Source organism: Ursus americanus, chromosome 26, assembly GCF_024610735.1.
Source record: "Ursus americanus isolate L20-20 chromosome 26, mUrsAme1.1.p, whole genome shotgun sequence".
NCBI classification, from domain to species: Eukaryota; Metazoa; Chordata; class Mammalia; order Carnivora; family Ursidae; genus Ursus; species Ursus americanus.
The window spans coordinates 15488728-15631451 of NC_142152.1; the positions used below are offsets into that span (position 1 = coordinate 15488728).

General features: G+C 46.1%; 2 protein-coding genes and 1 non-coding gene across 7 annotated transcripts; 2 read left to right on the forward strand and 1 right to left on the reverse strand.

Moving 5' to 3' along the window:
- Positions 1-13358: 13358 nt before the first annotated feature.
- On the forward strand, positions 13359-109072 carry SUSD6 (sushi domain containing 6). 2 transcript variants are annotated; one of them, XM_045807946.2, is made up of 6 exons: positions 13359-13642; positions 56330-56530; positions 97160-97357; positions 98346-98484; positions 102374-102801; positions 104939-109072. In XM_045807946.2, the coding sequence occupies exons 2-6, from the start codon at positions 56410-56412 to the stop codon at positions 104962-104964; spliced, it is 912 nt and encodes a 303-aa protein (XP_045663902.1). In that variant the 5' UTR covers positions 13359-13642; positions 56330-56409; the 3' UTR covers positions 104965-109072. The 2 variants fall into 2 exon arrangements, with proteins under 2 accessions (XP_045663902.1, XP_045663903.1); XM_045807947.2 differs by lacking the exon at positions 13359-13642 and adding an exon at positions 55902-56049.
- Positions 45184-45290, reverse strand: LOC123799086 (U6 spliceosomal RNA). The gene has a single exon (XR_006781503.1). It is a non-coding gene; the product is annotated as a U6 spliceosomal RNA (small nuclear RNA).
- A 478-nt stretch (positions 109073-109550) lies between the features above and the next one.
- On the forward strand, positions 109551-117046 carry LOC123799038 (uncharacterized). 4 transcript variants are annotated; one of them, XM_045807942.2, is made up of 3 exons: positions 109551-110867; positions 111173-111334; positions 112468-117046. In XM_045807942.2, exon 3 carries the CDS (start codon positions 112489-112491, stop codon positions 113953-113955), a length of 1467 nt encoding a protein of 488 aa, XP_045663898.2. In that variant the 5' UTR covers positions 109551-110867; positions 111173-111334; positions 112468-112488; the 3' UTR covers positions 113956-117046. The 4 variants fall into 4 exon arrangements, with proteins under 4 accessions (XP_045663898.2, XP_045663897.2, XP_045663899.2 ...); XM_045807941.2 differs by having other exon boundaries at positions 109551-110611; positions 110722-111334; XM_045807943.2 differs by lacking the exons at positions 109551-110867; positions 111173-111334 and having other exon boundaries at positions 111345-113401; positions 114296-117046.
- Positions 117047-142724: the final 25678 nt, after the last annotated feature.

Below are 142724 nucleotides of genomic sequence, written 5' to 3' on the forward strand. Positions count from 1 at the left end.
CCCTGAGTTACATTGTTTCTTGGGTGCTGGATTTCGTTGGATCATTATTTGTATGGCTTTCTCTGCAAAATTGCTGCAACCTCCATCAAAACACGGATTGTTTTCGAGCATCTACGTCATCACTTGTCACAAAAGCCGCGTCCTCTTTCAAGGGATATTCTAGGGCAACACACTAGAATCATCTGAGGAGCTGGGGAACCCAGACGGCAGTACTGCAGAAGAATCTTTGTTAATATGATCACAAAATATTTAAATGCCCTGTAACTAGATGAAAAGGTGCATTCACAGACACCCCTCTTAACTCCAAATTCCACAATATACCGCTAGAACTGACAAGTATTTCTGCCCGAGGACTGGTATCAAAGTTGAATTTGAGGGGTGCCTGAGTGGCTCAATTCGTTAAGCATCTGCCTTTGGCTCAGGTCATGATCTCAGGGTCCTGGCACCGAGTCCGGGCTCCCTGCTCAGTGGGGAGCCTGCTTCTCCCTCTCCCTCTGCCTCTGTCTCTCTCTTTCAAATAAATAAATAAAATCTTTTTTAAAAAAGTTGAATTTGACATGGGTAAGTCACATCTGTGGGCTCCTCAAGCTTTCGGGTGCTGGGTGGAAGGTCTGGAGCCCGAGCGAGCAAGTGGGCGGGTGCAGGCCTTCCTGTCTTCGCAGCGTTGTGTCTCCTCCCTCCATCCAGCCCTTCCCGGCTCCAGGGACATCAAAGCCGCTCCCTAGACCATACAAAGCCATTGCTGGAAAAGCCATATAAACGCTCCAGCTCTTTGCTGACTGGGGCTGGGAGTGGTGCCAGGCCAGAGATTTTGGAAGGGAGCCCTTCCAAATGCTGGATTAAGCCTCTGGAGCAGATGTTGCCTGTGGCTCGCCAGCATTCAGAGAGCTGGGCAGGCAGCAGGCTTGGCCTGGGATTTGGATAGCTCACAGAACGGTCAAACAAAGACCCGGACACACTGCCCTGATGGAGAGGCCGAGCAAGGGTCAGCTGTCAGGGGTCCCCGGAGAGCCCGCTCCGTGCCCAAGAGACTGAAATCTCAGTGAGTCATTTCAGATGGAAAGAAAGGGCACGAAACAAGTGTTCCTGTGAACATTTCCCTGACGCCTCGCCCACACGGTACTCGATGGATATTCCTCCCTCCCCCAGCTCGATGCTCAGCCTCCCCATTTTAAAAATGGGAACAACTTAAGGCCTGAAATTTGCAAAGGAGTCAGGCTTTGAGAAACGGTAGGAATAGCATCGGCACCCAATCCATAACCCTCGTTTTTGCACAGAAAGCCCAGCTGCTGAGACAGAGCTGATCTTACCCCCCCCCCTTTTGGAATAGGTGATTTGGAAGACCAGAGAGGTATGCCAGCTGGAGAACAGGTCTCTCAGCACGGGCGTGTTCCCATGCCTGAAATGCCACCACTGCCGGCACGAAGCAGTGAGTAGCTGAGTCAGGACAAAGAAGAGAGCAAATTCGGGGTTTGAAAAGACACAGTGAAAGCAACCCTTTGCTGATTGTGCTGATTTGCTGAAGGGCAGGGTTGGGGCAGAGACACGTTCTTCCACAGTGTTGAGAAAAGAACACTGGATTTGGAGATAGGCGGAGAGGGGTTTGAATCCTGGCTCTGACACTTGCCGGCTGGGTGGCTCTGAGCTAGTTACTCCCGAGTCCCTGTTTTCCATCACTAAGCTGGCTCCCCATGGGGCTGTCGTGAGTGCGAACGCGCTCTTTTACCCGGACCTCGTGCACACATGTCATTTATTAGAAGCCACAGCCCCAGAGTCATCCCCAACAATGGGTGTCTGGGGCCAGGATGTTCCATCAGCCTAGCAAATTCTCTGTTGTCATTGCTCATCTCAGCCCAAGACCCAGGCTTGTTCTTGGGCGGTTACTTCAGAAGCTGGGGTGACATTCCCTGCAAACTGTTGAGAGGCTGGAGGCTTGGATTTCAGCGAAGCCTTCAAAAGGTATCTGCATTTTGAGGCCAGTTTCCTTTTGTCATGTTTTTTCCATTTGCTCTTAGCCTTTGGGAGAAGCTTTCATCTTTCTAGCTGCTCTGAAATTAATCTTTCTCTGGATGTATTTCTTACCACCGAGGAAGATCTGGGCCTGCCCCCAGCCAGATTTGCAAAGGGGCAGGACAGCGAAGGGAGAGGAGGGAAAAGGTTGGAGCAAGAGCAGCAAGGAGAGAAAGTGCAGGAAGTGCAGTTAGCAGGGATAGGAGGGGGCCTTGAAGTTAGCTGTAGGCTCCCCCTAAGAAGTTATGGGCACCAGCGGTCCGCTGGGACATGCTCCTCCCCAGGCACTCCTATCCCCGCCAGGGTGCAGAGCAGCCTGTCCCCACAGAGCCGGAGCCGTGCAGGGGAGGTCTATGTTGATTCTAAAATCGGTGCTACACCATGATTGCCCTCAGAGTTTTCAAGCTCAGCTCCCCTTCCCATTTGCCCTCCTGCTGCCTCAGAGAGAGACTTGGATTCTCATGGGAATTGCTCTCACTAAGCCCCATCTCTTGCACTGCCTATCTCTACCCAGGGCAGGGGCAAACTTCCCGGGTATGCCACCTATGTCATTGAGTGAGGCCCTGTGCCCAGAAGGACCCTGCCTGGGTGTTTAATGCTTTACTTCTGTCTCAATCTTGAAATTCTTAGTCATTTTATCCATGAAATAGGTAAGCAGGTGTTTTGTAAGTGAAATCCAGTGTGTCCATGGAGCATGCTTGAATAAGTTACCTGGGTGACAGCGCACACAGCAGGACAGGCAGCAGAAATGCGGAGTAACGGCCCACATGGCCTTGCACGTGCACGAAGTCCTGGGAGAGTCTGCAGCACCACTGGGCCCCAAGGTGGCCAGGCCAGATCCGGGCCTGGACCGGGGGCAGTGACAGCAGCAGCAAAACTGCAGGAAGGAGGAGGAGCTCTACTAAGGGGCAAGGACCTCGGGCGGGTGGCCCATTTGCATCCCTGGAGCTCATCCTTGCAATGTCTGTGCCAATATGAACTCTTGAATCAGAGCTCCCAGACAGGCGTTGCTGGCACCCAGGCAGTCAACTTAGTAAATTATTACCAAATTAAAGCATATGCATAGACATTGTGATAGAGCCTATCAGGGGGTTATTAGAATTCGCCAAGGAGTTTAGAACCTACAATTTTGAAAAGTGCTGCAAAATGGCAGAGCAAATATTCACAGGCTTAGAAAGAGAAATAAGATTTAAAGGTCATCACATCAACTGGAGAAGAACACTCTATTCACAGGAAGCTTGAGCTAAACCAGTTATTACAAGCAACGCAAGTTCAAAATTAATCTGTTCTTGTAATTGAAGATAGGATGAAATAATGCATAAGTAGGTGTTTTAAATTACACACAATAGGGGCGCCTGGGTGGCTCAGTTGTTAAGTGTCTGCCTTCGGCTCAGGGCGTGATCCCGGCGTTATGGGATCAAGCCCCACATCAGGCTCCTCTGCTGGGAGCCTGCTTCTTCCTCTCCCACTCCCCTGCTTGTGTTCCCTCTCTCGCTGGCTGTCTCTATCTCTGTCGAATAAATAAATAAAATCTTTTTAAAAAAATTATACACAATAGCTGAAGTTACTTTCAGTTTCTTGTATGACCTCCACAAGTTACAGGAAATAGTGGAAACGTTAAAAGGTCATTGTGTAAACTTACATTTAAGATCAAATTCAGACTTGCATGAAACTGATATGTATGAAGAATTAAATCTGCTTAGAAAAATTGTTCCACAAGAATCATCAGCTCTAAATGCACTGAACTTTATGTTTTGAAATAATTTATCAGAAATGCTTTCCAATGTTGTCACAACCCATAAAATACTCTTAACAGCTTCAGTAACAGTAACAGCAGAAGATTCCTTCTCAGGATTAAAAATTATTGAAAATTATTTGCGATCTTGCATTTGCCAAGAGCAACTAACATCACTCTCAATTACAGTGATTGAAAATAAAGTTGCTAAAAGTATATATTTTGATGACCTAATAAACGAATTTACAGAAAAGCAAGCCAGAAAATTCTTAGGATTATTCTAGATCTAACATTAATAAAGTATTATTATTTATGGCATAATAGAATCCCAAATAATTTTTTCCAATTTGTGAGTTTATGTTGTTACTAGCGTATCCCTATTACCCGTATTCCGTTAAAAAGTGATGAAGTATTTCTAAAGGCTAATGCTTTATATGCCAGTGCCTTTGGCGGCACTTTTGTCCTGCTCTTTGATCAAGAGCATCCATATTTTATTTTGCACCGAGCCCCACAGATTACATGGTCTGCTCTGCCTCAGTGCCTTGAAGATTCTCTATATTCCAGTAAAACCCATCAGCAGATCTCAGCTGAGAGCAGTTCTGTCACACCCCTCCCCCCGCCAGGAGATATGTGACAATATCTGCAGGCATTTTTGGTTGTCACCATTAGGCAGCTACTACTGTCATCCAATGGGTAGAGGTCAGGATCCTGCTCCATCTCCTCCAATGTCCAGGACAGTCCCCCACGACAAGGAATTATCTGGTCCAGCACATCGATCGTGCCACAGTCGAGCAGCCAGAACTAGAATCTCCAGGTGTGGGTTTAGACAAGCAGAGTAGCATCCCTGGTGGGTTGTTTGAAATGCAAACTCTCAGGCTTCATCCCAGACCCGCTAAATCGGAATCTGCATTTTAACAAGATCCCCAGGGGATCTGTGTGCACATCACATTCTGAGAAGCACTGGGTGAGGCAATGTGAATGGTCTGATCAGGCCGCCTTCAGTCGCACGGTGTAAGGCCAGCCCCAGGGACCGCCCTGTTCCCGCCACTTTCTTTATGCTTTTTGCACATCTCCCAAGGTCCTCCAGCCCCCAGGCATGTAACAGGCCAGCCCGGGTGCAAAGACACTGTGGGCAGTGTCTGACAGCTCCTCACCCTTGGCACTCATTCTTAGGTTGAACTTGAACCTCTTTCAAGCAGGTATGCAGAGAAAGCCGCCTGGTCTCGGGCCTGGGAAGTTCAAAGCTCTGGCCTAGCTCCCAGCGGCTCCCGGGCCTCGCTCTGCTGCAGTGTGCCTCCATGTACTCAGACACGCCACTGCTTTCAGAGCACGGCCTTTGAACATGCTGTGTCCTCCACATGCCCTTTCCCGCTTGAACTGCCTCCCACTGAGCCTTCAAGGCTCTCATCTGCCCCTCCTGCAAGCTCTTAGTTTTCCTCAGGGTCCCCCCAGCCACCAGCAGACGGATCTATGACAGTGGCCCCAAGCTCTAGGGCCTTCAAGGGAAGGAAGGAAATGCAGCTGGGGGGGGGGGGGGCCTGTGGCAAAGGCGGGGCTCCTGACCATGCACACAAATGCAGGCCCAGTGTTTCTAGAGCTTTAGATTTTTAAAGAGAAGCAGAAAGTCTGGGTGTTTTATGTGAAATCTTCTGATTTTCAAATACTGGCAACTAAATAAAAAAATTAAAACGAACAAACCACAAGGCAGACCAAACCCCTCGGCAGCAGGCTAGAGCCAAGGACAGACACGCTGCTGCTGCGGGGCCGTGCCGACATTCGTCACAGGGTGCTCTTGTCTTTTGTGGACATCTCTGTGTCCCCACTCAGCCGGGTCCAGCGTGGGGCAAAGTGAATGGCACTACTACTTGTTCAAAGCTTTGGTCCAGTAGGGTCTCAAACCATGGTTCGCAATGGGCGGGGTCACCCCCTTGGAGTTGTTTGGACACCTGTGGGAGTATTTTTGGTTGTCACAATGATTGACAGACCCACTGGCATTTGGCGGGTAGGTGGTCAGGGTGATAATAATATCAAGCACTTATTTTGTGCTCACTGTATGTTAGACTCTGTTCTAAAAGAAGTTTACTGAACTGAGCTCATTTAATGGTCATGACAGCCTTACAAGGTGGATACTGCCATCATCCCCATTCCACAGACAGGGGTTGGGGACACTAGTCAGTATGCAATGGACAGGACAGCTCTGCGGAGCAAGGAACCATCCTGTGCCCCACAGACTCTTGTATGCCCCACGGGATGTCTATGCAAGAAAAACCACCTGTTCACGATGATCCAAATCACGACTATCATGTAAATTACAAAAAGAGTGTGTTTTGTTTTTCAGCATTTTACCAAGAGCTCATCATTTCAGAAGAATCATGCACCAGGCAGATGCATTATGCAAGGCATTCGAGTCTCTAAAACTGCATACCTGTATCCATCAGCATTTAGAGTTGCCAAAGCCATGGTGATTCTAGGTGCAAGCATTCTATTTTTTTTTAAAGATTTTATTTATTTATTTTGACAGAGAGCCAGCCAGTGAGAGAGGGAACACAGCAGGGGAGTGGGAGAGGAAGAAGCAGGCTCCCAGCGGAGGACCCCAATGTGGGACTCGATCTCATAACGCCGGGATCACGCCCTGAGCCGAAGGTAGACGCTTAATGACTGTGCTACCCAGGCGCCCCAAGCATTGTATTAATTAACTGATTTTGCTTGGTAAACTTTTTTTTTCAAGATTTATTTATTTATTTTAGAGAGAGAGAGAGAGAGAGAAAGCATGAGCAGGGGGAGGGGTAAAGGGAGAGGGAGAGGGAGAGAGAATCCCAAGCTGACTCTGTGCTGAGTGTGGAGCCCAATGCAGGGCTCAATCCCAGGATCGTCAGATCATGATCTGAGCTGAAACCAAGAGTCAGCTGCTTAATGACTGAGCCACCCAGGTGCCCTGCTTGGTAAACTTTTTATTGAATAACTACATACTACAAGAAAGTGAACAAATCAAGTATATACTCTATGAACTTTTGCAAAATGAACGCACCTGTGTAACCTGTACTCAGATCAAAAATCAGAACATTCTCAGCATCCTGGGAGGCCTCTCTACTGTCTTCCTGCATGATTTCCTCCAAATCAACACCATTCTGACTTCTAACCCGTTACACATTAATTTTGCCTATCTTTGAACTTTATATACATGGAATCATTTGGTGTATACTTTTTCTGTGTCTAGCTTCTTTCAGTCAAAATTCGTGTGTGAATTGGAAGTTTGTTCTCTCTCATGCTGCATAGTGTCCCGCTGTATGGCTATTCCACAATGTATTTATCCTTTCTACTGTAGGTGGACTTTGGGGTTGCTTCCAGCTTTTTGCTGTTGTGAATAATGGTACTGTGAACATTCATGTTGATGTCTTTCAGTGAACGTATGTGTGCATTTAGTTTTTATAGTTACGTGTGTAGGCAGATTATGTTATCTGTGATTTTCATTTCATGGTGCAAGGGGGTGCTATAAAATACTTGCTATCCAAAGGAAACACAGGTTCTGAGGGAGTAATTGAGACCCTCTGGTGTGAAGCAGGTGCTTCTGCCCATGGTGCATTTGTCTGTTCCACAAGGACTGTCCCTGTGCCCCGTGCTGGGGAGCACTAGGGCTGTGCTTTGTGGAGGGAAGAGAATCTTGTGATAAAGTTAAAAAGCGGAAGCCTGCATTCTCACTCCCACCAGTAGAGGTCAGCATTCACAAGGGACTCCGGACCGACGCCTCTTCTTCCAGGCAGGCTTCTTCTCAGGTTCCTGCCCCTTCTTCTCCCTTGGTAACTGGAGATCCAGCTCTACCTGGGGGAATAAGAAAGAAAGAGAGAGGGAAGGAAGAAAGGGGGGGGAGGGAGGAAAAAATAGAAAAGCAAAGAGAAAAGAGAAAAGAAAAGGAAATGTCTTCATAGTGCACCTCAGTGGAGGCAGATGGAACTGACACCCTGGGGTCTAGCTGTCTCCTAGAGGTACCCCACATGCTCCCTACCCTCACTCACCCTACTGGCTTTGCTGGTGAGTGTATCTAGCACTGGGCCACCTATGCTGGATTCTGTATTCCCACACGGTGGCTTCTGCAGACACAGGTGCTGGTACATGTTTAACAACCTGTTCTGGGAGCGGGGTCTGATTTGTCGTGTTTGCTAATTTCTGTGGTGTAAAAAATTCTACCGTGTCTGATTTCAAGCTGTCAGTGAGGTGTTATTGAACATGGAGTTGGGAAGACATGCTAAGTAGCATAGTACACAGCATTCCCACCATACATATATAATAGTTGTAAATAAACTTGGAAACGTTATTAGATAAGGATACAATACAGTAAAATAATTGGGAAGTAATAAGTTTTGAGTATTTGTTACTTAAAATACAATTTACTTAATTTTACATATATAGTTTAATTTTTAATAAGCCATGTATTTAACAGCTGGCTCACAAAAATCTTGGCAAGTTTAGAGTTGCTTCTTGAAAGATCGTACAGGCAGGTTCCAACACTGCAGGAACCACTGCGGTACCCCTTTAAAAATCACATTTGTCTTTTGCGGTGCAAGTTGAGGTTGTATTCCCTAAGAGGTAGGTAGGCCTTTGATACTTAGTAACTATGGCCTTGGCCTTATCTTTACCTCTCTGTACCTCAGTTTCCTAATCTGTAAAATGGAGATAATAGGACTTATATCTACTTACAGGTTACTGCAAGGATTGCATGAAATCATGTGTGTAAAGCCATTAGCACAGTGCCTGGCAGACATTCTGATCTAAGTTGGCCAGAACTTCACAGCCCTGCCTCTGCCTCTTCAGACAGTCTGAAGGAGGGGGCCCCTCCATTCCTTCATCCACCTGCAGCTCAGAGTTAGCAGGACCAATGCACCCTGAGGTCACCTGAGAATGCACAGCCCAGGCAGCCTCCAGGAGGAAGGTCATCAAGGGAATACAGTGTCAAATGACCAGGAGCCACGTGGGTGGGGTTTGCGTCTGCAAGAGCCTCAGGCCTGGGGCTGCCCCCAGTGCCTTTCTCCTGCCCAGCTGGTTGACTCCTAGAGTCACGGCCCAGGCCTGGGGCAAAGGGCAGAAAGTAGAAACGGCAACAGGGTGACTGGAACTTGTTGAGGGGAGACCTGGACAGTTATCATCTGAAGACAGAGCAGGCAGACGCTCTCTTTGCTACCTTGGCTATTCCTTGAGTGTAAAACGGGAACAACACTTTCATCCAGTTTACCTGATTTTTACCAGATAAAAATGTCAAAGACTTGTCAGTGCTTCAGAAAAGCAGGAGGGGTTGGGTTACTCTCTTACACTTACTGACTGGGCAGTGTGAGGTACACACCACCTCAGGGGTCCCTTTTTCCAGGACAGGGAATCCTAGCCTGAGCGGCCCTGCTCTGACCTCTGACCTATGCAAAGCCCCCTGACTAGTGGCCAACAGGGCCCAGGTCACAGAGCCTGGCTCTCACAGTTTCTTGACATGTCTGGGGTCATAGGCTCCTGAATATCTGAGGAAGGGTGATGGTACAGGCCTGCATATTCAGACAACCAACCACCTGAGCTTCGGATCCTTCTCCGTGGGGTGGGAACTGCCCCTCACCTCTACTGGCTCAGCCCTGCCTGGCCCACCCACCTTGGACTCTGACGTTCTGTGGTGAAGATGGCTTGAGTAGTCCAGATCCACGGGTGTCAGGTGGGTTTACTTACTTACTGTCACGGGACTTTGAAGACTGCCCAAGGACTCTTGAATCCAAACAAGAAACCCCACCCTAACTCCCGTGTGAGGTCAGACAAGCTGGTAACCTGCTCAGTGTCTCAACTTCCTTGTAGGTCAGAATAGTGGATTCAATAATGTCTCATTTTATAGGGATGTTGTGCCGATAACATGAGCTGGTATGCAAGAAAGAACTTTCCAAAAGGTCAAGAAATATGTAAGGACAATTTGTGTCATTATTTGCTATTTTTAGGGGGGTAGGAGGGGCCATATGATGTATTTGGGAAAGTATAACTTTTGGAACAAACAAGAATGAATTCATGTTTTGCAACATACATGCTTTGTAGTTTTTTGGTTGTTTTTTTTTTTAAAGATTTGTTTATTTCAGAGAAAGAGACGGTGGGGGGAGGCAGGTGAGAGGCAGAGGGAGAGAGAATCTCAAGCAGACTCTGCACTGAGTGCAGAACAGGGCTCGATCTCACAACCCCGAGATCACAACCTGAGCTGTAACCAAGAGTTGGGTGCTCAACCAACTGTGCCACCCAGATGCCCCGTGTAGTTTTGATGTTACAAAAATCTCTGTGAGACTGTTTTCTCATGTGTAAAATGGTGATAATGATACTTAATTTGGAGGATTGTCGTCAAAATTAGTGGCTACATGTATAAAGTTGTCCTTACCAAGTACCTAGCACACAGTACCCAGGTCCTCAATAAATAGTAGCTGCCATTCCTGCTGTTAAACATAACAACGATAGCAACACAGACACCAAGTTTAAATCCCCACCTTTTCTCTCCTTTACTTCCTGCCCTTTCAGTGATGAGGGGGGAGCTCCTAGTTGGATTCCTGGAACAGGGAGAAAGAAAACCATGCCCTCTGACTCATACAAGTGACCAACTCATCTCAGTTTGCCAGGACTCTCCCAGTGTAACATCAGAGGTCACAAGTCCCAAGGACCCCCGCAGCCCCAGACAAACAGCCTGGGTCCAACTCTAAGCCATCTTCCGGTATCTAGGCTTAGAGTATTAAGATTTGTACTGGAAATCTGGGAGGACCTAGGAATACTACCAGTTCAAGGAGCCAGTTTAAGTCCTTTTAGGACAGGTAGGGTCTAGATAAATAAAGGAAAATTAAAAAGTAGCTCTGGCCTTAAAAATCATTATAGTAGCTGTAAGATACAAAAAATTAATTCTGAAGACCACATATTATATGATACCATTTATATAAAATGTCTGGAATGGGCAAATCAATGGAGAAAAAGTAGCTTATTGGTTGTTGGCAGGGGTGGGGGGCGGTGGGGAGTACTTGCTAATGGGTATAGAATTTCTTTTTGGGATCATGAAAATGTTGATTGTGGTAATGGTTGCACAACTCTGTAAATATACTAAAACCCATTGAACTATTCACTTTAAATATATAATTATACATTTAAATTGTGAATTGTATGGTATGTGAACTGGATCTCAATAAAGCTGTCAAATTTTAAAAAACAAAAATTTAAAACATTTTTTATTTTATTTTTTTAAACAATTTTTAATTTAAAAAAATGGTTCTTCCCACATTAGAATCTCTAAGTCTAAATTATTCTTAACCCTCATTCTAAGAATTATCTTTTCAATGGTATAAAAATATCTAATCTAGGCCAGGAAATACCACCCCAATGTTGCAGAAAAGATGAGCAAGACCCACAGCAGAATGTAAAGAGCCTTTTGCTCAGTTCTATGGGAGGCCAGTGGAATTCAGGCAGGCAGGGAAATGGGGGGAGAGGAGAGGCTGGGGAGCCAGCATTTACAAAGGGAGAAACGAGACTCACCCCTGATTCTGCAATATAAAACAGAAGGAAATAGAAGCTAACCTGAGGCTTGTCCAAAATGCCAAAGAAACGAAGGAGAGCTCCGGAAAGGTTGCAAAGGGTAAGTGGGGAGGACATTCCAGGCATAAGGAATAGTGTGAGCACAAGCTCTGAGATGTGAAAGTACGGCATGTGAGAGGTACGCAGGTGATATGTGGGGGTGTGGGGAAGGATGGTGGGGACTTGGGACAGATCGTGGAGAGCACTGGACATAGCCCTTGCTTGGAAGTTGAATTTCATCCTGTGGACACTGGGGGAACCCAGGGGAGGATTTTTAGGAATTGAGTTACAGACGTGCAATGAGCCTCAGAAGACATTTTACAGTGTGAGAGGTGGTGGGTCTTGCATGAGGTCACTGCACTGGTTAGTGGCCAAACAGACTGCAGTACAAAGCCAGGGGCGCCGATGCCCAGCCTAATCCCTCTTCCATTACACCAAGCTGCCTTTGCAGGTAATTTGCCCACATTTTCTTCTCTCCGTTTGTCTTCTCTAATCCCCTCTCCCCTTCCCTAGTCCCCTTCCTGGGCCTTGTGTGTGCCTGGGGTGTTCCTGTAGCCCACACCGGGTTGCTGAGCTCTGTTGCTGATCCAGATCAACCTAATACTTGCTTTTCAACCATCTGGTGATCTGGGCAGTGCAGCCCCAGCAGAGCGGGGAAATGACCAGGACGGGAGGGATGCCCAGCAAGAAGGCAAGGAAGAAAGAAGGCAGAGCAAGGACACACATATGGAAAAGGTAGCTACAGCCAGAGGTTCTGTAGGGCCCAGAAGGGGAGGATTCTCTTGGGGACGGGTGCCTGTGCAGGGGCCGTGGAGGGGCACTCTGCTTGTCTGGCTTGAGCTACCTCAAGGACCTGCCCTGTTAATTCACAGCACTTCTCCAGAGCACCTGCTAGAACTAGGTTAGGTGAGAGGCCCCGAGGAGGAGTATCCTGTCCAAAGGGCGTCTGGGAGGCAGGGCCTGCCTGACCTAAGCGGCATGAGGCCGAAGTCTGTGGGTCCAAGCGCAAACTCCTGCACTGATTCTCAAGTAGGGGCTCCGGCAACATTTATCGAGCACCTCTGAATAGGCACTGTACAAGGCCCTGGGGCACAAAGATAAAGTCACCATCATCTTCATCAACGGGCCACAAACCCTGTAAACACACTAACGGAGGACCTACATCCCAGGGCTGCGGTGAGATAACCAAAAAACGATGTAGCGATACAGTGTACAAACTGTTCGCATCGTATATGCCGGAAAACAGTCCAAAGAGGCAAGGCTCAGGATGTGAAATAAAGTTAGGAGTATGGCGTGGTCCTAGCCCCAACTCTGCCGATCCTTGCTCTTAACTACAGTTTTCTCAACTTTGAGATCCGTCCAGTGCTTTCGGTGCGCTGACAAATCACTCCGGAATGCTTCTTAAAAGAGATCCCTGAGTCCGATCCTAGCTTTCCTGAATCAGAACGGCTGGAGGTGGGATCCCGAATCTGCATTTTTACACGCACCCACCTCCTGGGGCAATTTCAAGCTTGGTAATCGACGCCACACTGTTTAAGAAGTACCCTTTAATAGGGAGATGATGACCTGAATCAGCCTTAGGTCTGGCAAGCGAGTCAAGAGCTAATAAGGCAACATGGCGTGAAAGCACCCTGTGAACCTGACAGCAAACCAATTACTTGCAAATAATAGTAATCCCATAATCCAAATAACATCCAAAAAATCCACAAAATAATAACAGCAAAAGAACTCAAGAGTGCACTGCAAACGCGGCGCAGGCCAGTCGGTACCACGTCCCGGGCCACTCAAGCGCAGTAGGCGTGACTGTCCCTTTAAGCAGTCCCCCAAGCCCCCCTCACGCCCCGCCCTACTCTGCCCCGCCCCGCCCCGCCCCGCCCCGTTCCAGCTCCGGGCTCGCCTCCCGCTGGGCGTGCGGCCCCTCCGGCGGCGCGTGCGTGCTGGCAGCCGTCGACCGGCAGGGCCTCCCAGCGGGGCGGTCCCGGCGGCGCGACGCCGGCGCTTGTTGCGTGCGCGCCTGACCCCGCCCCTTGCCCGCCCCTTCCCCTCCCCCCTCCGCGGTTCTCCCCCGCCCGCGCGGTACAGCTGGGCCAGTGACGCGGGAGCCGCTGCCGCCGCCGCTGCCGCCGCCACCGCGTTCCATTCTCCTAAGCCGGCGACAGCCTCGCCCCCCGCCTCCCGCCGCCTCCTCCCGCAGCGCCGGCCAGCGCCAGCCAAACAAGGGCACGCAGGGCCTCGCCTAGACCTGAGAGGGTTGCGGGCGCGCGCAGGCGGCAGAGCGGATCCCGACGCCGCGGAAGCTTCGAGCGCCCCCCTCGCGGAGGTCGCCGCGCGGTTCCCCGGGTGAGTTGTCACCGCGGCTGGGGGGCGGCAGGGCCGGGCATTGTGTCACTGGCGCGCCCGGCCGGCTGTCAGGGGCGCGGGGCCCGCGCGCACCTCCAGGGAGGGACGCCAGGGAGCCCCGGCCGGGCGCCCGGCGTCGGCCGCTGTGTGCGCCGGCCCCGCTGTCAGCCGCGCGCGGGGCCGGGAGGGCGGCCGGGGACGCTGAGCGGACAGCGACGTGGGCTGTGCGGAGGCCGGGAAGAGGACCGGACGGCCCGTCTGCGGCCGGGAGCCGGTGGCCGGGACCGGGGCGCGCCGCCTGGCCTCGCCCGGCGTGTGGGGTCGCGCTCTCTGGCCGGGAGTCAGGGCGGAAACCAGACTTTGCGGGTCGCGGGAGAGAGGGTAGGCGGAGGCGCCCCCTTTCTTATTACTGTTATTTCCCCCTCCGGCCGACCAGAGCTGCGGGTCCTGCGCGGGGCAGGGTGGCTTGGCGACGGTGGATTTCCTGAGGAAATCTTGGAGACCGTGGGTGGGAGCATCGGAGCTTTCTGGAGCCCCCGCGCCTCATCTGCTCTTTAATCTTAAAAACTTTACTTATTATCCGGGCTGAGACTCACCGAAACCACTTCCTGTTTATATATGTAGACTTTCTTTTTTACTCCTGGGTTTTAGGGACTCCAAATAATAGTGTAGGTGTGAGCCTCCCTCACGGTTTGGCTGTGGGACTGCTGAAGTGGAAAGTTACCTGTTAGGAGCGAGACGAGCATGGGGTGGGGGTGGGACCGTGAGACCCGAGACGAAAAAGGCGTCAAAATCAAGTCTTTGGCTCATTAGGGGGAAGTTCATGTCTTGGCCAAGAGGCCTAATACTGCTGTTCCCACAGAATGTACTCTTGGTGGCAGGGAGCTCCTCGCTGGCTTTGTTGCTCTTGCTAACTGGGCTTGTGTCTGCTCTGTGCAGGGGTGCAGTAAAACTACCCAGTTCAATTAACTGTAGGCATTTACTCCCCCTTTCTAGATCTGCAGAGGTAAAAGTGTGTCTTTCCATCCTTTGCAGTGGTTAATTCATTTCTTGCTCTTTTCATTCCTCTGGTTTAAAATATATGTATGAATGATGCACACACCTTTTCTGTTTTGGGAATTCCACACCCAAATTGTCACCATCTAGTGGAGACTAGTATAGACATGTTCTTGGCGTTGAGTTCTGAATTTTCTGGGCTTTGCATTTTTAGCTAGATGCATTTTCAACCAGAAGTGAAAATTTTCACAGTTGGTTGGGTGGAGGGGCAGGAGTAGGTCTACCTCCCCCTCAGTAAAGGAGGTATTTAATAAAGCAACAATAATAGCAATAATAGGAACAGTTCTCCAGGACTGTGTACTAAGCTTTATGCCAAGAACTTTACTTTCTTGATCTCACTTAATAACAGATTTTTGTGGTAGGTATTGTTATTTTTCCCATTTTTTTTTTCAGTTGAAACTGAAACCAAACAAATAACTTGCCCAAGGTCACAAAAATAGCTCATGTGGAGCCCACAATTTAACTGCTAGATTATACTGTTAACTTCTGATTTGCTTACCATTTAGCAGAATTGAAACTGGAGTCTTACTAGAAGTTTTTCAAAGCACTGCTTCTTCAAGCTCTTTTTCAGATCTTGAGCATCCATAATTCTCTAAGGTACACACTATGGTATGTGCACAATATTCATTTGTTTATTCATTCTTTCAGTATTCCCAAGTGTTTATGTGATACAGAATGTGTGCCAGGCACTGTGCTAGGTACTGGGGATACTGCAATGAATAAGGCAGAACACAGCCTTGCTGTCATGGAGTTCTCAGTCTTTTAAATCAGTGTATATTGGTTTATGTTGTTAATTTTTAAGTGGTGACTATTTGCTGTACTTAAGGACCTGCTTAAGTCAGTTAAATTAGAGGACACTACTGGTGTAAGGACTGATAGATAGGACTTCCTGTCCACAGAGTGACTTGGATACTGTAGTAAAAATGGCATATAAAACAAATCCTCGCCTATGGCTAGGGTGCTCAGAGTAAGGCTGTCTCCCCACCCGCCCCACCCCCGCCCAATGCTCAAACTCTGAGACCAAACTCAGTGTCAAATAGCACAGTTCCACTTATTCGCTGAGCCCTGCCTTCTCAAAGCCCAGAATTTAGGCAACAGAAAGGAGAAGAAAGGTAGAATGAGGTGTTGCAGATGCCGGCTAGCAGAGAAGAGACCTCAGCACTTTGTTTGGTTTTCTGGCAGGTCTCCATCATGTGGTGACTGAACTTGCGCCCTTATGTAATGGTGCATCTCCTGGCAGGGGATTTCCTCCTTTGCTGTAGCTGGGGCAGCAATTTCTACAGCTACCCTCCTACTCCATACACATATATGCACCTTCCAAAGGTAATAATTCACCTGGCTTTTTAAAAGTAAGAACTTATTTCACGTTTATTGCTACTAAGCATTATTTCACTCCCATGCTTCCATGCTTTTTTATAGCCCAGAGAAAAACTTGCTTTATGTTTTACATCGTTTTATGCACTTTTCCCATACCCTTAGCTGTTCTGACCACCAGGTAACTACATTTGACTCTTAAAAGAACACAGCGTTGGGGCACTGACCCCTATTCAGTCAAGAATCCATGTATAACTTTTGACTCCCCCAAAACTGTACTAATAGCCTACTGTTGACAGGAAGCGTTAGTGATAACAAACTGTTGATTAACACTTAAAAAATCTGCGTGGAAGTGGATCCATGCGCAGTTCAAACCTGTGTTGTTCAAGGGTCAGCTGTACTGGTATCTGTCTGTGGGCTCAGAGAATTACAGTACCTTTAAAAAAACTAGTGAGTCACATAAGCTTCCTCATTTCTGTACTGAAACAAGTGAACTGTGGAGAAATCTTTAGCAGAGCTGCTTGTGGGGAGAGAAGGAAGACCAGAGAGCACATGTGCTGTTTTTCCCCTCTACTTCCCCATGTACCAGGAGACAATTCACTGAGAGGGAGCAGGACTATAGTGCCCACTTAGAGGCCCGCAGTGCCCACTTGAAGGCCTGAATGTCAGCAGGTCCACTGGTAGTGGTTGTGTAATTGCCATGCATGAAACATTTTACTGAGCTCCTGAATTGACATGTGATCTCTTAGTTGAAGCTGACAAGCAGGATTCGTTTTCCCTCTTCTATCTTCCTGGATAGTAAGGAAGTCTTGTTTAGGGGTCTTCCCTTAAGCAGTAGGGGAAAGAACAAATAGAGGAAGAAGCCCAGTGCCTTATTTTTTTTGATACTTGAAAGCAGATATTGCTCAGGTGCAGACCTCAGTGTTGAGTACTATGACAGTTGGGTTAAGGGTAAACACTGGGACAAATGCATACATGATAATAGAGACTCTTTCTCCGGATTTCTCCTCAAGATGGCTTCAATCTAGGGGCCACCCACATATCCCACCATAGTGAGATTTCATTTAGTGGAATGGTTTTTTAAAAATTAATATTCTTAAGTTATGTTGCCACATTGCAGGAGACTTGGAAACTAGAGCAGTGAGAAATAATGCCTGTAATGTGGGAGGGCTATTTTCATATCAGTGGGAATGAAGGATGCAGCTTGAGGTTTGGGGTTGGGGGTTTTGTGATGAGTATTTGAAGCTGCAGCAGCGGTGAATCTGAGACCAATGAAGCAATTCCCGGACAGCGTTGGGGTGGCCGTCCTTGAGCATCAAGATCTGTTCACTCCCATTCTGGCTGGGATTCAAGGCAACAGCCATTGTTCCCTTGGATGCTTGTAAGTTCGTGAGTGTCTTTGTGTAAAACCTTTATTTGAAAAAGTAGAGGCACCGGGGAAAGAGGTACCTCTTACAAGGCTTAGGTTTTAGCAGCAAAACCTGTCAGGCACCTGTGGATGTTTCCTTTTTTTGTGCTTATGTGTGTCTGTGATGGTGTCCTTTTTCTTTCCCTCTTAGTCCTTTGGCCTAGAAACCAGCAGGGTTCCTCTGTTTGCTCTCTCATCCTCTGATTCTTACCTGAGTGTGGAAGTCTCCACTCTGCTGGTAGACTTCCAGTGGTGCTGAGCTGGGTCACTTCAGCTGTGAAAGGCCACCTGTGCTTCTGTCAGGGCTTGGGGACACTTGAGTCTCTGTGAAGGTACTGGTATAGCAACAGCAGAAAATGCCCCAACTGTAGTGAGAATTGGACAGGTTTCACAGGCTCCCGTGTTGCCTGTGATGTATTCTCCTTCCTGGGCCCTCGTATCTCAGAAAAGGGAAATAGCACCCTTGAAACATCTGAAGGCTGCATGCCAAGAATTTATGCAGTATTCCAGAAACGGGATGTTATTGAAGCGTTTTCTCAAGCAGAAACAGATGTAGTTCCCTGTTACTGTCGCCAGTGTTAGTAGATCCTTAAAATTACCTGATAGCATTGTGCCCTTAAATGTACTCTCCCGTCCCTTTACTCCCCCCCCCCCCCCCAATATGTGCAAGTGTTAGACTTCTTTTTTTTTTTTTTGGTAGAGCCCCATTGCTTGATTTGGGGGAAAGTTAGCCTGGATTCCCGATGACAGTAATAGGTTCTCAGGTGTTTGCAGACAGCAGAGGTGGTGACTGACAATTCTTTATTACTCAGAAGAGGATCTTTTGTGGTGAAAAATTCAATGACTCAGGATTCTTTTCTCCTGTAGTTGGAGATTGAACATAAAACCTCAGAGAAGAGGTGTAAATAGGGGCTCTTTCCCAGCCTCCCCTTTCTTATCTTCCTTTCTTAAGGAGGGGGAAAGTCTCATCTTTCCAAATCCAACCTCCTGCCAGCAGTGACTTGCCTTCACCCACAGAAGTTTAAGATCAGAGCATGGAGTTGGCCTGTGTGTAGACTCTCTCTGCTAGGCTTTTGGCTAGACTAGGCTTCGGCTTCCGACAAAGCCAGTAAAATGAAACTGGCTTCTGGGAATGGGACAGGACTGTTTATCCCAGTCTTCCTTCTTTGGGCTCTTCTCAGTTGATCTCAGTAAACTAAGTGGGTGGAAGTTTTAAAAAGGGAGCTTGAAAAAGAGAACAAGGTGATTTTGCTTATTTTGCATTTTAAGTGGTAGCCTAGGCTAACTGTCTGAGGGAAGACTGGGGGTTACTTTTTTTTTTTTTTTTTAATAACACATTGGGGACAAGATTACAGAAAGTTTGGAGGATGGGGGCGGGGGGGGACTCCCCATGATTCTACCATTCTACAACAAACATCATTTCTATCTATTCTACTCCTTCTTTCAGTTGGGAATCCCTGTACGTTCAATTTTGTATTTTTTTTTTTTCATTTAGCATTATACCATAAATATTTTTCTGTAATGACATATAGCCTTTATAGTTATTTTTAATGGATTTGCAGTATTCCATCAACGAGATCAGCTGTAGCTCGCAGCCATCACCATATTCTAATTTTCGAACATTTTCATCACCCCAGAAAGAAACTCAATTAGTAGTCACTCCCTGTTCCTCACAATCCCTGTAGCCCACGGCCACCACTAATTTACTCTCTCTCTCTGTAGTTTGCCTATGTAGACCTTTCATATAAACAGAATCATACAACATGTGGTCTTTAGAAATTGGAACTTAGCATAATGTTGTTGTGGTTTATCCATATTATAGCATGTATCAGTACTTTATTCCATTTTATTGATAAATAATCTGTTGTATAGATATATCCCATTTTGTTCATTCATCAGCTAATGGGCATTTGGATTGTTTCTGTTTTTGGTTTTTATAAATAATGTTGCTGTGAATACCCATGTATAAAGTTTTGTGTGGACATATATTTTTATTTCTTAGATATATTTAAAGCTGCATCCATATTTCTACTTTTGAGTTAACATTTTGGTTATGCAGTTTGTTTGGGGAAGAACAGTGTTATAGCAAAAACTTTTGATTATGTGTTGTTGAGAATATTGCCCTGAATTAAGAAAAGATGCTACCAAGAAAAAGAAGAAAGGAAGGATTATGTGCGTAAGAATACAGTAGCATTGTTTCCAAATCTTTGGTGCTGAACTTTAAAGAGTAGTGGGAGTTTACAGATGCAATAGTGCCTACATTCAGTGCCCATGTACTGCTGCTTTAAAAAAAAAAAAAAAAAGGATTTTCAGCATGAAGCCTCAGTTCTAAATCGCGTCATTGTGTTTTATGGAGTGAACTTTACCATGAACCCCAGAGAGCCTTCCTTATCAAATGTAATTTATAGTTCTCAGAAGCTTTTCTTTTTCTTATGAAACATTCCCTGCCAGGGTTCTGTACACCTGCCTAGATGCTTCTGCTAGGCTGGGATGGAGAGCCAACCATCAAGGTATGGAGGAGGGAGAGGGGCCCTGAGTGTGGTTTAAATATAGGTCTGAGAAAGACTGCTCTTCAAAACAGCTTTTATAGGACTCTTACTGGTGGACCTCAGTTGCACCTGAGGTTAAAAATATAGATCATACCAGACGTAAAGAGGAACAGATGGTACTGCCGGGAGTGTCATTTCCTCTACAGGATCTGCTCCTGGCTGGTTTCACACCATACCAGCCATATTACTGAAATAATGCAGAGCCTCCTCTTGTCCTTGTCCTAATTGGAACAATTAGCATTAGTGATCAATAGCCGTTCTTGCTTTTCTTACTCGTAGGTCACTACCAAAAGCTCTTGAAAGTGTGTGTGTGCAAGCCACCTCATTTTTTTTTTTTTTAAAGATTTTATTTATTTATTTGACAGAGATAGAGACAGCCAGCGAGAGAGGGAACACAAGCAGGGGGAGTGGGAGAGGAAGAAGCAGGCTCACAGTGGAGGAGCCTGACGTGGGGCTCGATCCCACAACACCGGGATCACGCCCTGAGCCGAAGGCAGGCGCCTAACTGCTGTGCCACCCAGGTGCCCCGCCACCTCATTTTTTTTATTAGAGGATCAAGATGGTTCCACCCCAGAGAAATGTGGGGCATAAGGCACATGGCCTTTTGTCCAATAAGCCAGACAAAAACTAGGAACTTGAATCATCTTCTCCTGTACCTGTATTACCTTCTCTTGTACCTGGAGCCAAGCCCAGGATCAGTCCTTCCAGAAAGTTCCTGCCTGGGTGTGTGTGTGTGTGTGTGTGTGTGTGTGTGTGTGTTTGAATGCTGCCATAACTTCCCTGGCAAAGTTTTGAAGTGTGCTCTACCTGTTAATGCAAATTCTGTTTCCAAGTGCTAGGGGTCTCAAAGACAGTGAGGTAAGATAAAATTCTTATCTGAAGATTCAAATTCTTGAGTATAATATACAGATATTATCAAAACTTCTTGCACACCAAACCAAGTATGTGACGAGAGAGACTCTAGGCTCATTAAATGCCTAAGTTGGAAGGATGGGACTTTGGGGATGATCTCCTGCCTCCTCACTTTATGGAAAGGAAGAATGGGAAATGGATGCTCAGAGCCGACTTCCCTGAGTGGTGACAGGGCCAGGAGAGAAGCCAGGGCTCCTGATCCCTAGTGTAGTGCTCTTTCTGCCCTTGTATGATCAATCTCTCTCTCCTCTGGGTTTGTCTCAGGGCAAGGGCATTGGGGTATGGTTCATGTTGTTAGGAACAAATTCATGTCCTTTCTGTGTTTGTGGTTTTGAATCTAAGAGTGAAATTACAGAGAGGAATGAGTCTTTAAATTCAGTTCTTCTCAGGAAGAACTGTTGTTAAAATGGGCACTGTTGGGGGTGCCTGGGTGGCTCAGTCATAAAGCATCTGCCTTCGGCTCAGGTCCTGATCCCAGGGTCCTGGGATTGAGCCCTGCGTCAGGCTCCCTGCTCAGCGGGAAGCCTACTTCTCCCTCTCCCACTCCCCTTGCTTGTGTTCCCTCTCTCGCTGTCTCTCTCTGTGTCAAATAAATAAATAAAATCTTTAAAAATTTTTTTTAAAAAAGGGCACTGTTGTGTTTAGGCTGGGCCCACTTAACTATTGTATCTCTCTGTTGTGTTTCCTTGCAATTCATAAAACACCACCTGCCCTAGGCCAATAAGATGTGTTCTTTGAGTCATTTTCCCTTTTGGGTCCCCCTTGTGGGGGTGGGACAGTGGGACAGTGGTGGCATCCTAGATGTAGTAGGACTTCCTGATAATTAGGAACATGTTGATGCCCCCTCCCCCACCCCATTAGCAGTCTAAAACCCTTCATGACTGCAGTGTGAACACACATCTCTGTGTCTCTAATCAGTCCGGAAGGAACCAGGCTTCTTGGGCTGAGGTCATATGTGCTAGCTTTCTCCACCCTAGAAAGCCAGTGAGCAGTTTTGTGCTCAGTGGGTAGTGGTTTTTCAGTTGGCCCGCTCAAGACATTTTTAGAGAATTAACAAGTGGTATGTTAGCTGGTCCACACCTTTGTCAGTCCTTGATTCTTATTCACTTGCCAGGTGGAAACTGTGCCGTGGGAAGGCCATCTACCTCCTTGTTTCAGTCCTGTGGGGATTTTGCATGTTACACAGCGGGATGGCAAGAAAAACAGGCTCTGGGTTTCATAAGAGTTCGTTGGGCCATCTTTCTTTCCCTTTACATGCACCTTCAAGTCATTATAATTTGTGAGCTGATGATCTGGTAGGGCTGTGACGTCAGGCTGGTGGGAGTTAGGTGGATGGTTGGTGCAGAAACCAAAAGGATGTAAATCTCGTCATTTCTTTGGCAAGTGCTTAGTGAATGCATGTGGTCAGTGTTAGGTATACAGTAGTAAACAAAGAACAAAATGGACACAATTCTTGCCTTCATGGCCTTAACAATCCAGGGGAGTACTCATGGGTTATTTTGTTTGAGAGTAGTCTTGGAGGAATCTGTTGTGTAAAGTAGACTTTCAATTTGATACTCTGAAGCAGAGTTCCTCTGACTTTTTCAATGACATCTGTGCTGCAGTCCAGCAATCACCCTGGAAGAGAGGTGGGCTGGAAAAATATCCTTGGAGAATCCTCCTGGCCTTCCAGGCAAGAAAGCAAATTGCCTTTTCCCACGGAGTAAGCTAGGTCTAGGAGTTGGGTCTGGTGTGAGGATTCCTGTTCATAGGCTTTATTTAACCCATCAGTTTTTATTGTGGAAATGTTTTCTGACCCTGAAATATTTTCTTTTCTTTTCTTTTCTTTTCTTTTCTTTTCTTTTTTTTTTTTTTAGTTAAGAGAGAAAAGTGGGTGTGGGTTCCACAGTGAGAAATTAGAAGAAGGGAAATTGGAGCAGTAGTGTGAATTCTTCAAGGAATGTTTTTTCTCTCGTCTTCCCCAGGCCTCAATTTTAGATGTAAATGTTGACTCATGATATCTCTTTTCTTGATCTCTCTGTGGCTTTAACACCTGCTGGGGCAGCAAAGCACCTAATTCAATACTGTCACACCTAAGGTTCCCAATAAGCACACAGCCCCGTATATTTAACTTCTATGGGTAGCCATCCCTGTGTCGGCCCAGGTTCCAGGCTAAGGTTGGGAGTCACCTGAGGTCAGTCAGGGACAGTCTTGTCCACTTCTTCGTACCCAGCTCCTGGATTATTTGGTTGGTTGATAAGTGATTGACCAGGGATAGAGGATTAAAGTCACAAGGGTGGGAGGGCAAGGTGACCTTGAGGCCATGAGCTGTGAATAACAAGGAATAAAGAGTGCCATTTGTGATGAAATTCTAAAAAGAGACATTTGGAGGGAGACCTGGCTTGAGTGAAAAACAAATATAAACAGGGTGATGAAAAGCGGTTAACATTCACCAACTTCACTCTGGTAGCAGGAAAAGAAGACTGCTCAGAAACCGTGTAGGCAGGAGGAGGTGAAGCAAAGAGAGGGTACTGGAGGTTCTTCCAAATGTTTTAGCAAGGCCTGTGAAAACCAAACTACAGGGCCCCTTAAGAATTTGGATCCAAGACCAGAGTTACCCCTGCTAATTTTCAGGCCCAGGTTTTTGTTTCTGGAACTCTGTCCATCTTTTAAAAGCCTCAGGAAGCATCGGTCATGCCCTAAATCTAACCTACAATGTGTACAGTTTCGCCTTATATACTTAATATATTTTTAGCATCCACTGTGAATCTGGTTGCAATCAAGGAAGTACTAGTAGGATGGCTTGTTTCTTTGTTCTCCAGAACTGAGCTCTTTAGGGGGTGGTTCATTACTTCTGGAATTATAAAACGTGATCGTATAGGTCATCTCCTTTGAAGGTCTGTGCATGCTTTTGAAAAAAATCACATCTTTGAAAGAAGGGCAACTCTTTTCAAATGCTCACTGCTTTTCTTGGATATATGTGAGCAACAGCAGAACGAACAGATTTCAGAGCCTTTGGTGTTGGTAAAACTTTCTGTGAATAGCAAGGTAGGTATTTTTCAAGCCGTGCATCTGAATTCATTGATTAATTGAACAAGTATTTATTGAATGCTCTTTCCCATTTAATCATCTCCCCACAGGGATTCTTTGCAGCACACAGCCTTACAAATGTTCTCCAGTATTTATTTTGGTTTGTCTTTTCCACCCATAGATTTTAAGCCCCTTGAGAATGGAAGGGCTGGTTTAAGTCTCCGCTGTGTTTACTATGCAGGCTGGGCATCCATATTAATAGCAGTACAGATTTCTTCATTTTACAGAGCACTTTCACGTAAGATGTCATATCATACTGTGGGGAAGGTTTTAGTCCCATTTTACAAATGGGAAAGCCAAGGCCTTTGGTAACCAGTAGACATTTAGCAGCCGCTGTTCTTGTAAATAGTGACACTGAATCAGCTCAGGGTTCAGGCTGAATCAAACATTGGTACCTCATGCTGAGAAACAGGAAACCTCCTGGAATTGCAGACTTGATAAATCTTAACTTTCTCATGAAAAACAATGCAACAACCCTTTCCTGGTCCCCCACTCCATATCAGCATAGGTACTCTCAAGGTCAGTATGTTTTTGTGTGCAATTGGGACAAAAATGTGGAAGTGTACAAAATTTGAAAGGCAGCTTTCATCTCCTAACTAAGGAAAAGCATTCCTATATTGTCTGAGGGGCTTTCATTTTTATTTTTGGAGGAGGGGAGAGGCCACAGGGTCAAAACCTTGGTATCTAGAAATCCTTGCAGTTTGGGGGTTATTAGAAGGTCCAGTTGGGGGTAAGCCAGAGAAGTTGTTCTGAGTTCTTTGGGTCTTAAGGACTCGGTGATGGGGATTTTGAGCAACTCTGTAAACACCGTTTCTAAAGGGGACTGTCTTCGCCTGAAAACTCGAAAGGGCTCCTGTAGGAACATCCTTGCTTTTCTGCAGACAAGGGAACTTCGGGTCTCCTGTAGGCAACGCTTGACCTTCTCTTTCCCATTGTCCTGCCCTAGTTTTCAGAGGCAAAGATGAGTCTGTGAGGGCAGGGAGGAAGTTGGAAGTCTCACCCATGACAGCTTTGATTTGGAGAAACATAAAGCAGTGCTGATGTTACTGGGGACAGGGTGTGCTTAGACAGCGCTGTGTTTTTTCCACGTAGTTGGGAAAGTGGAGGAGTAAGACTGGCTGTGGGCCAGGCACAGTTCCCCCTTTCCTGTGGTGAATGAAAATGGACGATTGTTTGAAGAAGTGGGTACTGAGTGGGAGGCAAGTGGAAGATAGCAGGCCTTGGACTCAGACTAACCCTGATTTCACTGTCAGCTCAGCCATTTTCCAGCTGTTCACCTTGAGCAAGTTTAACCTCTCTGGTCCTCATTTTTGTCATTTGTAAAGTAGAGATGATATTGTTGACACTACCTGTGACCAGAAAGGTAGCTACCAAAATATTAATGATTACTTGCTGTGGGGGATTTGGGGGTGAGGAAGTGTAACAGGAAAACTATAACTTCTTAAACTTTCTTTTTATGTCATTTGAATTTTTACTCTTGGTACATATAACTTAAAAGTATCCCCTCATGTGATTATTATGAAAATCAAATAAAGTGGGATATTTAAAACCAGGTACAGTGCTTGACAACTAAAAAAATACTCAAATGGCAGTTTATATGGGGAAGAAGTGATATTGATATTAATTAATGGTAGACCCTTGCTTTTGTAGTGTTAAATTTTCAGTCTGCCTTGTGTGGCTTTGGGTAAGTCTCTTTGTTAAGGCCCAGTTTCTTCAACTGAAAATGGAGGTTTACAGTAGTATCTACTATATATAGGGGGTTGGAGGCAACATATCAAGCAGGTAGCCTGGTATCTGGCACGTGATTAGTGCTCAGTAAATATTAACTGTTATCAGCTGTTATCCTCACAGCTATGCTGGAAGCGAGGTGGAGTTGTGCCCACCTCACAGAGAGTGAGGCACAGAGTGGTTTGGTGACTTGTCTTGAGGCCATGTTGCATAGCAGCAGAAATGGCCTTCTCTGTTAACTGCCCTCCTGCTGGAGTGTACACCAACAGCCTCACACCCCTGAGTCTGCTCACCTCTCCTTCCTTCATCCTGGAAGGCCTGCACAAGGATGGGCTCAGCCTCTCTAGGGGAAGGCCTCTCTCCATACCACTTTGGTACTGCCTGTGACTTCCACCTGCTCCATCAGTAACTATCTTCTGCCTGTTTGTGGGACTGAATGGTTGCCCTGAAGTTAGACTTGGTGGGAAATAGGTTTTTAGCTTTGTGGTGTGTGCTCCTGTTCTGAGGGGGGAGTTCTACCCAGAATTGTTTCCAGAAAATGGGAGATCTCATGACCAAACTTAGGGGGTCAAAGCTGATGCCGCCGGTTTCTCACCTTTGGTTTGTACAGTACACTTCTCACCCTTGCCTCTTTGGTTTTCTTTTCATCAGACTTTACCACATTGGCCTTGCTCCCTTCTCATAGGGGTCATGAAGTACTCACCATCTGGTGAAGAATATAGGCAATGCAATGTCAGAAGTTATTTCCATCTAAATTTGCCTAGTGGCCTGGACGGAGTATGCCTGTTTATACAGATTCTTGCATTTCATAGTTTTTATGTTGTTTTCGTGTGTTTCATATACACCCTTTTCCAAATTTGCATTTAGTGGTGGCTGGCAAACCTTGTATTCCATCTTATTTGGAATATATACTTGCTGTAGTATTGCATTCACATTGTATAATTCCACATCAGGATCTGAAGGGCCCTGCTGTTGAGGCAATCACTTTTCAATACTTAATGCCAGTCAAGTCTGTGCACTTCTAGACGAGTCTGCTCTGATTCCCAGCCTGCTTTCTTTTCTTTATTTGTGGCTGCCTAAAGGCCTCTAGTGAAGTACATCAAAGTGCTTCTTGTTTGCTTGGCAAAAGGAAGATCCTTGGAGGAGCTTAAAGACCTCGTGGAAAGGACCCTCTTAATCTTAGCTAATCGCAAAATGAGACTCTATAGTGGAGAAGCCACCCTAGCAACCACTTTATGAAAGCCCCTCTAAAATACAAGTTGTTCAGGCTCTTTGTCATGTGTCTGTAGTATTTATCTGGTTTTTGAAAACAGACCTGCTTAAATTAATTCTGGTTGATGTCGGGAAGTGAGGTGGAACGTATGCCCACTCCAAAGTTATAGGAAGCGAGGCACAGAGTAATTTGGTGACTTGTCTTAAGGCCGTATGTTGAGTTAGCCAGGGTGATGCCTGGAAGATTTGAAGGAGATACTTAAAAAAGAACAAAGCTCTGGGTTTATTTCAGGCCTAATCGTGAACTTGCAGGAGCAGCTTCCAAGCACGGGGGAGAGAGGAATGGCACACTGCCTTGGAGCTGTCATCTAGGATGCCACCTTTTGGGAACCATATTGTAGGCAGTCTCTGGCCTATGTGAAGTCGTGCCTGGGCCTTATCAGAAATGAACCAGATGGTGTTTCTAGTGAAACTGGCAGCTGTTCTTGCTGACAGAATTAATTAAACATTTTTACATGTAAATGTGGAATTCTGGGAAGCTTTCTTTTTGGGGTTTTAGTTGCATGTGAGAGTGCAGCCCTTACCTTACAGAGGCCTTTAAAAACTTTTTTAAAATTTAAATTCAATTAATTAACATATAATGTATTAGTATTTGCAGAGGTAGAGGTCAGTGATTCATCAGTTGCATATAACACTCAGTGCTCATTATATCACGTGCCCTCCTTAATGTCCATCACCCGGTTACCCCGTCCCCTCTGCCCCCTCCCCTCCAGCAACCTTCAGTTTGTTTCCTATGATTAAGAGTCTCTTATGGGGGCGCCTGGGTAGCTCAGTCAGTTAAGTGTCTGTCTTCGGCTCAGGTCATGGTCCCAACATCCTAGGATCGAGTCCCACATCAGGCTCCTTGCTCAGCAGGGAGCCTCCTTCTCCTTCTGCTTGCTGCTCTCCTTGCTTGTGTTCTCTCTCTGACAAATAAATAAATAAAATCTTAAAAAAATAAAGGGGGTCTCTTTTGGTTCGTCTCCTTCTCTGATTCTGTCTTGTTTTATTTTTTCCGCTCTTACCCTATGGTCCTCTGTTTTGTTTCTTCAACTCCACATATGAGTGAAATCACTTGATAATTGTCTTTCTCTGATTGGCTTATTTCGCTTAGCATAATACCCTCTAGTTCCATCCACGTCATTGCAGATGGCAAGTTTTCATTTATTTTATGGCTGAGTAATATTCCATTATATATATATGTACCTCATCTTCTTTATCCATTCATCTGTCGATGGACATCTGGGCTCTTCCTATAGTTTGGCTATTGTGGACATTGCTGCTGTAAACATTGGAGTACAGATGCCCCTTCGGATCACTACATTTGTATCTTTGGGGTAGATACCCAGTAGTGCCAATTGCTGGGTTGTAGGGTAGCTCTATTTTCAACAGAGGCTTTTTTTTTTTTTAAAGATTTTATTTATTTATACGACAGAGATAGAGACAGCCAGCGAGAGAGGGAACACAAGCAGGGGGAGTGGGAGAGGAAGAAGCAGGCTCATAGCAGAGGAGCCTGATGTGGGGCTCGATCCCATAATGCCGGGATCACGCCCTGAGCCGAAGGCAGACGCTTAACCGCTGTGCCACCCAGGCGCCCCTCAACAGAGGCTTTTATTTATCATTTGCTTCTGGCCATAAGTGACCCTCAGCTCTGTGTCTTTCTGTCCCCTCTGGTTACTTTCTTCACCAAATGGGCCAGTTATGTTGGGGAGGTATAAGGTAACCAGTCTTCTCTCTAGTGTAATTTGAAGGTTGCTGATGGGACCTTGTCCCAGAATGTACCTGCTACATGGATAACCTTGGTGACTAAAACGTTCATCATTTGAGTCCCTCCTTTGGGTTAAGACATTTGGATGTGGCACATAGGATACCCAGGAACAGTGACAGTCAGAGTCACTAAACCCAGGAAAGAAAGAAGAAAAATGTGGAGAGAGGGACAAGGCAAGTGCTAGGTGCTGTACTCATGGACTTTTCTTCACTTTCTAGATCAGAAAAGCTCTAAAAAGTTAAGTACTGTAAATTACTCTATTGCAGGTAGAACCAAGTTTGGAGTGATTCCAAAGCCTGTGTTTTTCAGGGCAGATATAATATATGTGGGTTAGGAAGTTGGGGTGGAGGATGAGGTGGGGAGGGAGACAGAGAGCAAATTCCTGGAGAGGGGGTGTCAGGGTCAGGTGGGAACTGCAGTGGAGGGATGCATGGGAATGTATGGCCCTGGGTGAAGGTCTGGGAAGGAGGGGTCGGTGAGCAAAAATAAATGGAAGTGGAAAGAAAAAAAGATTGAGGTATCACTTGCAGGAGGTGGAGGGGCGTATACTGTTGGATGATGGCAACTTTTCCCTCAGGGAAACTCTGTGGGGTTTGTTTGTCTGGGAGACCAGATAGTCTCTGTATTTAGGCAGGTGGCAGTTGGCCCCACAGGAAGCCTTTTAATCCTGGTATTTATAGACTGGCCTGTACTCTACTGAAAGGCAACTCCCATTTCAGTTAGGGAAGGCAGCATTATCTGCCTTTGAGATGCCGCATTTATGGATCCCCATTTGGCCCAGCAGGAGGGGCTGGGTAATGCCCTGTTACATTATCCTGGTTCCCTGCTGCCTCAGAGGTTGTGCAGGGACACTTCTGCCGGTTACCTCTAAGTGACCTCTGGCTGCTCCCTCTCCTGCAGATGCTTCTTTTCTTCTCAAAGATGAATTGGAATCAGGACTGGGAAAGGTGGCCCTCTTGTCTCTGTGTTCAGGGTAGCCAGGAATTCCCTAGAATAATGATTCTGATTTGTTCCCTAGCTCCTTGTCACAAGGCTAGGATTGCTGTTGATAGCATGGCCAAACCCTACATTCAGTCCAATTCAACATTGATTTATTGATTCCTGCTAGTATGTATGGGGGTGGACTACAAAGATGACTGAGACAGGTCTCCAGCTCCAAATCTAGGGGGATAATGAGTAATGAGCCCCCATGGTCAGGCTGGTTCTTCCTTATAGCAGGAAATGCTCATACACTTTTGGTCTTGTCTGACTTAAATCATTATTGCGAGGACTGATTGTAACAATAATCAATTGAGACTGCATCGAAAAGTATACATCTCTAGAGTCATGTAAAACTTTCTTAATATTACAAGGTAAAATCATAATAAAGATAACGTGTATGGAGTGCTTTCTACGTGTCAGGTACTGTTCAAAGTGCTTTGTTTGCATTAGCTTATTTAATCTTCACAGCAACTTTGAAGTAGGTTGCTTATACCCATTTTATGGTTGTGAGAATCAATGCCAAATTGGATTAAAAAAAATCTTTCTAGGATGGCATGGCTGGTAAGTAGCAGAACCAGCCTCTGTTAAGACCCTGTGGAAATCCCGGAAGAGAGGGCATCCCACCCCAAGGGGAGGCAGCAGCCAAGACTTACCCTCAGAGACTAGAAAGGAGCAGGGAAAGGTCAGCCTGGTGCCCAGGAAAGCATTAGCATTTCTACACAACTTAATTAAATTACTGAAACCAGTTATGAACTCGGAGCCGTCTTTCTTGTATAGTAATGCAATTGCAATAGATAATTTAAGCCAGGGAGGAAGGACAAAATTGGTGAGCTCACATACGTGGATGGGCACTTAACTGACAGACTAAAACACAGAGAGGCCAGCCCTAAAGCGAGTACATCTTTATTCAGTTTACAAATGAGTGCAGAGACCCAGGCAATGTGCTTTTAAAGAACAGACATTAAAAAAAAAAAAAAAAAAAAAGAATTCTTTCCCTCTCAGCCTTTTTCTGTTGAAGTTTCTATTAAGGATATATGAATTTGATCACTAATACGCAGTGTATCCATCTTTGGACGTTATTTTCCAGAGAAATCAAGCTCATTTTTGAGGCACCTTCTGGCCGGGTTATCTCAGTTGTGGAAGATTGGGAACAAATATATGCACTTTGTGGAGAGGGCAGTCTCTCCATTAGATGCAAGTCTCTAAAGAGAGCTCTGGGAGTTAATGTCTCTGAATTACTGTTTCAGTCCACTCCACTCTTTCAAACAGCTTTTTTAACATGCGGTGCCTGTCTCATTAGCAGTTCAGGGGAGTTAGCCTTCAACATCTAATGACCTAGTTCCCAAATTTGCAGCAGCTTCAGAAGTTTCTAGAATGCCCTAAAGCATGTTTCCTCAAAGTGTGCTTAATTAGAATCACCTGACCCGCCTTACTTGTTGGGAATCAGTTCCCTTGTGGGTGGGGTCCTGACATTCACATGTAAAACACTTCCTTCCGCTCAGGTCCTGAGGAAGAGCCGCTCAGGTCCTGAGGAAGAGCCACAAAGCCAAGTCCAAGCCCACCTCGAGAGAGGGTATAGAGCTGCGAGGGTATAGAGCTGCAAGCGGCAGTGTGAACAGTCTTCAAGGCTTCTTGTTTTCTTTTATAATGAATGGGAATTTTGCCTCCTGTTCTGTAGTATATCCAGGATCATTTTAATATTTAAAATGAATTACATTAATATGGAATAAATGAACCTCTACCGAGATTGTGTGCTTTGGGGTGAGACTGCTTAGTTTGTAATCTTGGTGTCATGAATTGCTAACTGTAATGACCTTGGGCAAGTTATTTAACTTCTCTGTGCTTTGTCTAAAAATGGAGATAGTCATAATACCCACCTTTTAAGGTTCTTGTGAGGACTAAATCAAATATTAGATAGAAAATGCTTAGATCCATGCACAATGATTAAGCAGTCAAGTGCCAGTTAATAATAATGATGCTATTATTACTGTTCTGAGCGTGCATGTCACTGGGAGTATGACCACCCCAGTTATAGAAACTATTCCTTCAGATTGACAAAACATCCCTCTCCCTGGTGACACAGTCAGGCCACAGGCTTATAAAAAGGCCTTTGGCCATGCATAAGAAGCCTAAACAGAGCACTGGGAAAATGCTCTGCCGTAACAGATCTTCTCAGGTCACACCCTAGTTTTATTTTAGTTGTTTGAGGTCCCTGTGTGAAGCATGACTGTTCTCAAGCTGTCAGAATCTGTCACGGGTGGGAGGGAAGTGCTTGTTCAGAAGATGTCAGAGAGTCCACCAGGTGGCTTTAACCAACAAGTGTTCTTAATTCAGTCTGCACTTTTCCCCCCTTTATTCTTGTTAAATAAGAAAGAGGACTAGATTGCACTTTTCCTTTGTAAAGTACACATTCATTTCCCCTGTTAACTTACTTGTTTTTAAAAAGTTTGAGGAGTCTCAAGTTATACTTGTTTCTTGAAGAAAGGTCAGGAAGTGCAGGTACTAGCAGTCATGGAAGGAGAAAATCACCTGTGATTTCCCTTTCACCTCTCACCACTGTTCACCTGTTACCGTGCTACTTCAGTCTAGGATGGTCAGGGATGGCAGAATGGCCGGCAGGGTCTTGGAGAGAAGGGCCACATTTCTGGGAGCCAAGGTGGCCCTCCTGTGGCTCAGCCTTACAGTGGGCAGCCCCGCCCTTGTCCCCAAGTGTCCTCTCCCCTTCTGAGCGAGGTTATGTGGAAGCCCAGCTACTTGTTTCCAGTGTGCTGCATGTTCAGGCATTTGTGGCCTGGTTTATGTTGATTCTGCTTTCCTGATTTTGTGCTCATTTTTCACATAGCCAGGTGCTGAAGGTTCTTGGGCCTCTTTTCTCTGTAGGAATTGGTACTGGCTCTCAGGGTGGATGCTTCTCTGTCTCATGCCCCTCTCTCATTAAATGCAGCTAAGGAGGTTCTGTCTAGGAGGAGAACTCATTGAGTAAGGAGAACACTGCCTCAGGGCTTTTTAAACATAATGCTACCTCCTCCTTTTTTCCTCTTCCCAGAATAAGAGCTGCCAGTAAAATTTTAGTGCAGGACTATTGAGATATATTTATCACCATTGTGATGGACAAAGGAATTGTCAACTCTTCTCCTTATCGATCCTCTTCACCTCCTTGCAAATGGGAATTACAGGAAATCACAACTAGCTTAAAAAACTGTGGGCAGATGGGAAGGATGGAATGTGTAACCCCCATTCCCAGAAATAGAAGAATGGCTGAGCTGATTGACCTTAGCATTTGGCGGTCAGGAGAGTGAAAGCATGGCTTGAAATAATGTCACCATCTGGGAATTGAAACCCAAGTCTTCCTGCTCTCTGACTTCTTTGTCATCATGATTCCTTTCTCCGGTCCCTTCCTTTCTAGTCAGTAACCAGCCCCTGCCAATTCTTTCTTCTGTAGGTTTCTGTCACAACCATCCTGACCAGACTTCATCATCCTCTCTAACCTCTTAGGCTGCTTTAGTCTCCCTTGCCAGGTTCATCTCCCATGAATGGTGTTCTTATCTCATGAGATTAGGTCAGAATGAATCCCTGTGGGGGGGGGGGAAGGTGGTATTAACTATCCCTTTCCACGGTGGCAGTGCCTTTCGAGGGCAAGGACTAAGTATTTTGGTGCCCCTCACATAGTAGGCTTTTAATAAATACTTGTTAAGTTGGCTTAGGTTGTGTTTCTTGCTCAAGAACATTCATTGGTTCCTACTACCTACTCATCAAAGCAGAATTTCTTTGCCTGTTTTTCATGGCTATACAAACTGGCTTTACTGTAAGTATTCAGTTGAATACTTAATACTTTGTGGAATAACTGGAGTCTGTGAGGGATGGATATAGGGAGTCTCCCTAAGAATTGTCCCATGTGCTGGAGGATCTCAAATGGGATTTTTTTTTTCTGTTTTTCCCTGGGTTTTGGCCTCTTTCCCTCTCCTTTCCCCACCTCCTTCTCCACCCCCAAATTTATATCTTGCTTTTACTTCAGCCTTCCAGCCCAAGAAATTCCTTCTTTCTCCATACTTATTCAGGTCTCCAAGTTTTCAGGTCAGACCTCCCTTCCTCCCTCCCTCCCTCCCTCCCTCCCTCCCTCCCTCCCTCCCTCCCTTCCTTCCTTCCTTTTTCCCTTCCTCCTTTCCTTTCCTTCCTTCCTTCCTTCCTTCCTTCCTTCCTTCCTTCCTTTCTTTCTTTCTTTCTTTTTTTTTTTAAGATTTATTTGTTTTTAGAGAGAGTGCATCTGTGCAGGAGAGGCAGAAGGAGAGAAATAGACTCCCTGCTGAGTGTAGAGCCTCCACTTCGGGCTCGGAGTTCCATCTCATGATCCTGAGCCCTTGATCTGATCTGAAGTCAAGAGTTGGACGCTTAACTGACTGAGCCACCCAGGTGCCCCTCCCTTCCTTCCTTCCTCTTAAGGTCCTCTTTGACTGTCTTGGTTCAGACCCTTTCTGGTTTTTGTTTGTTTTCATTATTTTGTCCTTAACTTACAAGTAGCTATTGCTTATTCTTCCTTATTTTCTAATTATTCATACGTCACGATTTAGCATTTTATTGCACCCACGTGGAATACTGAAAAAGATGCTCCTGCCTTATTGTGTGCCTTGATTGTTTGTTGTCTGGGTTTGCAGCCTCCCCAGCTCCCCTGAAGGTTCCAGGTGGGGTGAGGCCTGTGCCTTACGTGCATTTTGCATTTTGCAAGCTATAGATGAAGGACTGACAGGAAATGATGCTGCATGGGGTAGGCAGAGGTGACCCATTAGAGGTGAAAGGTGATCTGACAGTGCTTTGAGAGTGTAGTTCCTAGCAGAATGCTGTAGGGTCTGGAGCAGAATAGGGACTGGAGGCCCAAAGACAGAAGTTCTAGGGCTCTGGAAACCAAGACCTGGAAGGGTCAGGCTTGTACCTCAAGAGTTTGTCTCATTCTGAGATTCTCTTGAAATCCTGGTTCACATGGAAAATGTGCTTATACTAGAAGGTTGGTTACAGGGTTTTTGGGGAATTGTGAGGCCAGATGCCTGTGTGGTGAATCTTTCCAAAAGGAAGGATGAAAGGTGCCTAGCCATAGGGAAGCTTATTGCTTAAGAAAACAGACAATTAGGGGCAACAGTGAACAGACCTGTTGGACTCAGGATTTGATTTATTTGTGTTAATGGCATTTGTATTGATTTCTCTGGGAAATTTGGGTGTATGAATGTATTCTGCAAATACAAGCATTTTCTTTCTTTGCTTTGTCACTGAAGGGGCTCATAGCTTATTGTTGCATTTTTCCTTCTAACAATAGAATCTTACATGAAATTAGAAGCAGTGTCTTCCTTTTCTGACTTTGGCAGAATTTTAAGCATCGCGCCTACCCTCTCCTCAATCCCCCTTTTATTTCTCAGACCCACCTAGGACTGTGAAACAGGTTAGTTGTTAATATGGCTGTGGGCTGGGACCAGTTTTAGCCAGAATTCCCTGCAATCCAGTTTAAGTCTATGGGGCACATCTAAACTTACTGGAATTCGAGGTAGGAAGTGTGGTTGCAGAGGCAAAGCCATTTAATTGTAGCTTATATGAAAATAAAACTGGCTTGAATTTTCTTCTCACAAACTTTCTCTGAAACACCTCTTTAGATCTTTTATTTTTGGCAAATGGGTTTCGAGGTGGCAGCCTCATTACTGTTGGATGGAGGGGTATAATAAGCCAGTGGGTGATTTCCCAGAATCCTGAGCCTTTGAAAATTGCTATTCTTTTTGGAAAGTAATAAGTCCAGAAGCCAGGCTGCCTGTTTCCGATTTATTCCTTCTTCTTACCCTGTTCTCAGCTAGTAAATATTGTGGTCTCAGTCTGCCTAAAAACAATGGCTTACATTTGCTTAAATTTCTGTAGCAGTTTGAAAATGAAGTTTAGCCCTTTGATGATGATGGTGGCGATAATGATGATGATGGTGATGATGATGATGATGATGACAGGCCCCCAGTAGCAGATACATTGATTGAGTTGCGAGCTAGTTCTTTCCAGGTCTTCTGAGAAGAAAATCACTAACTCACTTTGTATGTGAGGGTCATGGTGTTGAGTAGAGGAAGAAACGGCCTTGGAGTATAGAGAAAATCATCTGCCCAAACGTTATACTTTAGAGAAGTACTTTGAACGAAGTTGTATGTTTTCTATTTGGATTGGGTGTGTTGTTTCTTTTGAGAACCCTTTTTACAATGGTATAATGGTTCTTCTGGAACTCATACCAGGATTCTTTTTCTACCCTCTCCTGTATTTACAGCTGCTTTTTCCCTAGGGGAGCATTCATCTGTTTTAAAAAGCAGAGAGAGAAAACAAGAAGTTCTCTCAGTGATGTTTGGAAATGAACTGCATTTGTCTTTCAGGAAGGCAAGTTCTTAAGGGTTGCTGTTTGGATGAAAGAAAAGGAAGTCTAGCTACAGTGTTATCCCCCAACACCCCCCCTCCCCCCACACACCTCTCTACCCAGAGGTTCCTTATGGCAGATATGAAGGAATTTAGTATGCAGGGTCCCCTTTATGGTCCCTTTGTTGTACTAAACCAAACATTGCTTTTCAGCCCCTGAGTAAGTCAGTTTTTCTGGCAGGCCACTTCCTTGTCCTGAATACCCATGTTTAGGGTCCTGGGCTGGCACTGGCACTCAAGGCCAGGGTTGTACTTGGATATGAGGTCAGAGGTGGTATCCAAGGGCATTTGGGACAGGAAAGAATTCTGATCTTGAGAATGTTTTCATCATACTAATGCTTTAAGGCCTTGGAGCTGAGGTTTGCCAGGCATCTAGATGAGGTTAGTAAATGGGCCTAACTGTAATGCCCCTTAGCCTCTTTCCACAGTTTCCACCAGCTAGGTGGTCGTTGGCATGCATCTTTGTTTTGTTACGAGAAGAGGAGGAATTCTGCTTTGCAGTTGAGTAACTGTGCCTTCTATTCAGATTCTCTAGAGGGTTAACACTCAAAGCTAATGAGTACTTCCACACTGCACACACTGCTCCAGGGTGGTGGGTGGCAGGCTGGAGGCTGGGGGACCTTCACAGAGCAAGTGCTATTGAAGGCAGATACTGAGATGACACTAAGGGGAGCTGTGCCCCGAAGTTCCATTGGCTTGGCCCCCTGGCTGCTGGCTTATCCCCCAAGCCTAGGCCAGCGGAGGCCTGCAGCTTCTTTGAAATGACTGCTTCCCACAGCTCGTTTAGTGTGATCAGCCAGAGGAGGGGTGGGCTTCCAGGGGAAAAGGGTAGGAGAGTCTTAATGAAGCTTGCCTGGTTTGGCAGTCACTCAGACTCATCTCCTGTTTCTGTATGGACGGATAGTCCCCTCCAGTTTTCTGAACAACTCTCCTTCATTTCCAAGGGGGGCCCATTTTTTGCTAAACCTTCCCTCAAACCCCAAAAAACAAACAAACAAAAAAAACATAAAAAATTACAACCTACCTTGATTATTGCTGTGTGTGCCTTCTGCCTCTTTTCCAGCAGAGGCAGGTAGCCACGCTTGCTTTTTCTTGAGTTGCTCCTGCCACGTGGGAGTTCCTGGAGGCTGATGCTGTTGAACTTCCTTGTCAGGCAGAGGCCTGCACAGGAGCCGAGCCTTGGGTGCTCCAAATGGACAGAGCACAGTGGAGAACAGTGCTGGGGCTGCCACTGGGTCTGAGGGAGCTCAGTGGTTGGATTCTGACTGGGAGATATTTAAGGGAACTCTGCTTAAGTGAAGAGGTAGGAGAACTGAGTTCTGGTTCAGCCACTAGCAAGCCATGTCCTGGGGTAAGTCATAGCCCCTTTCTGGACCTCAGTTCCCCTCCTAAAATGGATAGATGGGACTTTACAAGATGACCCCAAGACCCCAGATTCCTTTAGACAGTAGTGTGTTAGGATCCCCACACAGACCCATGAGCCTGCTCCTGGTCAGGGTGACCAGAGGCTGAAACGGCAGGAAAACTTGCACTTTCCGGTTTTCTTTTGCCTCCATGCTTTTGCATTTGGTGCTCTTCTCCCTGGAATGCCCCTTCTTATAGTCAGTATCAGTTTAGACCATTGCTTGCCCCCGTACTAGTGGGGGGCCCCTCCTCTGTGCTGCCATATCACTCTGTGTTCAGCACTTATCCCACTGTGTTAATGTCTGTTTCCTTGTGCTTCCTGAGGACAGTGTCTGCTGTCACCACTGTACCCCCAGTTGGCCCGTGGAGTGCCTGGAATGTGGTATGTACATGCAAATGTTGAATGATTAAATGACCCCTCCTGGGCCAACACACCCACCTCTCTCAGGGAGCTGTTCTTGGTTTTCCCCACCTTACCCAGCCCTCTTTCTGATGAGTTGTATGTGGGTGCAGGAGAACCTTGAATAATGCGGAGAGTTGTTTTCAAGGTTCATCTCAGTGTGGTGAAGCATTGAGTGATGTTGCTACTCTGTCCTGGGGGGTACCCTTTCTAGGTGTTGCTTTGACCTGGGATGGATCTGGACTTTGCCCTGCTCTTCCCCCTGCTCTTCCCCATCTGCTGCCCTGGGGAGGGAGGGGCAGGCCAGGCACAGGCATATTGCTGTCGCTGCCAGCTGCCTGGGGCTGGGCCATCTGCTGCTGGTGACAGTGGGTAGGGTGAGGGGTGAGCATCCACCTAATCTCCTTCACTGCGCAGTCCAGCCGCCTTTCTCCCCACATTTTGTCTTCTGCTCTAATGCTATCTTTTGCCACTCTTCATTGAGGTCTTGCTTTTGTTCCAGCTGCTGCCCCCCACCACTCTGCTAGGAGAACCCTTGCTGTGTTTTTGTTTACTCTGTGTGTGTGCTGTGCCCTTTAGCCCAAGCCCCCAAGAATCTTTATGTAACATAAGACAGCAGCAGCAAAAAGAAAAAGGCAAAAAAAGCAAAAACAAACCTTAGAAATGAAACCTTGGACCCCTGTTGGTCTCTGTTCAGATGTAAATGATGAGACTCTTCCCATCAGAGTTTGTACCTTTGGGTTCACCACCCCATTTTCTATCCCTCCTCCCAGGGACTCTTTGAACAGCAGGGGTGGGCTGAGTCACTTAAAAAAGCTCTTAATTTTGCTTGTATTTTAAGCTCTTTCTGGCCTTGTGTGGACATAGGAAAGAGGCAAGGGGAAAGTAACCTGTCCCTATCACTCTTGATGACTCTGGGTTTGAAGGTTTTGAAGTGTGTGTGTGTGTGTGTGTGTGTGTGTGTGTGTGTGTGTGTACATGTGTACAAGCTGTGCCAGGAGGTGGGATTAGGGGGAAATGTAGACAGAGTCTTAAAGTCATCTTTACCAAGTGAAGAGGTGACAGCGCAGAGAACAGAAGGGCAGCATTCCCTAAGCTAGGACTTCTTAAACTTTAACAAGTATAGGGATTACCTGCGGAATTTTATTACAATGCAGATTATGATTCAGGAGATCAGGGATGGAAGCTGAGATTCCACGCAAGTTTGTAATAAGCTCCCAGCTGATTGCCAGTGCTGCCATTCAATGACCCATAGTTTGAATAGTAAGCCTCTCTCCTCCTCCTAACACTGATTAAAAAGATTGACTTGGGTAGGGCAGGAGGGAGGCTAGTAAAGCACTTTCATATTTTAAACCTGAGGGCCTGGGCTGGCCTTTCAGCCAGTATTTACAGAGCCCTTTCCCACGTTCCTTCCTTGTGCCTGAGTTCCTGGCTTCTCTGGAGCTCCCCTTGGCCCAGTTTGGTTTCCACAATATAAGAACCTCTGCCCTTCAGAGGGTGGGTGTGGATACTCACAGTAAGACTGGATCTTTTCCTCTCTTTGGCTTATTGTAAGTAGATAAGGCCAAACCTCGCGTTGCAAATAGAACTTTTAGAACTGGAAGAACTCTTAAATCGTCTTTTCCAATCCCTGTATTTTACTGAGGAGGAAACGGGCCCAGAAAAGTTTTGTCACATATTCAGAATTAGCTAGTGGCAGAGCTGGAGTTAAAAGCCAGATGTCTGAACTCCTAAGTTCCTCTCTCTGAGGGACTCTAAGTTCAAGTTAGGCACTGTGGGAGGACCAGGGTTGTTCTGGGGATAGGTGTTAGGACAAGAGGCTTTCTGGTGTTGTGAGGGATTTTACACCACATGCGCCACCAAGGTAGGTCTGGCATCTGCTGTAGCGCAGCGTTTGTTCACGTATGCCAGGGTTCTCAGTGGCAGCACTGTTGACATTTGGGGTCAAGTAATTCTTCCTTACAAATTCTTTGCTTTCTTTAATTCTTTGTGAAACATCATAGGCCGTTTAGTGGCCTTCCTGGCCTCTACCAACTAGATGTCGGTAGCATTCCGTCCCCCGAAGTTATAACAACCAGAAATGCCTCTAGACGTTGTCAGATACCCTGGGAGGGGACTAAAATTGCCCCCAGTTTAGAGCCTCTAGTTCAGGAAACAAGTATTTTGGGGTGGAGGGTCCCTTTTGGGCACCTATGTTGGGGTTTTGTGTGTGTGTGTGTGTGTGTGTTGTTTTGTTTTGTTTTTTAGTGTATGTTGGTCTCTGGGTTACAAAGAAAGCAAAAGCAGATGGCGCCCCAGCCTTCCTGGTCACATACAGTTTAGTGTACAGTTTAGTGGGGAGACCAGACCAGCCAATGCATGGGACAGATAAATTGCCATCTTAACGGTCCTTCCAGGATGCAGAGCTGCAGGCTGGACTCTAAAGAATGTGGTGCCAGCCCAGGGTACTTAATGAGGAGATGTTACTGCCCTGGGCTGGATTGCAGAGCTAAGAATTGAGTAACTCTCATTCATATCTTTAGTTACTCTTACCTACTTCTGCGCAAGCAGCGCTCTTCCATTCTGAAAAAACTTTTCATCTGAATCTGTAGAGGCCAGTCAGGCAGCTTAACCAGCAGATATGTATACTTGAAGGCAGGGAGTCTACTCAGGCCTGATGCTGGTAAGACTCATTCCTTAATGAGATTTACTTTTTATTTCTAACTTGATTTTCTTTTGCTATGGGGTGAATCTTCTGACAGACCTTTCTTGTCTGTACAAGAGACAAGAGTCTACAGACTCTAATGTTCTGAATACAAAGGTATAAAACATGGTTAAGTGTCTCTCTGTGTGAACCTAAGAAAGGGTCTTTAACTCTTTTCATTCTTCATAGGATACTGTACTTATAAATATTTTTAAGGACACTGAGCACCTCCTCTCTCCATCTTATGCTTCCACAAGCCTCCATGAAAAATGTTACCTCAGAGCACAAAAAGTATTAGTGATGGGAGCTTCATAGTTCTTGTCAATTTTTCCTTAGCCGGTGCCACACTGTCGTTTTTCCCAGTACTTTCATCGTGATGCTCCATTGCCTCCTGGGCTGCATTGTTTCTAATAAACCTGCTGTAATCCTTTGCTCTTTTGAATGCAGTCTCTCCCCCCCCCAGACCTGCTGTGGCTGCTTTAATTATTTTCTCTATCACTCGTTTTCAGCATTTTGACTATGGTGTGCCTTGTGTTTTCTTTTTGTTCTTGGGGTTTGATGAGCTCGGATCTGTGGATTTATAGTTTTCGTCAAATTTGGAAAATTTTCTGCCATTATTTCTTGAAATTTTTTTTTGTGTGTGTGTCTACCTGCCCCACCCGCAATACACGCAACACACACACACACACACACACACACACACACACATTGTGTGTGTGTATGTAATATATCTACATATGTGTATGTTAGGCTGCTTGATAGTGTCCCACTGCTGACTGATGTTCTGTGTATATCATTTTGTATAGTTTTTGCTGTGTTTTCAAGTTCATGAATTTCTTCTTCTACAGTGTCTGATCTTTTAATCCTATCCTACATATTTTTCCTTAAGATATTTGTATTTTTCCATCTACAAGTTCAATTTGGGTCTTTATTATCTCTTCACTTCTTTCCTCATCATGCCTATGCCTTCCTCTTCTCTCTTGAACACATGGAGTATATTTATAATAGAGATTTTAACGTCCTTGTCATTAATTCTGTCATTGAGTCAATTTTACGCCTGTTTCTATTGTTTTATTATTCTTCTAGTTATGGTCATATTTTTCTGCCTCTTTGCATTACTGTTAATTTTTTTTTATTTGAAACTAGATATAGTGAGTTTTATTTTTCTGGGTGCTGGAACTTTTTGTATTGCTCTTAGTACTTTTGGGCTTTGTTCTAGGAAGCAATTCAGTTACTTGGAATTTGTTCGATCCTTTCATTTCAAGGCTTATTTTCTCGCTTTGTTAGGGTGGGTCCAAAACAGCCTTTAGTCTAGGGCTGGGATGGTCCCATTCTAAGGCCAAATCCTTCTGAAGATTGCATCTGATGCCCTGTGTATTAGGAGATTTTTCCACTTTGGCCAATGGGAACATGAGTATTTCTGGCTCTGTGTGAACTCTGGGGGTTATGCCACCTACTTCTTTCCGTTCATTCTTTCTCCAGGATTGCTAATTTCCTCACACATATGCACAGACGAGTACTCAGCCAAAGGCTCAAGGGGATCTCTCTACAGATCTCTGGGGCTTTTTTCTCTTTGTGGCCTCTTCTTTTCAGTTATTTTGCCCTGTAAATTCTGGCCATGTTGGTCTCCCCAAATTCCCAGCTCTGTCTCTTTGACTCAGTGAGATTGTTCAACTCTTTCAGATTTCTCCTCTCTACTCTGTGTCCTGGTGGTAGGGCACTAGTAGGGTTCACTGCATTTCTTTCCCTTTATTCAAGGATCACTGCCCTATGCTGCCTATTGTTGAGTGTCTGAAAACTATTATTTCATATATTATATTTGGCTTTCTGGTAGTTTAAGGAGAGAGAATAAATCTAGTCCCTGTTATTCCATCATGACTGGAGGTAGAAGTCCCTCAGATTGTCACCTTACACCAACTTTTAACCTTGGATGTCTTTTTCCTCTTGTGTTCACTTGTTGAAAAATGTATCCATTGAGACAGATTTTGAGAATTCAACCAGATTCAGATCACGTCAGTTTGCCACAAATTTATTGGATACCTATGTCCAAAAGAATGATTCAGTATCATGCTATACATGGTATGATCTGTAATTTTACCTGTATTTTAATGCTGCACTTTATAGCAGAATGCTGGGTGTGTGCTTCCAGGTGTTATCCTGACATGAGCACACACATATACACACACTTTGAGTCTCTTCCTTGCATCTCCGGACCATGTTCCCATTTTACCTGGGCAGCTAACTGAACTGATAGGCACAATGGATGAACAAAGAGCAGGGGACCAGCTGCCTGTGCATGAATTAGGTCCAGATAGCCTTGTGTGGGGAAGAGAGGGGCGTTAACTCTATGTGCAGTAGCCCTTCTACCTTACCTAGTCTGACTCTGTGCCGGATACTATAGTAAACTCTTCAAATATGTGTGAATCATGGACTCTCTGAAATTTTACGAAACAGGTATTGTTACCCCCATGGTATATGTGACAAAACAGAGGCTCATAGCAGTTAAAACAGTACACCTGGGACCTGTAAGAAACAAGAGGCAGAATTAGGATTTGAAGTCCCTTTTGTGTAACTCTAAAACTCACATTGAATGATCCTGTAAGTAACAGTTTCATTTCCCTCTCTGGGCTCCAGCTTACTTCCATCTTTTCTCTTTAGCATTTTGGCTATATATCACCCATGTGTTTTCACTTTCTACCTCGTATTGTGGTTATTTTTATATGTGTCTTATCTCCCTCAGTAGACTGTAATCTCTTGTAGGGCATATGCTTTTCTCCATCTTTGTACCTTTCATGGAATCTAGAATATGTAGGTGCCCAATATAGGTGTTGAATAAAGTCAGTAAGTTCCTTAAGAAAGATATTTGTGAGAAATGAGTCCAGATGCTTTATCTGGAGGGAAATACCAGATTCCCTCATTAATTTATGATGTTTCTTTCTCATCTGCTGTGTTTATCCTAACCCCTCTTAACATCTTCCAGGATGTAACCTGGACTTTATGAAGTTCTTTATTTGGTACCTCTGCCTGAACTTTGGCTAATTTGAGGTTATTATTATTATTATTATTTTTAAAGATTTTATTTATTTATTTGACAGAGATAGAGACAGCCAGCGAGAGAGGGAACACAAGCAGGGGGAGTGGGAGAGGAAGAAGCAGGCTCATAGAGGAGGAGCCTGATGTGGGGCTCGATCCCATAACGCCGGGATCACGCCCTGAGCCGAAGGCAGACGCTTAACCGCTGTGCCACTCAGGCGCCCCTGAGGTTATTTTTAGAGTGTGTGTTTGGAGATTTAAGGGAATATCTGTTGTGAATTACATTCCTTTCTTCTCAGGTCCTGATTTAGAGCCCCACATCTGGAGAACCAGAAGTATGACTGGAGCTAGAACTGGAACTTGTAGGCCTTGGTGGAGGGTATAGGTGGAAGCAGGGGTGTGAGACTAATCAAAGGGGAAGGAACAATAGGCAAGTTCCTGTTTCTTGCTTTTGCTTGGGGCCTCACAGTCCAACCTTGACAGCTTACAGGAAGTTTGGGTAATTTGTGAGGGAGAGGACAGGAAGAGTCATGGTTTGGTTATAGATTCAGAGGCTTCTTGGAATTTACGCAAGATGGAGGAGAACAGTTAGAGCCAGGAGACAGTGTCTTGTTTGGCTTAAGTGCATACCTGATTGGGGCTGTTGCTGTTAAGCTTCAGGAGATAGAGGTAAAGAACATGCTCCTAGAATCCGGAGCCTGAACCAGAACCTCAGGGAAAAATACTCAGGTTAGGCATTTCAGTAGAAAGGAGGAAAATGGCAGGAAGTGGGACCATATTTATGGAGAATCTTAAGGCCTGAGAGACATGAGGAAAGGTCACTTCTGGCCCTGCTACTAGATTGACCGTTTTTTCCCACTCATGAATCTTACAGATGTAGGAGTTTTGGGGTAGGGGTGATGGGATGGAGAGGGTTTTTTGTTGCTATTGAACATTAAGGAAGGAGGCAGCTCTTTGATATTCATCCCCAGCTTCTCCCTAGCTTTGGCCAACAACAGCATGTGGGAGTGTCAGTTCAGAGAGAACTCTCCAAGCTATCTGGGCAATTCAGGAATCTCAACTAAAATCCTTGGGTTAACTGAGAAGGCACAGCTTATAAGATACAAATTCCTTCTAGCCACCCTCCAGTCTTTTTTCTCCCTTCTTTTCCAACCCCTCTCCCCTAATAGTTTCGCCTTTATTGTGTCCACTTTCTCACTTTGAATTCATGTTAAGATCAATATGGTCTACCCTCATCACTCAAATGAAACTGCTCTTGATCAGGTCATTAATGGTCTTATGACCAGAGCAGTCTTCATCTTACCGGACCTTCACTGCCAACTCCCCCTACATCCTCCTTCACTGTCTCTGTCCCTCCCTTAACATCCATGATGCACAGGGCCTGGTTTCCTCGTACTTTTTGGAGTGTCTTTCATGGGCTGTCCTTCCTTGGTATGCTCCTTTAAAAAGTTATTGCTCTTCCCAGGATTCTGTCCTTGACTTTCTTCTCTTCTCACTCTACTCTAAGGTGAGTCCATCTATTATGCATGGTTTCAACCACTCACTTACAGGCTGCTAACTCCAAGCTCAAAGTGCTCTGCAGAATTTCATACTCATTTCTTATGCAGGGGTCATGCTAATCTTCTCTGGATTGTTCCAATTTTAGTATATGTGCTGCTGAAGTGAGCACCATACTCATTTCTAATTTGCCTGCTAGACCTTTCTACCTGAATATCCTTGAAGTAACTACAATTTAGCATGTCCAAGAATAACCTGAACTCAGTTGATTACATTCTTCACTAAAATCTGCTTGTCTACCTGTGTTCTTTCTCTCCTTTGGTAGCTTTCACCATTCACCCTGTCACTTAGGCCAAAAACCTCAGTGCCACCCTCTTTTGTTTTCACTCATCCCATCCTGTAAGTTTTCGGCATCTTCTACAGCATTTGGCACATAATGGACATCAAAAAGGAAAAGTTTATTAATTTCATCTGAATTTAATTATAGTTTAGCTAGCACTTTGGCTTTGATAAAGTTGAATACCTATGGTTACACTGTAATTTTAGGGAAGGGCATTTGACTTAGCCACGTTCATATTATATTAAGGACAAGGCACTTTTTTATTTAAAACAGGAACACTTTGTGGAGGGATTAGTCATTATTAGAAATGAATGGATTGGGGGCGCCTGGGTGGCTCAGTTGGTTGGGTATCTGCCTTCTGCTCAGGTCATGACCCCAGGATCCTGGGATTGAGCCCCGCATCAGGCTCCTTGCTCAGTGGGGAGCCTGCTTCTCCCTCTGCCTGCTGTTCCCCCTGCTTGTGCAGTCTCTCTCTCTCTCAAATAAATAAATAAAATCTTTAAAGGAAAAGTATTGGATTGGCCACTGTGCTATCTTTTGGGGCTGCTTTAAGGAGCTGCTGACATTAAAGAAGAGGTGGGTGAAGTCAGATCATGTCGGCCAGAGGGCCTTGTCCTTGGTGTTCATGGGAGTAGATACACAGTGTGTCATGGGTGAGCTTGCCACATGCTGGGTTTAATGCAGGAATAGGGAAGATGTTTCCATTGGGGAGGGTAGTATGGCCCTTTTTATTCACTGATGGATTTTCTAATTGTATCCTAGTGTTTGTAACATAAATGCTGAGGAGGTGTTTGTAACTGTCATGTTTTGCCAAGTTTATATTCCTTCCTTTCTGTCTAGCCCCTAAAAAAAAAAGAGGTGGTGACTTAAAATCATAGGATTTTAGAGCCAGAGAAGTTCTTCAGGTAGTGGTCATCTACCTCAACCCTTACATATTGAGAAAATAATGATAATAATAATGATAGGTGGTAATAATTCAAATACCTACCATGTTCGATGACTCACCAAGCGCCAGGTATTATGTTAAGTGCTTTATATGCATTTCCTGGTATAATACTTACCCATGAGGTAGCTATTATTAGTGCTATTTTATAGATAAGGAGGAAACCGAGGTCCAGAATGATTGGGTAACTGCACTGGAGTTAGGTATGCTGCAGCAGCTATTGTGCAGAAAGATGAATTATCTTGCTTGCTCAAGGTCAAGTTTTCCAGTTAGAGGCAGGACATGAGGAGAATCCAGATCTCCTGACCCTGAACTCAGCATATATTTTTGTTTTGAGCTGAGAATTCATTCTTTGTGGTCATTTGTGTCTCATTTCTTGCTCAATCCCTTTTAATTTTAGTGAAATTGAATGAAGTAGAGGAAAGGGCGGTTTAGAGTTGGGGTTTTGGTGAGTTTTTTAAAGTTTATTTTTAAATAGGCAGCCTTCCCAGACTGACTGGGAATGTAGCAGAAGGCCTGAGAACCAGGAAGTGACACAGACCTGTTTATACCATCCCATTTGGGGGCCTTTGGGAAGCCATCCACAGAGATGGTAAAAAGTAAACATAACTGCATCAGCCAGTTCTCCTGGGTTTGCTATTTTTGACCCAGAGGAGGTGTTTCCTGCACAGCTATGAGTACTTTGGAAACCAAAACCTAGCACCTAAATATCTTGATTGAAGGTATATAGATATTTATTTCTCTTTACCAGACACAGCATTCAGTGGGGCCTGGCAGACAAAATTACCATTTTTTTCGGTCTCTTTCTCTCTGCCGTCCTTTTGGTGAATTGCTTTTCTCCATTTCTTTTTCTCTCTTTATAATTAGCTCTATGCATGCAAATCTGTCCTGAGAGCTCACTAGGTATGTGCATGATTTTCAAGGTCCAGTTCAACCTTTCTCTTTCACCTCCTGCTAGCCCCACTGAGAAGTCTTTGTTCCTATTTCCTCTGCATTCTCATAGCACTTAAAAAACAAAACAAAACCCACACAACCCTTTTATTGGACCCTTGTAACACTTTCACAGTGTTATACAGATAAACATATTATTCCTCTCACGTCGATTGTGAACTCCTTGAGGGTAAGGAATTCATGTCTGTGCCGTACTTCATCTCTGTGATCACCCAAGCCTTGCACTGAAGACAGCCAGTAAATATTTGCTGAATTGCAGTATAGTCACCGCAAACACAGAGCTCTAAGAAGTCAGATTTAGCAAATCAGCTTCCCAGACTTGATTTGCCCAGTGGGTATTGAAGCCTGCTCCACTCAGCTCTGATGGGAACCAAGCAGAGGGGTGTGATGATACACAGATATATCTCTGGGGTCTAGGAACCAATTATAGCCCTTTCTGCCAAGCACGTTTTTTGCTACCTGGCCAAAACTTAAGGATTTATGCCCCTTTCCTCTCCTGTTTTATGTCTGTTGCGACTTTGCTTTCTTGTTTCCTATACAAATTATGTCTTTTGGGTTTATCTCTTTCCCCCCTTCAGTGAACAAGTAAATTTTGAGCACTTTGGGGCGTAGAAAGAGGCAGAATTGGTGGTCTCTGCAGGGATTTACTACCTGTAGTAAATGTAGCATGCAACAGTTAAGTAACTGAGCAGGCCCTAGGGAGGGATATGACTGGCTGTCCCATTCATGGTCCAGGCAGTAACTCTCTTTGGGTTCAGAAGGGCCTTCCATGCTTGTGGGCTGAATTGATGAGTTTTCTTAGAAGAGATGCAACTAAACTTGACCTTGTATTTGGAAAACAAAAGAGCAGGAAGCCCTTTGCAGTAGAAAAGCAGGAGAATAGATTTCGGCCCCTTGGATTTCATTTACCTGTAAAATGGGGGTAATGGCACCTCTTTAATGAGGTAATGAGTGTGTGTGTGTGTGTACACATATATGTAACAAACATGTAAGTTCTGTGCCTCGTCCTTCCCTACAACATGTTCGGACTAGAAAACCTCCTAGGTCCCCCTGAACACAAATACTACCTTAGTATAGTCACATACATAATTATTTAATGTGGGGGGAGGGAATGCTAAGTTGCTTAAAAAATATATTTTTAGCATGTCATGGGGGAGAACCTTGGAAGTTCACTTGTTTAACCCGTTGGCTGTTCTTTCACTTTAACTGTTTTGAGCTTAGTCTCAGGGCATATGTTTCCATCCCTGCAGAAACAGTGCCGTTTGGGAATCCAGTGGGCACTCAATTTATAGGCTTTTAGAGAAGGAAGGGGTCTTAGCCAACATTAATTTGAGTGCCCACTGTCCCAATACACCGTCCTGCATCCTTCACGTTTATCTCATTTCCACCTCACAACAATCCAATGAAGTGTGGGTATTGTGTATCCAGTTTATAGATGGGAACTGAAAATAATTTGCCCTAGACTACCCAGCTAATAATATCCAAGCAGAGCATAGATTCTGGCCCAGTCTGCTAGAATCTTTCCACGATCCCAGCCTCCCTGAGAAACGTTTAGTTGAACTGTTTCATTTTACTGATGAGGAAACAGAGGCATAGGGAGGCAGTGTGATTTGTCCTAGTTCAGCCCATCAGTATTGGTGAAGCTGGGACTAGAGAAGTGGTTTCCTGCCTTCAGGGTCGGAAATTTACGGCCTGAGCCAAGTTCCTGCTCACAGCCAGTCTGCCTTCATTCTCCTTTTTTTCTGTCCTGTTTTGAGTCTGTGTTGTTTTGTTCTTGTCTGTCCTCTCTTGCGTCTTTGCTCCTTCTCTCTGGGCCCTTACAGCTCTGCAGTGATCTGTGCATACACGCACCCGCGCGCGCACACACACGCACAGAGGCTGGGTTTTTTTTTGTTAGACGTTTGTTATTTTTGGAAAGCACTGTAGGAACACTGTGTACGGATGGCCCATACAAACGTGCTGATGGATTGATTAAGCTCTAAATGGGAAAGTGGAGTTTCCTGAGTTTGCTGCAATGCAGAGGGAGATGGATGCTGAGATGGGTCTTGGGAGATGAGGGGGGAGAGGACTGCTCATGCAGAACAAAGAGGATGGATTTAACATTTCTTCCTTCCAGTTAGAACTTTTGTTGACTTATGTTTTCAGAGGAAATATTTCTCGGCCCCTCCTGTTCCCTAGAAGACATTCCAGAGTCTTTAGAACTGAAAGGGCATTTGGGGATCATCCAGGCCCACCCCCTGAAGACCAGGGAGAATAATTGACTTGCCTGAAGTCAGTCCACTGTTGGTTGGTGGAGCTGGGACTAACCGCTGTCTTGTGCGTTTAGGTCCATGGCTGCAGTCATCCTGCTGTTAGGTTCTAGAAGAGATGTTGGAGACTGTTAAAGAGAGGCTTAGGGATGGGGCGGGGGTGGGGGTGGGGGTGTGTCTGCTGGTGTCCCTGCTGTCTGAAGCCTGAGGATATGGTAGGGGTAAAGTGTGACAACAGAACGATGTGGAGAGCAGTTCTGGGGAAACCAGACAAAGATACAAAGAATATCAAAGCGGGGGCGCCTGGGTGGCACAGCGGTTAAGTGTCTGCCTTCGGCTCAGGGCGTGATCCCGGCGTACTGGGATCGAGTCCCACATCGGGCTCCTCCGCTGGGAGCCTGCTTCTTCCTCTCCCACTCCCGCTGCTTGTGTTCCCTCTCTCACTGACTGTCTCTATCTCTGTCGAATAAATAAATAAAATCTTAAAAAAAAAAAAAGAATATCAAAGCAATTAAAAAATAAAAAACAAACCTCTAACACCTACCGTACTCTGGCTTACGTGGCTTATGGGGAAAGCTGAGGGTTATTTTGGGATATCTAGGAGGTGAATTTTTTTTTTTTAAGATTTTATTTATTTATTTGACAGAGAGACAGCCAGCGAGAGAGGGAACACAAGCAGGGGGAGTGGGAGATGAAGAAGCAGGCTCCCAGCGTGGAGCATGGAGCCTGATGTGGGGCTCAATCCCAGGACCCTGGGATCATGCCGTGAGCCCAAGGCAGACGCTTAATAACTGAGCCACCCACGCGCCCCTAGGAGGTGAATTTTAACGGAAGTTTGATTTTGTGTCTTTTGGGCTTTGGAGCTGGAGATAAAAAGGAAATGGGTAAGGTAACATTCTGGTTGTCAAGGATCTCCAAGTCCAGTAGAAGACGACTTTGTGCCTGTTGAAGCCTTCACATGTTAGTGGCACAAAAGAAAGGGGGAAGATATAGAGGTTAACAAGATTGGAAAGAGTCACAGGGGGAGAAAAAAGGAAACTGAGGACATCTAGAAGTAACTTCAATTTTTCATTTTGGAGGGAAGAGTGGAAGGCATTAAGATCTGATTAATGTTTAGATGTCTTTTGCTGCTGTGGCCCAGCTGTTTCAGGGTGAGTAGGAGGGAATTGGAGGAGATATAGAGGGAAGAAAGGGAGCAGTAAGGGAGGCCTTCTTGGCCTGTTGGCCACTTCTCTTATCACACCCTCTGGGGGACTTCGGACTTCACAGAGTTAGGACTTCTTATCTTTACACTCGGAAAGGTAATTAACTGGTTAAATTCTGGTCACATTTCACAAACTGTTCTTTGTCTTGCCCCATCACATAGCAGCATTGGGGTTGGTGAAGGTGGATAATCATAGGAACAGACTTTCTCATTCTAGACTCTCCACTACCACCATCCCCTTTCTGGACTAGGTCTGAGGCAAGAAAAGGATTTATGTTGGTTTTACCCATCCAGTTCCCTCTCTTAACTAATGGAGAGATGGGTCATGGTTTCGGAAATAATCTGTCCTGAAAATTACACGTAGACTGAGGCAGATCTCATAGAACTGTAGAAAAACCCATTTTGTACCTGGGAGTCAAGTTTGACAGAGTCAGGACTCTTGTCTCCACAGAGGAGAGCTCAGTAGAGTGTAACATGACCCTGCTACTGCAGCAGGACCATGATATTCTCCACAGGGGCAGGCCCCAAGGCAACCAGGCTCATGGGCTGAGGAGATCTGGCCCTGAGCTCTCTCAGGGGCAGGGTGCTCTGCCTGTGTCGTGGCTGGCCCCACCTGCTGCTGCTGCTGCTTCCCTAGGCTGTGAGCCATTTTTGAAGGTGACTCCCAGGATACCTTTAATCTTTTCAGGCTCTTTGATTAACCTGGAAGCATCTGTGGCAACAATAAGCAAGCAAACCATGTGGATTTTGGGCTTGTGTTACAGGTTGCCCTTTACTCCAGAAGCCTGTCATGTTTTCATCATTATTTTTATGAGCAGTTTCTCAGGTAGCCCTCTGCTGTCTTGGGTCCTAGGCCGAAACTGTAGATAGAAGGACCCGAATCGTACCAGTTTACAGAGCTGTCCTTTGTATTTTGTTCTTTTTGAGCCTCACTAGAGAGTGTGGAGATAGTTCAAGCAACAGCCCCATTTTGTAGATAAGGTTATAGAGGCAGAGGTGAGGTAAGTGGCTTCCCCAAAATCAGAGCAGTGGATCCTCATAGAGGATTATTCTGAAAGGAAATGAGTGTTCATGACGTTCAGCAGAGCACAGTCACCCAGCTCTTAATGTTCTGAGTTCACAGAAGTGGGAGAGACCAGATACTGACCTTGAGGGCCTGGTTCATGGGGTCTCTCTTTACCACATGCTATTGGGGCAGCAGCACCAGTCCTGAAGATGGAATATCAGAAGGATGAATGTAAATTTTCCATGACTCCTCCTCACCCTGTATTTTAGAGGGGAAAGCAGGCTGTTGGAGGAAGAGATGTATTATATGCAGAGAAGCTTGGATGTTGTGGAGAATTCTCTGTCTGAGAGAGACCTTCGAGGCTTTTTTTAGATGTGGAAATGGAAGCCAGGGAGCCTTCGTGACCAGCCAGCTGTTTGGTGGCAGAGAGGGGACTGACTTGCAGCCCCAGACCCTTTTCTCTCGTCTTACCTCTAAGTTTAAATGTTACTTGCCTTGTGAGCTGGATGAGTGCCAGCTTTGAACATGAGACTTAGTTCCAGGCTCCTCTTCCCCTCCTCCCCGCTCCTCTTTAATAATTTTTTTCTAAAAATGTGTGTGGTAAAATACACATAAAATGAAATCGATCATCTTGACCAGTTTTAAGTGTGCTGCTTAGTGGCATTAAGTGCATTCACATTGTTGTACGACCATCACCACTATCTGTCCATCTCCAGAACTCTTCATCGGGCAAAACTGAAACCCTGTATTCATTAAACACTAACTTCCTATTCCTTCCTTCCCCAGCCCCTGACAACCAGCATCTACTTTCTTTCTGGGAGAGAAAGGTACCAAAGGAACACTCAAGTGAAATGGATCCTTCTCCTCCTCCTTCAAGTTTTTGTCTATGTGTTTCTCTAGGGGTAACGAATATCTAGTTAATTTGTTCTGATGTGGTTTTCTTTTCACTTGGTCTAAAGTCACAATTAAAGGACAGGTTTTATTTTATTTTATTTTTTACGTTCTGTGTTCAAAGCAGATCCCTTCTTAAAATGATGAGATGTATATAGGTGACCCTTTCTACACAGTAGCTGGGTTCTCCCATTCTGAGCAATACCCTGGGGTTGTAGAGCTTCCCTTTTCTCTGTATTACTTCTGAAGCACTAACTCGGGGCCTAGCCTTGCATGTAAACACTTCACTGACTGCCCTTTGTTCATCTTTTTTCTTTGCAGAGCTGCCATCGTCATTACTCCCATCTGTTCTGTGCTTGATCAGGTTTTAGGCTTTGTGGTGGAATTGGTCCTTTGGCCCAGGTAGCTGCTTAAGCAGTAAGGGAGGAGTCAGTTGTTTCTTTAAAACTGGAGCTCGTATGTGTGCATTTTCTTCCTAATACTGTACTGGCTCCTTCCCACAGTATTCATGAGTTTGGCAAGTTCCCCGCCTGTCAGGTGCCAGGCCCTGCCTTTTCTGTTAAGTAATTCACAGTCCCTGCCTTCAAGGAACGTTAAATCTGGTGAGGTGAGACAGATAAACATGTAGATGTATTAACCTGTTAGAGGTGTAGTCATAGCAGGGTGCTCAAGACACTTCGGGAGTAAGAAGGGGCTTAGTCCTACTGAAGGTGGGCATGGTGTGAAGTGTTTATTTGAATGTCAGTCAGTTTGTTGAGGGAGGAGACAAGTGGCTGCAAGAAAACCTTACTACATTAATTTTATTTTCCATTTTATCTATTTGAATAGGTAATACATGCACAAGGTACAAGGCTCAAGGAGATTAAAGGGGAATACATACAGTGAAAAATGAGTTATTTTCCTGTTAATCACTCACTTCTCCTCCCTGAAGGCAGTTGTTAGTTACCGATTTCTTGTGCATCATTCCAGAGAGAGATTTTGTGGGCAGACAGGTGTGTGTATGTGTATCCCCTTTAAAAATACATGCGTATTCATAAATGGTTTTCTTCATGTGCTAATTTTGGAAGTCATTCCATACATGAGTACAGACTGACCTGCCTAGTTCTTTTCAAACCAGTGCATAGTATTCCATTACATGTGTGCATGACAACTTGTTTAACTCGTCTCACTTCAGTCTTTTGCCAGCACAAAGGGTGCAGTGACTATCTTGCATCTGCATCATTGCTCATGTGATTTTTGAGGACAGGTTGTAAAAGCAGAACTGATAGGTTGGAGAATGTGTGCATTTTGGGGACAGATGTTGTCAAATTGCCCTCAAAAAAGCTCCACATTAATTATAAAATACTAAATTTAAGATCCTTTACCACTGGGTAATCACCCCCCCGCACCCCCCACCTTCAGAATCCTTGCCAGAGTGATCTTCCTAAATGAATTTGGTCTTGTAACTTCTCTGTTTATAATCCTGTAAGCTCTGCATAGTTTTCGTGGTAAAGTTTAAATTCCTTAGCCTAGCCCTTAACTCTGCCTCTGCCAAGAGTGCTGTGCTCCCATTGTTCTCTTCCACTTGTATTTGGTACCTTCTTTTTTTCCTTCTTTTTCACTGAACATACACACTAGCAGTCAGCATCATCTCTTCCCAGTAGTCTTTCCTGATTACCTTCACTTGTGTACAGAACATCTAAGCACCACTCTGATTCAGCCTCATTCATTCACTACAGAAATATTTGTTGTGCACGTGCCGTGATGTGGCACAACCAGGTATTATTCTCAGCGATCCACTGGTTGTTGCCTTGAGGGGATGATGACTGTCTGGTAGAGCTACCTGCTGTGAATGAATCCAAAATGGCAGCACCAAAGGGCCTATTGCCAACTGGGCATATTCTTTAACCTCTTCTGACCTTGGTTTTGGCATCTATTGAATTGAGGAGGTGAAGCTTGATGACCTCTAAGGTCTTATTAAGTTCAGGCCCTATTAATAATTACAACAGCAATAGCAGGCAGTGTTTACTGAGGACTTGCAAAGTGCCAGGCGCTGCCAAGTGTTTTATCTGATCCTAATCGTTACATCAAACCTATGAAGACATATGGTTACTGTTCCCATTTTACAGATGAGGAAGTGGAAGCTAAGAGAATGATTTGGTCACATGGTCATAATAGAGGAAACAAGATTTGAATTTTGGCATTCTAACTCTTGTGTTCTTAGCCAGGTAAATGCATACACATTCCACGTATTTACACACACACAGTTTTGTGTACTGTTTTGGGTCACTTACAGACTCTACCCTTAGACCTCTTTATGAACCACCCCTTTTCTGCAGCTTTAAAGACTCAAGTTGGAGCCTGGGTAAAAGATGTGGACAGAAGACTGCTATAGTCACAGCTGTATGGGGGTAGTCAGTAAGGTTAGCTCTGTTCTTGAACCCCTGGCTCATGCTCATTGAAGACCTTCATAGCTGCTTTTCCTTCATACTGAGACAACTCATGTTGCTGTTTGCAGTAACTCTCTTTAGGGAATGTAGGCCTGAGTCAAGGCTTCAGACATAGATGGGAGGCAGGGCTGATTAATATCCCTGGCAGAATCTCAGGGGCATCCTTTATTAGGGTTGTAGATGGCAGGCTCCCTTATCTATTTACATAAAGTGAAGGAGGTGTGTATATGGAGTTTAAAAAGGGAGTGTAATCTTATTATTTGGAATACCTGTTATAAACAAGGATAAATGAAATCAAATGAGTTAACTAAAATATAATAATCGGCCTATATCAAAATGTATCTTCAACTCAGCTGCTTTTTTGAAGGCATGTAGAAAATAATCCCTAAAAGTCTTGACCTCTGATTTTTTTTTTTTTTTTAAAGACTCTGGTTCCTAGTTTGAAGTCATAGTCTAACCTGGGGGGTGGGGCTTAACAATTACAATCCGTCCTCCCCCTAGTCGTTGTCAGGTACAGCCAACAAGTGTGGCCTCTGGGGTCACAGGTATGTTGGGTGAGCCTGGATTAATTGGCCCATTTTTGAGATTCATGGCTGTGGAGTCAGCGTCAGATCCTCAGGGGCTCATCCAGCCTCTGGCAGTTGAGCAAGCCTAGCCATGGGCCTTTGGCTCCCGCTGCTGCATTCCTTCTCTAGGCGGTGTATTTCTCCCTTTAAGACATGTGTTCTCTATTTTTTTTTTTTTCTTTCGGTTGGTTGAACTCGCTCTGAGTCCAAGTGGCAAAGGCAAAGCCTGACTTGGGGTGTAGCACTCTGTGTCAACAGCTGCCTCTTTCCTCCTGTCTTCTGGAGGCTTGGAGGCGGTAGGGCAGAGCCGGGGCAGTTTCTGAAAGCTCCGCAGTGCCTGACAGATCTCCAGGTGAGACTGTGCTTGTCTCCCTGTCCTCTTGCAAGGATCTGGCTCCTGGATGTGGACGCTGATGGCAGCTTGCTGCAGGCCTCGGCATTTCCCCAGATACGCGTGGAAAAGCCACTTACATGCCTGTCCTTTCTTGGCAGCAGGAATTCACTTACTAGAATTCTTTCAACTTTGTATGTGATTATAGCTTCCTTACCAAAGTGCCTACCTGCAAGTAACTTATCGCTGAAGTTTTCACTTAATGTCTTTGTTTTTTGTTGTTTTGTGTTTTTTTTAATAGGTGAATCTACCCGTGGCTGACTTTAGAATTCTTCTGGCTTTTAAATTTTTTCTTTTTAAAATAACTTGGACGGATAAAAGATGTGCCATGGCAGGATAGCACCAAAGAGCACCTCAGCGTTGGCCGTGGCCTCCGCGGGACATGGAATGTTCCTTCCGCTGGTGATCCTTAGCACCCTCCTTGGAGACGGACTTGCCTCAGGTGGGTTCCGGCCTGCCTCTGTGTGGGAAAAGACATGTACCATTGTTTCTCCCAAAGCCGGGATAGGAGACTCTCCATCTAGCAGCCAGTTGCAAGGAGAGCAGAGAGGGCTGGTGGGCTTTTGTGCTGTGGGACAGCAGGGGGCCTGTCCTGGGGGTGTGGCAGTAAGGGGCCCCGTGAGCCAGCTAGAGGGAGGGGTGTGTGGGAACCTGCTGGGGACGACGACTTTACCGGCCCTCTCCCCGCAGCTGGAGTCACCAGGTAGGATGGAGCTGTAGGGTGCAGGGTGTGATAGGCAGCAGGCGTGCACGTTTGGCAGTCAGACTGCCGGGGTTCCGAGTTCAGTGCTGTTGTTGCCGGCTCTGGGGCCTGAGGAAATCTCACTTCTGTAAGCCTCTGTTTGCTCAGCCACAGAAGGAGATACTACTCGTACATACCTGGGAGGGTCGTTGTGAAGATTGTCTAGGTACTTAATAGTACCTAACATAATAGGTACTTCATTATTGTTAGCTCTTTATTGTTTGTTGCTAATCTTTTTATGTTTTCTCTCAGAATAAGTAGAGTTGAGGTATTGTAATTTAGTGAAAGCAGGACCTGGTCACTGACACTCTAAATCATGATCTTGGACAAGCCACTTAGCCATTCTGTGGCTCAGTTTCTCCATTTATCAAGTGAAGGGGTTGACCTGGATACCTTTAAGGTCATATCCAGTTTCCTCCGTGTATGTTTTCATGATTCTAAGGATTTTCTGATTGAAGCTGGTGAGCTGCAAGGGTCCTAGCAGGAGCTGGAAATGCAGCTATGAGCCTTTTTGGGTTTGTATGATCCTTAGTGCCTTCCCCAGTGCCCTGAAGAACCTTCTAGGTTCTGTGCAAGTGGTCCTCTCGACCTGGCGTTCTTTTAAGAAAGGGCATATTTGGGTGTGTACCATAGGCCTCTGGGTGATGCTAGAGAACCTCCATAGAGCCTCTGTATCTGCGAGCACCAGTTGGGGTCTCAACTGATTATGATATTTATTTGAGAGAGAGAGCATGCACGCACACAAGTGGGGGAGGAGCAGAGAGACAGGGACAAGCAGACTGTGCTGAGTGGGGAGCCCGATGCAGGACCTGATCCCACGACCCTAAGATCACGACCTGCGCTGAAATCAACAGTTGGACGCCCAACCAAATGAGCCACATGCACCCCTCAACTAATTGTGATTGAACTCAACAGTAATGCAGACCCTACCAGACTTCATTAAATACATATATAGGTGGCAGTTATCTTTGGACAGCATTCCCTGGAGAAGGATCTTAGCTAGATTCTGGAAGGGGACTTGAAGGATGGGGGCACTGTGGTATAGTGCAGTGTATAGAGTCCCCATAGCTCACTGTTCTCTCTCATTCTCTTTCTATCAGCTCCCACCACTTGCTTACCCAACACATACAGATAATGGTGCAATCTCATCTAAGCTTTTTCTTCCAAACTGCTGGGAGAAATAGTTACGCATTTGCTGTTGCCTTGTAGCCTTTTCCACCACCCACGTACAGATTTCCTCTTTTACTGCCTCCTTTTCACCCCATTCGGACACTTAAACCTTTCCCATAAAGCCTAAGACCTCTTTGGCTGTGAGGAGCCCCTGGTACAGTCAAGGAGGCCGCTAATGATTGGGACCCCACAGTGTGGGCATCGTGGCTATATGAAGTTCCAAAGGAAAAGAAGGCCAGAATCTACCAATGTACAACCAGATGAAGCAGGGCTTACGTTCACAGGGCTTGCAGCCAAAGCCAGAGGCAGCCTGTAGAAGTGGTAGTCACAGAGCCACAGGATGTAAAGACCCTGTCTTGTTCACTGCTGTATCTCTAGAGCAGAAGTTGGCAAGCTACGGTCCACGAACCAAATCCTCCTTACTGCTTTTGTATGGCCCGTGAGCCAAGAACGGTTTTATATTTTTAAATGATGGGGAAAAAAATCAAAATAATATTTCATGGTACATAAAAATGGTAAGTTTACATTTCAGTATCCATAAATAAAGTTATATTGGAACACAGCAATGTTCATATGTATTTTGTCTATGGCTGTGTTTGTGTTACAGTGGCAGTGTAGGGTAGTTGTGACAAAGCCTGAAATGTTTAGACTTTAAAACATTGGGCCCTTTATAGAAGAGGTTTGCCATCCTACCCCTAGCCCAGAACAAATGGTGCTCAGTAAGTATGTGCCTGAATGGAATGACTAGCAGAGCTCGGATTTTAGAGGTCATGCAGTTGCCTAGGGTCCTAGGGCCAGGACCAGAACCTGGCTTAGTGCCTGCTACACTACCAAGACTGCCTTCTTCCCAGGCTCCACTAGGGAAGCTGTCCCATTGTGTGACCTGGCAATATTAGGGCAGAACGTCTGCCTTTGGTTTCTGAAATCTTCAGCCTCTCTAGCTTCATTAAGTTATTCCACCTACTACCACCCTCCTTTTTATGGGCTCCACCCCTGCCTCCTCCCATTTCCCACCCTATTTTCCAACTACCCACACCTTCCCAACTTTCCATCCAAGGTCTGAATTCAATTATCAGGGACTGATGGTTTCAGACTGGTTGGATAAAGGGATTATTATTCTCCAGTGTGGAAAAATGTATGTCTGTAATGCGGGCTCAGAGCAGGATGGAAAAGTTGGCTCTGTAGTTTTTTTCCCTCCCCCATCTGCACAGAATCCTCCCTCCCCTGCCACCCCCCCAAGTCTTTTCTACTCCCCGTAAAACGTGTACTGGCACAGAGCAGGATGCAGGCAGGGGAAGGGGTGGCCCCATTACTTAGATCCAGTGCACCACGTTACTGCCAGTGTGTTTCCCACTCTGAAGTGGCTTCTCAGGGAAGGAGGCACCCACTCCTTGGCCTGAAACCCCAGCACACCTGTATGGCTGTGTGTGCCATAAGCAGCTTGCCAGACAGGCTTGCCAAGAAACATAGACTTCCGGATACTCTGAAGTTGAGGAAAGGCAGTTCAGTTGAGGAAAGGTTTCCTTTTCCTCTTTGTGCATACCTTACCTGCCCCTGTAGCTGCACCTGAACACCCACTCCAGAAGCATTTTAAAAGGAGGTGCTTGTAAAATACACAGCCTTTGTCACCCAGTGGGCTCCAGTAGACCTTGAACGTCCTTGTGTGTACAGGTGCACTCGTGCCTGAGAGAATCCTGCTGGGCATAGGGAAGTGGGCATCCTGTAGAGGGGCAATTCATCTATGTAGTTTCTGGTTACAAATACCACAGGCACCCTCAATCTTGGTCATAGTTGCTCAGGTGCAGAAGAAAAGAATCATGGAAGAATAGGCACTAGAGAGTTCCAGTGCAGAGTCAGGCTTTCAGAGTTCAGTTTTCCATCTTGGTTTCAAGAGGCAGTAGGTCCAGCTTTCCCCCTTGGTCATTCCTTAAGCAGAGATGAGGAAAATTATTGAAAGTTTCTTTTCTGGGAGTGGCAGAAGGAAGCATATCTTATCTTCACACCTGGTTCACACCTGGTTCACACCGTGCAGGTGGACCAGAATTAAAAATAAAATCTATGTGCAGAGTACCCAGCTTGCCTCTCTTCTTGAGCTAGAGAGGAATTAGGGTCCCAGCTGTGTAGCAGCCTCTCCCACATCTCACAACTCCTTCCCTTTACCTGTGATTTTTTTTAAAAATATTTATTTATTTGAGAGAGAGAGTGGGAGTGGTAGGGAGGAGCAGAGGGAGAGAAAGGAGCGAACTCCCCACTGAGCGGGGAGCCCAATGCCGGGCTCCATCCCAGACCCTGGGATCATGACCTGAGCTGAAGGCAGACCCCTAATGAGCCACCCAGATGCCTTTACCTATATGATCTTAAGAAACTTGCTTTATTTTAAAAAAAAGAAAAAGAAAAAAGAAAAAAAGAAACTTGCTTTATGACCTTAGGCAAATCACTTGACCTCTTTGTGTCTCCTTCAAAACAGAAACAAAATCCTTAAGGATGTGAGGTTGGTGTTGTGCAGACTAATAAAAATGATTGGAGGGCACTTGGCATGTAAAATGTGCAGTGTAATTCCCAAATAGTGACAACAACAGAGTTGGTGTGTGACCCACTATTGAGTCATTCTGGGCAGGAGATTTTTATGCAGATGACATCTTTTGCTGTCTTAAAAAAAAACAAAACCAAAGATGCAAAGTCATTTTTGTTGAGGATACAGAAGTGTGATGAGGTGTCCAACTTGACCAGTTGAGGAAGGATTGGTTACTTCTGGAAACTTTGCCTTCCAGAAAGCTCATGTTTGCATAGTGTGATGGTCTCAACTTGGCCGGCTTGCTGACTCATGTAAAAAGCTTTTGATTTTCATTCTCTCCCTTTCCTGAGGATATTTATTGAAAAAAAGTCTGTATTTTACTTGTTTCTAATTTTTTTTTAAGATTTTATTTTGAGAGAGAGCGAGCATGAGTGAGGGGGAGGAGTAGAGAGAGAGGAAGAAGCAGACACCCTGCTGAGCAGGGAGCTCGATGTGGGGATCGATCCTAGGATACTGGGTTAGACCCTAACCGAAGGCAGACATTTAACCGACTGAGCCACCCAGGCACTCCTGTTTCTGATTTTCCCCCCCCTTAAAGTGTTTCCATGACACTTTAGGCTATGTTAAACATCACACAAGCACTGAAAGCAATTTTACAATAGCAGGGAAAGCAGCCATCTACATTTCTATGCAGCAGAGTGAGAAAGCCTGGCAGTTAGTGTTCATTGAAGATGGAAAATGTTGAGAACAAGACTCTCGGGGGTATGATGCGGCTTTGGCCGTTGACTTTGCTGTGGCTGAGAGATGTTGGCAGGTGGCCCTGGCTCCCCTTGCCATCTCTGAAGAGACCTGGGGTCAGAGACAATGTACACGGAGCTAAGAGGAGAGGACAGGCAGGAAGCTGATGCATACAGAGCATCATTTATGTGTCACACCCTCTGCGTATCATCCCATTTAAAGCTCTTGGAAAGGCGGTGTGTTAGGTGGTCATGTAACCATTTTACAGATGAGAAACTGAGGTGGAGAGAGTTTACATAGCCTGCTCAGAGACAGGCAGTTGTCGGTGGGGAGGCTAGCTGGGATTTGTACCCCTTCTGTCTTAACTCTGCTGCCCATGGTCTGCAGAGAACCACACTGTCTGTGCTGAGTGGTAGGCTTCTCTGAGACCCATTTCTTGTGTCACCCTATTGGAGCACTCAGGGCAACCTTCAGAGGATTCTTTTGACAGAGAGAGAAAGACACCATCCGTGTTTTCTCCCCTGGATAAAGGATGCAAGAGTTGTCTCTGAGTTACCGTGTTTGCCTCTGTGGTGGTTTCTGTTCTCATCTACAATGGCCCTTGGTTGTTTGGTTCCCAGTTTAGGCACAAGGTTTGCCAAGGCGGTTCTATTCTTGGAAAGGAACAATAGGGACCACAGCAAATTGTTTGCTAAATGAGGATGTAGTTCCCAAAACATCCGCAGAGCATCTTCCTGTCAGTTGTAAACACTGCTGATGAAGTGATGTAATCTCTCCGTGGTGTAATTACCTGTGACTATAAAAAGACTTGGGGATTGTGGGAGGAGGCTGGATGGGTCATTATAGGGCTTGCTGAACCGTGTCGTCACCAAAAGACATTGAGAAATTACCCTCCTCAGGCTAATTATTGTGCCATGTTTAGAACATTTCAAACACATGGTATCAGCCTTGCACTGTAAGTTTGGAGGAACAGAAACCAGGAGCCCACCAAACTAAACATCTGAGTGGGTCTCAGTTTGGTTAAAGCCTTCTGTCAACACAGATTCCACCTTCTAAGCAAAGGTGCCCCACTACCCTGGCCTAATTTGTGAGTGAGGATGTTATCCTTACCTGCCAACTCCTTCTGCAAAAGAGGTCACAGGATGCTTCAAAAACAAAAAAAACCTAGGGTCTGTTTTCAGAGTTCCTAATTATTCTAGTACGTTTGCAGGTTGGTTCTTTTCCTCACCTCCTACCTTCTGGGAGATTCCTTTCCTCTGCATCACTCAGGAGTGTAAGACTGCAGAGGGGATGAGCCGCCCTCGTTCCCATTCTGGGTGACTGGTGCTAGTATGGTTGGCTGCCTGGAGTGTAGCCAGATCAGGAGTGACCTTGGTCTGACTTGTGTTTAGCTTTGAGGCCCAGAGGGACAGCTGTGTTTAGAGAGAACATTTTTATGCTGCTGTGTGAAAGAGGGGTGCTGGCTGCTGATCTCTCCTAGCCCTATTCACCCATCTCACCTGAAGCCAACCTATAGCATGAAATCTGAATGTACTGGAAGATAGGATGAGATTATTACTATTTCTTTAAAAAGTTGATTTACTTGTTTATTTAAATAATCTCTACACCCAACATGGGGTTCAGACTCACAACCCAGAGGTCAGAAGTCGTATGCTCTTCCGGGCGTCTGGGTGGCTCAGTTGGTTAAGTGTCTGCCTTTGGCTCAGGTCATGGTCCCAGGATTCTGGGATCGAGCCCTACGTCAGGCTCCCTGCTCAGTGGGGAGCCTGCTTCTCCTGCTCCCTCTGCTGTTTCCCCCCCTTGTGCTGACTCTCTCTCTCTCTGTCAAATAAATAAATAAAATCTTAAAAAAACAAAAAAAAGTAGTATGCTCTTCCAACCGAGCCAGCCAGGCCCCTAGATTATAACTATTAAAAAAGAATTGCCCCCTAGCATTTCTTCACAGAGCTGTCTCTTGTCAGGTGGAATAGGATTCAACTCACAAACACCTTAAAATAGTAAATACCACCTGCAGCTCTCATGGGGCCGTTGAGGTCACTAGTACAGCTCTGTGTAACATCCAGATGTCATTATCCTTCAGGCGTGCCCCTTGTTTGTTGTTTTTAATTCCAGTATAATTAACATATGGGGTTACATTAGTTTCAGGTGTACAATATAGTGATTCGACTATTCTATACATTAGTCAGTGATCATTATGGTAAGTGCAGTTTTAATCCCCATCAACTATTTCACCATCCCCCCACCCACCTCCCCTCTGGTGACCATCAGTGCATTCTCTGTAGCTAACAGTCTGGTTTTTTGTCTCTTTTTTTCTTTGTTCATTTGTTTTGTTTCTTAAATTCCACCTATTAGTGAAATCACTTAGAATTTGCCTTTCTCTGACCCCTCCCTTATTTCACTTACGTCACTTGTTTCACTCAGCCTTATATCCTCTAGATCCATCCATGTTGTCGCGGATGGCAAGATTCATTCTTTTTTACTGACTCCTTGTTTTTAGAGACGCAGTGTAGTCTGATTAAAAGCGTGGATGTTGAAGTCCAGTTGCCTCGGTTTGAATATGGCCCCTACTCGTAGCTATCTGTGTTACCTTGGATGATGTTCCTGACCTCACTGTCTTTGTTTCACTAGAATGGGGATGATAATAGTGCCTACTTCATAAGATCATTGTGAGAATTAAATAAGATTGTATATATAAAGCACTTAGGACACGTCATACAAAGAAATAATCCGCAGGTTGAAAGGTCAGATTGTACACCATTGGATACAGCCTACACTTCTGATGCCGTAGCTACTTAGTTCAGACAGACTCAGGGTTGGAAGGTGCTTCTTGTTTCTTCCACATGTCTTGGATTCTGTTTAAGCTGATCCAATACATACTGAGTAGAGTTGGATACATACTGCATGAGTTATTTGTAATTCATAAGTCCTTAACTCTCAAAAACTGCATGTTGGCATCCTACATATGAAGACAAGGAGGGAGGGGCAGCAGTGCCCCTGCGCAATGTTGTTGCTGCGGTGGGAGAGAGGGGTCAGCTAGGTAATCTCACAGTAAGCCATTCCCTTCATAGAGGCTGTCTTGTTGGCATTTCAGAGCCAGGGTTCCTCAAAGCTGCTATTTGTTAGGAACTTTTGGAGTCATTTTGCAAATGCCATGGGTCTGATCCTTTAAAGACATTTTTCATTTCATCAGCACCATGACATGATCGATTGAAGGATTAGATTTTAAAAGATTCCTAAACACGTTTGGGAGAATACAATGTCAGAAGTAAAAATAAGAACTCACTTGTCTTCTCTCCATTTGGTAGTCCTTTTGCCTTCCCCTACTTTTCTTAGCTCTATTTGATAGCATTTCTTCTTTTAAGAGCCTTTTTCTACCTAGATTCATTTGCTTCCCTGAGATGGAGATTTTCCCCACGTTTAGCTTCTGTGACTTGTTAACTCTGCCAGTAGCCAAATCTCTTACAGTACAATTGTTTAATCATTCAGAATTCTGGGAAGTAGTGCAGGGAAGATAAACAGGTTCTCTTCAAGATTTCTTCTTTGCAAAGCTTTTTTTTTTCTTCTTTTTTTAAGTTCACAAAAGTATTTTCGGCATTTCAGCTCGAGAGGGGAAATGTGTTTCAGGAAGTTATGGCCAAGTATAAACAGGGTTATAAAATAATTGTCCTGTAGCCTTTGTTATTCTGAGTAACCAGCAACACTTTATGAAATATGAAAGGGCCTGACAATCAGTTCTTCACATGTAATAGACACATGTCTCCTTGGGAGAGGGCAGACCTGTGTGTCTATTGTCACTGGCTCAAGTTCTGACAGTTGGGCCTTGTTGATTCTGGAAATGGTGGGAGGCACAGGAGAATGTTGTTGGGTTTGTCACCCACCAGATGAGGACTGAGTGGGCATGAGGAGCAGCCAAGCAGTGTTTACTGAGCACTGGTCATGGCACAGTGAGGTGTGACAGCAGACAGGAGAGAGGCCTTGTTTATTTCTGCCTCCCAGTTGATCTTACTACTTTGGAGGCCAGATTGCAAAGGACCCAGTGGTATCTTAAGCCAGTGCAGCCCCACTAAACCTCCTCATGGCCATGCATGGTTGCTCAGAATTGCTAATTAATGGCCTGTGAGGTTAGCTGGTGACTTCAGTAGGCCGTGTGGCTCTCTGCTTCATACCCCTCCCTCCACAGTAGACCCCTTCAGTCTCTGATCTCTGAGGTCCTATACATGTCTCTCCATCTCAGTTCTTGGCATGTGTTTGCACATAAGCCCCTTGAAGGCAAGGACAAAGTTTCTCCTTTGCTATAACCAGGCTAGTGGTCATCCCTGGTGGACCCAACAAGCACATCCTGGGAAAGGTATTCTATGGGGTAAGGGGTCCCTCCCAGCAGGATTGTGCAGAATCATGGCTTGTCCTGCAGGTGAGGATAAGGTTGTCAAGTGCATGGCCCTGTGAGATGTAGCACCTTGTGGTCCTCTGCACCGATTTATGGTTCCTCATAAGATTCCATCCCCAGCTTTCTGGGGAGAACTGAAGAACCATGTGAAAGTATCTTCATGCCTTAGGGGGTGCAGGTGGTGAGGTTCTTCCAAGGAGAAAGGAGTGGGACTGGGAAAGCTGCCTAGAAGAGTTCATTGCAGTATGCTAACTTTTAGCCTGGGTAAAGAACTTTGAACCCAGCGTGGGTGTGGATCCCCTTAGATGATGGGAGGGAGGAAAGATCACGGAGAGGAATGTATGCTGGCTCTGAAACATATCCGGACACTGGGGAGAGGCTGGGGAGGGATACCTTGAATGGGCTTGGCTCCCCTTTCCCCACCCATAATTCCCTCTACTCATCCCTCAAGTCAAGGCTAAGGGGACTCCTTTTTCTCCCTTTCCCTGAACATTAGCACCTTCAAAGCCTATTCTCACTGTTCTTCCAGTGGCTAGATTCCTGTGGCTGGAATTCTGCCTCTTCCCCTTCCTCCCAAACCTCTTTTCATCCTTCAAAATCCAATGCAGAATCACCTCCTCTATGAGAATCCCCTTACCACTAGAATTAGTAGGGTCTGGGGGAAGCATAGTAGGCTTTGTGTATATTTCTTGCATGGAATTAGTAGGAGCTCCTAGTCCTTTGTCTTGAGTATGTCAGAGGTTTTCCAACGAACAAGATTCCAATCCCGGAAATCTTGATTGTCTTTGATTGGAAGGCATTGGACAGCTTGTTAAGACTTCTGGGAATTGAAGGGGGCACCTGGGTGGCTCAGTCAGTGAAGCGTCTGCCTTTGGCTCAGGTCCTGATTCTGGGGTCCTGGGATCGAGCCCTACATCGGGCTCCCTGCTTAGCAGGGAGTCTGCTTCTGCCTCTTCCCCTACCCCCTGCTCATGCTTTCTCTCTGGCACACGTTCGTGTGCTCTCTCTCTCAAATAAATAAATAAAATCTTTAAAAAAAAAAAAAAAAGTCTTCTCAGAATTGCAGCTTTGGAAAGCCTGAACCATTTGTTCTGCAGATCATGATACATACACCCTATAGACTCGTTCCAAGACCTAATTACTTGGGGTTGCCAGGGTTACTGTGGTACATACTGGGTTTGGTATTTTCCTAAGCAGCATGACCTCATTTAGCAAGCATGTGTTGACATAAGGTGGGCAGGGAGGACATCGGGAAATATATAACACCATGGAGGGCTTTCTGGGGCCAGGCGCTGGACTGGATTGTGGTGGAAGTTCTCACTTGTAGTTGGGTCCTTGTGGTACGCCTGTTAGAGGAGGGCACCTGCAGCCAGGAATGGTGCTGTACACCAGGAGGAACGCAGAGCTGATTGTTGGGCACTCTAAGGTACTCAGCTACCTGCTGACGCCCCTGCTGTGTGCTGGGACTGTACCAGCCACGGTTCTGCATGCCGCATGCTATGGTCAGGGCAGTCACTGCACTGCACAGGAATGCGCATAAGAGGGGTTCCTGACTCGGATTGGGAGGGCCCCAGTAGTTTTTTCTTTTTCTTTTCTTTTCTTTTCTTTTTTTTTAAGATTTTATTTACTTATATGACGGAGAGAGAGACAGCCAGTGAGGGAGGGAACACAAGCAGGGGAAGTGGGAGAGGAAGAAGCAGGCTCCCAGTAGAGGAGCCTGATGTGGGGCTCTGATCCCAGAACGCAGGGATCACGTCCTGAGTCGAAGGCAGACGCTTAACGACTGAGCCACCCAGGAGCCCCCCCAGTAGCTTTTTCCGAGGGAGAGAAGTCTATGCCCAGAGCTGGAGGCAAATAGGAGCCAGCGAGTAGGGGAGACGAGATGGCATGGTAGGGTTAAGAATGCAGTCTTTGGGGCCAGGCAGGCTGGTTTGAATCCTAGCTCTGCCACTAACATGTCGTATCACTTTAAACAAGTTTCTCAAAGTTGATGTCGTTCAGTTTTCCTGTCTGTGAAATTGGGATGATAACATACTGACCACATGCGGCCATGGTCTTCTCATCATCGTTGTTACGTGGCACCTCAACCAGTGGCAGGCACAGACAGCATGGTGGGGTCAAGTGTAGGGAGGACAGGGAGAGAGTCAAGTGTAGTGTCTGCTCTGCTTCCTTGACCCTTCCTTTGGAACTTGCTGTGCTACTTACTTCTGTTGAAACTTTGGAAGTCCAGTATACTCTGTCCCCTAAACTGGTGTGCCTCTCGCCGTGCTGGATAAAGAGGTGGTCTTTATCTTGGTGGGGTAGGATTGGAAGCTGAGGTCTCAAGACAAAAATAAAGTCTCGCCGTACCCTGAGAGTTCAGAGGTTGGGCTGAACATCACCGGCAGCACAATTTGGGGGAAGCATCTGGGAGGCAAGATGCTGCTGGTGGAGCAAGTGCCTTTTTCCTGCTGATTGTTCAGTTGAGGAGGAGGAGAGGGAGTAGGAGGAAGGGAAACAAGGTCTGAGCTGGAGTGTCTTAAGGATCAAAGGGTTAAAGAGAAAACAAACACCAGCTAATGGATTCAGGATTGAAAGAGTCTAAACAGGGAAATAAAGAGGGCTGGAGGAGGGTGTTGGTTTTGGTACAAGTTGTCGGAAAGGTTGGGGCTGAGAAGAATGGTAGTTTAGCCCCTATTTGCCTGTGGGAACCAGAAGTGACCGGCTAAGTGAGGCCCTTCCAGCCTGCTGGAGGGGAGAGGGTCACTCAGGACAGGCCCCTCATGCTTCGCCTCAGTCCAGCCAGCCCGTGGGAGGTGTTTCTGACAAGGACTCCTTATTTCAGCCAGTCTGACTCACAGCACAGGGTCCCATGGGGGTCTAGCTCAAGTCCGGAATCCCCCGGGAGGCTGAAGGGGGTGTGGGAGGCTCCTAATTGATTCGGAAGGGAGAGGAGTGGAGGAGCAGCTGGCATCTGGGGTGTGCAGATATATTCCAGGAGTCTTCAGCTTGGATCAGACCGGGGTAATTGGAGACGTCGGGGTGAGGACTGTCTGTGATTTGGCGTGTTTGGGGGTGTAGAGAACTGTTGTGACTGCCTGCAGAGATGTGTCTCAGGTTTCTTTAGAGTGCCCCTCGGCAGAAGAACTCATTTACCATGCTGTTGTTCTCTGTACCTTGTGGTTAGGCAGTTCAGAGGTTTCGAGGTCCGTCTCCCTGGCATTCAGAAATTCTGTTAGTAATGGCAGACCCTGGCCTTGCAGGAATAATTAAGATTGTGAATAATAGAATTAGATGAAGTAATATATGTAGCAGTGCTGGGTAAACAATAAAAGTCTATTCTAATGGAAGCGATTCTTATGTGATGCTCCTTTTTTTTAGTTGGCATCTCTTTTCCGAATTGCTCAAAGCACTTGGTTAACACTAACTGGTTAATCCTTCATTCATCCCTGGGTGGGAGGCTGGCATTTAATAGCCCCCTTTGTATACAAGATCAAACCAAAGTTTCCAGCAGAGCCCCAAATCTTGAGTTTGAAGCCCAAATCTGTGGAGTCTAGAGCTTGGGTTTCTGAATGTAATAATGGCTCATTTCCAGGAATAAAAGAAGGTGGAAGGAGAAAAGGAGACAGCATTAAAAAAAAAAACAAACACCTTTTTTTGTTTTTCTTCACAGACAGCTAGTCAAGTCAGACAAGTTTGTCATAGTCAGGATTTTGAGAGATGTGGAAGTCTGACATCCATTTTTCTCTAAGAAGCCACAGAATCCCTGCTGAGAATAAGGCCGTGGGATAAGCTAGAGAAGCAGAAGGCTAATCAGTGTAGGTTTGGGACAAGGGAAGCAGAGAGGGAGCTGGCAGGTTCTAAATTCTGTTCTGGTTAGGCTGTTGTTGGCACTACCTGACGTGCCACATTCTGCAGCACAGTCCCAACTTCCTGACACACACCCCTGGAAACTCGTGCTTGTCGTAGGCCTCACGGTGAAACGCCATGGAGGGGGTTCAGAAACCTCCCTGAGTGTCTGGCCCAGGCCAGTTTTACCACAGAACAAGTACCTGCACCCCGCATTTGGCAGGATGGCATCTGGGCAGATCAGCCTCAGGTCAGTGCTGCAGTCAGGGAGCGGCCTAGGCCCACTGAGCCACCTTTCTCCCTTCTGAAAGGTCTCACTAGTTGGGAAGAGAGGTCCTGTTTTACATTTCACATTGCAGGGTCACCTTTCTCCCCATGCCCTTGCTTTCCTGCCTGAAGGACAGTGTATGTACTTTCTTGCATAAGGTCTTGAAGCCTTGGAAGCGAGAGAAGAGTATGCTGAGTTGGGAAGCTTTCCTTCTTCCAGTGGCAGCTACGTGGGCTCCTAGGCTTGAGATTCTAGAGATCATTCAGGTGTGTCACATACTTGCGAAAGAAGCAACAGGTTGAACCTTACAGGTTATATGCTCCATTGGGTCTCAAATTTGAGCATGCATTAGAATCCCCTGGAGGGCCCAGATTGCTGGGCTTGCCTCCAGAATTTCTGGTTCAGCAGGCCCAAGAATTTGCATTTCTGCTAAGTTCTCGCATGCAGCTGCTGGTGATCTGGGGACCACTTTTGGAAACTACCAGTTTACACTTGGGGTGAACAAGCCCATCTGATCCTTTTCGGAGCAATTTTTGGTAAGGTGGGAACAGAGGGATAGAGAAGTCTTAAACCCACTGTGGGGAGAAGTTCAGAAATAGGATGTTGCAGGCGGGCCCATGTAATTTGGAAACTGGGAAGAAGTTAAGTGAGTAAGGGAGGAAGCTCACAGGTCTGTCTCTGACCTTCTGTGGGCTGGCTCTGGTCCTTGCCCACTCTCCTGCAGAGAGAGTGCGGGAGGGGGTATGGGGTAGACCTGGCAAGCCTCTGGCTGGGTCACCCTGGGCATTCTCCCCCCACCCACTTCTTATTCTGCCCTCTTAGGCAGCAGTCAGCTCTGAAAGTCTGCATTTTAGGAGGGCTTTCCACAGCTCAAGGTCTGGGGTATGAAGAGCAGAGCCCTGAGCCAGGGATCCCAGGCATCGGCACCAGCAGTGCTTCTAAAGAGCAGTGACTGAAGGCCCCTCATTTTGCTCAGCGGTGATGTGAGGGTTGGACTAGCTTTCCAGGGCCCTTTGAGCTCTGATACCTGGGATTCTCTAATGCCTCTTCTGACAGCTCCGTCCCCATGGTCAGGAACTTCTGCTTACTTGTTACCTGTTTTTTATGGTTTATGTGTGTGAAAACTTATGTTGGTAAGAGGTACTGATCAGAATCCCGTCCAAAGACAGCCTTGCCAAAAGTGAAACCAGAGAAAAGTTTGGGAATTGGAGTAACTTTTCTTTCTTTTCTTTTCTTTTCTTTTCTTTTCTTTTCTTTTCTTTTCTTTTCTTTTCTTTTCTTTCTTTCCTTTCTTTCTTTCAGATTTTATTTATTCATTCGACAGAGAGAGAGAGACAGCCAGCAAGAGAGGAAACACAAGCAGGGGGAGTGGGAGAGGAAGAAGCAGGCTCCCAGCGGAGGAGCCTGACGTGGGGCTCGATCCCAGAACGCCAGGATCACGCCCTGGGCCGAAGGCAGATGCTTAACAACTGAGCCACCCAGGCGCCCTTAACTTTTCTTTCTAGAGAGTCTCTGGCCTGTGCCGTTACGCTGCTTCCATAAAACCTGTGTCTAGAGAGGAATGAGTTAGCATCCTCGTCGGATCCCAGTCCCTTTACTGCACATCGTCACACCTGACTGCAGGGTTTCCCAGGCTTTCTGTTCTGTTCTCGTTTCCAGGGTGCTCAGGATTGTTATTGCAGCCCCTCCACTGCCAGACCTGCTGCTCATGGGGCCTGGGTGACTGTCTGCTGGGTGGATGGCATGGAGGCTTGTATCCCTGTACCTCTTTTCCTTTCCTTCAGTTTCTCCCTCCCTTCTTCCAACTTGGCATAATTGTCCTCCTTTGCCCTCCCCCCTTTCCTTCCTCTGTACTCGTTTTACCTCACCTGCGCCCTGGCAGAGCTAGCCTGCTCTGTGTGTGTATTGAGTGTGGTAGGGGTTGGGGTGTGCCGGAGATCACGAAAGGCCCTGCTCAAGCCGTCTGTGTGAGGGGCACCTCCTGAGCTCCCCGGTCCTTTCCCTTTTCCTTTTCTCTTTGCCCATTTTTCTAGGGTAGCTATAAGTTACAGAATGTTTTCCCCATTCTAGGGGGAGTTTGCTCTTCTTCAGATTGAGTTTGACCCCGTTTTCCGCCTTTATTTCCTGCTGTTTGTATTGGCAGGCGAAAGGACTCCTGGCTTGGAAAAAATTAGCTCCTCTGCCTCAGAACTGTTGTCTGGCCCTGTCTTTCTAGCTTGTCTGTAGGGGCAAAAAGAAGATTTCCCAGCCTTGGCTAATTGTCACTTAGCCCCTCTGATCCTGCCTGGGTGGCTTTCAGGAAGCTCGAGAACCAAACAGCCCCAGGTTTTCATTGAAACTGGGAAAGATTGATATTGATTTAATTCATTTTAAGTAAAATCATCAGCCTTTTGATGATTCCATTAATTTCCTCCCTTCTGAAAACCCTCCTGTTAGTGGTAATTGGAAATCTTGACTCTGTTTCTCATTTCCCCCTCGCTATCCTGCTTTAATCTGAGGCAGCTGGATCCCGCAGTCTGCTTTCTCATTTGCTGGAAGAATGGTTTGAAAACGATTTTAATGACAGGCTTTGACAGTACTTCCAGAAGCTGAGACTGTGGCTGCACTGAAGTTGACGCCCACTTGGGGGTCTCAGTCTTGCTCATCTGCTCCTATAAAATTTTACTTAGTTCTTGGTGTACAGATGGGAAGGAATCCCCGTGGCCTCTTGTCCCAGGCAGTAGATGCAAACTTTTCATCACTCACCGTTTGTAGACCTCCTGTGGTGTGCCAGACACCGTTCTGGTTACTGAGAGCTTCCCTGGCACCTCCTGCCCGCCCTGGTGGAGGTGCAGAGGCCAGAGCAGGCGAGGTTCCAGCAGGCTGGGCACTGCCCACAGACCTTGGGAACTGTGGTCTCTGAGGCTTTATTTCTCCGTATTTTTATGGTTGCAGTCCCTGTTTTCTGTGCTTTTCCTTTGTGGGCTGTAAAGAGGAATAGATAATATAAATCACCTCTTGAGGTCAGAGAAATAACGGGTAGCAGTAGCTGTAAGAGCTTACCACTGTTGGGAGGTGATAACATGTAAAGCACTTTCTCATATATCATGTCATGTTGGCGTCCTCACAATAACAAACTGCTCACAGCCAGTCAAGGATAAAGCTGGGATCTGAACCCAGGTCCTCCCATTGTAAATCAGATATTTTTTGTACTGATTGTGTGTGCATGCGTGTGTGTGTGTGTGTGTGTGTGTGTTTTAACACTGACTTCACCATGCCATTGTTTTTAGCATTATTCCAGCCACTGAAGTGTTAAGAAGCTATTATATGTACACTGGGCCCTCTGCCAGGAACTGAGGCCCTCACATCTAATTGGGGGGAAAGGTAAGACAATACATCTTCATCCCCCTTGAGTGGTTCAGGTACTGAGTGCTATTAAAAAGAAGAGAATTCATGCTGACATCATCCAGGAAAGTTCCTAGAAGAGCTGGTACTTCCTCTGGGCCTGGTGGGAAGGGAGAGCTGAGAAGGGGAGTTTGGTTGATATTTGGCCACCTGAGACTGGGATACAGAGAACATGGTGAGGTTTTGGTCCCTTTATCAGACTTAGGAAACCAACATCCACTGGGGTGATGCTTTTCCAACGTTCCTGTGCTTTTAAAATCTGATTTGTGCACCCCGGATCCACAAAGAATCATATGCTCAATCTGGGGTACAGCCCTGCAGTCTGCATTCTTTAAGAGTTTTTCCACAAGACAAACAGTCTTGTAGCCCTTCAGTTCTCCCTGAGGAGAGGAAACCTAGGGTGCATTTGTTTCATTATTTCCCTTCCAGAGGCATAAGCTGTTTCACCAGTTGCCCCCATAGTTCTGTTGCAGGTGGGGAGGGTAGCCCATACTTTGAGAAACACTGTACCCTAAGGGCGTGCTCATGCCTTCCATGTTGCAGGAAGGGGACCTGGGTTTGGACGTCGTAGAGGTTGTATTCCTGTGGACTAAGCTTTTAGGATAAAGTAAGGAAGAATGAGAGGAGTGGAGATTAAATGATGTAAATTGTCTCTAACAGCAGCTAGGGCAGTCTGGCTGCTCCCTGGACTTGAAGGTGGGTGGTGGGGCCATTGAGACTGAGTAGCTTGAAAATGAAGTCCATGCTCAGAGTTACTGCATGTTTCTCTGACTGTCGAGAAAAGCATTTTTACAGGTGTTATTTGGTAGCTTAGCTTTCAGATGAGTGTATTGGGATTGGGGGTGGTGGTCGGGGGTCAGTCAGTGGGTGGAAACAGGCCTGGGATTTGGAGTCCTATACGTTGAGAGCCCAGGAAAAGGTAATTCCAGGTCTTCCCTAGGATTTAGCAGTCTTGGTGAATCTTGGATTTCCATCCGTATTTTGGGACCAAATGGGACTTAGGGTGGTTAGGAAGATTAGAAAAGTTACCAAGTTACCAAATGCCCTGTTAAGAAATGATGTATATGCCTTAGTTTGGGGGTGTTGCAAAATACCTACAGTATAGTGTGTGTGTGTATATATGGGCAGCTGTGCAGGCTCTCCAAAGTAGTTGTATATGTTTACACCACTTCTGATATATACACACACACACACACACACACACACACACACACACACACACAGAGTAAATGTCAGAAGTTTTGACACTTAAGTGTGCAGTAGGTTCCAGGTAGTAGCCACTTTAAATCTATTATCCCATTTTCAGTGTTCAGTGAAAATTTTCAAATGTTAAAAACATTAAAAAAAATACAGAGACTAATATCATACCTGGGGACTTGCTGCCCAGATTTATTATTTTGCCATATTTGTTTTAGAAGTGTCCTAAATTCGTGTTTATCCTTCCAACCATGTTGGAATGTTTTACATACTTACATGTGTATTTACATGTGTTTTGTATGTTACATATACAGGTTTTGCATATTTATACTTAGATTCCTAAGCAATATAGAATGTTGTTTTATATGTTTTTAAATGTTTGTAATTTCCCATCGTACTCCCCTTCACTCAGCATTGTTTTTGAGATTTAGCCACGTTGATACATTGGTTTTACCTGCAGTATGCCATTGCCTTGTGTTAATATCCCAAAATACTTGTAACTGTCCTCTCATTGATGGATATATAGGTGACTTCAGTTTTTCACTGCAAGAAGCATTCTTGTACATGTGTCATAAGCACGTATACAAGATTTCTCTAGCATACATATCTAGCAACAGGGCTGCTGGATTAATAGAGGTGCACAGCTTCAGCTTTCTACATATTGCCACATGGCTCTCCAAAGTAGTTGTATATGTTTACACCACTTCTGATGTATAAGAAAGAACATTCTTAGTCTCCACATGCTTTGCTGCAGTACCTGGTATTGTTAGATACTAATTTTTGCCAGTTGATGGACATAAAATGAAATCCCTATGTGGTTTTAATTTTGTATTTCCTTGCTTACCTTCTCCCAATTTGTAGATTTTTTTAGAAGATTTTTATTAATGTGGGGTTCAAACTTAAAACTCCGAGATCAAGAGTCATGTGCTCTACCGACTAAGCCAACCCAGCCCCGCACTTTCTCTATGACAGTGGTTCTTGACGGTCCTTAAGATCCTTTCAGGTGGTTGGCAAGGTTGAAGCTGTTTTTGTATTAATACTAAGGTGCTATTTGCCTTTTTTGTACTCATTCTTTCTTTCACACGTGTGGGGTAGAGTTTCTGGAGGCTACATGACATGTGTTAACATGATTGCTTTGGTTTTTTTTTTTTAATGAATTATGAATACACAATACAAATTTTTTTAGTTTCATTTTCATCTATGTTGTGTATTGATAGATATAGCACATAGACAAATCTTTAGGGGGGTCCTCAATTTTTAATAGTGTAAAGGGGCCTGTAAGCAAAGAGTTTGAGAACGATTGCTGCTTTACAATGTCAACTTTATTAAATTTTTTCCCTTCTGGAGTGTGGTGGTTTTTTTTTTTTTAACTTATTTAAGAAATTCTTTCCAATTTTCATAAAAATGGGAATTTATATTTTCTTCTAGAAGTTTTGGAATGTATTTTTGTGAGTGGCATCTGCCGTTTCCCAGGCCCTTCAGCCACTAGGAATAGTTTTTAAATTTCACACCCTTTTAAGAAACATTTACGTAGGTTGATAGAACATTTTCCACATAGACCCTCACAATGCAAATTTTTTTTTTGAGGATTTTTTTTTTTTTTTTTTTTTTTTGTATGGGGAAGGTGAGGGAGGGAATGAGGGAAGGATCGGCAGGGATTCAGGCACCTTCTTCAGATCCCTTTAATTCAAGAGAGTCTCCAAGCTTTTGCAAAATACAGCATTCTCTCATTGAGATGGTGTACACTCTCATTTTGGATCCTTGCATTCATTAGTTCATTGTAGCTTGCTGCCCAGGGAGGACCAGAACTTACCAGTGACAGGGATTCTGGAAGCATACCTCCTTTCAAAAACCCCCACTTTCCACTGAACACTTGAGTTTGTGTTAGCATAGAGGCACCAGAGCTCTTCATCCTGGTTGTGTCTGTGCTGGGTGGCTGGGCAGGCAGCTGGTGCGTTAACTGTAGTCTGGGGTATAAATGATGGCCCTTTACAAGAGAAAACACTGCTAACATATAAGGCCTCATCATCTCTCTCCAGACTCCTACTGGTTTCTCTGTCTCCAGTGTCTTCCCCACCTCCCTCCCCTCAAGTCTGTCTTCTACCCTGCTGCCACAGAGTAACTCTCAAAATTTCAGACTTAGAACCAGCCTTCTCTCCTTAAAACAAAAGAAGTCAAACTCAGGGTTCACTCAAAGACGTACATTAAGGTTCATACTCCTTAGCAGCGTTACCCTCATCTGTGCTTTCAGCTTTCTCTCTAGCCACTTCCCTATCCTGTGCTCTATCCTGCACGTTATCATTCCCATAATACATGTAGAATGTGCCCGTGGTGCCTTGTGCTGTTCCCTCAATCCCAAGTGTTGCTTTCCATTTATGTGTTGGAGGAGAGCTTGTGTTTGACTTTCAGACCACACAAAACTCAACAAGTATGAGTTCTGAGAGGATGCTTTCGTTTTCATCTTTGTCTCCCCACTGACTCAGTCTTTCCAATTAAAATGAAGACTTGAGGTTAATTTCTGTAACGTCTTTATTTCACTTGTGGCTTTGTTGAGGCACAGCTGCTACGTCTCCATCCCTTCCCCACGAGTTCCTTCCCCATAAATTCTGTTTACAGGATTGGCTCCTATCATTTTGCACCCCAGTTGTTTAGTAGCTGCAAGAGAATGGGATTTCTTTTTGTGGTTGAGGAGCCAACGTAGACATCCTAATAAATCGTCCAGCACATCTTGCCTGCATGAAGAGTATGCACTGAACAGAGGATGGAAACATCAATTCAGCTGTTGCTTATTTTGAAATATAATAAATTGACATTTATTTTAAATTGACTGGTATACTTAAAAAGTGGTACATGAATTGCATATACCTGTTAATGCTGCGGAAGGGCTGTGCTCAGAGATGGTGCTGGGTGGTGCTATTTTTCCTATTTAGCCACCACACCCAGCTTCCCACCTCCCCTTTGACAGCCTAAAAAATAAAATTTCATGAACCCTAGAAATCTGTTAGAGATGCAAATTAGGGAGATTAACTTTTTATTTTCTGAAAAAGCTTTATGGCAGGAGTCCACAAGGTACCAAGAAAAGGGGCTCCTTCTGCTTTGAAAGAGTGCCAGCCCGAGTGGCCTTGCTAGAAGAGGATTGGGGGCCAAGGGGGGAGGGCTGTTGAGATAGGGAAGGCCCTGCAGGGGGAGCTCAAGGCAGAGGCTAGCAGGTCACAGGAACCTTCTTCACATTGTTACTGTATCTGAAAGAAGTTGACTTTCTTTGGCAGTTTGTTTATAGTTTATAGCCCTTTCGTTCTAGTGAGTGGTCACTAGGTAAGTGAGGAAAGTAAGATAGTACAAGGGGAAGATTTATTCTTTGGGTTATGTTGCTGATAAGGGCAAAGCTAGGATTTGTCCTGTTGCACACTGCCTTCTAATTTATGCAGACAGGCTAGGTGGATATGAATTCTCAAGTTCAGGAGAAGGGGCTTAAGCCACAGGAGTGAGGTCTGAACGCTCACAAATGCTGTGTTGCTAACTATGGAAACATTAGGTCTTCATGTGGACCTGAACCTAAGAGGTTTCCTTTATGGGTAATGCTTTTCTTTCTTCTTACTTGAGGAGCAGTGCTAATGTTGCTGTCATGTTTGAGGAGTAGTAGTTACAAAAGTGAAATAAGAGGAGTACTTAGATAAGCCTTGCAGATCAAGCAAAATGATAGGGATTGTCTCCTTCTACCCTAGTTTGTCCATGCCCCCGGCACTCGGGAATATGTAAGAAAACAATCCTTACAATCAAACCAAATGTATGAAATACAAAATCACCGCCCCCCGCCCAGCCCTTGCCAAAAGTAGTTATTGTCAGAAGATTTTGCCAACCACCAAAGGTGTCACTGTGCAGTTGTTTTCAAATAGTAGGTGTTTCTGGTGGATGTAAAATACGGGTGCATTCACAGCCAACATTTTAGGATCATATTTGGTGTGGAATGCACATAAGGGAAAGAGGAGATAGGGGAGCTCCCAGTGGCACCTCGGGCAGTATCAAGTGAAGCATTAGGTTGGGCCTCCAGCTCTGAACACTGCTGAGTCCTACGTCTACCCATAAGGATCTGCCTCTTTTTTCTCCTGCAGCTCTCGTCTCCTGTTCGCTGCACAGCAGGCTCCTTTGCCAAGCATGAAGAGCCTGGATGTCAAATCCTTTCTCTCTGTCCTGGCAGGAATGCTGTTCTGTTTGTTGTCCAAGAAGCCTTTTTGCACTTGGGGAATTTTTTCTTTTCTCTTATGGGAAGTTGCTTCATCATTTCCCAAAAATATACCGCACCTCTTGTTTAAACAGGGTGCCCTTGAAGAGCTTTGGAGCCTGTAGGGGGTGGGAGTGTTGTGAAATCCTTTGTTCGAAGCTTTGATGCAAGCCGGGATACTGGCTGTTTGCAGGCAGAAGTCTCAGAGTTTGCCAGGACTGGGTCCAGGAGTGGGGTGTGGGCAGGAGAGACGCTCAGGGAAGCAAGAGCTGGGGTCTTTTAAAGCAGTTAATCAGTCCACGTTGTAAGAGGTCTCAGCCCTTCCAGGTACCTGCTCCATCAAGTGTTTGTCCAGTGCCTTAAATGTGCCCAGGTGGGTAAAGGCAGATTCTCTGCCTCTTTGAGATGCTCACAGTATCCTGGAGAGGCAGTACCAACTTACAGTAGCAACAGATGGTGTGTGACTGTGTGCTACGTTGTGTGGCCATGGATGTTTTAGCCCAGAGGAAGGAAATTCCTGTAGAAGGGAGTACAGCAAGTTGGGTTTGAATTGATGGAGGGAAAAGTGGAGGACAGTGAGGAGAGGGGAAGTTGAAAAGAGCCAGAGGGCTGATCTGAGGCCATGGTCATGGGTGAGTAAGGCCAGCGCAGGTTCCATAGTGGGACTTGGTATTGGAGAAATGGGACGAGTCAGTTTGTGGAGAGCCTTGCATATCCAGCAGAAGCATTTATACTTGTAGGAAGAAATTGGCAGGCTTTCGAAGATTCTAAGAAGAGAGCATTGGAAAAATGTGGGGGTTTTTTTGTGTTTTTTTTGTGTGTTTTTTTGTTTTGTTTTTTTGGAAGATTAACTTACTAGGGTAAATTGGAGTATGCCTCCAGGTGGGCAGTAGGAGGGATTCCTAGCTCTATCCATAGTTCTTGAAATGAAGTCATGCTGTTAGGTTCTGGGGGGTGGGGGAGGAATGGCCTGGTGGAAGGCTTTTTCTGTCTCTCATGAGCATGGTCCCAGGGGCCTGTACCTATGGCCCTCTGCACCTCCCCCAGGAGGGCACAGAAACTCAGGCCATAAGGTTGTTGCTGGCTGAGTAAGTAGGACCAGCTGTTGAGAGCCATCCTGAGTAAAGCTTTCACCAACGAGGCTCTGCTCAGTGTAGAAGTGATGTCCCCTGATGGGCCCTGTGGGACCAAGCATATATGTGCAGCAGCTTCCACCCCTCCAGCGTCATTGTAGAATGTGATTTACCAGGGATTACTGCTCAGGTCCAGTTGATGCCAGTCACCGCATGCCCAATCAGCAGTAAAAGTGCTGTTTCCAAAACCCTTGCCAGTGTTGAATACTGTTATCTTCCCTTGAACCTGTACCTCCTTAACAATTTTAAATAAGGAATTTGGGTAACTTTGGATTATAAGTAAAATCAAAGAGGACCAGTCAAAAAGTGCTCTTCTTAATAGAGTATCTATCTAGTAGCTGCTTTTAGTGAAAAATGGAACTTGGGAAAATAAATTTTTTTTTTAAAGATTTTTTATTTATTTACTTGACAGAGAGAGAGACAGCCAGTGAGAGAGGGAACACAAGTAGAGAGAGTGGGAGAGGAAGAAGCAGGCTCCCAGCAGAGGAGCCCGATGCGGGGCCCGATCCCAGAACGCTGGGATCACGCCCTGAGCCGAAGGCAGACGCTTAACGACTGAGCCACCCAGGCGCCCCGGGAAAATAAATTTTTGTTGAGAGATTGTAGCAGTTGAGGACAAACAAGCATCAATAGGTTATGCTTATCGCAAGATCTATTAATTTCCAGTGAGAGGGAGAAGTGAATGGTTGCCAAGGGGGGTACTGCCCAGTTCTCTTAAATTAGGAAATGAATGATAGTTTCAATACCAGCTGCTGGGCCTGGGCTGGGCCTGCCACTCCCAGCCGACCCACCTCAAGCTCCCTGGCACAGACCCCAGCATGGCCAGTGTAGACATTGTGTTTGCAGCTCTGGGCAGCAAGCAGTTCCTCTTTGAGGATTACCCCAGCCTGTTGCCAGACCGAGGTGTAGGCCAGGCAGAGGTTCCACTGCCAGCCTTGGTTCTCTCTGCCTAGGGGTTTGGGCCCCTGGCCCAGGAGAGGTACTGGGGGGGGAACACTTGGCTGGAGCCTTGAGTCTTCAGCTGCTACCTCATATTGCTGTTTTTAAAGACGAGTGCTGGGGTGCCTGGGTGGCTCAGTCAGTTAAGTGGCTGCCTTCAGCTCAGGTCATGATTCCAGGGTCCTGGGATCGAGGCCCACATGGGGCTCCCCGCTCAGCGGAGAGCCTGCTTCTCCCTCTCCCTCTGCCTGCTGCTCTGCCTACTTGTGCTCTCTCTCTAGCTCTCTGTCAAGTAAATAAATAAAATCTGAAAGAAAGAAAGAAAGAAAGAGAGAGAGAGAGAGAGAGAGAGAGAGAGAGAAAGAAAGAAAGAAAGAAAGAAAGAAAAGAAGAGAAAGAAAAGAAAAAGAAAAACCAGTGCTTTCTTCCTGTTTTCCCTAGATACTCTGCTCTGAATTGCTGGTAGATAAACTGCTAAAACCATTCTGAGTAATCATTTCGTTATAGTTGGGAGAGAGGGTGCTCCCTAAAAACAGGGCTTGACTTTCGGGGGCCCTGCCCCACATTTGTAGGGGTCTAGCAGTCTTTATGTTTGTTTTTCTCTGTCCCTCTGAGAGGTGAGGCTAGATGGAAAGATCGAGGGAGACGGGTCAGGGGAGAAGGCAGCAGGCCCAGAGTTCAGAATCAGTTGCTCTGCAACTTCTGTGCAGTTTTGGGGTGTATGGTTTCATTTGATTTTGCAGAAGGGCTGCAAATACACGTGGGCTAGCCCCAGAGGACATTACCCACTGGCATGGAGATTGTGAGGCACACTGATTCCATTTCCCACGGGCCAAGTTGCTCCCTGTTGGGGAAGGAACCATTGTTCTACTTACTCACTCCACTGCAGGGTCTGGCCGGAGACATCTGCCAAGATTGTAAGGCTCCCTGATTGCACATGCTACAAGCCTTTTCTATCAACAAGGCATAGAGGCTGGGGAAACCCAGGATGAGCTCTCATCCTGAGGAACAGGCCCGTGGCAGGTGCTGACTAGCATGAGTTCCCTTGGTGCGGCGCAGACCTCAGCCCTGGATGCGGCCCTGGCTTCTGTGTAGAAATGCAGGGTGGGTGGGTGGGTGGGTGTGTGTGTGTGTGTGTGTGTGTGTGTGTGTGTTTGCTGGGCGCCAAAGATCCTTGATCCTAGACACATTCCTAATTTGTATCTGGGCCTACCTAAGAATTTCTAGTTCACCGAAATGGTGGTGGGCCTCTGGGGACAGAGTAACGAGGAGGTAAGGGATCCAAATTTGATACCTCGCTAGGTGATTCTGAAGCAACACTGAGCCGCCAGCTTTTAAACATTTGTCTTCGGAACAACCTGTACTCTGGTATGTGGTAAACTGACACCCCAGTTGCATTTGTGTGATGAATTTGGACTTTTGTGCAGCAGTTGGGGAAGAAAGTCCTGAGCAGCCGTGAGGTGTGGCTGCCTGGCAGCCCATAGCACGCTCCGAGCTGCAGCACCGGCCCCCTGTGCGCCCATGTCTGCTGGAGTGGGACTGTGAATGTTTTGGGCCTTTATTTTGCAAGGATGAGTTGAAAATGCAAAAAAGACATTGCTAATGGCAGTTATAAGAAAGGTAGTTCTTCTAAAGTTGATATAATTGAGGAAAGGATTTTGAAAATTCAGTGAGCGTGCTGGAAGTGAGGAATCGGTCGTGTCAGGTGAACACTTGTTGACTGTGAGTCAACATCCATGCTCAATTGTGAAAATGAATAAACAGAATTAAAGAATAATGTATAAAATTGCCAAACTATATTGTCCAAGATTGTATCTAAAAGGCAGAGTATAATTAGGCATTTTACAATCCTGTTTGGCTCTGAGAACATGACTTCCTTATAATACATGTGATTTGACTTTGGAGGGCCTTTTCAGGGAAATGGGGGTACTACCTATAACCAGCTTCTGGAATAACTAAGAGTTATGCAAAAATAAAACCCTCTCTGTAAGTGCGCAAGGCCCTTCCAGAACTGTGAGAGTCTGTCCTTTGGAATCCATTCTATGTTGACCTACTCTCTGATGTATTAATGCCTTTACTCCCTGCATTGTACTCATTTATAGCTAATTTCTACCATCTCTTTTCTGTTTAGATACATTATGATTTTAAGCTGTCAGGTAGGCTTCTGTTTTAAAAGACAGGCCGCTCAAACATGACTAGCCTTCTCTAACTGGTAAAGCCCCAAGTTCGGGGCGGTAGAAGAAAACCACCACCAAAAGTAAACCAGCTAGCTCCTAGGCTGTGACCTTTTTCATATCCTCAGGTCTCAGCCTCTGTCTTTGCATGTGGAGTTGTACGTGTGTGCTTGAAACAACTAAGTTTTTTTTGTTTTGTTTTGGGTTTTTTTTGTTTTTTTTAAAGATTTTATTTATTTATTCGACAGAGATAGAGACAGCCAGCCAGAGAGGGAACACAAGCAGGGGGAGTGGAAGAGGAAGAAGCAGGCTCATAGCGGAGGAGCCTGATGTGGGGCTCGATCCCATAACGCCGGGATCACGCCCTGAGCCGAAGGCAGACGCTTAACTGCTATGCCACCCAGGCGCCCCGAAACAACTAAGTTTTTAAGAAAAAAGAACCGACATCCCACCCCAGGGTACTGTAATAGAAAGAGAAAAAATCTCTTTAATTATAGCAGTGTTTCAGGCTTCTCCCATGGCTGGCTGGCCACGGCATGGAGTTGGTAAGCATACAGTGTCTTTCATACTTGCCATTACAACATGTTAATTAAGAGAATTCAGCTGTGGCACCAGCTGGGGATGTCTGGCTTTGTGGAAGATTGCAATTAGATGCTTTATTTTCTATTTTCTTTTTCCCCTTTCAACTTTGGTGGAATGCCTTTGAGTAGGGGCTTTTAGTCTCAGCAGTATAAATACTTTAATGTGCCTAATTATGTAATCGTACACTTACACTCCTCTGTGTACACACACATGGTTTTATGGATTTTTATCCCCTTTTCTCGTACATGAAACACCCTGCCTGCTTTTTGGTTGGTATGGTGGAGCCAGAATCGTCCGTGCATTTCAGGCAGAAAGAAGAGAATCAGACGCAGTTGTGTTTTTCTTCTGCTTATAATCTACCCCTCTTGCCCCCTCATTGACCCATTGACCCTTTTCTGGGTAAGTCCTTTATCTCTCATTAGCATCTCAATAGTTACCTAGCAAAGTCGAGGTAATTTGAATAAAATTGAACTTTTTAATACTGTGTCTTTCCGTTCATTTGCAAGTGCCGTGTTCCAAAGTGTGTACTGTTATTTTTCCGAGTCCTCTGTTCCAGGCGGGCATAGGGCATTAGCCTGGACATGAGAGCGTATGCATGCGGGCACAATGGAACCCATTGATTTCTAGCATGCAGCCTGTGCAGAGGGGTCCTATAACCCCAGCTGTTAGAACGAGGACCTGGGAGCAGCTGCTTTCTGAGATCCAGTCCTCTGTGGATAGGCCATCTGCTGCCATGCGAGTGAACCCTGGGAAAGAAGTTGACCACAGGACATCTTTGTGTTCCTTTTCTCTGCTCCAATCCCTCCATTTCTTTATTGATATTCCCCCCCCCCCCCGCCCCGCGGAAACAGGACACATGATGAATCTGCACCGGAAAACTCACATGGTTTTCCTCTCTGTCCTTCCCTGTCTCTACTCCACCACACCAGCATACCCTGCTCCATTGAAAAATAGTTTCCAGAGCAGGCAGGCACATTTATATGGCTGGTTTCTTCCGCTGGATTAGTTCTAGAGAGCAGGCTTTCGTTTTATTATTAGCAACATGACTTTGCATTTTAGAACTGAAAGGGTCCTTAAAATCTTATTTTATGGAAAAGGAACCCAGTATTTTTTGTTCTTCAGCCTTGTATTCAGGGTCTTCCTTGTTCTGGTGCCAGCCTGATTTTGTAAATGTCTAGCTGTCTCCTGTTAAACATGGAATCTTCTGCTGCTTTCCATACACACCTCTTGCTTCTCCATCTGTCTTTGTGCTCTCATCTCCCCCTCAGATGTTCTTCCCACTCTCCTTTATCCTGTGGTCACAGTCCTGCTTCCCCCAAAGGTCAGAGTTCTAATACCATTTGTTACACCCTTTCTGATCTCTTCCTCTTTAGATTAGTCCTTCTTCAGAACTTCCTGTCATATGCCATGTTGATTTCTAATGTGTGTCCATTATGGTTACTTCCTAGACAGTAAGCTCCCAGAGAGTAGGGCCTATATCTTTTTCATTTACCCACCCTCCTTCTCCCCTTGCCTGCCGAAGTGCTTTGGGACTTAGTAAAAACTTGTGGAAAAAATGTTACATGAACTCTAGGAGATAAGCAGAATAAATATTACTATTACTATAGCTTGGTTGGGGCTCCTTATCTGTGTCCTCAAAGAGTCTAAAGTCTTCAGGGACAGAACCATATATTATTTATTCTTGAATTTCTAGCACCAACCTGGCACATTGGTAGGTAGGTGTTTAATAGATATTTGTTAAATTACTGAAGTAATTCCTATTAGGAAAGTGAAACCCAGGGAGATTAAGAATCGACACTTATAAATGTTTTTCGCTCTCTTCTGGGTGAAAGTTATTAAACCCATTTTTTGGAGGACAGAAAGTTAAAGGGCATTTTCTGTTCACCTGTGTGACATCTGGACATAGTTATCTACTGACACATAGAATGGGTGAGGCTGCAACAGGCAATATGTTCTGACCAGGAATCTTGGACTGGTCAGTCAAAAATGACTTGGCAGAGTCAAGGGTCCAAAGACCAGGAGAGGCCAGGGAGGTGACAGGAGCACAGGCCTCAGCATGATTAATAAGAACACAGTTGAGATTCTCCTGCTGACTCTGACCTGGTCTGGGCCCAGACTTCACTAATCTGTTTTGAGGCTGCTCTGTTTAGTGATCAAGGAGTCTTGACACTATGCTACAGCCAGGCTGGTAAATACACAGGCTAAATCAAAGGGGAGGCAAGTCCCAGTCTTGTGCAAAAGCACCTTGAGAGCCATGTGCCCTGCCTTGGATCTCAGTGGATTTTAATGGATTCCTGTTGTTTTTAAAGTTTCTTAAAAGAGGCATAAATGCGTCCTCAGAGAAAAGCAACTGGGAAGGATTCACCTCCTGTGCCTGGGAGGGGGATGGGAGTACCCTGTGGCGGGCAACCTCTCCATTGATGTCAGTGCTCCCATCTGGCCCAGAACTCCAGAAAGACCCAAATGTTGAAAAGTGGAGAAGAGCAAAAAAACACTTGAGAGAGTTCGACTCCTCGTTATCGTTGATCAGCTGATGGTAGCACAGGGTGGTAATTTCCCTTTCTAGGAGGTACAAAGGAAATCAAGAAGGCTTGATAAGCTGCTTTTCCTGTGGTGGCCATGTGAGACAGAGTGGTTTAAGATCAAGTGTTTCAAGAAGAGAATCCCATCCCCCACAAGACGGAGGAGGAAGAATATCCAGATCAGTGGACTTTATAACTGCGGATTCCCATCTACCTATACCCATTGTCACCATGTGCCTCATACCTATTGGTTCAAAGGTTGTAAGAGCTTCTTACCTCCACTCCCCCTAAAAAACAACAACAACAAACAAAAAAAACTTTCCTTTTATATTTCCTGTCCCTGTCTTACGGTAGTCAGGCCCGACTTGAGCCCCCACAGAATGTACAGGGCTTTGTGGCATGCCTTTGTTAACCTTAAAAATAAAAAGTCCGTTATTTTACCAGCAAAAATGGGTTTACTCAAAAATAACAGAGAATTGCAATTCGGGACATGCCAACTATGGCAAAACCATAGACAAGTCCAAAAAACAAAATAAAGGAACTTTAGTTTATGGAGGAGGAAGTTGGGAGGGTTTGTTTTGAACGAAAGTCTATTGGAGAAAAGCAAGAGTTCAGGGTAATGATGATTTCTCTTTGACTGAGTTGCAGGGGTAATCAGTTTCTTGTAGGAGATGCAATATGCGTATTTCCCTTTTGGGGCCTATAATTGATGATTCTTTCCTTTGAGATGTTCTGCTAGGGGTCTGTGACTGATAGTTCTTCCGGTAATGGACATTGAGTGCTATGGCTATCCATTCCATCCTCCCCTTCTAGCATCCTGAGTCTACTTTAGTGAGATTTCCCTTAATTAATTTTCACACCTCAGACTTACAGTCTGTTAGTTACACCTTATATGTCACAAGGAGACCCAGTCACATCTTTCTTCAGAAAGACCATTCAAATTTTTACCCCTCAATTACTGGTGAGTGTTTTTCGGGGAACTGTGATGTTTTGTTGGTGGATTTAGTCCATCACCTGCTCTTTGTCACCATCTGTAGTTAGAGTTTACCGATTATTTCCCTTCATTCTTTGAAGTTGGGTAGGACCTCAGTGAGTAGTAGTGTCCTATTGAGTACCTGAAAGAAGCAGAACGCCGCCTGACTCACTGTTCGGTGGCACATGGCAGAGGCTGATTATTTGGGGCTTTGGTGGAGATGCCCCAGTGACCCTGTGTGTTCCAGGAGCTGGCCGAAAGTCAGCCCACTGTCTAATTCTAATTCACCTCCCCGTTCTGCATTTAGTGACCACCTTCCTTTCACACATCCTTCTAGGAAGATTTGCATTCTCAGCTGAAAATGCCCCATACCTTCTTCTCTTGCAGCTTTGGTAACTGTAGTCCCTAAACAGCTGGTTTGTTGCACTCAGAGATTTATGAAGGAAACTGTCTTGCCTTTTTCCCCGCTGCTCCTGAAAAATGTGGGCCCACTTGAGATATGAGCTGAGTCCTCTGGGCACAGGTAAACTCGCCTGTTCACATTCTTCTCCAGACAGAAATCACTGCAACTTTTGTCAGTCATACCCCACCCCCATGTTCTACCTTTGTAGGTCTTGGGGTAAATTTTTCTGCTTGCATCTGTAATCAAGGAGCTTCTCTGTAAGAGGGAGAAGGGCAAACTGAAGTTTGAATCCAGACTCGTAATGCTTAATAGCCAGGTAACCTCAGACCATTACTAAATTTTTCAAAGGTTCAGCTTCTTTATCTGAGCAAACTGAGTATTCTCCCACCTTCCTGGTAGGGCGGGAGAATTAAATAGGATGGCAGCTTTAAAGTGCCCAGGGTGGTATCTCGTGATACATGTTCATTCTCTTCCTCTCTTCTACTTCTACCCTGTTGGACAACAGAAATCATTAAATTTGTCTTAAATTTAAATTTGTGTTTCTTGAAGGCCTACTGTGTGTGCTTGGCACTGTCCTTGGCATTAGGAGTTACCAGTAGAGTTGGAAATGAACCCACAACTCTGATCTTTGCGCCTGAGTCCAGCCCTACTTTAAATTCCAGGCCAGACCACTAATTACCACCTGCTTATCAATTACCCTTCTGGAGTTGGACAGTGCCTTAGGCAGCAGACGGGGGCCTTCCTCCAGAGGACTAGCCTGCATCCTCTTGGAGGTGGGGAATTCTGAGGGGGGAGAACAAACATGTGCAGCTTAGTTAGATGATAGGGTGAAGGAGGTGAGACTGGGAAGTAGCAGTTGCTGGAAAAAAGGAGAAATAAACGTCATCTACTTTCTCTTAACCCTTTTGTCACTGCCATTATCAGGGGTGCATAGTAACGTTTGTTCATGCACATGGAGTGGCTTGGCTCCCTAGCTCTGCTGTCATCCCACTGTCATGTGGGCTGTGCTCTATGGGTCACTGCACTGGGTGATGGCCAGGCCTGGAGGGGATAGGATGAAGGCTAGTGGTCCTCCCTGCAACCCTTCTTTTAGCAGTCGTGACACTAGGAGGGGGAATGGGGGTGCAGCCAGAGCTGGCAGCCTGTTCCCCTGGGTCCCTGAGCTGCGAGAACAGGAGGAGGTAATAGGGTAGCAGGCCATATGGAGGCCATTTGTCAGTCAAGAGAGCAGCCCAGGCTGCTCTGCTGAGAAGGCGAATGGGGAAAGGGGCTGGTGTTACTGAGCTGGAGCAAGGGGAAAGCAAAAAAAAGACCCCCCCACACGCACAGAGTGCTCATCCTGCTCTAGTCTCTGCCTGTCCTGTCTCCAGATTAGCCAGACAGTCCTACAACAACCTTCTTTCTTATCTTTGCCGAAGCCTTTGCCCTGCCCCATTCCAAAAACCAGAGGTAAAGGTCTAGTTTGCTCTGTGAAAATGAATGTAAAGTTTATCAGTTCTTGATATGTGCCAGACATCATGCGTGTTTCTTTTAGGTAAGCAGTTTTATCATCTCTCTAAAACACTACTTGTGGGTAGGAATGACTGTCAAAGAGTAAGGCTCAAAACAGTTCAGGCAGTTGACAAGGTTGTAGATCAGTTCCCTGGGTCAAACCTAAATTCATCTGGCTGACATCCAAGACCATGCTCTGACCTGTCCTGGCCCTGATCCTGTCAGGTCAGGAGTACATTTTCATGGTATATACCAAACTTAGAGAATATGAGATGTACCTTGCAGAGGGATTATCTTTGCTATTACCTATTCTTGCCATATGTCAAATCAGAAACCACATGGTCCTTTGTAGTTAAAAACATGACAGTGCCTTGAAATGTGGGCAGAATTTTGCAAGTCAAAGCAGTTTTCTACTAAGCATCTACTGTCTGCCAGATTCTATGCCAAGATCTGGGGATAAAAAAAAAAAAGAGCAGAACAAATACTTGCCCCGGGGCTTGGGTGGGGTTAGTGGAGAGATGGGGAAAGGACTGACCTGTGAGGAAGTGATTGTTGCAGAGCCAGCAATATGGTGATAGGTAGTTTATAGAGAAGAATGAAGATGTGATGGGAACACAAAGGAGGAATAATAAAGCCACTGTTTATTGAACACTTAGTGTGTGACAGACCCAGTACCAGGCGCTTTACCTGTGTACTTGTGATTAATCTGCACAGCCACGCTGTAGGTAGACAGACACCTGTACTTTAGTATCCCTATTTTACAAGCAGGGAAACTGAGGAATTGGAAGATGTGCCCAAGCCCACACAGGGCAGAGGGTAACCATTAGCATTGTGACTCCAGTGCTCTCATTCTGGACCTGTGCTGGTGAGCGCTACCCTGTGCTGCTTTGTTCTCCCTGGCAGTGCTCTTTGGAATGGTTCTCTGGAGCAGGTGACCTTGGGACTGAATCTCGAGTGATGGGTGGGGTTCCAGCTGACCCATGTGCTTTCAGGTCAGGGGGAGGAGAGAAACAGCACTTCTTCTTTCAGAACGACTGAGGGCTTTGCTGGATGCTTCCAGGTTCTAGGAGTTTCATGTCTGCAGCAGGGTGCAGTGAAGATGTTCCTCCTCATTGGCTCTGAAGCCGTGGCTTGCATTTCCCCTTTCCCATGAGGTGGAGGGAGGGAGGGAGGGAAGGAGGGACCCAGACCCAAGACAGACTGACAGGCTCTGAAGCCAGCCCCACTTTTGAGTTACCCAGTCTCCCGGTGCAGGGCTTCCCCCAGGCCTCTCTCAGGGAAAATGGGGGTGGAGGCCTGGGAGAAGCAGAAGAGGCAGCCTAAACCGTGGGTGGGTTCCCCCTTCTCTCCCCCCCACCCCAGTGCCACACCCTGGGAAAGGCCAGAGCTGTGGCAGTCTGGCCCTCCCCCATTGCGTGGGAAGTTCTCATGAGAAAAGGGATCCCAGCTGGACAATGGCTTCCTGTCTGAGTGCTGGAAAGGTTTGTCTCAGAGGAGAGGAAGGTTGCAAATGGCATGAGAAATTGTCTCTTCCCTCTCATTGCCACCCGTTTGAGACTTTTGACTCTTTGGGTGGTGGGTCAGGAAGGCAGAAAGCCAGGGAAAGCGGTGGACAGAAGTAGCCCTTGGGTATCACTTAAGTGAACTCCTCTGGCTGTTTCCCTGTTCCCACTACACACCCGAGACAGGAATCTGCCCACAGGGACGCGGGAGTTTCTCTACAGGCAGGATGCTTCTCCTCAAGCGCCTCACACCTTGTGCTCGGTGTAAGACCACCATGGCTGCAGAACTTTGATGAAGGAACCTTGAGTGGGTGGTGCGGCTAGCCACCCAACCAACTTCAGACAAATTTGCAAATATCAGATGAGACCTCAGAGGTCATCTGGTTCAGTCTCGTCATGTCAGAGGGACCACTGTCCACAGGCGGTACTCACATTGTCGTTGTCACTGGGCTCCCTTTCCAGGACCGTGGGTATGGGAGGAAAAGCTGGGCTTAGAGACCCTCTGTTACTGCCCTGTGCCGTGGAGAGGGAAGTCTGCCTTCCTGGGTTCAAATCCTGACTCTGCCCCTTTCCTGCTTGGTGCCCTTGAGCAAGTTTCTTAACTTCTCTTCACTCATGTGTATAATGTGATAAGACATTTCTTACAGGGTCTTTGTGAAACTTAAATGAGTTACATACATAAAGTGCTTGGACTGGTGCTTGGCACTTAGTAGTTGGTCAATAAACGTTAGTACTGGGATTTTTTAAAGGCGGTCTCATAAGAAACCTTTTGACTATAGTCAGATGTGATCACTACTCCCCCCCGCCCCGGCCCCCACCCCTGCCTCTTTACATTTGTCTGGAATGTCCACTCCCAACTTTCTTGGGAGGTTTTCATGAGAGAATCACCTCCTATTTGAGCTAGCCTTTTCCCACTATAGTATGACTTGTCCTTTCACGTATAGAGTAGCTAGATGTTCCAAAAGCTCCGGGCCTAGTGTATCAGGGGATGAACCACAGCACGGAGCCTAGGAGCGACAGTGCCTGTTGAATCTAGCATTGTCATTTCCAAAGGTGTGATTTGCAGCAAATTTCTCAACTCAGCGGAGCCTCATTGTTCTTAGGAGAAAATATAGTACCTGCTTCATGTTAAGAGAGACCTCACAAGAGTGCCTGGCACATGTAATATCCTATCTATTTGCAGTAATTATTACTTTCCTTGTTTTATGTCCAAAAAAAAAAAAAAAACCCAAACCAAAACACCAAACTGCACATTTGAACACCCTTTTTGTGTGTTTTTACCTTGCTTTTTCTCTGGCTCTGCTCCTAACTATTGAGGGCTAGAAGTAGAAATTGGACCTTCACATATCAAGAAGGGATTTTGAGAGAAAGCACATAAACCATGCCTTTTAAAACAACCTGCAGGGCTCCTCAGTGCCCAGGGCTACCTTCTTCCACATCTGCTGCTTTACCTCTCACCTCCTGCCCTGGGCAGTGGCTCTGAACCCTCTCCACTGCTTTCTGATCCCCAGACACCTCCTCTGACTCTCAGGGACTCTTGTCCACGATCTGTGCTGTCCAGTACAGTGGCTCCCAGCTCCATGTGGCTACTGAGAACTTGAAGTGTGGCTAGTCTGACTTGAGATGTGCTTTAAGTGTAGTCTTACTAATGAAAAAAAGTATTAAACATCTCATTAATAAATTTGTGTATCGATTACATGTTGAGATGTAATCACCAATGTATTTTACATATAGTAGGTTAAAATAGATTATTAAAATTAATTTCATGTGTTTTCTTTTGCTTTTTCAATGTGGCTACTAGAACATTTACAATTACCCATGTGGCTACATTATATTTCTGTTGGACAGTGCTGTGCTGTGGTGTCCATCTGTTCCTTCCTCCCCTCCTTATCTTTTTGATCCTGTTTCTCTTCTTTGCCCCCGGGGTCTCACCTTCCTCCAGTTGCCACCTGTGCTGAGATGAGTAAGGGGTCTCTGACAAGGACAGCCCAGGCTAATAGAGAAGCTAAGCCTTTTAACACTTCCTTCTTTGATTTACATTAGAGTTGGATGCATGTGAGGCTGTCCTGTCTAAATTGTAAGCTTTTTGTGGGCACAGTCCTGTCACATGGACATTCATGGCCCTCCTAGGGTAGCTTGTCGGGAGAGGGGAGCTCTAATCCTTTGATGGAATTACAACCGAATAGGGACATGTACACTTTTGCCTCCAGTGGTGTCCCTGGTGATTGCAACTGCTGTGTTTGTGTACTGGGTTTGGGGGAGCCTTTTTCTTCTCCCCTGAATTCCCAGGAAAGCTTTTCCCTGGCCATCCTTTCTTTTGGATACCTTGATTAAGCACCTACTACTTTGTGCTCAGTTGTGTGCTAAATGTTACTCCTCTGATTTTAGTCTAAAGCATTGTTTCAAACCTGGGAGTGAACACCAACAGTTTCTTAAGCCCTCAGCCTGTGTTTGGGAGTATGGTGTTTTCTTGGTAACTGATGTCAGCCAGAAATGGCTTTTGTTGAGCCTTTTAAAAATGCACCAGGTGTTTAAATGTCTCTTTGCCCTCCTCGGGCTGGCCTTCGTGCTCCCTACTCCCCACACCTCATTTTGTGGGGCTCAAGTGCTTGTTCAGTTTGTTAAACTGAACAGTTTGATCTGGAGCTCCCTTTGATTTGCTTGTTACAGAATCTTACAAAGTTTGTTTTGTTTATTGCCTCTACCTCCTAAAAGGCTGGTCCCCAAAACAACAAAAGCAAAACCCATTTAGAAGGGCTGGTTGAGGGTTCTTGTTTTCTACTGAGGGTTTAGGCTGCAGTGACTTGGAGGTGGAAGATCAGCCAGTTTATTTTGCTGTCTACTCCATCTGCCCCTCCCCACCCCGTTGGATGGCCTTTCGCTGAACGACTGCTGTGCGCCAGGCACTCTGCGGGCCCCTGAAGAATTACCTCGCTGCTTCCTGTGCTCACTGGAGGCCTAAGTGGCTGTAGGAGATAATGGAAAGCAGAGAAGGAAGCTAAGGAGAATTAATTGATTTTTTTTTCCTGTAAAATTTCTATCTTCTGGCTTTCTCCCTCTCTTTTTAAAATTATGCAGCTTTGGCAAATCAGATGAGTTCATTGTCTTCTTGAGGTTGAGAACAGAGCTTGAAACTCCCTCTGTGGACCTAGGGTTGTCAGAGACAGAGCCTGATGCACAGATTAAGTCAGCCTCCTGCCCAGAAGGGTGGCTACCAGAAGCCTCTGGATGATTATTCTTCCTGATGTTCTTCCCTTTCTCGTTAACCCAGGCATCACTGAGAGGGTCCTCTTGAACACCTGCTCTTTGCCATGACTCTCCCACTCTGCTGTTCGGGCAACAAGGCCATATTTTTTTCTTGTGTTCCCGGTGTCTTTTTTTTTTTTTTTTTAAGATTTTATTTATTTATTTGACAGAGAGAGCCAGTGAGATGGGGAACACAGAAGGGGAGTGGGAGAGGAAGAAGCAGGCTTCCCAGCGGAGCAGGGAGCCCGATGCGGGGCTCAATCTCAGGACTCTGGGATCACGCCCTGAGCCGAAGGCAGATGCTTAACGACTGAGCCACCCAGGCACCCCAGTGTTCCTGGTGTCTTAAAATGACCTTGCCTCCACCCACCCTTTTTTGTTTATTCTTCTGCAGCCTCCTTACTTTCTTGGACCTGGGGTAGCCTCTTTGCAATGCTGAGCCTGATGCATTTAGCTTGTCTCCTTTGTCTGACCATCATAGATAGCATAAAATAGCCTGTGTGCACTTATCTTACCATACTAGCATTGCTGTACTGTTGACATACTCTAAGTCTCCTTCCAGCTCTCTCCATCTTTGATCAGATTTGGCTCTTGTTGAGCCTTTTAATGTAATTCTTGTAATTCTGCCCTTCTCGAGACCCCTCAAAAGCTCCCCTTATCCTTTGAACATAGTACAAACACCTGTGGCGGTCAGGGCCCTCTGCAGGATGGTTTCATTGCTTGTCACTTTTTTCTGAATTTTCCTTATTGTATTATGCAACCCAGCTAACTGGGGCTGCTTGATATTTTCTAGGCTTTACCTACACTTTCCTACCTCTGTGCATTTGCTTAAACCTTCTTCTGGTGAGATAAAGCCCCACTTGAAATGCTGCCCTCTCCATGAACCTTGCCTAGTCTTTCCCACACAAGACGTGGTCTCTCCTGCTTTGTGCTCCCTGTCTTGTGGCACTAATCATGTTCTTTGAGGTGTATTAGAAAGTCTGTGTGTGGAGTATCTTTGGAAGAATATGAAAGAAATGGGTGCAGGGCCTTTGAAGAGAGGATCTGAGTGACTCAGCGACAGGAAAGGGTTTACTAAACTTTTCACTGCACACCCTTCTTTTTGAGTTGTATATCTTGTGTATGTATTTCCTGTGGTTTTTTTTTTTTTTTCAGTAAAATTATTTGCATAATGAAGACCCACTCTAGAAAACATTGGGGAGTACGTTTATAACCTCAGAGAAGGGAAAATGTCCTTAAGACACAAAACCCAGAAGCCATAAAGAAAACAACTTTTAAGATATTTGTGTGTACTTATTTGTCATATCCCTATTTGGCTCCAGGTACCTGAAGTGCTTCTCTTTTTCATCCTTTTTCAGAGCATAGCACTGTGACCCCTACACAATAATCAATAAGTATTAGTTGAAATGAAATGAAATTGCAAGTCACTTCTTTGTACACCTCACTGTTTTTCACTGATCAAATGAATCCTAGGTGATCTCCAGGGTTCCTCTCAAAGATTCCGTGCAGATGTGGGCTTTATGGGCAGGAATACCAGCAAAGCAGGGGTGGCTTTAGAACCAGCAGCTCTTCCTCTGAGACCATTTCTCCCAGCACACCAGACCTGTGAGTGGGTCCTGCCTGCTTTCTGGAGCTGCCCTGGAGTGCTCAGCGTTCATTATGCCTCGGAAATGCCCCGATTAGACGCAGTTCTAAGAGAGCAGGTTTATCTGTGGCAGGCTTGTTGGCCCTGAACAAAAGAAGGAAAGTGTAAAGAGTAAAGCCATTTGTATAGGTTTCTTTGGAAATCCAGCTGGCCAGCTCTTTGAACTAGTTGGCCAAAGTTGCAGGAGGCACCAGAAGGAGTGTGGTGGGTCTATCCCCCTCCTGTTCAAGACTTTGGGTGAGGTGGGTGGCATGGGAAGAATCTGGAGAAGGGACTGGGGGGCTTATTTGGGCTTGTAGGCAGGGAGCCGTCATCTCTTTTTTGACGTGACCCCCCCCCCCCACCTGGCTGGCAGTTGTCTTGCTTACTAGCAGTTTGTAGGTTGAAGGGAAGTGGTATTTGGTGAGAGATTGTAAGGGCATCTGTATGCGAGGGAGCAGTGGGCAGTCCAGTGAACAGGAGAGGGCACAGTCAGACTCCAGATCTGTTAGAGGAAGTGGGGGGAAAAAACCCAAAAACAAACCAAAACCAACAGTTCTTAGTTTCATACTGATGTTCTTGTGATAGGATAGGGGCAGGGTATCTGTCAGCAAAATCAGATGTCCTTTGGAAACTTTTCTCTTTCTTGTATTAGTATGGCTTTTGGAAAGTTGAAGTTCATGGTACCTGGCCATCCTGCCAGTGTGTCTTCTCCCCCAGCCCAGCCTTCCAAACAGCCCTTCCTTTCGTGCCCCTGCTATGTCCCTCCCATTATGGTAAGGCACAGCCCACAATCCATTGGGCAGCATCTGTCCAGGATTGGAAGGGCAGGCCATGGCGTCAGAGTCCCCCTTCTCCTTGAGCTGCTCAGACCTCCCTGCTCCTCTGACTTATTACTACAACTTACCTATCCCAGGGTTCCCACTGCACTTGCACTCCATTTGCCATCCCCCTGACTGACCTGTTTGAAAGGGAGGTATCCTTGGGGCGCCTGGGTGGTGCAGTCGTTAGGCGTCTGCCTTTGGCTCATGGCGTGATCCCGGCGTTCCGGGATCGAGCCCCACATCAGGCTCCTCCGCTATGAGCCTGCTTCTTCCTCTCCCACTCCCCCTGCTTCTGTTCCCTCTCTCGCTGGCTGTCTCTCTCTATCAAATACATAAATAAAATCTTAAAAAAAAAAAAAAGAAAGGGAGGTATCCTTGACATACACACTTTTTAAAGGCCCACTCAGCTCATGGGTTAGAAGCAGTGTCTGCAGGTGGAAAGAGCACAGATCTTCGAAGAGTTGACCGGGGAGGTCTGCCCTTTACGCTGCCTCACAGCTTAACTTCTGTGGGCCAGTGTCCTCCTCGACAAAGGGGAGTGATGATACCTATCTCCTGGAGCTGTCAGCATGACTAAGATAGGAGGTGAAGGTGCTTTTGAAGCTAAATAATCCTTCCTGAATAAAAAATGTGGGCTTTACTATGAGTAAGAGACAAGTGCTGGCAGTGACTACTCCAGTCAGGAGGTGGGGGGTTGAGAGGGGGCTAGGAATCCATCAGAAATCCTCTCTCAGGCCACGAAGGCACATTTTCATCACACGATGGAGTCCTTGCTGGTTTTGATGTTGTAAACAGGGCTGATGTGTCCCCTGCCCAGGTTGACAGTATTTTTACTATCTTTCACTTGGATTCATTGTGTGTCTCAGTAGGTTTTATCAAAACCGTATTATGTGCTAGATCTCTGTGAGTTCACAACTTTGTCAGTCTGTCACTCCCTTATGGATACAGTCCTCTCAAGGCACGTGCCGAGGGAGAGGGGCAGTGTTGCAAGCAGCCAGACTTTCTCTGTGGCCAGCATGCTTCCCTCTGTCAACGGCAACCTGAATTTCCAGAGTTTGGCCAACAGCCTTTCCAAGGGAATGGCTCTTGGTTCCTGCTGTGTTTCCCGTTGAGGCTTGCAGAACTACTCTGCGCAGCGTCACGGACAGAATTCCCACCGGAAAACCCCAGCACTGTAGCACTGTGCACTCTCTCTCTGTCTTTGCAGTGTGTTCCCTGCCCCCAGAGCCAGAGAATGGTGGCTATATCTGCCACCCCCGGCCTTGCAGAGACCCCCTGAATGCGGGCAGCGTCATTGAGTACCTGTGTGCCGAAGGCTACATGTTGAAGGGCGATTACAAGTACCTGACCTGTAAGAATGGAGAGTGGAAGCCAGCTATGGAGATCAGCTGCCATCTCAACGAGGGTCAGTCTGGCATATGGGAAAGGGGGGCTGCTGGGGTTCTGCTTCCTTTAAACTGACGGACAGTCGTGCCCACTTCCTCCAGAGCACCGGTGCCGTGGGGCAGTATTGCTCCTTTGATGCCCTGCGGCCCCCTTCCTTTGGGATTTCACATCTTTGTGAAAGACATCTGGGGTTGCTGGTGCGTGTCCCACTGCATTTCATCTGAGCCACCGAGGGGCTCGATAGCTTTACTGAGGCATCTGTTCTGCTATGTAAAGTCTCTTTGATGCTCAGCATCTCCTGTTTGCCCAGCCAAGTGCTGGTGACCTTTGACCGTGTTCTGCTAACACCTTCTGGAGTGTCTCTTTTATATTATTTTTCTTTGAATGGAAATGGACTGTTTTGTTACAGAGCTACAGTCCAGCTGGACAGAAGACCTCTCCCCCTCCTGCCTCCTCCTGTCATGCATGACAGGAAAATGCAACTGCCGGCAGGAAAGCGTGTGTCATACAGCCATCTTTGTGCTTCACACTCAGGCTCCAAGGCCATGACACCCCAGAGAAGGCTGGGGACCAGCCTGAGATTTACAGCTGAAGCTACAGGATCTTAGAAGGGGGAGCTATTACAGCCCGGTTCTTACGTTTTCCTGCCACATGGGGGAAACATGGGTGGGACCTAGAATGGTGGAATGCTGTGTCCGTGGAAGTGGTGGATGTCCACCAGTCTACTACTGAGGGCAGCATCAGAAGGGGTTCGTAAAGTTCAGATCTCTAGGGGTCGGTGAGGTTGGGAGTGAGATGGCCCTTACAGGTCTTAAGTGAGTTTTAGATTTGGGAACAGGGTAGGGAAATGGCCCCTTTCCTTGTATATAAAAGCTGCTCCACACGTCAACTTCTAAAGTGGCCCCAGCCGTGGCACTGGGCAAGGGACCTTGGATGAGATCAGCCGTGGGGCTCATGTGTTCTGGGCCTAGGTATAACACATTTCTGACGATGGTTTATTTCTGTAGACAAAGATGCCCACACATCCCTCGGGGTCCCCACGCTGTCCATAGTGGCTTCCACCGCCAGCTCCGTGGCGCTCATTCTCCTCCTTGTGGTGCTGTTTGTACTGCTGCAGCCGAAGCTGAAGTCGTTCCATCACAGCAGGTGAGCCCGTGGCAGTGTTGGGGGGATGGGGGAGGTGGGTGGCTCTGGGGGCTGGCCTCTGACTGCACAGGGGTGCTGGTGAGCCCAGCAGTCTCTTCTGCTGCGTGTGCCCAGGGGAAGCCAGGTAGCCCTCCTGGGTGCGCCTGGCCCTGTGCTTAACTTATGCACGCATTAGCTTAATCCTCACAAGAATGGTACAGATGAGGAAGCTGAGGCTCAGAGAGGTTAAGTCACGGTCATCCCTCTAGGTGATGACAGCCTAGAGATTTAAACCTAAATATGTCCAACCCCCTAGCCGTGTCATTTGCCCTACATCAGTGGTTCTCAAAGTGTGGTTCCAGCAACATCAGCATCACCTGGGGACTTGTTGGGAATGGGAATTTTCAGGCCCCACCCCAGACCAACTGAATGAGAAACTCTGGGGCTGAGGCCTAGTGACTTAGTTTGGTGAGCCCTGCAGGTGATTCTGATGCAGGCTCATGTTTGCAAGCCACTGTCCCGTCTCTCTGGTTCCCAGTCCTGGCTGCACGTAGAGTCATCTGCTGGGAGTTAAACTCAAATACCAACACCTGGGCCTCTCTCCCCAGACATTTGCATTAATTTGGTTTGGAGTGGGAGCCTGGCACTAGTGGTTTTTTTTGTTTTTTGTTTTTTTTTAAGATTTTATTTATTTATTCGACAGAGATAGAGACAGCCAGCGGGAGAGGGAACACAAGCAGGGGGAGTGGGAGAGGAAGAAGCAGGCTCATAGCGGAGGAGCCCGATGCAGGGCTCGATCCTGGAACGCCAGGATCACGTCCTGAGCCGAAGGCAGACGCTTAACCGCTGTGCCACCCAGGCGCCCCCTAGCACTAGTGTTTTTTAAAAAACTTCCCCAGTGATCTGAATGTGCAGCTGTGACTGGCAACCACTGCATTATACCTCACTAGAAACGGAGGAAGTGGGGTTTTGCCTGCCTTTGTCACTTTCCTTCTTCCGGTTGAGTGCATTAGCCACAAGTCATCCCAGACTGGGTAGATGAGGTTGGGGGAGGGGGTTGGCAGATGGTGGGGGGCTGGCCCTTCATGTATCCCTTAGGAAGGACTCCTCTTCACGGCTGTCTGTGGTTGATTGGCCTGGCCCGGCAGCTCCTCTTTCCCTTGAGAATGGTTTGTGTGCGCTCACAGCCCTTCATCAGTCACTGTCGTCATCCACAGGCGCGGAGGAACAAACAAAACTGTGTTAAATAAAATGCTTCCTGGTATGGAATTCACAGACAAGGCACAGGCTAAATTTAATCCTGATGTACTAGGTGTGATTTTTCTGTCTCCTTTTCAGTTTTTGTTTGGGGGAGCAGGTCACAGCTATTTTTTTTTTTAAAGGTTGTTAAGCAATTAGTAGAATAAAGAGGATCTGGACGGGACTGTTTACTTGAAATAATCTGCTATTTCCACATAAAGTCAAGCTGACCTGCTTGTCATTTCATTCAAATTAGAAAGTATTTTCCTCTTGTAGTTATCTGGTAAGTGTGTTAAAAGTAACGGCCTGATTTTTCCTGACTTGAGTGGAAGAATGATTTGGTTTTTAATATGGGCTCTGTTTAAATTTTGTACTGTGTGCACATACTGCATTTTTTTTTAATGATTTTTTATTATATTATGTTAGTCACCATACAGTACATCCCCGGTTTCCGATGTAAGGCTCGATGATTCATTAGTTGTGTATAACACCCAGTGCACCATGCAATACGTGCCCTCCTTACTACCCATCACCGGTCTATCCCATTCCCCCACCCCCCTCCCCTCTGAAGTCCTCAGTTTGTTTCTCATAGTCCATAGTCTCTCATGTTTCATTCCCCCTTCTGATTACCCCCCCTTTCTTTATCCCTTTCTTCCCCTACCGATCATCCTAGTTCTTATGTTCCATAGATGAGAGAAATCATATGATAGTTGTCTTTCTCTGCTTGACTTATTTCACTTAGCATTATCTCCTCCAGTGCTGTCCATGTTGTAGCAAATGTTGAGAACTCGTTCTTTCTGATAGCTGAGTAATATTCCATTGTATATATGGACCACAACTTCTTAATCCAGTCATCTGTTGAAGGGCATCTCGGCTCCTTCCACAATTTAGCTATTGTGGACATTGCTGCTATGAACATTGGGTGCACATACTGCATTTTAAACAAACAACCAAAAAGCATTTTGAATAACAGAAGTTAAGCACATAGCAGAATGCACACTGCTTTCTATGCCCCCTTGCCGTCAGTCTTCCTTCCTTTCGGAAACCTCCGTGCATTTCTGAGCACCATTCCTGTCATCCTCAGTGTCTGTGCCATTTGAATTGGGCAGCACAGATTTTATCTATCTGTAGGTACAGATGAGGAAATTAAGAGCTAATAACAACAGTCCAGTCCTCGACCTTCTGTGTTCCTGCCATGATGCATGGAAAAGGACACATCACAGATGGCACAGTGTTCCAGGCAAACTCTGACCCCAAGGCAAAAATCTTAATCCCAAGGAAACAGTTCAGTCCAGATTGTGGGACATTCTAGGAGACAACCAGCCTGGACTCTAAAAAATGTCAGTGTCGTGAAAGAAGCTCTATAGTGTACTGTTCTAGGGGAAAGGAGAGGAAACAGGACAAACTGCAATGCATGATCCTTAATTGGATCCTCAAGGAAAACAGACCAGACAACAGCTGAAACAGATCTCTGCTGGGGTGTCAGGAAAATTGGTATCACAGTCTCACACCATTGTTCAGTTTCAGGGATGTAAAGATGCTGCAGTTATATAGGAGAGAGAAGGTTCTGGGGACGACTGTGCCAAATAATGTTTTATGTAGGAAAAAACCCTTACTTTCAAAATGGTTCAGAAGAAAAGTGTGTGTGTGTATCAAAAAGTGATCCCAGAAAAGGTGCTTGCATGAATAAATCTCACACACGTAACTAAAAGAATAAAAGAAGCCAGATACACCTACACATATACACACATACATACATTCATTGTATATCCCGTTCATATCAAGATAAAAAATATGCAAAACTCAATTGTGGTGTTGAAGGGTTCATGTTTAGGCAGTAAAACTACTAAAATAGAAAGCGCAGGAATGATTTTCATGAAAGTTAGGATAGTGGTTACTTTTGGTATGAAGAGGTAGGAGATCATAGGGGCACGAGCAAGGGTGTCTGGGGATGCTGGCAGCATTGTCTGTCTTGACCTCAGTAGGGGTTATATATACACCAGTTACCTTTGGGATAAAACAAGAAGCTGTACATTTTTCTATTTTTGTGTGTTGTTTATGTTATAATTTACATGTAATTTTTTAAGTAAAAAGAAAAAAAAAGTAGCTGAGTCAAAAGAAAATTCTTCAGATTTCAACTCCAGTGTCTCATATTAAGACCACAGTATTTCTTTTCCCTCCTTTTTTTAAAAATGGCTTTATGGAGATTTAATTCATATATCATAGAGTGTATCCACTTTAAGTATTCAGACAGTATATTCACAGATATATGCAAGCATTATGCTCTTTCTTCCTACCTGTGCTGAATGACGGCATTATTTTTAGGGCTTTAGGTTCCTAGTTTTTGCACAGGACAAGAGGGCTGGGTACCTGTGTACCCAGAGGGTAAGAACAGAGTCTCTGGAAGCAGATGGAACTGGATTCACATCCCAGCTTCCTCCCTTACCAGCTGTGTGACTGGGCAGGTTACTTGACTTCTCTGAGCCTCATCTGCACTCTTGGTGAATCTGTACTCAACAGGGCTCAGGTGAGGGTTCGATGGGGGTAAGGCACTTAGTGCTGTGCCTGGCACATTGGGAGCGCTCAAAAACGGTCAGTATTGTTGGTGGTATGGTATTTATTTGTGTGCATATTTTAATTCTTCCTCTCTCTTTTCCTCCTTTGGCTGCAGGCGTGACCAGGGGGTATCTGGCGACCAGGTGTCCATCATGGTGGATGGAGTCCAGGTTGCACTCCCGTCCTATGAAGAGGCAGTGTACGGCAGTTCCGGTCACTGTGTGCCACCTGCTGATCCCAGGGTGCAGATCGTGCTGTCAGAAGGGTCTGGGCCCAGTGGGAGGAATGGGCCAAGGGAGCAGCAGTTGCAAGAGCAGGGGGCCGGCTCCTCTGCAGGCGGAGAGGAGGAGGCCCCGGGCCAGTCGGGACTATGTGAAGCCTGGGGCCCTCAGGGCTCAGAGACTGTGCTGGTGCACCAGGCAGCCACCTCCTCCTGGGTGGCCGGCTCAGGGAACAGCCGAGGGGCTTACAAAGAAGCCCCAGATTCAGAGAACAGTGACATACAAAGCCTTTTGTCCCTCACATCGGAGGACTACACAGATGGTAGGTGGTCTGTGGTCTGTGCTGATCATGAATTATGAGCCGCTCAGGGGCCTTGTGGGGAGTGAAGAAGGACTGTGAGCCTCTCTAATAATTGGGTATTGGGGGGCAAAGGGAGAGAATACCTGGGGGATTAGCCTACAGAATAAGGTCTCACCCTCAGCTCCTGGCGGGGCTGCGGGCTCTGTGTAGAAGACTTTCGACTGTTGCCTGTGAATCTTGATAGGTTGGAGTTTCCGAAACTATTTGTGGCCACAGGGCTGTGCTAAATCAAAGGGAGGACAGCTGGTTGGAGGCGGGAGTGGGGTCTGTTCTCCTGTTATAATTTTTATGTTCCTGAAAGGATAGGAGTGACAAGGAGGTATGGGGTCATATTACAGAGGAAACTGGAGCTGGTCTCTCTTCCAGGGCATTCAGCGGTTTCATTTGAAACCGTGTACGCCATGCTTGTGTAGTCAGTTCTCTTGCAGTATCTCAGTTAAACCTCACAGTGATCCTGAGAAGTAGGTGTTATTACCATTCCTACTTGACAGATGAGGAAACTGAGGCCAGAGCGTACGTCACTTGCCCATTGGGAAGTGGCTGAGCTGAGATTTGAAGCTGGATGGATCTGGCTCTGAAGCCTATGTTTATAGCCCACAGTGCCATGCTGCCTCGCAGGTGACTTTGGGTTCTCTGTGGCAAGCCAGCCATAGAAGGAAATTGCCACTTCCTGACCTGTCTGCCTTTTCTGGAGCCTGGAGAGTTGAATATCGGGATTGACTCAGTCACTTTAAACAGTATCTTTACCTGAAACCCCAGTGGGGCTCAGGATACAGCCTAAACCCAGCTGTTTCCCTTTGGACAGGGAAGCTTCTGTACTTACCAGGCTTTGCTGAAAGCCAGCGAGGAAACACTATGTTCCCTGGGAGTCTTGGGCCCAGTTAATGTCTGAGGCTGAGAGTATCTGAAAGCAAAGAAGTTGGAAATTCTTAAGTTCAGATCACGTTTAGGAGTTTCCTGAAATCAACAGCATGCCTTCTCTTTTCTCTTGATGGGATATAGAGCTAGGAAGGGGTCGCTACACAGTTGACCCAGGTCTAAAGGTTAGGGGCCCCATGGATAGCCAGCTTATACGTACTATATGTCTGCACTTACTGACACCTGTCCCAAGAGCACTTCTTGGCTCTTACCTTTCCTCAGGAGCCTTGACAGTGCCTGCTCTTCTCCTTTCTTCTCCTGCTGCCTTGCTTTGTTCCATTTATTGAACAAGCATTTTTGAGAACCCATCTTGTGCCTGGTGCTAGTTAGGTTTCTGGAGTGATAGAAAGTAATCTGAAACCTGCTGCCTGCCTGCATGGATTGTCAGTCATTTGGGAAGATCAGGCCTATATTTGAGAAATAATGGAACCAAGAGTTGTAGGTCCATGTCAGAGTGAGGGGCACAGAAAAGGCACATAGTTTATCCAGCTCGCTCCAGACTGAGCGTTATGGGCCTGATAGGCACCGTAGGAAATCAGGACCTCAAGGCATTGGTGTAACCCGGTGGACGTAAAAGGAGACCAAGACCCAGAGAGGGGAAGTGAGTAACTCAGTATCACACAGCTGGTGGGTGGCCTTAAGGAAGAGTTGGGACCTAAGCAGGGCTCCACAGCCTCAGAGCTTGAGATTAAGGATAGAAAGAGAGGCAACTAGACCAGCAGAGTCAAGGCAGAGAGGAGGTTCAAGGTAGCACTACCTTGAATACTAGACTGAATATTCAGATTTTATCACACAGGTGGAGGGAGAGATGAACAAGAAAGGCCTGAAGAAAGGGCGAGGGGTTTAGACTCATTAGAAGGGTATGAGTGAGGCTTTTTTAAAAAATTAAATTTTTTATTTTAGAGAGAGAACTGGAGTAGGGGGAGAGGCAGAGGGAAAGAAGCAGACTCCCGTTGAGCGCAGAGTCCCACGCGGGCTCGATCTCATGACCCTGAGATCATGACCTGAGCCAAAACCAAGAATCTGATGTTTAACCAACTGAGCTACACAAGCGCCCCTGAGTGAGGCATTTTATTTCTTCAGACCAGGGCCTGCATGGGGACACCGAAGTGGGATCAGGTGTGCTGTAGAGAGACCTAGCAGGGTAACCACTGTGCTTTTCTGTCTTCTCTTCCTGCAGATATCCCACTGTTGAAAGAAGCATGAGCGCTGCCACGGGCCTCTCCTCTCTGCAACGGTCCTCTCTGCCCTTCTTCCCTCTCCCTGTGGGTTTGAGCACCCTGTCCTCCAGCCACCCTACCCGGATACCTGAGCTGCCACCTGTGTATCTGTGTGTCTCTATATCTCTGAGGGCCTCCAGGCCCACCTTGCTGGAAACTCAAGGAAGATTCTCGCCATCTGTCTGCTGGACAGCTGGAAGAGCTGGCATTTTGCCTAGCCCGGTCTTCCCATCTGTGTCGGGGACATATTTGAATGTGCTGGACTGAACTCTTCCTTTCCCTGAGCCCTCTGGGTCCCCTCCGGCCAGCTCTTTGGTGGCAGACCCCACCAGCCTCTGCGGGCCTGAGAGCCGCTGTGTTTACTTGTGCCTTCCCCCCCCTAACCCATCCAGTTCCCCTGTCATGCAGGCTTGTTGCTATCCTCCAGACCTCAGTGGCAGCACTGCTGCCCTCTGCCGCACAGGGGGCTGGGCCTGGGGCTGAGGCTCTCCTGGGAACTTTGAGGGCTGGCACCACTGCCCTTAGCAGGAGCAGATCCAAAGGTGGCTCTAATTAGGGCAGGAATATGGGTGCCTGGGCCTGCCCTTGGTTGACACCGGTGGCACATTTCTTTGGCCGAGGATGGAGGATGCAGAAAATCATGCCAAAGCTATCCCAGCACCCAGCTGTCCAGCTTGGAGGTGCTGGCTTCTCGCCCTGTTGAGTTTCCAAGAAGCGTGGAGAAGATCCTGAGGGAGGGAAGGAAGGTGGCTGATAACGATTGTCTTCCTAATATGCAAGTCCTCACTTCCTACTTCCAGCGTCGGCCATCCTGGCCTTGGTTTTCTCTGTTTCACTGGAGTATAAGGGGAAGTGGCCTGCTGCCTCCTGGGTTGGATCCTTGGCAACCTCCGCTTCCTTGCTGCCCACAGGGGCCTGAGGTGAATCATCTCTGGGACGGGAGAGTTGCTAAGGTGCCGCGGAATGCCCGTGTGGCCATGGCATTTGGGGCAGGTTGCCCCGTTCTGGGTTCGTGGTGACAGAAGGGAGCCTAAGAGGCACAGACCGAGTCCCCAGGCAGCTGCAGGCAGCTCCAGCCCCGGTCCTGAGGCTCCTCGTCACCACAGTCACGTGCCTTAGTAACTGTGCCCAGGAAGCGTGCTGCTGCTTGCCGCACCGCTGCTTTTCCTACTCGTGTTTCCCCTGCCACCCTTCCACATGCCCCAGCTGACAGAGGGCTCCGTGCTCTCCCCTGACACCTGGGGAGGGGCTGACAGTCCTCAGCATCACACCTCGCTGGTCTGCGGTGGGTGAAAGCTTGCCAAGCAGCCTAGCCCCGGGGGCCCTTCCACTGAAGGGGGTGGGCTCCGTGCTCCCCGATGCTTCTGCTGGGGGGCTCTCACTCTGCCATCTGTGGATGCTGTCCAGGGCCGGGGTGGCAGAGCTCAGCCAGGCTACTGCCATCCTCAAAAGACGTGGCGTTGAGGAATGCTTATTTCTGTTTTGTTTTTGAAGCACTGGGGCTGGGAGACTTGTCGCTGACCCTACCTGCACCTCTGCTCCTCCCCAAGCCGCTCTGTTTGGGGTGGTGAAGACAATAAAGAGCCCAGTATATTTTTAGTACCTGACCTAACAGGGTAGCTCTAGGTGGGGATGGCCACAAAGATAGGGGAATGGCCTCCTCTCAGCCTCCTGCATCACTCTCACGCGCACTTTACTACCCGCTCGTTCCCAGCCTCCTGGCACCACTGTAGTCTTCCTTCGCTCAGGGTAAGGGCAGTGCCTGCTGGGCCTGCGGGCGCCCCCACATCTCCCCTTCCCCACCCAGGAGCCCTGGCTGGCGTGGTTCCATATGGAACAGGTTGGTGGAGGTGCTGGAACACAAGCCTCTGAGGGACCTGCAAAAGACCAGGGGACCTGTCCTTGGCCTCCGAAGAGGCCGTTTCTGGAGATGTGCCTGCCAGCACTTGCTGGCACTGGGCCCATCTGGAGGGTAGGGTCCCTATGGACCCTAGTTGCCTCATCATGCACGGCTCTCCTTTACCCACAGAGGTGCCCTTGTCTTCCTCCAGAAAAGAAAGCAGGAACAGATGGTGGAGGGATCCAAAGTCTCACTGTTGGGCTTGCAGCCTGAATAAGGGTCTAGAATATTTTTTAAAAATGGAAGATCTTACCCTTTTTTATATCATTACTGTGGGTTTTCCCCCCTAAGAGATTGTGCTATTTGTTTTGGGTTTATTCAGCCACATAAGTGACTGGCTTAGCCCTTGAAAAAAAAATGAAAACCCTTTCTTCTGAAGCCTTCTTCCACCTCGCCCGCCATTAACACCATCCTGGGGATCACAAGCCCAGACTTGCCTACCTGGTAGGAAAGAAAAGTCTGAATAAATGGGAACCTAGTGCACACACACTCCCTTGCTCCCTCTGTCCCCTCCCCTGTATCATTGGCTTTGCTGAGCGCCCCCCCCCCCAATGTCCCTGGAAACCCCTGGGCCTGTGGTGGGAGGAGCCTAGGCCTCCCATTCGCTTCGCACTTCTCTGAAGCAGTTTCTTAGCCATCAGCCAGGTGCTGCTGTTTCTAGGGCTTCTGGGCTTTGTCCCTTTCAAGGGATTAGGAACTCCACAGCTGCCTCGAGGTGGAGCCTGGCGGAGGGACAAGGGCAGTGGCAGGTGGCAGGCTGTTAGGCTGCCAAAGGAGCCTAGAACAGGTGGGAGAAACTGCCCAGGGCTTGGCTTTCCAGGGCTCATCTTTAGGGGAGTCCAGCAGAGGGCTTGTCCAGGAGAATGGCCCGCACCAAGGGACTAGAAGTGTCTTTTTGCACCCATGAGCTGACTCAGTGCAGGTTTTATATCCTGGTGACTTGCAGTCACATGCCAGCGACTTTCAAGGGCCAGTGTGTGGTGAAAATCACTTAAGATTTCCGTCCCTTTCAATGCCTTAGTTTAGCAGATAGGCTCTCTCTTTTGCCATTTCTGAATTTTGTGTGCTGTGTTCCTGTTTCACTGGTGTTAACTGTGAAATGGGCTGAGTCCTAGCCACTTTGTGAGTTCTTTTGGCTTTACAGGGCATTTCAGTGTGCATTCTACCAACACTCCACTTGCAAACAGAACTTAAGCTCATGTCTTCCCCACTCATCCCTTCTTCCTCCTACTCCTCTCCCCTTCCCCCCCAGCTTTCAAGTTCTGTGGAGAAGCCTGATGGCAAGACAGACAAAGGTAGACTTTTCCGGCTTCTTTAGTGCTGGCACAGGATCCACAGGCATTCGGCCTCTCCCCTCCCCGTTCTGCCTAAGCTCTCAGACCACCTGCTTGCCACACAGCAGTGTCTTCCGTTCGCAGGGAACATCGTCACATAAAGAATGGGATATGCTGCAAACACTTCTACATCCTTGCCTTTCATTCCTCCTTAAAGAGAATACAGGACCCAGAAGGGAAGTGGTACACAGTCTTTCTAGCTTGATGTCCAGATGTGCTTGCTGAGGACAGTGATGCTGAGGCTTCTCTTGGGGGTTGCTGCTGGGGGCCCCTGGCGCTCAGCAGAGGGCCAGTCATTACCGGTGCCCAGGGAGGGGCTGAAAGAGATTTTGCTTGGCAGAAGCATGGACTGAGGTAGAGTAGCTGGTTCCCTCGAAAGGCAGCAGGCTCAGCTTTGCTGCAAAGCAGTTCCTCTTAATCTCCAGTTGAAAACCTAATAGAATTTTGAATGAACCCCCCCCCCCAGGTTGAGCCCTCTGTCGGGCAGCAGAGCTAACTGGAGGGCATGTAGGGGCCAAGCACTCAGATTGCCAAGCAGGAGGAGAGATGGACGCGGGTTGCACGGCAGCCCACCACACCCTGCCCTGGCTTCTTACCACACCACTATGGAATCCTTTGCAGAATGGTACTCCTATATAATGGTTTCAAACGACACATGCATCATTGACTCTGTGCAGGATGTCACTCAATCAGTTTGGGTTTGCTTTATTTTATTTTATATATATATTTTTTGGTATCCTGTACATTGCAGTGGGTGTGAAGATAGTATTTTAATATTTGTACAAAGTTTAATTTAATTTTAATTGTTCTATGTATATAACTGCATTTCTAAATAATAATTAAAAAAAGATTCTTATGAAGGCAGTTGTGAGAGGTATGATCCTTCCAGAAATTCTGCAGAAACCCAAGATGGAAAAGAGCACGTGGGGTGGGAGCTCATGATGGGTTGAAGCGCCAGCTCTAGGGTGGGGGTCCCCAGCAAGAGGAGATGGGACAGGGAGTGTGCCATTGAGGGAAGAGAGAGCCCAGGCCTTGGTGGAAATACATTCCATGTCTCTTCAGACATCCTCAGTGTGCCAGCCACTGTGCTGTGCTGGGACTCCGCGGAATCTCTCCAGTGCTGGGAAGGCAGACAGTTCCAGCAGCGTGCCTCGATGAACAGGGAAGCTATGCCAGGGCACAGTCTGGAAACATCCCGTAGATGGAATGGCAAGTAAGCTGAGATGCAAAGGGTCCACACAGCCAGGCTCAGGGGCAGGACACCACAGATGTGCGGATGCCACAGCAGCAGAAAGCAGGTGCAGGGGGGAGAGGAAAAGGAGGGGGGTCCGGGACTGAGGGGAGAGCGGCAGAGGCTGGGTGGCCCAGGCCCTCCGAGTGAGGAGTGGGGACCTTTAACTTCATCTTCCGTGTGGCCAGAAGTGCTCTGACAGTGTTAAGTAACAATGATTTAGTGAGCTCCACTTTTCTGGGGGGAAGCTCTCCCTGTCTCTTAAGAAAAATGTTCAGGGGGATAAAACATACTGTACCTGGAGACCACGTAAGAAGTTGTCAGTCTTGGGAAGAAGGCAGTGTGAGTAGCTGGCTCCCTTCTTAAGGGAGATGGCGAGACAGAAGGCGCGGTCTGGGGAGGGGAAATGACGGAGATCTCAGTGATGTGGTTTTGGAATATAGGAGAGGTTCAGTGGGGTGAGGTCCCAAGCCAATGACCAAGAAAGAATTCTTGAGATGTCTTTGGTGCAAAATGGTGGTTTATGAAAGCTGGGGGACAGGACCCGTGGGGAGAAAGAGCTGCTGCCCTGGGTTGTGAGGGGTGGCTGGTTATATACTATGGAGTTGGGGGAGGTAAGGAAAAGGGAGGTTTCAAAGGATTTTCATATGTTAAAGAAGACTTACAGGATACCTGAGGCCTTGGCATTGTCAAGTTAAGGTTGTTTTCCCCTCCAGCAAGGCATTAACGTGAAGATAGTTGGGAGCTTCCTGGAGGAACATTACGCTCTGCCCGCCTCAAGTATCTGTCAATGGGCTGCAGGTTATAAGGACGTTTAATTGTATCTACATTCCCTTCTGGAAGCTAGGTCACTGATAGAAATGCTTTGTTCTTGTAGATCGCTAAGACATTGGTAAACTGAGGGAGACTCCTGTCTTGCAGGATTGTGATGTCTATAAGTTAACTATTTGTTTTTCCTTTCCTTAGCTTTAGGGCAGCCAGGAGTGCCTGAGGAAGGTCACATATATCCCATCTGGTGGGGGAGGTGTCTGCTTCTGCTTTGTCCTCAGCTTGCCTTCTGTTCCCTCACCATCAGGACCAGAGGGCAGAGCACTCGGAGGTGGACAGGGAGGTGGAGAGGTCGTCCCAGGTGGGAGAGGCCCACGCACTTGAGCAGCCACAGCAGGTGGTAAGGGTGCCGGAAGAGGGAAGATGGGGAACTTGGGGATAAAACATCAGGCCACTCTGAAGTCGTTCTGGGGGTAATTAATGGCCAGAATATGTTTCTCTAATACTTAGGGTCAGGTGGGAAAATGTAGGAGCATCCGTGCCAAGTCTCCACCTTCGTAGCCCGACAAACACCAGGTCGGGTCCACACAAACATCACCGCCCTTCGTTGCAAGGAGGCCAAGGGAAGAGCATTGCATCAACTTTTCAAAGTCGTGGTGAGAATAGCGGATACATACACGCGTGCCCTCCATAGCAGGCAGAGTTCTGCACACTGTGTGTGTGAACTCACCGAGCCACATAGCTAGCTCTACAAGGCAGGTGCCGCTATCACTCAGAGCTCCAGTGCCACATATAATGAAACGGAGGCATAGAGAAGTGGATTAACTTGCCCGAGGTGGGGCTGGGATTGAATTCAAACCCAGGTAGTTCTGCTGAAGTGATCCCCTCCCTGTGCCGGTCCCCGGCCCAGCAGACGCTGCCTGCCTCCCAAGGCCCTTACCACCCTCCTTCTGCCTTTCAGTCTCTGTCCCAACCAGTGAGCTTCAGGCAGAGGAAAAACTAAAATCATGGCGGGGAAATGACACACCGTTCACTGGGGGAGAAAACGACTTGCATCTCAGAGAATGGGAAGTACCAGCACAGTGTGGGGGAGGACGCGTTTCAGCCATGCAGACCATGATAAGTAAGTACACAAAGTGAAAGGACATTTTTGAAGTTTGATTGCAAGAAAACATACATGGGGAACATAACTGAAAATCCCCTTTAAGCAAAGTTTAAGCGCCCCAAATACTTTAAGGAAGGGGCCCACTTGAAAAAAATGCTAACCACAGCTTCGCCTTCTCGCTTCTGTGCACGCCTGCTTGCTAAAGATAAATAGATAAATCGAGCCCCTAGGTGGAGGGGTGCCTAATTGTATCCCACCCAGAGCTATCGCCCCCCGGCATGTTGCCATCCTACCCTCCACCCGGAATGACGCCCAAAGAGACCCTCCGAAGGACCACCACCCTGCACCATCTGAAGCTCTCTGATAGTTCCTCGCGCCAAGTGGCATGACCTAAATTTCCTATTGGACAGTTTGTACTGGCCAACCGGACTCTTAATTGGGCAGAAACCGCAAACACCCCAAAGACTGTCTCCGGAGGATCACGCCCACAGCCCCCCATAAAAACCTAACCCATTCACAGCTCGGGGCTCTTCTCCGCTGCCCTTGCAAGGGTTATGAGATGAGCCCCAGCGCGCTGGTCCTGCAATAAAGCCTCGTGTGATTGCATCAAGAACTGTCTCTCTCGACTTCTTGGGGTTGAGTCGCCGCGTCCTTTAAGGTAGGGTGTGACATCCTCTTCCGCCCTTACATTTGGTGCGTTGGCCGGGAAAGCTTGGCGACCATCCCCACGTCTCGAGAGACCACAATCTTGGAGGTACCCATCCCCTTGCTGCTTGTTGCTTGCTCTGTTTCCGCGCCGGCTGTATCTGTCTGCTCTGCACGGCACTTGTTGCCATCCGGTCAGTTGACTGACATCTGGGTCTGGTTCTGGTTTTATGCGGCCTTTTGGGCGGGTAGACGTGCCCCGAACGCCCAAGGCTGCACCCCCGGGGGACGCCCCGGTGGTTTCGGAAGGGAATCGGGGACGCTCGGTTTCCCTTTATTGGGAGGTCTCTGGCGAAGTTCTGACCCTCCTGCCTATAAACGGCCAGGGATATCAGCCCTCGTCCACTCTTAACCCCAAGTGTTTTTTTAAGAGTCGGAGAGGCCGTTGGGCGCTTGACGGCATTCTGTCTTTACTGCTTGTCTGTTTCGTTTTTTTCATTTGGCAGGTTTCCACCCGGCAGGAAACCATGGGGCAAACTATTTCTACCCCTCTTTGTCTCACCACTCGGCATTGGTCAGAAGTGAGAGCGAGAGCCCACAATTTGTCAGTAGAAGTCAACAAAAATAAATGGGTAACCTTCTGTGCCTCTGAATGGCCCACCTTTGGCGTTGGTTGGCCCCCTGGAGGGTCATTCAACTTAACACTAATTCTAGCAGTCAAAGCTGTTGTCTTTCAGCCAAATCCGCACGGACACCCTGACCAGCAGCCTTATATCATTGTCTGGCAGGACCTCGTCCAGAACCCCCCTCCTTGGGTAAAGCCTTGGCTTAGTCAGACTCCTGCACAAACCTCTGCCCTAACCGTAAAAACGTCCACAATAAAACAATGTTCCTGCGAGCCCCGTAAGATCTACCCTGAGTCACAAGATCCGGCCCTTCTAGAATGGCCTCCCCCTTACCCGCACGTTCCTCCCTCTGCCCCCCCAATGGAACCCTCGGGGGTAGACAGCGGGGTAAGTGGGGAAGGAGGTCCAGCTCAGGGGACAAGGAGCAGGCGAGGGATTTCACCAGATTCCACTCGGGCCCTTCCCCTCCGAGCCTATGGCCCCCCTCCCGAAGGGAATGGCCTCCAGCCCCTACAGTATTGGCCGTTCTCCTCCTCGGACCTCTATAATTGGAAAACTAACCACCCCCCATTCTCTGAGGATCCCCAACGCCTAACTAACCTGGTAGAATCTTTAATGTTTTCCCACCAGCCTACCTGGGATGACTACCAACAACTCCTACAGACTCTGTTCACGACTGAGGAGCGCGAGAGAATCCTGATGGAGGCCCGAAAAAATGTCCCTGGAGAAAATGGGCTTCCCACTACTCTCCCTAACCTTATAGACCTCGCTTTCCCATTGGGTCGTCCGGACTGGGACTACAGTCAACCCGAAGGTAGGGAGCGGCTACAGGTCTACCGCCAGGCTCTAGTGGCTGGTCTCAAAGGGGCCGCAAGACGCCCCACCAATTTGGCTAAGGTAAGAGAGGTGCTTCAAAAACCTGAGGAACCCCCTTCGGTTTTCCTGGAAAGGCTGATGGAGGCTTTTCGTAGGTACACCCCATTCAACCCGACTTCAGAAGGCCAGCGAGCCTCAGTAGCGATGGCATTTATAGGCCAAGCCGCGCCTGACATACGAAAAAAATTACAAAGACTAGAGGGGTTACAAGATAGGACCTTACAAGATTTGGTAAAAGAAGCAGAAAAGGTGTACCATAGAAGGGAGACAGATGAGGAAAAAGAACAAAAAAGAGAAAGGATACGAGAAAAAAATTTAACTCGGATCCTGGCTGCGGTAGTTGATGGGAAAAACTTTGAAAGAGACCGGCAGGCAGGCAACCTGAGCAATCAAAAGGGGCCCAGACCACCGCTGGGAAAAAACCAATGCGCCTACTGCAAGGAACAGGGCCACTGGGTTAAATTTTTCCTCGGTTTGGAGTCCCAAGAATAATCGGGTCGGATAACGGCCCAGCCTTTGTTGCTCAGGTATGCCAGGATATAGCCAGGATCCTTGGGGTAAATTGGAAATTACATTGTGCTTATAGACCCCAAAGCTCAGGTCAAGTAGAAAGAGTAAATAGAACTATAAAGGAGACCATAACTAAATTGTCCTTGGAGACTGGCGTTGCAGACTGGATAGCCCTCCTCCCCTATGCCCTGTTCCGGGTCCGAAATACCCCGAATTTTCTAAATGTCACTCCCTTCGAAATATTATATGGGACTACCCCTCCCTTGGCCTCTATGCATTTGCCTACCTTTGAACACGTAACTAACCAAGCTTTACTCAGCAGATTAAAGGCCCTTGAAATCACCCAAAGGACGTTGTGGAAATCATTAGCAGACGCCTACCGACCTGGGGACCTCCAGGTACCTCACCGGTTCCAGGTGGGAGACTCAGTCTACGTAAGGAGACATCGAGCCGGTAACCTAGAACCCCGGTGGAAAGGACCTTACATCGTCCTGCTGACAACCCCAACTGCTGTCAAAGTAGATGGCGTCTCAGCTTGGATCCATGCGTCTCACGTCAAGGAGGCCCCCCCCGACAAGAATTGGACTTTGGAAAAGACTGACAACCCCCTCAAACTCCGTCTGCGCCGCATGTACGCTGCTGATGCTGATTCAACTACCGATAAGTAGCCCTAACCCACATGGTCCTCTTACCCTGACCTGGGAAATCACCTCTCAGTTAGGGGCTCCAATATGGAGCATCTCTAACAATGCCCCCCTTTGGTCGTGGTGGCCCAACCTATACCCAGACCTCTGCAGACTGGTTTCAGGCTTAGATGCCTGGGACATCTTAGATGAACAAAACATAGCCTGTCGCGACCCCATGGCCAAGCATAGACTAAAAACGGACCCCTTCTATATATGTCCTAAAGATGGTCGAGCAAGGGCAATCGCCCGCAAATGCGGAGGTTTCGACCACTACTTCTGTAAAAGCTGGGGCTGTGAAACCACGGGGGTAGTTTGGTGGAAGCCAACTTCCTCATGGGACTTAATAAACGTGACACGAGGAAATGCCACTACCCTTAACATTACCTTCTCTGATAAAGGGAAAGAATCCCGGGACTGGCTAAAAGGGAGAACTTGGGGTTTTAGGTTTTATATAACTGGGACGGATCCCGGATTCACATTTACTGTAAGGCTACGTACTGACCCGCTATGAACTGTTCCTATAGGACCTAACCAGGTACTAAGTAATCAGTCACGTGATCCGTCCCCAAATGACTCCCATGGTCTGACCGCAAACCTGCTCCCCCAGCGCTACCCCTTCCTTAACTCCTCCCTAAAAACTTACCATCCTGCGCAGCGGCTATTCAATATTGTGCAGGGAGCCTACACGGCCTTAAACCATACTAGTTCGAACTTGACACAGGACTGCTGGCTATGCTTGTCCTCCACCCCTCCTTACTACCAAGGGATCGTACACTCTGGCAACTACACAGTGTCAGGAGGATATGACAGATGTAACTGGGGAAAACCTGGAAAATTGACCTTAACAGAAATTTTTGGGCAGGGTCTTTGTATAGGAAATCCCACTCCAGAATATCAGCCCCTATGCAGTAAAACTCATGTTATTTCAGGGGCTAATATTACTGAAAACACCACGATTATCCATGTAAATGTGACCAGTAAATACTTAGTTCCCCTGAGCGGATGGTGGGCCTGCAACACCGGCCTAACTCCCTGCTTGCACACTAGTATTTTCAATCAGTCCGCAGACTTTTGTATCATGATCCAATTGCTGCCCAAAGTGACCTACTATGAGACAGCCCCCTTCGAAGACAGGTTCGATTCCTACCACCAAGGTGGTTCCCTAATCGGGAATCGCCACAAGAGAGAATTGATCTCCATCTCCTTGGCAGTCCTACTGGGATTGGGAGTTGCTGCCGGCATAGGCACCGGAGCGGCGGCCCTAGTTCAAGGGTCCCAATCCTATCAGGAACTGCGGATGTCAATTGATGAAGACCTGAAAGTATTAGAACAATCCATTACCCACCTAGAAAAGTCTTTAACTTCCTTGTCGGAAGTAGTCTTACAAAACAGAAGAGGTTTAGACCTTCTTTTCTTGCAGCAAGGGGGTGTATGCGTTGCCCTAAATGAAGAATGCTGTTTTTATTCCGATCACTCCGGAGTAGTAAAAGACTCTATGACTAAATTAAGACGGAAATTAGTAGAGAGACGAAAAGAACGAGAGGCCACTCAGGGGTGGTTCCAAGGTTGGTTCAATAAAACTCCCTGGTTAACTACTCTAATTTCCGCCCTGACAGGACCACTGCTAATTGTTCTGTTACTCCTTACCCTAGGCCCTTGCGTTCTGAATTGTCTCATACAATTTGTCCGTAGCCAAGTCAGCACTGTACAACTATTCATGTTAAGACATGAATACCAAGAGTTAAACCCCCCAGAGGATTCAACTATTCCATGATTGGAATTGTGCAAAAAATAAAAAGGGGGGAATGAAAGGACATTTTTGAAGTTTGATTGCAAGAAAACATACATGGGGAACATAACTGAAAATCCCCTTTAAGCAAAGTTTAAGCGCCCCAAATACTTTAAGGAAGGGGCCCACTTGAAAAAAATGCTAACCACAGCTTCGCCTTCTCGCTTCTGTGCACGCCTGCTTGCTAAAGATAAATAGATAAATCGAGCCCCTAGGTGGAGGGGTGCCTAATTGTATCCCACCCAGAGCTATCGCCCCCCGGCATGTTGCCATCCTACCCTCCACCCGGAATGACGCCCAAAGAGACCCTCCGAAGGACCACCACCCTGCACCATCTGAAGCTCTCTGATAGTTCCTCGCGCCAAGTGGCATGACCTAAATTTCCTATTGGACAGTTTGTACTGGCCAACCGGACTCTTAATTGGGCAGAAACCGCAAACACCCCAAAGACTGTCTCCGGAGGATCACGCCCACAGCCCCCCATAAAAACCTAACCCATTCACAGCTCGGGGCTCTTCTCCGCTGCCCTTGCAAGGGTTATGAGATGAGCCCCAGCGCGCTGGTCCTGCAATAAAGCCTCGTGTGATTGCATCAAGAACTGTCTCTCTCGACTTCTTGGGGTTGAGTCGCCGCGTCCTTTAAGGTAGGGTGTGACATCCTCTTCCGCCCTTACAAAAGCAGCAGGAGTTGCTCCTCCACAAGAAAAACAGATATAAAAAGGAAAGACTGCTTGTTTCCGTGATAGGTAAACCTTCTTTGTCACTGGAGAACTGGCAGAAGCATGTCCCAACAGGTAAGGAATGCTGGGGAAGGCAGCCTTGTCAACGTGAGGTCAACCAGGGGGTTGTTACCTTTCTCTTGAAGACAGATGAGGGGAGGACGAAGGAACAATGCCCACAAAACCTGAGAGCTGCCGGGGAAGGGCTGGCTTTGAAGTGCTTGCCTCAGGTTAGGAAGGGGGGATGGGAGGAGAGAAAAGGAATTTCCTGCCCTGTAGCTGAACCCCCACCTCCCAGTTTGGAAAGTGGAGACCCCTAGACCACAACAAAAGTAGTCTTCTCTCAGGGAGGTCTTTCTCAGACCACTTAAAAATATTTTTAAATACACCAAAGTAACACGTACTCATTTCAGAAAATTTAGAAAACTAAAATCTTTGAATACCACCTCCTACTGGTAATGTTGTTCTTTTTTCTATGCCTAAATATAATCTCCTCTTTAAAAAGATCACTTGTAAATAGTATTTTGGTTTTTTAAACTTTACAATCCATTATGATCTCATAAAACATCAATCTACATCATTTTTAATGGTTGCATAGTTTTCTATTATGTTGGTAATTTGGACTTTGAGGCTGCCAAAAATTTAAACCTTTTTTTTTTAATTTTTTAATTTCTTAGAACCAAGTGTTTGATAGGATTTTAAATTATTTCCTTAAATTACTGGAAGTAAAATGCTAGATCAAAAGAAACACACATTTTAGTGGCTTTCACTATATCTCAAATCACCCACCAAGGAGGTTATTCCAAATTATACTCACATTGCCCATGTGTTTTCCCACAGCTCCACCAGCATGGGGAATTATCATTTTAAAAAAAGATGCCAGTTGAAAGAAAATGGTATTGTTTTGATTCACACTTGTGTCATTATTCCTGAAGTTGAATTTTGGAAGTATGGTTTGTCTACTCCTTACAACAAAAGACATATTGAAAATTGTGCAAGTTGGTTGTTCAAGATGTCCATGTTTGAGATGAAAAGTCAAAACTGTGATTTCCCCTCTGAATTAGATAATGCATCATAGATGGATACGTAGATACATAGATAGCTCACTCCTGTCAGCTCCCTGCTGGTAGAGAACGTCTCAGGGCTTAGGGACTGTCCCATCCCATGCCAAGAGGTGAACAGCTATTGGGCTTCTCAGATTTCCCATGATCCTCAGTCCCCCCAGAAAAGAAAATTTCACAACATAGGAATGTTCTGAGCAGCCCATCTGGGACAGCTTGAACTGTTCCTGAGCCTGAGGTATCGATGACTCTCAACCTGGCAGGGCCTGCGGAAGGTTTGGCAAGGATGGACTTCCCCACACACAGCTTCCCTGGCGGAGCAAGTAACCCACCTCCAGCAAAGGCAGCCTGTTCGCAGGTCCAGGGCTGAACACCCGGGGTGATTTGAGGTGTGTGAAGGAAAGACTATGACTCAACACAAACACCAAGCATGGGGGTGCTGTAACTTCTGGGGTGGTCCTGAAGCCCTTGAGCATGTGGGATCCAAAGACATAGGGACTTTTGGTGCTGTAGCCTGTCTATGGAATGGAAGGCCATCCCCACTCCTGCTCCAAGCATTTATTTGTTCATTCATTCAATGAACTTTTTTTTTTTTTTTTTTAAGATCTAGATCTACTTTATGCAAAGCCTGGTGTTGGATTCCAGGGGCCCAAGAGTGAACGACTCAGTCTTTGTCCTCAAATAGTTTGCAGACTAATAGGGAGAAAGAGATTAAACAGCTACCTAAAACTTAAGGCAGAACTTAAAGAATATCTAACAGCCCCAGTACAGTGCCTGGGTAGTGAAGAGGGAGGAAGAGTTCATTTCTTAGGGGATGAGCGAAGATTCCCCAGGGAAAGTGCCATTTATTTGGCATCATGAAGAATGGATCTTGTTGCAATACTATAGGTAGGGAAGTAAGTGAACAAGGAGCCGTGGTGTGGAAAGTGTGAAGAGGACTTTTAGGCCATAGAGACCTGTAGGAGAAAAGTACCAGCATATACAATTATGAATCATCCAAAATTGCCATTTTTGCAGGTTATTTAAAAAGGTCAGATATGGGCAATTTCAACCTAATACATAGTTTTTCAAGATCTACCAAGATAAGAAATACCTTTCTTCTTCTTTGACTAAACTTTATTTTAATCACAAGAAAGGAATTTCAGCACACCCATAGACAAGTGCCTGGAGACTTGCTGTCCCAGAGTCTATTTCACACAAAAACAGAACACTGAACGGAGGGGACTTTCTGGTCACAATCCATCAGCTCCTGGCCCCTGCCAGCAAGGGACGTCTTTAGAAATCACAGGACAGAGTCAAGTCTCCAGCACATGGGCCAGTTCACTTGCTCTTTCGGATGGACAACAGAGGGGAGACCCGTGGCTTGCAAACAAGTTTCTGCCAACAACAGCCAGGTAGCAATTCCAAAGTTAAGGGTATTTTTGTTTTTTTGGTTTTGGGGGCTTTTTACCCTTTTGAATTATTTCCTTTAAGGCAGCAATTGAAGGACAGTAGCTGCATCCAACTACAACACTCCTTTCTTAGGTCAAGTGTCTCTGTTTGTCATTAGAAACATTCAAAATGATCAAGCTATCTTATAATAAAAGTAATACATGTTAAAACATCAGAGGCGACATCTTCTACCTGTGATACTGGCAGAAGAAAAAGTTTAAAAATACCAAGTGGGAGTGTAAAGTGTACTTTCTCTTTGCAAGGCAGTTTGGCAACGACTATTCTCTTGCTGAGCAAGTCTGTTCTAAAGCCATTCAGTGGGGGCAGAGTTACAACATCAGAAAGGGAAACAAAACAACCAGCCCTTCCAGGGCAGATTGGAATTGTAGGTATTGGTGTGCACTCGTGGTTTGCAATCTACTTAAACAGATGCAGAAATAAATACAGACGTAGTGCATGGCTCACATGTACACATACGCACAGATATTCCCTAGCACTCCCCAGAGGGCTTGGGAGCACTGGCACCTCAAGAGCGGTGAGCACACCTAGAGTTCAGATCTCAGCTTTTAAATACTGTTTTCCACTAAAAGGAACCAGGAGTCCTTGGAGAAATGGCTGAATCCAGACCTGAGGCAGGAAGAGCACATGATGGGCCTGAAAGCAAGAAAGTGTTCAAAGAATGATGAGTATATGCCCAAAAGACTCCCACTTGCAGTTTCTTCTACTGACTCAGTCAGGTACAACACGAGCATCAAAGTAAATAGTGATGGTAATGGAGTATAATCCATCAAATAAAATAGGAGACCATGAGTCCATATAGATAAAAAGAAGCCTGGTAGACATTACTTGAATCAAATGGGACAAATCAAAATCCTGCACCGCCTGATGGAATGGGAGGGGAGAAACCTGCATCATTTTCATGATGTTTCCGCTGAAACGCAATGAAAATCCAAACGTGAAAAAAATGAGACAACCCAAATTGAGTGATACAAAAGAACTGGCCTGTAAGCTTTTAAATGTCAGGGTCATGAAAGTCAAGGAAAGACTGAAGAATTGTTCCAGAATGAAGGACACAAAAGAGATTTGAATAAAAAGAAATGCAAGGTATGACTCTAAACTAGACGGGACGATATTATTGGAACTATCGGAAAAACTTAAATGGGGTGTGAAGATAACACATCCATGTTAATTTCTTGATTTGTTGCTTATGCTTATGCAGGAGAATGTTACCGTTTGTAGGAAATACATACTAAAGTCTTTGGAGGGGATTGGACAACATACTCCCAAATTGTTCAAGAAACGAAGTTGGTGATTGTTTCTAAATAAAATTATTTACTTTAAAAAAATATTGCAATACACCCTTTGACCTAGAAATTCTGATTTCAGGAATGTTTTTCTACAGGTGTCCTTGTTCATATGTCAAATATCTTATGTGTACAGGCTAGTCACTGCAAGTGTCTATTAAAGCCAGAATTTAAAAAGAACCTAAATAATCACCAATATGGGGTGAAACACATATGACACATCCAAGCACAAAACGGATACGGAAAAAGGGATAAAATAGCTCTGGGCCAATGTACACAATACATTGTTGTATGGAAAAAGCCAAGTGCAGAACAAGTGTATGAATGCTATCTTTGTGTCCACAAAAGAGATACAAAGATATGTGTCTAAGTGCATGTTTTTCTATGTACAGAGGATCCCTCCTGGTCCAGACAGCATTAGGTGCCTCTGCGAAGGGAGGTCACTCGGGTGGAAGGGTCATCTTTTACCGTTTGTAATTTCGAATTTCGAAGCAAGTGAATATATTACCTGTTTAATGCATTATTTCTAAAAATGCAAAATGTGTGTTACCTGGGATCAGAAGGAATATTCACAAGAAAATCTGCAAATTTATCTGATCTTTTTTCTTGTTCCAAATTAGTAATCTGCCTTCTGGAAAGGAACACACAGCTCCCCGCAATGCCATGTTTAAGAACAAGAAGTTCTTACAACAAAGCCGTACGCATTGCCGGTTATTTCCATCTTCCTTCTCTGAGAAAACAAAAATGATTTCTTGGGATCTTTGGTGTTATGCATTGGATTGTCTTCCCCCTGAGATGCATATGTAGAAATCCTATTTGGAGGTAGTGTTTTTAAAGAGGTAATTAAATTAAAATGAGGTCATTTGGGCGGGTCCTAATCCAAAATGACTGGTGTCCTTAAAAGAATAGGGAATTGGGACACAGACACATTCGGAGGGAAGACCATGTGAAGACACAGGGAGAAGATGGTCGCCCACAAGCCCGGGAGACAGGCCTGGGACACACCTTTCCCTCACATCCCTCACATGGAAGTCTCTGCTGGCCTCTTGTTCTGGGACTTCTGGTCTCCAGAACTGTGAAAACATGCGTTTCTGTTGGTTAAGCCCCTGGTCTGTGGTACTTCGCTACTGCAGCCCTAGCAGACTAGTAGATCCAGCCTCAGAATGGGGGTCTGACCAAGGCTCTCCCCGACAACACTGACCTATGTAGGTGAAGGGCAGGGGTCCAGCGTGGAGGGACCTGGGGGGGAAGCAGTGAGGGAGGTATGTCAGCACCCAGCGGGAGCAGGACTTTTTGTTTTAAGATTTTATTTATTTATTTGAGAGAGAGAGAGAGAGAGAGAGAACAGGGGGAGCGGCAGGCAAGGGAGAAGCAGGCTCCCCGCTGAGCAAGGAGGCCAACGCGGGACTTGATCCCAGGACCCCGGGATCATGACCTGAGCCCAAGGCAGATGCCTAGCTGACGGAGCCACCCAGGAGCAGGATTTGAATGCCGTACTAGGGATGTAGATGTGATTCCATAGGCAAGTGAGAGCTTTGGAAGAACTTGAAGACTGAATGATGTGCTCCGAACGTAATACATTAAAAAAGAACTTGGTGGACAGTGAGTTGGAATGAGAGCCAAGCCAGAGACCAGTGCAGGCATCCTGGGGAGAGAGGAGGAGGGGCAGGCCTTGGATGAGTAGAGCACAGGCGGGCTTCAGTCATTCCGGTAGAAATGGGAGTATTGCTCACGTGTTTGGGGAGATCGTTCTGGTCAAGGGGTCTGAGCTCTGTGGTTGATTGTATGAAGAGAAACAGACAAAAGGGTAAAAAAGACTGTATGGCGAGGAGAAGAAAAGGGGGAACCAGAGAAATGAAGCTTTGACTGGAAAGAGCATGTCATGGGCCAGTGCAGAAGGTCAAGGAGTGTGGCACTGAGGGGCCAGGACCCAGGGAAGAGTTCCTCACCCTTGTTTGGGGGTGGGGGAACACAGCCAGGGAATTGCTTCTGGGGTGCAAACAGAACTAGTTGGCCCCCACAGGAAGTTGCAGACAAAGCTGAAGGAGCAAAGGACAGCCTGCCTGTGAGGGTAGAACCAGGTAAGCAGTGACCCAGCTCCTCCTACTTCTCCCTGTAGCAACGAGAACACTGCGGCTGCAAAGGCAGGTCGGGATTGGCGGGACACTGTGCAGATAAAGGATCCGTTTCTTGGAGACACAGCCTCTGTGGCTCTACCAGGTCTGGATGCTGGCTTGGTTCTTATCTTCCTGGGATGGAGAGTCGCAGTATTTTCGGAAACACAAGCACTCACCCACTCATGGGCCTCCTCTGACACACCAGTAATTAACAAGTGTGTGTTGAGCACCTACTATGTGCCAAATTCCATGCTGGGCACTAGGAATACAGAGGGGCACAGATCCACATGGTCCCTGGCTGTGAGAATCGGTCTGGTCAGCCCGATCAGGAAGAGCTTCCTTAAGGAAGCGAGGAGATGCAAAAATGCATAGGGGTTAGCTATGCAAGGAGGGTTCCAAGGAAAATGTGCAACACACCAGGGACTCTGAAATAGCAGGGCTGTGGGGTGAGACCATGCTGCAGGGCTAGGCAAGTCTCCTAGGCCGTGATCAAGACCTTGTCCATCGCCTAAGAGTGCTGAAGCCGTGGAAGGAGGAGGGTAAGGACAGGTGCAGAGACAAGAGTCAGCACTGAGCCTCGAGAATGCCCTGGTCACACGACAGGAGCTTCTGGGGTATCTAAATGTATCTAAATGTAGATTCGGATCCAGTAGGCCTGGGGTGGGACCCGAGACCCTGTGTTTCTAACACGTTCCCAGGTGGCGCGCATGCTGCTGTTCCGCAGACCACACTGAGCAGCAAGTGGCTTGTCCAGGCTCGTCCAGGTGAGCAGTGCGGTGGCCAGGACCAGAGGGTGGCCGGAAAATGGGGAGAAATGGACAAATCTCAGACGTCCCTTGGAGGCAGACCCTTCAGTACTTGGCAGTGGATAGGACACAGAGGGGAGAGAGAGGAAAGTATCAAAACTGGCTCTCAGATTCTGGGTTCTCCAAGATGGGAAGACCGGAGAATTTGCTGATGGGCCTGATGGATGTTAGCCACTGGAGAGGTCAAGTTGGGAGGTGAAAACAGAGTCCCGGGAGCCAAAGTGGACTGACACCCTGTCTACTCTCCCACAGCCATCGGTCTGCTGAGATAGCTGTCCTCACACTCAGGACACCCAGGCCAGCTTGCCCCAGATCGCCATGGCGAGCCCTATGCTCACGGCCTTTCGCGGGGCAGGGCCTGCACTTGGCTCCCAGCTCTGGGCACCACCAGCCTCAGCCTCAACAGGCCACTCAAACTCAGAGGCCGGGAAGGGGGAAGGGTGAGTTGGGGTTGGCAGGACAGTTTGCAGGGGAGAGGATCCGCTTTCCTCTTTGACTGAATGAAAGCCACTTTCTCTGGAAAGAACTTAAAGGACTTGGATGTCTGATCCCCGTCTCAGATTTGCAGAGTCCCTTTAGCAGCCCCAGGTGCGCGGCGAGCGGGGCCGGCTCAGTCCGCTGGCGCCATCTAGTGTGAATGGGGCCGTGGTGCTCTGCTGGTCAGAGAGGGGAGGCTTAGGCTGGCGTTGGGGGGCTGGGAGGGCTGGAAGAGCAGGATGCAACCTGCCGCTGAGTCCGGCGCAGCGGACGGGGCAGGCGACTCAGGGGTTTCTGAGCAATGAGCTCCGTATTAGCCTCCTAGGGCTGCCGGAGCAGGTGATCATAACTGGGTGGCTTAAAGCAATAGAAATTTATTCTCTCACAGTTTTGGAGGCCAGAAGTTCAAAATCAAAGAGTCATTCTTCTCACTCTGAAGGCTCCAGAGGGGGAATCTTTCCTTGTCTCCTCCTGCTTCTGGTGGCTGCCAGCAGTCCTTGCCATCTGCTGGTTTATAGATCACTCCAATGCCTGCGTCCCTCTATACGGCCTTCCCTGTGCCTGTGTCCAAATCTCCTTCTACTTATGAGGACACCAGTATTCGGATTAAAATCTACCCAATACAGCATGACCTCATCCTAACCTGATTACATCTGCAAAGTCCCTATTTCCAAATAAGGTCACACTCACAGGGACTGGGGGTTAGGACTAGAAAGGATCATTTGGGGGACACATGTCAAGCCAGAACTGACTCCTCCCATCCAACAGCTGTTCCCTGAGCATCTGCAAAGTGCCTGCCTGTCTGGGGGCTGGGCTGCTGAAGCTGACTGGCAGACCCGCTTCTCTGTTGAGGTTTTCACATGGGGTTCTCCAACAGTCTCCTCACTGATCTGCGGCCTCCTGGTTCACCCATGACTCCTCAGCACCCAGACAGTCAGTATTTCCTTGATGTCAGAAAGGAGGATGAAGAAGGGCAAGAGACAGGGAAGAAAGGCTGCAGGAATGAGGAGGAGGGAGTGACACGGGGGAAAGGGGGTGCAGAGCAATGGGCTAGAGCTTTGCTGAGCACTTGATGTTGGAGTTGGGTCTTGAAGCAATAGGAGTTTGGCAGGCAGGAAAGAGATTAACAAGGGTGAGGGGCCTTCTAGGCAGAGCTGAAAGCCATGGCCTTGAGGGGTGACAGGGGCTGTGATGTTGGGAGCACGGGAGAGTCTGGTATGGTTGGAAACGAGGGTGTGTGATGGGGGGTCCTGCCGAGGGAGATAGCCTGGAAGACAGTGGCTCTATGGGGAAGGGTTTTGAGGAATATTCTCATTGTTTTAAATATTATCCTGTAGGTGGAGAGGCACCTTGGAAGTTTTTTTTTTTTTTACGTTTATTTTTGTTTAAAGATTTATTTATTTACTTTAGAGAGAGAGAAAGAGAGAATGGGGTGGGGGAGGGGCAGGAAGAGAAGGAAAGGTAATCTTTTTTTTTTTTTTTAAGATTTTATTTATTTATTTGACAGAGAGAGAGAGCACAAGCAGGGGGAGCACCAGGCAGAGGGAGAGGGAGAAGCAGACTCCCCGCCAAGCAGGGAGCCCAATGCAGGACTCAATCCCAGGACCCTGGGATCATGACCTGAGATGAAGGCAGATACTTAACTGACTGAGCCACCCAGGCGCCCCAAGGAAAGAGAATCTTAAGAAGACTCCCCGCAGAGACCGGAGCCCCATCTCATGACCCTGAGATCATGACCTGAGCCAAAACCAGGAGTTGAATGCCTAACCTACTGTGCCGCACAGGCAACCTCTTTTTAAGTTAGTTAGTTAATTAATTAATTAATTAATTATTCTCTGTACCCAACGTGAGGCTTGAACTCAGGACCCTGAGATCAAGAATCACATGCTCCACCAACTGAGGCAGCCAGGTGCCCCCACCTTGGAGTGTTAAGGTCTGCTCTGGGTTCATAATCAGCAGGGGTAGAGACTATGCAGCAGTCAGGGGGGCATGAGAAAGGGGTCCAGAGGGTCTCCCAGATAAAAACTGAAATGTAGAGTTGCTCCCACTTTCTGGTAGCCCTTAGTCCAGAAAAAAGCCATGTTGCCTTGAAACTTACCCAAAATACTTCACACAAGCCTCTACTAGCATTTTACTGAGGTGTGCAGACTCCCCCATGGCAGCAAGTCCCAAGAAACCTGATCTGTCTTAGTGTAGGTGTGTCCCTCACAGTCTGACTGTGGGCATCACCGTAGTTAAGGAAGTGTCTTTTAATCCCCAGTTTGCTGAGTGTTTTTACAAATGAATGAATGTTTAATTGTATCAAATGCCTCTTCTGCATCAATTAAGATGGTAACACGTTTTGCTTTAATTTGTTAATGTAATGCACTGTATTGAATATCGATAGAATTTATTGCTATTAAACTGTCCTTATAGGGGCTCAATCGGTCGTGTCCAACTCTTGATTTCAGTTCAGGCCATGATCTCAGGGTGGTGGGATCGGGTCCCACATTGGGCTCCATGTTCAGCTTGAAGTCCGCTTGGGAATCTGTCTCTCCCTCTCCCACTGTCCCTCCCCCACTCGTGCTCTCTCTTGCTCTAAGGAAATAAATAAAATCTAAAAAAAAGAAAAACTATCCTATATCCTTGCTAAACCCTACTTGATAAGAACATGTGAGAGTGCATGTGTTTTAAAATACAGTAGTTTTTTTAAAAAATGTGTGCATCTATGTTCATTAGTGAAAATGATCTGTAATTTTTCTTGTCCTTGTTTACTGTCAGAGCTATCCTAACTTCATAAAATGAAATAGCTAGCTTGCATTTTTAGAATTTTCTGAAACAGTTTGTAGGATATAGAGTTTAATGGTTTCTTAAGAGTTGGATAAAATTGACATATAAAACCATACGTGCCTGGTGTCTTTTGATGGGAGAGACTTTTGATTACTAGTTTAATTTCCTGAGTGATTGTTGATTTAGTTAGGTTTTCTGTTTTATTAATTTCGGTGGTTTTTTCCTATGAAGTTATCCATTTTAGTATTTTTTCAAATTTGTTCATGTAGGGGCGCCTGGGTGGCTCAGTCGTTAAGCATCTGCCTTCAGCTCAGGTCATGACCCCAGGGTCCTGGTATCGAGCCCCTCATCAGGAAGCCTGCTTCTCCCTTCCCCACCCCCCACTTGTGTTCCCTCTCTCACTGTCTCTCTGTTAAATAAATAAATAAAATCGTAAAAAAGCCCAGAAAACAAAAAAACAAATTTGTTCTTGTAAAATGTTTTGATTTTTAAAATTGTATTATTTGTAATCATGTCCCCTTTTATATTTCTCAATTCCTAAAAATTGTTTACTTGTGTGACTTTCTCTTTTATCTTGATCAATATCATCAGAAGTTTATCTATTTCATTAGTTTTGTTTATTTTAGATTTATTAACCTATTAATTTATATACAGTAAAATGCACCCCTTTTAGTTTTTACTTTTGACACTCATACAATCATGTGACTACCACCACAACGAAGAAATGTTCCATCTCCCCCCCAAATTCCTCTGTTTTCCTTTGTAGCCAACCCCTCCCCCGCCATAGCTCCTGGTAACCACTGATCTGCTTTCTATCTTTATAGTTTTGCTTTTTTCAGAATGTTGTATAAATAGAACCATCTATGACATAGCTTTTTGAGACTGGTTTCTGTTACTTCAGCACAATACATCTGACTTTATGCACTTTATTAGGTGTATCAGTAAGTCCTTCCTTTTTGTTGCCAAATAGTATTTTATCATACGGTTGTACCAGTTAGTTTATTCATTCACCAGCTGAAGAATCTTTGGGTTGTTCCCATTGTTGACTAATGACATTGAACATCTTTTCATGGGCTTCCTTGCCATCCATTTGTCTTCTCTGGGAAAGTGTCTGTTCAAATCTTTTTCTCCTTTAAAAAATTTGCTTATTTTGTTTGTTTTCTTCATATCTATATCTATATCTTTATCTATATTAAGTAGGCTCCACCTCAGGCGAGGAGCTCAATGCGGGGCTTGAAATCATGACCCTGAGAGCAATACCTGAGCTGATACCAAGAACTGGATGCTCAGGCACCTGGGTGGCTCAGGTGGTTAAGCCCTGGACTCTTGATTTCGGCTCAGGTCATGATCTCAGGGTTGTGAGATCAAGCCTCACGTGAGGCTCCATGCTCAGAATAGTCTGCTTGGGATTCTCTCCCTCTCCCTCTGCCCCTTCCCCTGCTCACATGCGCTCTCTCTCTCAAATAAATAAATAAATAAATAAATCTTTAAAAATAAATAAATAGGGGGCGCCTGGGTGGCACAGCGGTTAAGCGTCTGCCTTCGGCTCAGGGCGTGATCCTGGCGTTATGGGATCGAGCCCCACATCAGGCTTCTCCGCTATGAGCCTGCTTCTTCCTCTCCCACTCCCCCTGCTTGTGTTCCCTCTCTCGCTGGCTGTCTCTATCTCTGTCAAATAAATAAATAAAATCTTTAAAAATAAATAAATAAATAAATAAATAAATAAATAAATAGATAAATAAAGTTAATAACTTAAAAAAATAACTAGTTTTGGGGTTTGTCAATCTTCCCCTTTCTATGATTTTGTTGTTGCTTTCCATTTCATTAATTTAATTTATTATCCAATTTTTAAGTTTCCTTCTTTTTTCTTAATTTAGGCTTACTCTGTATTTGTTTTTGGTTTCACGAGTTGAACACACTTATTTGTTTCCATTGGTTTTTCAATAAATCTATTTAAGGCTACACATTTCCCTCTAAATGCCACTTTAGTTACATCTCACAAGATTTGATTAGTAGTACTGTTGACCCTTGAATCATGTAGGGGTTAGAGGTACTGAACCCACCCCATGCACACCTTTGTCCCCCCAAAAAGCTTAACTAGTAATACCCTACTGTTGACCAGAAGCCTTACTGATAATATAAACAAGTTGATAAATGCACATTTTGTATATTATGTATATTACACACTGTATTCTTACAATACATTAAAAGAAAGGGAAAAAATGTTATTAAGAAAACCATAAGGAAGAGAAAAATACGTTTATAGTATTGTACTGATTATAAAAAAAAAACAACAACCCATGTATAAGTGGACTTAGGAAGTTCAAATCCATGTTATTCAAGGGTCAACTGTACTTCCATTGCTTGGTTCTAAATAAGTGTAATTTCACCTTTAACCATGAGCTACTTGGGAAGAAATTGTTAAGTTCTCAGATGTGGATTAAAAATACTTTTTAAAAAAATTGTTGCTTTTTAATTAAATTGCATTGCATTTAGTAGAAACAGTGATTAGTATAACAGATTATTTGAAATACATTGAGATTTTCTTTGTGATCTTATAACTGGTCAATATATGTGATGCTCCTTTCACATTTGAAGTAATGTATGCTCTCTATTTTTTTAATGCAAGTTTCTATATCTAAGCAAAAATACTTTGAATGATGCCCAGCACATAAATTCTTAGTACCTATGAGCTAATAGTTTTACTATCTTCTATTTTCACACTTTTTCTGCATGATCTCTCCATTTATGATAGAGGCTGTTAGAATCTCCCACTAGGCCTAGGCATTTGTCTATTTCTTCTTGTCATTATAGCCGTTCTTGCTTTCCACAGCTTGAGGCCATTTTATCAATTATTTATTACTATATATAAATTACCCCCCAAACTTAATGGCTTAAAACAACACTACACTTGTATAATCTTACAGCTTCTGACTCTGAGATTCAGAAATGGTTTAGCTTGGTGGTTCTGGTTTGAGTCTCTCTGTGGGGCCACTGTCCTCTGAAGATGTGCCCAGGGCTGGAGGACTGGTTCCAAGCTCACTCACATGGTTGGCAGCTTGCAGACCCCTCCTGGGCAGCTGGAGTGTCCACATGACATGGCCGCCGGCTTTCCCCAGAGTAAGTGATTCAAGAGTGTGTAGGCAGAAGCTGCGATGTCTTTTCTGATGGAACTTTGATGCCACATTCCGTTACTTCACCACATGCTAGTCGTTAGAAGTGAGTTGCTAAAAGCTCAGCCCATATTCAAGGCGGGGGAGTTAGGCTCCATCTTTTGAAGGAAAGGGGGTTAAAGAATCTGTGCGCATAGTTTAAAAAGTGACTTGGCTGTGTTATTCGATCTGCCAAGATTTATGATGTCCTCTTTTCTTAATGGCATATTCCTTTATTATGTACTGTTCCTCTTCATCTTTTATTAATTTTTTAATACCATAAGGTTTATTTGCCATGTTATGTTGCTAAGCCAGTCTCTCATCCCTTTATTTTCAATTTCTTTTTTTTTTTGGTTTTGTTGTAGGTCTCTCTCATAAGTAGCATTTTATTGGATTTTTAGGACTTTGATCTGATACATTCTTTTAATATCTGAGTTTATTATGTTTATCTTTCTTATAATTATTAATACATTTGGATTTATTTCCACTATCTCATCTTGTATTATCTTTTTAATATTCTTCCCTTTTACTTTGTCCTATTTTTGTCTGGATTGAAAACATTACCAATTTTCTATAATCTCTATTTTTTCTTGTCTCGTTGGGAAGCCATGAGATTGTATTTCCATTCTTTTAGAAGGCACATTTTTCTTTAAAAAATCGAAGTTATTATTTCCATTCCCCCAAATATTTCATAGACCTTTGCCTGTCTTGAGATTTTAAAAAGCTCTACTTTAGTTATTAATTTCTAATTTTATTACTTTGTCATCAAAGAATACAGTCCAAATGGTAAGGATCCTTTGGAATTTGTAGCTTTATGGCTTACTATATTGTTTTTTTTTTTTAAAGATTTTATTTATTTATTCGACAGAGATAGAGACAGCCAGCGAGAGAGGGAACACAAGCAGGGGGAGTGGGAGAGAAAGAAGCAGGCTCATAGCGGAAGAGCCTGATGTGGGGCTCGATCCCATAACGCCGGGATCACGCCCTGAGCTGAAGGCAGACGCTTAACCGCTGTGCCACCCAGGCGCCCCTATGGCTTACTATATTGTTTTAAATGTTGCATCTCTCAAAAGGAATGTGTATTTATTTTTTCCAGGTACAGGAGGTTATAGATAGCTAATAGCTCAGTCTTATTAATTATGCTGCTTAACCATAGAGGAGTGTGGTAATACTTCAAACTACAATTGTTGACTTACTAATTTCCCTCTGAATTTTTGTCATTTGTTGCTTGCCCAATGTCAAGATGCTCCCCTGTGCTATTGCAGACACATGGCACATTGATTTTTCACCGTGTTTATTTAATTTTAATGCCAGGCTCTGTTCTCACTTGTTCCATTGGGATAGTTTGTTGCTCGGGGATATAGTCCTCTTTCAAATTACAATAAAAACGCTGGTCAAGGTTGGAAATGGGTTTGGGTTCATAAAAGGGTGGTCAGGAACTGATAATGGATTTGATAATGAGGAACAACCTGTTTCAAGAACGTTTGAAGAGCTTTCTGACGTCTGTGACCTATGTCAGCGGTAGAAAGGCTACATGCCAGACAACTTGTCCACTGGGTGGCGCACTAAGCATAGACTACGGAGCTCACTTAGGCCCGTTCTGCTTGGGCAAGAAAAAGATCCCAGCAAGAAACCTAAGGATCCCGCCACATTACTGAATTGCTCTATAACTTCTAATAGTTTGGGCGTGGATTCTTTTGGGTTTTCCATATAGAGTATCATGTCATCTGCGAAGAGAGACGTTTTGACTTCTTCTTTGCCGATTTGGATACCTTTTATCCCTTTTTATCGTCTGATTGCTGTTGCAAGGACTTCTAGTACTATGTTGAATAATAGTGGCGAGAGTGGGCATCCTTGTCGTGTTCCTGATCTTAAGGGAAAGGCTTCCAGCTTTTCCCCATTGAGAATGATATTTGCTGTAGGCTTTTCATAGATGGTTTTTATGAGATTGAAGAATGTACCCTCTATCCCTTCACTCTGAAGGGTTTTAATCAGGAAAGGATGCTGTATTTTGTCAAATGCTTTTTCTGCATCAATTGAGAGGATCATATGGTTCCTGAGTCTTTTCTTGTTGATATGATGTATCACGCTGATCGATTTGCGAATGTTGAACCACACTTGCATCCCAGGGATGAATCACAATTGGTCATGATGGATAATCCTTTTAATGTACTCTTGGATTCTATTAGCCAGGATCTTGTTGAGGATTTTGGCGTCCATATTCATTAGGGAAATCGGTCTGTAATTCTCCTTTTTGATGGGGTCTTTGCCTGGTTTGGGGATCAAGGTAATATTGGCCCCATAGAATGAGTTTGGTAGCTTTCCTTCTGTTTCTATTTTTTTGAAATAGCTTTAGGAGAATAGGTATTATTTCTTCTTTGAATGTTTGGTAGAATTCCCCAGGAAAACCGTCCGGGCTGAAGTTATAGAGCAATTCAGTAACGTGGCGGGATACAAAATCAATGCTCAGAAATCAGTTGCATTTCTATACACGAATAATGAGACTTAAGAAAGAGAAATCAGGGAATCCATCCCATTTACAATAGCACCAAAAACCATACGTTACCTTGGAATTAACTTAACCAGAGACGTAAAGGATCTATATTCTAGAAACTATAAATCACTCTTGAAAGACAATTAAGAAGACACAAAAAGATGGAAAAATATTCCATGCTCATGGATCGGAAGAATTAACATAGTTAAAATGTCCATGCTACCCAGAGCAATCTACACTTTCAATGCTACCCCGATCAAAATGCCAATGACATTTTTCAAAGAACTGGAACAAATAGTCCTTAAATTTGTATGTAACCAGAAAAGGCCCCAAATTGCCAAGGAACTGTTGAAAAGGAAAAACAAAGCTGGGGGCATCACAATGCCGGATTTCGAGCTGTACTACAAAGCTGTGATCACAAAGACAGCATGGTACTGGCACAAAAACAGACACATAGACCAATGGAACAGAATAGAGAACCCAGAAATGGACCCTCGGCTCTTTGGGCAACTAATCTTTGATAAAGCAGGAAAAAACATCCGGTGGAAAAAAGACAGTCTCTTCAATAAATGGTGCTGGGAAAATTGGACAGCTACATGCAAAAGAATGAAACTTGACCACTATCTCACACCATACACAAAGATAAACTCCAAATGGATGAAAGACCTCGATGTGAGACAGGAATCCATCAAAATCCTAGAGGAGAACATAGGCAGCAACCTCTACGACATCGGCCAAAGCAACCTTTTTCATGACACATCTCCAAAGGCAAGAGAAACAAAAGATAAAATGAACTTATGGGACTTCATCAAGATAAAAAGCTTCTGCACAGCCAAGGAAACAGTCAGAAAAACTAAGAGGCAGCCCACGGAATGGGAGAATATATTTGCAAATGACACTACAGATAAAGGACTGGTATCCAAGATCTAGAAAGAACTTCTCAAACTCAATACGTGAGAGACAAATAAACAAATCAAACAATGGGCAGAAGATATGAACAGACACTTTTCCAATGAAGACATACAAATGGCTAACAGACACATGAAAAAATGTTCAAAATCATTAGCCATCAGGGAAATTCAAATCAAAACCACACTAAGATATCACCTTACGCCAGTTAGAGTGGCAAAAATTGACAAGGCAAGAAACAACAATTGCTGGAGAGGATGTGGAGAAAGGGGATCCCTCCTACATTGTTGGTAGGAGTGCAAGTTGGTACAGCCACTCTGGAAAACAGTGTGGAGGTCCCTTAAAAAGTTAAAAATTGAGCTACCCTATGACCCAGCCATTGCACTACTGGGTATTTACCCCAAAGATACAGATGTAGTGAAGAGAAGGGCCATATGCACCCCAATGTTCATAGCAGCATTGTCCACAATAGCCAAATCATGGAAGGAACCGAGATGCCCTTCAACAGATGACTGGATTAAGAAGTTGTGGTCCATATATACAACGGAATATTACTCAGCTATCAGAAAGAACGAGTTCTCAACATTTGCTGCAACATGGACGGCACTGGAGGAGATAATGCTAAGTGAAATAAGTCAAGCAGAGAAAGACAATTATCATATGATTTCTCTCATCTATGGAACATAAGAACTAGGAAGATCGGTAGGGGAAGAAAGGGATAAAGGAAGGGGGGTAATCAGAAGGGGGAATGAAGCATGAGAGACTATGGACTCTGAGAAACAAACTGAGGGCTTCAGGGGGGAGGGGGGTGGGGGAATGGGATAGACTGGTGATGGGTAGTAAGGAGGGCACGTATTGCATGGTGCACTGGGTGTTATATGCAACTAATGAATCATTGAACTTTACATCAGAAACCAGGGATGTACTGTATGGTGACTAACATAATATAATAAAAAAACATTAAAATAAAAAAAATGATAAAAAAAAAAGAAACCTAAGGAATGCGGGATTTTTCAGTGAAAACGAAAAGGTCTATATCCAACAGTGTGTGTGCGTGTGCGTGTGTGTGTGTGTGTGTGTACCAGGACCAGGAACTTACAATAACAGAATGTGTGACTTTTTTTTTTTTAGCAGAACTAATCAATTCAGAGGATAAAACAAATGGTTTGGTACATTGGTTCATATGTTTGCTCATTTAGTCATTCATTCGGAAACATTTCTTCATGTGTTTTTTCCCTTTTCATAAAAAAGAAAACAAAAACAAAAAACCCCAAACCCCTATCCAAATATTGATGTAATTAGAGTACTTAATCTATTACTTCCTTCTGTAATGTAATATTTGTGTTTTATTTTGAATTTAACAGAGATGACTTTATATTTCTGCTGCTGAGAAATGTCACGCATTGCTTTAGTTGTTGAAACAAAAAAATACTGAGTTGTTATGTTTATGTTGTCACCCCTGCCACCCTCGCATTGTTGTTCATGTGGTAGGCTTCTCATTTGTCCCATGCAGCCGCTTCGAACCATAATTATAAAGACTTTACTGCCATGTTGAAAATGCTTATAATATGGCAGGCAACAAAAAGAAGACATAAAAATAGAAGATTCTGTCATTAGAGCCATGGAGAGATATGTGCGCATATGGTTGTAGGCTGAAAGTGGATGATGGAGAAATAAACGTGATTTTCTCAGGGGACTGGAGTTGTGTATGGTTTTTCTCTGTTACAAATCACACGCTGTTGCTATAATAATTTGATAAGGAATAAAAAAGTGAAGCCAAAAAATATATATGTTTTGATATAAGAAGTTTTTTTAAAATTTAAATTCAATTAATTAACATATATTGTTTCAAGAGTACAGGTCTGTGATTCATCAGTCTTACATAATACCAGTGCTGATGACATCACATGCCCTCCTTAATGTCCATCACCCCATCCCTCCATCCCCCTCCCCTCCAGCAGCCCTCAGTTTGTTTCCTATGATTAAGAGTCTCTTATGGTTGATATACAAAGTTTAATACAAGAAAAACTTCACTGTGTTTCTTTTCTGGCCATTTTTATTATTTGTTTCATTCCATGATTCTTGATGAAAATAATTTTGTTGTAGAGAGAAGGATGCTGTGAAAAACTGATCTGCTCGGATGGTCAAATGTCCTGGGTCAGCCACTGTCAGCCGCCTGGCTTTCTCCTCTGCCAATTGAGACTAATAAGAACTGGACTGTTGGAGGGTTAAGTTAATGATTTGCATTAACTAGTTGAAATAATCACTTTACATGTATTTAAACTTCAATGCATTAAATTAAGAAGGCCTGGCAAAGCAGAGGGGCGCATCTCCCATTTGCAAGTGTGAGCCAGAGACTTCTGGCGCCTGCCACTGAGGCCACCTGCAGGAGTGTGGAAACAGGGACGCCTTTGTTGCTGGTGCCAGCGGTGGGTGGTGGGGGCGGCACCTCCTGGCCTCCCTCTGTTGTGCTCCCTGCAGCTGTCACAGCAAAGGTGCTGGTTTTCCTGCCACCTGGGGCCTGGAAACAACAGGAGAACTAACTCTCTGTGTCCATTCAGCTTGGAAGTCAAAGCTGGAAAGGAAGGAGAAAGTTGAGGGCTTCAGAGGAGGGATGGCTGAGCGTAGCCTCTCCCTTCTGGGCAGAGACAGGTCCGGGCAGGCAAGAGCTCTGCAGGTGTTGGCCAGGTGGGCTGGGTGGGGCCTTGGGGTTTCCCACCCGGTTGGTTTCATTGGCCATGGTGCCCTCTGTCTCAGCCAGGTCCGATGGGCTACTCCTGAGCGGCTTCTCCCGAGGGGAGGCCTGTCTGGGGTTCTGCTCCCTAGACTTCTTGTCCCTGAGAGTACCACCTTCTCAGAAAGCTCCCCAGGCCTCTGCATGTGACCCAAAGATGCCTGTGTTCCTCACCCTGAGGATGGAGAAAGCCCATTTTACAGATGGGGAAATTGAGGAGGGCTTTATTACCTTCAGGGTGGGAGAATACCCTCAACCAGCAGAGGTTCCTTTCTGTGGTACAAATAGCTTCTTGTTCTGGAAAATGCAAACAACACAGGCCTCACTGAATCATTAAGAGTGGGAGCCTTGGTTTGAAGAGGAAGGACTCACTGTGTCAGCAGTTAGACTGTGAGCTCCCTAAGGAGGAGGACTGGCAGGGTCATCTCTGTCCCCCGTGGTTCAACACAATGACTGTCTTGTCATCCTTGGGAATTAAGAGGGAACAGTAACCACCATTATGTCAGAAATTGTAGGGGCGCCTTTCCATGCATTTCTGTGAGGTGGAGCTCTCACTATTCCCTCCCTACAGATGGGCAGCTGGGGTCTAGAGACGTCAGATAACTCAGCTAAGTTTACTGAGGGGCTGAGGCCAGAACTGCACCTTTCACGGGCGTCTAGACCAATTCTGGAACAGGTGGTCACTTACCTGGAGAAATACTGTCTTAAGGAAGGGTGCCACGGGAAGCTGGGAGTTTTCTTTCTAATAAGGTAAGAAGATGGACCGGAGCCTGGTTTGACCACAATTGGGTCCAGTGGTCTCAACCCTCAGGTAAAGCAGGTGGCCTGGGGTCAGGAACTACAGTTTCTCCTCCTAGCTCTTACTAGCTAGCGGTGTGACTTTGGGTCAGTCACTCACCTTCTCTGGCCCTGAGTTTCTTTATCTGTAAAATGAGAGGCTTAGGCTAATTCAGCCATTCTTGAGGCTTATTTATTTATTTTAAGATTGTATTTGTTTATTTGAGAGAGAGAGAATGAGTGGGGAGAAGGTAGAGGGACAAGCAGACTCCCCACCAAGCGGTAGAGCCCGATGTGGGGCTAGATCCCAGGACCCTGAGATCATGACTTGAACTGAAGGCAGACACTTTAACTGCCTGAGCCACCCAGGCACCCAAGATTCTATTTTTAAGTCATCTCTACACCCAACAAGGGGCTCGAATTCACAACCCCAAAGTCAAGAGTCATACGCTGTACCCACTAAGCTAGCCAGGAGCCTGTCAAGATGCTTTTACCCAAGTCCCCAAATACAAATTTTCAGGTGAAACCCCCTAATTAATAATTCCTAGCAGTAATAACTTCGGTTTTAGACCAAATATTAGGAATTTATTATTTTGGTTTTTAAATACTGCACAAGCAAAACAAAACAGAAAGCAACAAAAACAAAAAATAGACAAAAAAGCCTGTACAGCCAGAAACTGTAGTTCTCTGTGTAAATGATCAATCCTTGTTTTTGTCGTTGTTTGTCTGTTTGCTTGTTTCCACCTTTGCTGGCCTTTCCCACAACAAGTCGAGTTAGCCAAGCTGCACAGCCAGAAAGGCCTGCCCACAGAAGAGGTTGCATGTTTGCTGAATTCACCACCCGGCAGCTCTTCAGCCCAAGCACCCCTCACTCCCATCTCTGGGCTGCTGGGCAACCACACGCTCACAGGGCTGGGGTGGGAGCAAACGGCGCCTAAGGCAGGAGTAAGTGGAAAACGCTCCCGCCACGGAGCAAGGAGCATCCTGGGGGCATCCAGAGCCCGCCTCCAGCAGGTGCAGACGGAGCTTCTCCCACAGGACCCAGGTGCTAATGACGGGCCAGGGCCCCCAAAGCCTGAGCAAGAGGCAGGAGGAAGCAAGCCACACGGTTCCCCAGGAAAGGGACTAGGCAGTTGCACGGAACAGCGGGCTCCTCTCTGCTTCCCCTCCACAGCCCTCCCTGCCCCCGGGCCTATCACCTTACAGTAGCCTTTCCAGAGTGAGGACCACCTGCCCTAAATCTCTTTATTGGTCTTCTTTCCTAAGCTGGCCACTCACCTCGAATGAACCTGAGTGTTGTTCGTCTCCGCAGGCCTGGGGTGCGGTCTCAGCTGAAGTCAGCCGGAAGCGTGCGTGAGAACTTGCGTTTACACATTCCTCGGGGGGATTTCAAACAGGCCCAGAGGTAGAGATTAGTTCAACAAACCTCCAGGTACCCATTCCTGGCTTCAGGAGTTACCAGTTACCAGCATTCTACCGATTCTGTATAATTTGTATAAACGTGTGTATGATTTTTTACAATGAGGGGTTGAAACTATGTTTACTGATGGGAAAAGATATTCCTGGTTTACAGAAAAAGACGTTTTACGAAGAGTCAGTGCAGCACGCTCCCGGTCATGTTGAAATGCATCTTCAAGACTTTCGAAACGGCGGATTAACCACGAGATAAATGTGTCCAGCTGACTATCGCTGGGCTGTTGGTGGTTATGTGTGGCCTGTCCTGGTGGCTTATTTTAAGAACGATCTTGTCCCGTTTAGAGGGACAGGGTGAGGCGGGCTCCCGTCCTGTTTGGAGAAATACACAGCTGTCACATGCTTCAAAACATTTTGCAACCCACTCTTCACCTGCTGGGTGCGGAGTTTCTGGTTTTGAAGAAAACACCGCAGGGAGGAAAACACCCGCCAGGTCTTCCGTAACACTGCACATCGAATTCATAAATGATAAGCACTTGCTTAAAATCATGATGCCAAAGACTATTTGAGTAAGATGTCTGCGGTAGGTTCTTGCTAAGTAAAAAAAAAAGTTATAACTCTGCCAAAGAGTGATCCTAATTTTGATTTGACAAAAGAACATATGCGAAGGGAGAAAGCCAGAAAGAATGCTGACGTGCTGGTGGCGAACGTGGGGGTCTGCTTGTGGCAATATTTGGATTCTTTCTTGTTTTTGTGTGTCTTTTTTTCCTGAGGCGAGGCATATAGAAAAATAAGCAGTTTGTTTAAAGTAAATGCAATTTTATATTCTGAATCCCAGTGTCACTGCGTTTGGAAGCAAGAAGGGCACTTTGGCCTACACTCGGAGAAAGAAGGTCACAGAGCTGGAGGAACCTGTCTGACAAAGACACCGCGAACTGCTGTGTCTCCCCAGGTGCGAAGGGGCGTGGAGGGGGGGCGTCGCACAGAGGAAACGAAAGAGCCCGCAGACCCGGGGAGCCCTCGGCATTTCGTGTGCATGTGCGTGCGTGTGCCAAGCGGCGCTCCAGGGCGGCAGGGCCGGCGCGCGGGGTGGGCTCCTGCCCGCGAAGGGTCCCTTCCCCCAAGAGCCTCGAGGCGATCTGTACACAAAAGACAGAACAAAGTCCAGAAGTGCTACCCTGACGGCAAAGACCGAATTCCGAGGAAAGGAAAGCGGTGCTCGCTGATGAAAAGAGAGCCTCTGGCTGTGGACGGTGTTAGAACACGGGTGGGGGTGGGGGCTGCCCCAGAGCCTCGGCGATGCTCCTTCAAGGAGCGATCCAGCCTGGGCTAGGATCTCAATGAAAAACCATCGTCCACCTTTAAATTGGCGGCAGCCCGAGCCGCAGAAGGAAAGGAATGGTTTAACAGGAAACCTGAAAGAATAATACTAAGGCTAACACTAACACCGACACCAATCCTAAAACTTGTAAGAGCGGTTGCCATTTATTGGACCCTTATGCACCAGACATTTTGTGTAGATCATTTCGCTTAACTCTTGTTACAACTATGACCCATTAAAATTGGTTGTGAGGGGCACCTGCGTGGCTCAGTCCGTTAAGCGTCTGCCTTTGGCTCAGGTCATGATCCCGGGGTCCTGGGATTGAGTCCCACATCAGGCTCTTTGCTCAGCAGGGAGTCTGCTTCTCCCTCTGCCCCTGTCCCCGCTCATGTGCTCGCACTCTCTCTCTCTCTCTCTCTCTCTCTCTCTCTCTCTCAAAGAAATAAAGTCTTTAAAAAAATTGATCATGATATTATTTAACACCAATGGCATAGGACTGAGAGATCTTATTCTCTAGAATCATGAACTATGAGAAACTTTGCTCCTTGAAATCTTTTCCATAAAAGGTCCTGAAGGTTCTGAGCCATGCGGGTCACTATAATACATGACAACTTTGATTTCCAGCCTAGGGGCAGAGCTTCCAATAAAGGGTTTCAGGATTTGACTTTCTACAGTTAGCTTAGTTTTATAGTGAGGAAACAAAGTCCAGAATCCACTCCATAGCCTGGATGGTCATCATACAAAGTTTCTAACAGAGCCTAAGCCAATGTTTCTAGGGTGCTGTGGCCACGGCCATACACCCCTCTTCTTTCTTACCAGTAACACCCTTGTTCCTTTTGTCCTGCCTCACTCAGCCCTGTAACTATAGCCCCTCACCACCGCCTCGTGGCAGTCTCTCCTTTGCTGTCCTGCCTGCTGCTCCCTTGCAGTGTATTCAATTAACTTGGATTTCTTTTGTTCTGCCTTGGGTAAATTCTTTTACCTCCTACACCCCACGATAAATATATTACAATTTCTGATAGTTATTCCATTTTGAAAGTAATTTTACTGGAAAGACATCTTCTAATGAGGTGGATCAGGCTATTTTTTCCCCATATAACATTGAATGAGTAATGTTAATTGTAAGAAGGAGGCATTTATGTGTGTAAGTGCTGAGAAATATTGTTTATATAAACAAGTAGATGGGAATGGATGGAGTTTAGTTAAAGTGATGTCACTCAATTTGTAAAATTCCTTGTGAGTTATATGTAAAAAATGATTTTATGACTGATTAAAATTACACTTTTTTTGGTTTATTTATTTATTTGAGAGAGAGAGAGAGAGAGCACATGCACATGGGGAGGGGAGAGGGGGAAAGGAAGAAGGAGAGAGAGAATCCCAAGTGGACTCCTCGTTGAGCTCAGATCCCCACTTGGGGCTCGATCTCATGACCCTGAGATCATGACCTGAGCCAAAACCAAGAGTCGGATGCTTAATTGATTGTGCCACCCAGATGACCCCAAAATCACACTTAATAAGGTGTTGGCTGGCAACTTGGTTATAACCTCATCCACTTTAGTTAAAAGGAAAGGATTGGAAAGGAGGGTTGTTAGGAACTGAATGTCTGTATACTTCCCCCTTCATATGTAGAGATCCTAATTCCCTGAGATGGTGTTCGGAGGTGGGGCCTTTGGGAGATGATCAGGGAATGGGATTAGTGCCCTCATAAAGGAGATCCCAGAGAGCACCCTTGATCTTTCATCCATGTGAGGATACAGTGAGAAGATGGCTGGCTCATCTATGAACAGGAAGTGGGCTCTCATCTGATATAGAATCTCCTAGAGCCTTGATCTTAGATTTAGCCTACAGACTGTCAGAAATAAATGTTACTGTTTATAAGCCACCCAGTTTAAGGAATTCCGTTATAGCAACTCAGACTGGGTAAGACAAGCATCTAGCATTACAAGTGGGTCATTTAATATGGAATTTAATGCCCGGATATCCCTTGGAAAGTCTTGGTGTGTCCCTGGGGGGTCGCATACCCTGGGCAAGCTGGATGGAGCAGCTGCTGCTGCTTCAACCCCAAGTCAAGATAGCCTTGACCACCGGCTGGGAGGTGGAAGCCACTGCCTCCCAGGGTGTGCTTCCTGACCCATCACACTGAGGGCTGCCTGCTCCTAGCCTCGCCTTCCCTCTTGTGTGACAGATTGTTTCCTGAAACTTCTCTCTCTCTCTTTTAAAGCAGGCTCCACACCCAGCAGGAAGCCCAATGTGGGGCTTGAACTCACGACCCTGAGATCAAGAACTGAGCTGAAATCAAGAGTCAGATGCTGAACCGACTGAGCCACTCAGGCACCCCTGAAACTTCTCTGGCCCTAAGTTGTCCTTGCATACTTAGCCAGTATTTACTTTCTGTCACAGCAGTGTCACTTAGAGCCCTTTGAGAGAACCAGCTTGGGTCCCCACGCTCACTTGTTGTGAGACCCCCCGAAGTTACTTCCTCTAGGTCTCCATCTCAGTCACCTCTAATAAAAACTTGGTTTGTTTTCAGGTTTAAGTGATTGAATGCACACAAGGTCTGGGCAGCACAGTGTCAGGAACAGTAAGCACTCAATACATGTAAGTTGTTGTTATTAGTATTATTGGCATTGCCCTAAATTTGGCCTCTTTTAAACCTTCCTGGGATAAGCAATACTTATAAAATGCTTTAAGACTCAAAAGATAAATCGCTGCACAGAATCTCAAGCCCCGCTGTTAGCATCATGTTACTGTGTTCCTTGGAGCCCCATTTTCCTGGAGGAGGTTGGGTCGAAG

Coding starts and splice junctions, on each gene's coding strand:
- SUSD6 (XM_045807946.2), top strand. CDS start 56,410: ATGTGCCATGGCAGGATAGCACCAAAGAGCACCTCAGCGTTGGCCGTG. Junction 56,531..97,159: donor TGGAGACGGACTTGCCTCAG/GTGGGTTCCGGC, acceptor CTGTCTTTGCAG/TGTGTTCCCTGCCCCCAGAG. Junction 98,485..102,373: donor AAGTCGTTCCATCACAGCAG/GTGAGCCCGTGG, acceptor CTTTGGCTGCAG/GCGTGACCAGGGGGTATCTG.
- LOC123799038 (XM_045807942.2), top strand. CDS start 112,489: ATGGGGCAAACTATTTCTACCCCTCTTTGTCTCACCACTCGGCATTGG.